This window comes from Lepus europaeus, chromosome 12, assembly GCF_033115175.1.
Source record: "Lepus europaeus isolate LE1 chromosome 12, mLepTim1.pri, whole genome shotgun sequence".
Taxonomy (NCBI): domain Eukaryota; kingdom Metazoa; phylum Chordata; class Mammalia; order Lagomorpha; family Leporidae; genus Lepus; species Lepus europaeus.
Genome location: NC_084838.1, coordinates 37,575,615 through 37,719,793, shown reverse-complemented (window position 1 = coordinate 37,719,793; position 144,179 = coordinate 37,575,615). Strand labels below are relative to the sequence as shown.

General features: G+C 40.4%; 1 protein-coding gene across 1 annotated transcript; it reads left to right on the top strand.

Moving 5' to 3' along the window:
* Positions 1–34,616: 34,616 nt before the first annotated feature.
* Positions 34,617–122,066, top strand: LOC133771709 (zinc finger CCHC domain-containing protein 7-like). The gene is made up of 3 exons (XM_062207941.1): positions 34,617–35,187; positions 39,603–40,226; positions 122,044–122,066. Exons 1-3 carry the CDS (start codon positions 35,163–35,165, stop codon positions 122,049–122,051), a joined length of 657 nt encoding a protein of 218 aa, XP_062063925.1. The 5' UTR covers positions 34,617–35,162; the 3' UTR covers positions 122,052–122,066.
* Positions 122,067–144,179: the final 22,113 nt, after the last annotated feature.

Sequence of the window (144,179 nt, the reverse complement as noted above, 5' to 3'; positions counted from 1 at the left end):
ACTCAGGGTCCAAATCACATTCAAAGCATAGCAATTCACTGGGGAACCTTGAAATGCCTCTTCTTCTCTGCAGCCTCCCTGCCTCCATTAATACAAGGATCTGCACTTCAGGCTTCTAAGGTTCTCAGACTCCTTAGAAGATCTGCCTGTTGGCCAGCGTTGTGGCTCATTAGGCTAATCCTCCACCTGCAGCGCCGGCACACCGGGTTCTAGTCCCGGTCAGGGCACCGGATTCTGTCCCAGTTGCTCCTCTTCCAGTCCAGCTCTCTGCTGTGGCCTGGGAAGGCAGTGGAGGATGGCCCAAGTCCTTGGGCCCTGCACCCTCATGGGAGACCAGGAGAAGCACCTGGCTCCTGGCTCCTGGCTTCGGATCAGCGCAGTGCGCTGGCCACAGCGGCCACTGGGGGGTGAACCAACAGAAAAAAGGAAGACCTTTCTCTGTCTCTCTCTCACTGTCCACGCTGCCTGTCATTTTGGTGAATCTGTCTGGGGAGAGCTGGAACCAAACCATGAAGGAAATGCAGCTGCAGACACAGAGTCAGGGACAAACACCCTCCTCCTTCTCCTCACCCTGCAAGCCCCTGCCAATGCCTCAGGGTCCCACCCACCAAGACACTGTTTACAGGGAAGTCCTGTTCCCCTGCAATACAGATGGGGGCAGGGCAAGGCAAATAGTGAACAAGAGGGCCAACAGGCCAGGGGCAGACACTACCCCCGTAGCCAGGGAGGCCAAATACTCCAGTCCAGAACCACAGGGAATGAAGTGGCAGCGGCCCCCTAGAAGTGGGTGTTGTAATTACAAAGGGGAAAGGGTCCTGGGCAGTTTTTGCCAACTGTCCGATTATGAAGCGGCTGCTTGGAGGTAGTGAGATGTCCATTGCCGGAGGTGCTCAAACAGAGACGAGAAGCCCATCTGTCAGGGGTCCTAGAGGGGCATTGCTGAGCTCATGGAAGGTGGTGCAGAGTGTCTCTAGATCCCTTCCAATTCTTTCCCTGTGTATTTTGGGGGAAGATGTTATTATTCTCTAGACCTGCTGCTCCTCCCATGGTCCCATTCATGTGATTAGCACAGAATAGCAAACGTGGAAACCACAAGCATATCTGATTTGGAGCACTCTGAGGAATCTGGCACCCTCAGGCGGGCCACTGATTGCATTTCCAGCTTGCATCTGGTCCTTCTTCTTACATCTTTGCTCCTGTGCCAGAAGTGCTGTTGCCAAAAATGGGTAGAGGCTTCAAAGTTTACTTTGACCTTTTTGGCAGTATCAATAAACTGGATTATTAAAGTTTTGTCTTCCCTCTTTGAAGCTCCCCAAAGAAAGGAAATCATAGGAACAGATCTCAGCACAGAAAGAAAATGAGACAAAGAATGTAATCATAATCCTACTGAATAGTTTTCCGACTGACATCTGTACATTAAGAATATGTAAAAATACCAATTTCATGCTCTGACAACTTATTCTGCATCAGGGGTGGGGTAGCGCCTTGGGAATGCCAATGTCAAAGAATTACATAATGTCAGCTATTCATGGCCTCCTTTGATGAGATATCACTGGGAATGGGAATTCCTGAAGGGAGGGATGTCTTAAAAAGAGGGAGAGGAGAGGGAAGCCAGAAGGAAACGGAGGAAAGGAAGAAAAGAAGGACAAAGGAAGAGAGAGGCTGTTAAGCCCAGAATAAAAGAGTAGCCGTGCAAAGAAAAGCTAATGTGTATAGCTGCATTTTTAAGCAATACACACAATCTCAAATCTTAGCCACCATGTACAGAGGTTACTCGTCTCTGTTCTGATTTCTCACAGTTAGAACATCCATGTTTAATTTCTTTTCTTCATGTGTGTAGCAACGCTGATTTTTCCCTGAATTTTCATATCATAAATACAAGCCTCAGTGTAAAATATATCTATGATTCTCTCACTCCACCAAATCAAATCTGCTTAATTTTTCTGTCCCATTCTAGTTCTTGTACAAATGCATAATTTCACACAGTCTAAGTAAAAACTCACAAGCTTTCTAAAATTTTACCAAGGGAATTTCCCCATACAAGGGTACTTCAAAAGGTTTGGGGAAAAAAGATAAGTTAATTTTGCTATATGGAAAATGGAGTTAAAACACAAGTCTATTTTAACTAAGATGCCACTTAGGATGCCCACATCCCGTATTGGAGTGCTTGGGTTTGAGTATAGGCTCTGTTTCAATTCCAGCTTCCTGCCCTGGGAAGCAGCAGGTGACAGCCCAAATAGTTAGGTTCTTGCCAGCCATGTGAGAGACCCAGATTGAGCTGTGAGCTCTTGACTTTGGCCTGGCCCAGCCCCTGCTGTAGATGGCATTTGGGGAGTAAAGCAGTACATGGAAGATCGTTTTCTTTATATTGATCTCTCTACCTTTCAAATAAATAAAAATATATAAATTAAAAAATTTTTGTTTTAAAGACATACTCACTTATTTGAAAGAGTTACAGTGAGAGAAGGATAGACAGAGAGAAAGAGTGCCATCTGGTTCACTTCCCAGATGGCTGTAATGGCCAGGGCTGAGCCAGGCCAAAGTCAGGACCAGGAGCTTCATCTGGGTCTCTCATTTGGATGGCAGGGGCCCAAACACTTAGGCCATCTTCCACTGCTTTTACCATTAGCAGGGAGCTGAATGGGAAATGGAGCAGCTGGGACACAAACCAGCACCCATACATGGGATGCCAGTGTTACAGGCAGTGGCTTAATCTGCTATGCAACAACACGGGTCTCAAATTTTACAAATTTAAATAAATAAATACAAAAGATCATTAGCGATTACTATGAACAACTATATGACAAAAATTTGATAGCCCAGAAGACATGGACAAATTCCTGGACACACACACCTTGTCAAGATTGAACCATTAAGAAATAGAATACCTAAACAGACTAATAAAGCGTGGTGAGGTTTAATTAGCAATAAAAATCTTCCAACAAAGAAAAGCCCAGGCCCAGATGGATTCACTGCTAAAATCCACCAAATGTTTAAAGAAGAATTAACATAAATCCTTCTTAAATTATTTCCAAAAAATAGAAAAGGTGAGAATTTGGGGCTGGCACTGTGGTACAGGAGATTAAAGCCCTGGCCTTCAGTGCCAGCATCCCATATGGGCGCTGGTTCCAGTTCTGGTTGCTGCACTTTCAACCCAGCTCCCTGCTAATGCACCTGGGAAATAGCAGAAGATGGCTCAAGTCTGCGGGCCCCTATACCCACTTGGGAGACCTAGAAGAAACTTATGGCTCCTGGCTTCGGATCTGCTCAGCTCCGGCTGTTGCATCCATTTGGGGAGTGAATCAGTGAGTCAAAGGCCTTTCTCTCTGTCTCTATGTCTCTCTATAACTCTTTAAAATAAATACAATAATTTTTTAGTAAATCTTTTTAAAAGATTTATTTATTTATTTGAAAGTCAGTGTTACACAGAGAGAGGAGAAGCAGAGAGAAAGAGGAGAGGCAGAAAGAAAGAGGGAGAGGGAGGGAGGGAGGGAGGGGGAGAGAGAAGGAGAAAGAGAGAGAGAGAGAGAGACAGAGAGAGAGAGAGAGAGAGACAGAGACAGAGACAGAGAGAGAGAGAGAGAGGTACTCCATTCACTGGTTCACTCCCCAGATGGCTGCAATGGCCAGAGCTGCACCAATCTGAATCCAGGAGCCAGGAGCTTCTTCTGGTCTCCCACGTGGGTGCAGGGCCCCAAGGACTTGGACCATCTTCTACTGCTTTCCCAGGCCACGGCAAAGAGCTGGATTGGAAGTGGAACAGCTGGGACTTGAACTGGCGCCCATGTTGGATGCCAGCCCTGCAGGCAGCAGCTTTACCTGCTATGCCACAGCACCAGTCCCAATAAATGTTAAAAAAAAAAAAAGAGGTGGGAATTCTTCCAGATCCATCCTATGACGCCAACATCAACTTGACACCAACACCAACATCCTTGATGAACAAAGATGCAAAAGTCCTCAATAAAATATTAGAAAATTGAATCGAACATCACATTCAAAAGATTACTCACCACAATCATCCCAGAGATGCAAGGATAGTTCAACATATGAAAATCAATAATCATAATTTACCACATAACAGAATAAAGAACAAAAATCACATGATTACCTTAATACACGCAGAAAACATACTTGATAAAATTCAACATCCTTTCTTAATAAAAGCTTTGACCAAATTAGGTATAGAAGGAAAATACCTCAACATAATAAAAGCCCTATATAAGAAGACAACAGCTAACAGCATACTGAATGGAGAAAAGCTGAAGGCTTTCTAAGATCTGGAACTAGACAAGGATGCCCATTTTTACCACTTGTATTCAACACAGTACTGGAAGTTCTAACCACAGCAATTAGACAAGAGAAAGAAATAAAGGACATGCAAATAGGAAAGTAGAAAGTCAAACTGTCCCTATTTGAGATGACCTGATCTTATATATAGAAAACCCCAAAGACTTCACCAAAAAGCTATTAGAACTAATAAACAAATTCAGCAAAGTCACAGAATACAAAGTCAATGTGCAAACACCAATAGCACTGTTATACACTAATAATGAATTATCTAAAAAGAAACCAAGAAAGCAATCCTGGGGTCAGTGCTGTAGCATAACATGTTGCTGCCACCTGCAACGTCAGCATCCCATATGGGTGCTTGTTCAAGTCCTAGCTGTTCCACTTCTGATCCAGCTCCCTGCTAGTGGGCTTAGGAAAGCAGAAGAAGATGGCCCAAGCATTTGGGCCCCTGGACCCATGTGGGAGACCTAAACGAAGCTCCTGGTTCCTGGCTTTGGTCTGGCCCAGCCCTTGCCATTGCGGCCAACTGGGGAATGAATCAGCAGATGGAAATCTCTCTCTCTCTCTCTCTCTCTCTCTCTCTCTGTGACTCTGCCTTTCAAATAGAATAAAATAAATATTAAGAAAGAGAAAGCAATCGTATTTCTAATAGCTGCCAAAAAAAAAAAAAAAGAATAAACTTAACCAAAGAGGTTTCTACAGTGAAAATTATAAACCATTAGTGAAAGAAATTGAAGAGGAAACAAAGAAATGGAAAGATTTCCTATGTTCACGGATTGGAAGAACCAATATCCAATATATCATCTCAAAAGTTATGGGATACAGCAAAAGCAGTGTTAAGAAGCAAGTTTATAACAACTGGTGTCTACATCAAGAAATTGGAAAGGCACCAAATAAATGAGCTATCAATGCATCTCAAAGACTTAGAAAAACAACAGCAAATCAAACCAATACTAGTAGGAAAAAAGAAAAAATTAAAATTAGAGAAGAAATAAACAAAATTGAAACAAAAAATACAAAAGATCAGCAAAATGAAGAGCTGGTTTTTTGAAAAAATAAACAAAATTTACACACCATTGGCCAAACTAACCAAATCAATACAATTTAGAGATGAAAAAGGAAATGTAGCCGGCGCCGCGGTTCACTAGGCTAATCCTCCGCCTTGCGGTGCCGGCACACCGGGTTCTAGTCCTGGTCGGGGCACCGATCCTGTCCCGGTTGCCCCTCTTCCAGGCCAGCTCTCTGCTGTGTCCAGGGAGTGCAGTGGAGGATGGCCCAAGTGCTTGGGTCCTGCACCCCATGGGAGACCAGGATAAGTCCCTGGCTCCTGCCATCGGAACAGCGCGGTGCGCCGGCCGCAGCGCGCTACCGCGGCGGCCATTGGAGGGTGAACCAACGGCAAAGGAAGACCTTTCTCTCTGTCTCTCTCTCACTGTTCACTCTGCCTGTCAAAAAAAAAAAAGAAAGAAAAAAAAAAAGAAAAAAGAAAAGAAAAAGGAAATGTAACAACAGACACCAAAGAAATAAAAAGAATCATCAGGATTACTGATGATTACTACATTAATACATAGAGCTGTATGCCAACAAATCAGGAAACTTAGAAGAAATGGATAGAATCCTGGACACATACAACCTATCTAAATTGAGCCATCAATATATAGAAAACCTAAACAGGGGCTGGTACTGTGGCACAGAGGGTTAAAGCCCTGGCCTGAAGTGCCGGCATCCCATATGGGCACTGGTTCAAGTCCCAGCTGCTCTACTTCTGATCTAGCTCTCTGCTATGGCCTGGGAAAGCGGCAGAAGATGGCCCAAGTCCTTGAGCCCCTGCACCTACGTGAGAGACTTGAAGAGGCTCCTGGCTCCTGGCTTTGGATCTGCATAGCTCCGGCCATTGCAGCCATTTGGGGAGTGAACCAGCAGATGGAAGATCTCTCTTTCTCTCTCTGCCTCTATCTAACTCTGCCTTTCAAATAAATATATAAATTTTTTTAAAGAAAAACTAATCAGACCAATAACCAAGACAGAAATTGAATCAGTAATAAAGACCCTCCCAACAAAGAAAAGCCCAGGACCAGATGGCTTCATTGCTGAATTCTGCCAGACATTTAACGAAGAACTAACTACAATTCTTCTCAAGCTGTTCAAAAACTATTTAAAGGGAGGGAATCTTCCCAAACTCCTTCTATGAAGCCAGCATGACCTTAATCTCCAAACTTGAAAAAGATACAACAGAGAAAGAGAACTACAGACCAATTTCCCTGATGAACATAGATGCAAAATCCTCAACAGAATACTAGTCAATCGAATCCAACCCCACATTAGAAAAATCATTCACCCAGGCCAAGTGGAATTTCTCCCTGGTATGTAGGGATGGTTCAACATTCGCAAATCATTGTGATACATCACATTAACAAATTGAAGAACAAAAACCACATGATGCTCTCAATAGATGCAGAGAAAGCATTTGATAAAATACAACACCCTTCCATGATGAAAACTTTAAGCAAACTGGGTATAGAAAGAACATTCCTCAACACAATCAAGATAATTTATAACAAACCCATGGCCAGTGTCCTGTTGAATAGGGAAAAGTTGGGAGCATTCCCACTGAGATCCAGAACCAGACAAGGATGCCCACTCTCACAACTGTTATTCAATATAGTCCTGGAAGTTTTAGCCAGAGCCATTAGGCAAGAAAAAGAAATCAAAGGGATACAAATTGGGAAGGAGGAAGTCAAACTATCCCTATTTTCAGATGACATGATTCTATATATAGGGCACCCAAAAGATCCACTAAGAGACTATTGGAACTCATAGAAGAGTTTGGTAAAGTGGCAGGATATAAAATCAACGCAGAAAAATCAATAGCCTTTGTATAGACAGACAATGCCATGGCTGAGAAAGAACTTCCAAGATAAATCCCATTCACAATAGCTACAAAATAAGTCAAATACCTTGGAACAATTTAAACAAGGATGTCAAAGATCTCTATGATGAGAATTACAAAACATTAAAGAAAGAAATAGAAGACAGCACACAAAAGAAGGAAAAATATTTCATGTTCAAGATTGGAAGAATAAATAGCATCAAAATGTCCATACTACCAAAAGCAATTTATATATTCAATGTGATACCTATCAAAATACCAAGGAAATTCTTCTCAGATATAGAAAAAATGATGCTGAAATTCATATGGAAACACAGGAGACCCCAAATCTCTAAAGAATTGTATACAGCAAAAACAAGGCTGGAGGCATCACAATACCAGATTTCAAGACATACTACAGGGCAGTTATAATCAAAACAGCCTGGTACTGGCACAAAAACAGACATGTAGACCAGTGAACAGAAGAGAAACTCCAGAAATCAATCCATGCATCTATAACCACCTTAGCTTTGATAAAGGAGCTAAAATCAATCCCTTGGGCAAGGACAGTCTCTTCAACAAATGGTGCTGGAAAAACTGCATCTCCACATGCAGAAGCATGAAGCAAGACCCCTTCCTTACACCTTACACAAAAATCCACTCAAAATGGATTAAAGACCTACATCTACAACTTGATACCATCAAATTATTAGAGAACATTGGGGGAAACCCTGTAAGACATTGGCATATGCAAAGATTTCTTGGAAAAGACCCCAGAGGCACAGGCAATTAAATTCAAAATTGACAAATGGGATTACATCAAATTGAGAAGCTTTTGCACTGCAAAAGAAACACTCAGCAAAGTGAAGAGGCAACTGACAGAATGGGATAAAGTATTTGCAAACTATGCAACTAATAAAGGATTAACAACCAGATATATAAAGAGATCAAGAAACTAAACAACAAAACAAACAACCAAGTTAAGAGATGGGCAAAGCACTTAAACAGACATTTTTCAAAAGAAGAAATCCAAATGGCCAGCATACACATGAAAAAATGCTCAGGATCACTAGCCATCAGGGAAATGCAAATCAAAACCACAATGAGGTTTCTAAGCCCATTAGAATGGTTTTCATACAGAAATCGACAACAACAAATGTTGGTGAGGATGTAGGGAAAAAGGTTCCATAATCCACTGTTGGTGGGAATGTAAACTGGTACAGCCACTGTGGAAGACAGTATGGAAATACTTCAGAAATCTGAATATAGACCTACCATATGACCCAGTCATCCCACTCCTGGGAATTTACCCAAGGGAAATGTAATCAGCATGTGAAAGATTTATCTGTAACCCCATGTTAACTGCAGCTCAATTTACAATAGCTAAGATATGGAATTAACCCAAATGTCCATCAACTTAAGATTGGACAAATTATAGGATATGTACACCATGGAATACTACACATTGGTTAAAAAAATGAAATCCTGTCATTTGCAACAAAATAGATGAAACAGGAAAACATCATACTTAGTGAAATAAGCCAGTCACAAAAAGACAAATACCATGTGTTCTCCCTGGTCTGTAATAACTAATAGACACCTAAAAGGTAATCCATAGAAGTGAAATTGACACTTTGAGAAGGAATGAGTTTTAACAGCCCTTGTCTCGACTGTTGAGGAACAGGTTTTTTTTTGTTTTGTTTTTGTTTTTGTTTTTTTTGACAGGCAGAGTAGACAGTGAGAGAGAGAGAGAGACGAGAGAAAGGTCTTCCTTTGCCGTTGGTTCACCCTCCAATGGCCACCGCCAGCGCACTGATCCGAAGGCAGGAGCCAGGTGCTTATCCTGGTCTCCCATGGGGTGCAGGGCCCAAGCACCTGGGTCATCCTCCACTGCATTCCCTGGCCACAGCAGAGAGCTGGCCTGGAAAAGGGGCAACTGGGACAGAATCCGGCGCCCTGACCAGGACTAAAACCCGGTGTGCTAGCACCGCAAGGCGGAGGATTAGCCTATTGAGCCGCAGCGCCGGCCTGTTTTTTTTTTTTTTTTTTCATTCTACTCCTTGAACTTTTTACTTAGTATATAGTTAATCATATGTGTATAACGTTAATTGAAAATAGATCTTAGTATAAAATAAAAATGGGACTAGGAGAGGGAGGAGGTGGGAGTGTGGGTGGAAGGGTGGGTATGGTAGGAAGAATCACTATACCCCTAAAGTTGTATTTATGAAGTGCAATAAGTTTTCCTTAAATAAAAGTATTCCTTAAATAAAAGGTTTCTGGAGAAAAAATTATTGTGGTAATTCTAAAAAAAAATTAAATTCATATCATTAACATATGCATACTACCCAATGTAATTTACAGATGCAAGGCAGTCTCTATGAAACTGTTTACAACATTTTTCACAGAAGTAGAAAAAACACTACTAAAATTTGTATGGAGCCACAGAAGACCCTGAACAGCCAAAAAAATCTTGAGTAAAAAGAAAAAGCAGGAGGCATTATACTGTCTGACTTTAAAATATGTTACAGGGCTGGTGGTTGGCCTAGCAGTTAAGACACCACTTACAGGGCAGGGTTCATGGTGCAGTCAAACAGCCACTTGGGATGCCCAATATTAGAGCGTGGGATTCATTCCTGCCTCCTCTTCCAATCCAGCTTCCTACAAACAGATGTGTGAGGCTGAGGATGATGGCCCAAGGACTTGGGTTCCTTCCATCCATGTGGGAGACACAGATGGAGTTCTGGGCTGCTGGCTTCAGCCTAACTCAGCCCAGCTGTTGTGGGCATTGGGCTCTATCCAGAAGAAGGTTTGGAGGTACTCAAGGACCTCATCAATGAGGCCTGCTGGGATGTCAACTTGGGTGGTGTGGACCTAGAGAGCTCATCTGTCCCACAGCTCTTTGGTGCAACTCACCCTGTGCTCCAGGGGCTGTGACTGCAACCTGGCTTTGGTTGAATTTGCATGTATATGTTGAGACCTCAGCCTTATTGGAGATGCTGCTGTAATATCCTGTGCAAAAGATGGAGTGAAATTTTCTGCAAGTAGAGAGCTGGGAAATAGAAGCATTAAGTTATCACAAACAAGTAATGTCACTAAGGAGGAGGAAGCTGTTACCTGGAGATGAACGAGCCAGGGCAGCTAACTTTCGTGCTGAGGTACCTGAACTCCTTTACAAAAGAAAGCACACTTTCTCCTATGGTAACATTCAGTAGGTCTGCAGATGTGCCCTTGTTGTATAGTACAAAATTTGATTATTTAAAGTACTATTGGTTCCCAAGATCAAGGATGAAGAAGAATCTTAGGCATTCTTGAAATCTAAGAAAATAAACTAAGCTCTTTGAGAGCAGCTTCTGAGACGCCAGCATTACTGAAGTCTTTTCTGTCATCAAATTTGTATCTCTGAGTACATATGTAGATTGTTTTTTCTATAAGTAACCTAATTTTCCCAACATTTTCCACAATTTGTTTAAAGAACAAAGAGCAGGAATCAGTGTTGTGGCATGGTTGGTAAAGCCATTGCCTGCGACCCCTGCATTCCATATAGGTGTCTGTTCAAGTCCTGGCTGCTCACTTCTGATCCAATTCCCTGATAAAGGCCTGAGAAAGCAGCAGAAGATGGCCCAAGTCTTTGGGCCCCTGCCTTCTACATTGGAGACCTGAGTGAAGCTCCAGTCTCCTGGCTTTAGTCTGGCCCAGCGTTGGCCATTGCAGCCATCTAGGAAGTGAACCAGCAAATGGAAGTGCTCTCTCGCTCTCTCTCTCTCGCTCTCTCTGTTACTCTGACTTTCAAAATAAATAAAATAAATCTTTTTCTTTTTTTAAATTTTTTTTTATTTATTTGACAGATAGAGTTAGATAGTGAGAGAGAGAGAGACAGAGGAAAGGTCTTCCTTCTGCTGGTTCACCCCCTAAATGGCCGGAACTACGCCAATCCAAAGCCAGGAGCCAGGTGCCTCTTCCTGGTCTCCCAAGCAGGTGCAGGCGTCCAAGGACTTGGGCCATTCCTCCACTGTCTTCCCGGGCCACAGCAGAGAGGTGGACAGGAAGAGGAGCAGCCGAGACTAGAACCTGGCGTCCCAACTGGGACTAGAACCCAGAGTACTGGCACTGCAGGCGGAGGATTAACCAAGTGAACCATGGTGCTGGCCCCTAAAATAAATCTTTAAAAAACAAAACAAAGCAGGCCGGCGCCGCGGCTCACTAGGCTAATCCTCTGCCTTGCGGCACCGGCAAACCGAGTTCTAGTCCCGGTCAGGGCACTGATCCTGTCCCGGTTGCCCCTCTTCCAGGCCAGCTCTCTGCTGTGGCCAGGGAGTGCAGTGGAGGATGGCCCAAGTTCTTGGGCCCTGCACCCCATGGGAGACCAGGAGAAGCACCTGGCTCCTGCCATCGGATCAGCGCGGTGTGCCGGCCACAGCGCGCCTACCGCAGCAGCCATTGGAGGGTGAACCAACGACAAAAGGAAGACCTTTCTCTCTGTCTCTCTCTCTCACTGTCCACTCTGCCTGTCAAAAATTAAAAAAATTAAAAAATAATAAATAAATAAAAGAAAAAGAAAAAACAAAGCAAAATAAAATTCCAAGGTTAAATTTGGTCTCATTAACCTGGAAATACTTCTGCCGTACTTAGAAATTCTTGTGATTTTTATAGTGAAAGGATTTTAACTCTAAATTTAGGTTTTAAGAATTGTTTTTAAGTTTAAATACAGTTTTCTGAATTTCAAATGTCACAAGAAGCTGTTGATTTCCATAGTATAAATATTTCCATATGGTGGGTTTGGAGTTACCAATGTGATGTCACTGAATGTATGGCTGGGAAGAGGTGCAGCAGCACACAGTTCTGTAGCATCTCCACCACACAGTACAATAGATGTGAACTACCATAAAAGCAAAATAATAGTATAGCGAATGGGAAGTGATGCATCGTGGATGTTTATAACCACCAGAAAATATAATTACATAATTGTAAGTTTATATGATTTAACCGCACAGTCTTATCTATGGTGTGATCTACACCCTGAACACCATCTTAGGCCCCCACCGCCATTGCTGGAAGCCAGATGACCACATGGCCTAACCAACAGTGGCAGCTCCACCCCCATCCTAATGGGATTCGCAGCTCCTGCTTCCCTGCCTGCCCCCTCCCCCAGCAAAGTTTTAAGAGGGCCTGTTCCTGAACATGTGGCTCTCTTTCTCTCTGTCTCTCTGTCTCTCTCTCGCTTTCTTGATCTTCATCTTACACTTTCCTTCTCTTTTTCCTTTTTCACTCCTTAACCTCTGGTCTGCTGGGTTTCCCTCAATAAACCCTTTCCCTTAAAAAAATTTATATGACTTAATTTTAATAGTACCTTCCTCCCCGGCCCCACCAAAGGTAGAGTTATGTGAAAGGCAGAGGCAGAGAGGGATTTTCCATCTGCAGTTCACTCCCCAAATGGCACCAACAGCCAGGGCTAGGCCAGACTGAAGCCAGGAGCTTCATCTGGGTCTCCCAGGTGGATGCAGCGGCCCAGGCACTTGGGTCATCTTCTGCTGCCTTCACAGGCACATTAGCAGAGAACTGGATCAGAAGTGGAGCAGCTGGGACTCAAACTGGCACCATATGGGATGCCGGCACTAGAGGCTGTGGCTTAACCCACTATCCCACAGTGCTAGCCCCTTAGTAGTGCCATTGTTTAACAGCTGCCTTACAAAGTTCCTGAACATTTGGAAGTCAGTTTCTGTAAGCAAGAACAAGCCAGCTCAAGCACATTCCGGCCCCAACTCCCCATGACTGTGTTCCACTTCTCCTGGTCTACGCTCAGAGTCTCCTAACTGACCTCTTTTCTCCAGTCTCACACTCCCCACGAGTCACTGCAGAGATCGTGCAAATCACACATTTGACCACCTTGCCCTTCTTAAAAGTTTCCATGAGCTCTGCCCTGCCCTTGTCCATCTCCTCTTTCTCTTCCCTCCCCAACCATTCCTTTGCCTTCCCTTTCTATTCAATAACAGATTAAGTTCAAGCCTGTGGTCTATTTTCATATCTGTAAAAATTAAGAGGCCGGTGCCATGGCTCACTTGGCTAATCCTGCCTGCGGCACCGGCACCCCGGGTTCTAGTCCCGGTTGGGGCGCTGGATTCTGTCCAGGTTGCTTCTCTTCCAGTCCAGCTCTCTGCTGTGGCCCGGGAGTGCAGTGGAGGATGGCCCAGGTCCTTGGGCCCTGCACCAGCATGGGAGACCAGGAGGAAGCACCTAGCTCCTGGCTTCAGATCGGTGCTGTGCGCCTGCCGTAGCAGCCATATAGGGGATGAACCAACAGAACCTTTCTCTCTCTCTGTAACTCTGCCATATCGGGGGTGGTGGTGGGGGTGGTGGGGGTGGTGGTGGTGAAGCCAGCGGACAAGGACCTGAACTCGTTTCCCTTCTGGCCTCCTAAATCCAGACCATGCCTCCCATTACCCAACTCCAACCAAAGTCCAGAAGATAAGGAAGCTCCTGATGCAGTCCACAGAGACAAGCCCTCCCAGGATATTGGAGCAAGGGAGAGAACGGATCTGGAGATAGATAAGATATACCACATAGGATTCAAAACCAAGATTTCCAACATCTTAACATGCATTGTGAGGCTTCAGAGCACACCAATAGTAGCAAAGGGTCAGTTAGGCTGATTTTTAAAAACCTGTACAAAGAAGGATATTTCTAAAATTTAAATTTTTTTTTTAAAAACAGGCAGAGTGGACAGTGAGAGAGAGACAGAGAGAAAGGTCTTCCTTTTGCCATTGGTTCACCTTCCAATGGCCGCCGCGGCCGGTGCACTGCGGCCAGCGCACCGCGCTGATCCGATGGCAGGAGCCAGGGACTTATCCTGGTCTCCCATGGGGTGCAGGGCCCAAGGACTTGGGCCATCCTCCACTGCACTCCCTGGCCACAGCAGAGAGCTGGCCTGGAAGAGGGGCAACTGGGACAGAATCCAGCCCCCCGACTGGGACTAGAACCCGGTGTGCCGGCGCCGCAAGGCAGAGGATTAGCCTATTGAGCCGCGGTGCCGGCTCTAAAATTTAATTTTAAAATACTGAGTTTTGGGGCCAGTGTTGCAGTGCAGCAGGTTAAGTTGCTACTTGGGATGCCCACGTCTTATACTGGATAATCCCACCTCTGTTTCCAACCCATCCAGCCTCCTGCTAATGTGAACCTTGGGAGGCAGCAGGTGATGGCACCAGTGCTTTGGTCCCTGCCACCCATGTGGGAGACCTGAACAGAGTATCTGGCTCCTGGCTTCAGCCTGACCCAGCCCTGGCTGTTAGAAACATTCGAGGAGTAAACCAGTGGACAGAATATCTGTCTCTCTCTATCATTCTGTCCTTTGAATAAATAAATAAACTTTTAAAAAATATTGATTTGGGGGTCTGGTATGATGGGGCAGAGGGCTTAGCTACCGTTTTTTTATGCCAGCATCCCATATTGGAAGTGCTGGTTCAAGTCCAGGCTGCTCTGCTCTAATCCAGCTCCCTGCTAATACACCTGGGAAAGCAGCAGAGGATGGCCCAAGTACTTGGATCACTGCCATCCATGTGGGAGTCCTGGGTGGAGTTCCTGGCTCTTGGCTCAGCCCTGGTCATAGCAGGCATTTGGGAGTGAACCAGAAGATGGGAGATCAATCTCTCCCCTCCACCCTACCCCACTCTTGTACACATTACTGTTGCTCTGCCTTTCAAATAAATAAATATATCTTTAAAAAAATACTGATTTTAAAACTATAGTATGGATTTATAACAAAACTTCCAAATCTCCATTAAGTAAAAACGGAAAGGCCATCCAACTTCCCATTTCCCTTTCTCTCTCCTTCAACTGACTTCCTAGATGCAGCCCTCTCCCTGATATTCTCCACCACGAAAGCATACATGTTTGTGTGTGGTTATCAGCAGGGTTTGTTCCTTCCGATGGCTGGAGGAGAGAATCTCTTCTATGCATTTCACCTAGCTTTTGGTGATTTGCAGGTGTGGTAGCATTGCTTCTGCCTTCATCTTTATAATGTATTTTTCCCTGTGTATGCATTTCTGTGTCTAAATGTGCTCCTTTTATAAGGACTAGTTATACTGGATTATACGTGAATTAACTCATCTTAACTAATTACATTCCCAACAAGTCTATTTCCTAATACGGTTACATTGTGGGGCAGTAGGGGTTAATATTTCAATATATGAATTGGTGGGTGGGGGAAGGGACAACATATAACATTAGAAAAGACACTATTCTTCAAAACATTTATTTACATGTTTAACTTTATTTGAAAGGGGGAGAGACAGAGATCTCCCACTCCCTAGTTTGCCACCCAAATCACTGCAACAGCTGGGGCTGGGCCAAGCCCAAGCCAGGAGCTGGGAACTCAGTGTGGGTCTCCCATGTGTGTGGCAGGGACCCAACCACTCAAGCCATCACCAGCTGTTTCTCAGGGTGCATATTAGCAATAAAGTAGAAATAAGAATGCAGTCAGACTTGAACCCAAGCACTCTGATATGGTATGTGGGTGTTCCAAGTGGAGTCTTAGCCACTGTACCAACTGCCTGCCTTCTTGAATTGTATTAAATATGTTCAAGAAGATGATGAAAAACACCACAAAGAACTAAAGGCAATCAGGAGAACAATGCATGAACAAGTAGGGAATATAGAGACAGAAATTATCAAAAGAAACCATATAGAAATTTTGGAGCAGAAAAATACAATAGTTGAAACAATAAAACTTACTAGAGAGGCCCAACAGTTGATTTTAGCAGGCAGAAGAAAGAACTAGTGAACTTGAAGACAGGGTAACTATAATTACCCACTCTGAGGTGCAGGAAAAAAATAACAGAACCAATGGGACACATAGGACACCATAAAGCATATCAACACACATATTATAGGAAACTCAGAAGGAGAAGGGAAAGAAGGTCCTAAACCTACTTATAGAAATAATGGCTGAGGCCGGCATTGTGGCACAGTGGGTCAATCTGCCTCCAGTGACACCAGCATTCCATATGGGCACCAGCTCTCTGCCAATGGCCTGGAAAATCAGTAGAGGAAATCTCAAGTGCTAGGGACCCTGCACCTACATGGGAGACCTGGAGGTAGCCCTGGCTCCTGGCTTCAGCCTGGCCCAGCCCTGGCCATCTCAGCTATTTAGAGAGTGAATCTCTCTCTTTCTGCTCCCCACCCCCACCCCCACTGCAACTCTGCCTTTTGAGTAAATAAATAAATAAATAAATCTTTAAAAAATATTGGCTAAAACTTTCCCAAATTTGATGAAAGACATGAAGATGCACACTAAAGCAGATCATAAAAGCAGTTCAACAGTTTAACTACCAGCAAAATAAATTCAAAGAGATCTATACTAAGGTTATAATAAAACTGATGAAAAACAACCTTTTTAAAAATATTTTTCTTTTAATACATTTTATTTATTTATTTATACTCATTTTGTTTGAAAGGCAGAGAGAAGAGAGAGAGACAGAGAGAGAGAGAGAGACAGAGAGAGACGCCCAATGCCTATAATAGTCTGGGCTAGGCCAGGCTGAAACCAGGAGTCCAGAACTCAATCCAGGTCTCTTATGTAGGTGGCAGGGACCTACGCACCCGAGCCATCACTGCTACCTTCCAGAATGTGCATCAGCAGAACGCTGGAATTTGAGGTGGAAAGGCCAGCATTTGAAACAGACACTCCAATACAGAATGCAGGCATCCCAATAAGTGTCTTAACTTCTGAAATAAATGCTCAGAAAAATTGAAAGCAGTAAGAGAGAAGCAACTTGCCATATACAAGGGATTCTCAATGAGTTTAACAATCACTCATAAGAAACCTTGGCTGCGTAAAAGAGATTTACATTTAAAGTTCTAAATAAGGTAACAATAACCCAAGAATTGTATACCCAGTAAAGCTATCCTTCAAAAAACATGAAGGCTGGGGCTGGCGCTGTGGTCTAGCAGGTAAAGCTCCCACCTCTAGTGCCAACATCCCATATGGGCACCAGTTTGAGTCCTGGCTGCTCCACTTCTGATCCAGCTCTCTGCTATGGCCTGGGGAAACAGTAGAAGATGGCCCATGTGCTTGGGCCCCTGCACCCACATGGGAGATCACAAAGAGGCTTCTAGCTCCTGGCTTCGGATCAGCCCAGCACCGGCTGCTGTGGCCATTTGGGGAGTGAACCAGTGGATAGAAGACCTCTCTCTCTGCCTCTGCCTCGACCTCTCTGTAACTCTGCCTTTCAAATAAATAAATAAATCGTAAAAAAAAAAAAAAAGAAAGTCAATTAGATAAACAAAACCTAATGATTTTTGTCCCTAGTGAATTTCCCCTCAAGAAATACTGAAAGGCCAGCGCCATGGCTTAACAGGCTAATCCTCCGCCTTGCGGCACCAGCACACCGAGTTATAGTCCTGGTTGGAGCGCCGGATTCTATCCCGGTAGCCCCTCTTCCAGTCCAGCTCTCTGCTATGGCCCGGGAAGGCAGTGGAGGATGGCCCAAGTGCTTGGGCCCTGCACCTGCATGGGAGACCAGGAGAAGCACCTGGCTCCTGGCTTCGGTTCAGCGAGATGCGCTGGCCGCAGAGGCCATTGGAGGGTGAACCAGCGGCAAAAAGGAAGACCTTTCTCTCTGTCTCTCCCTCTCACTATCCACTCTGCCTGTCAAAAAAAAAAAAAAAAAAAAAAAAGAAATACTGAAAAAAATTCTCAGGACAAACTAAAAGATCATTAGGATGACAACTCAAATCCTTTTGAAGAAATGATTTCTGGCCAAGGTAACTATGTAAGTAAATTCAAAATTCAGTATTTTTAAAAAAGATTCATTTATTTATTTGAAAGTATTCACTTGTAGTTATTTGTAACTACACAGAGAGAGAGGGAGAGGCAGAGAGAGAGAGAGAGGTCTTTTATCTTCTGGTTCACTTCCCAATTGGCCACAACAGCCAGGACTGTGCCGATCTGAAGCCAGGAGCCAGGATCTTCTTCCTGGTCTCCCATGCAGGTTCAGGGTCCCAAGCACTTGGGTCATCTTCCACTGCCTTCCCAGGCCATAGTAGAGAGCTGGACTGGGAATAGAGCAGCCAGGACTAGAACCTGTACCCATATGGGATGCCAGCACTGCAGGCAATGGCTTTATCCACTAAACCACAGCACCAGCCCCTCAGTATGTTTTTCTTTAACAATACTACTCTTTTTTTAAAGATTTATTTTATTTATTTGAAAGACAGAGTTATAGAGAGGGGTAGAGACAGAGAGAGTGGTCTTCCATCTGCTAGTTCACTCCCCAGATGGCCACAATGACCGGAGCTGAGCCAATCCAAAGCCAGGAGCCAGAAGCTTCCGTTGTGGCCATTTGTGGAGTGAACCAGCGGATGGAAGATTTTCTCTCTCTCTCTCTGTAGCTCTCAAATAAATAAAAAATCTCTAAAAAAATAAAAGAAGGTAATATTAGAGGAATTAAGAAATTAGAAAGCTACCAGCCATATAGAAAACAAATAGCAAAATGGCAGAAAGAATTCCAGACTTATCAGTAATCATTCTGTAGGTAACTTAAACTCACCAATTAAAAGAAATAAACTGGTAGAATGGAGAAAAAATAAATATGATCCAACTATATGCTGCATGTGAGACCCACTTTTGACTCAAAGACACAAATAATTTAACAGTGGGCAGAAGAAAAAATGCCTAGTAACTGAAAGACAGTTGGCTGCATAAATATCAGACAAGGGATAGGTTTTGTGGCACAGTGGGTTAAGTGGCCATCAGGATGTCTCCAACCCTTATTGGAGAGCCTAAAATCAAGTCCTGCCTTTGCTGCTGATCCAGCTTCCTGCTATGCACATGCTGGGTATCAGCAGACGATGCCTAAGTCCCTGCCATCCATGTGGGAGGCTGAGATGGAGTTTCTGGCTCTTGGTTTTGGCCTGGCCCTACCCCAGCATCTGAAGGCATTTGAAGAGTGAACCGGTGAAAGGAATCTCTCTCTCTCTCTCGCCTAGCTTTTTTAAAATAAAACAAAACAGTGTTGGTAACAGCCTGGCAGTGTCAGGCCTTAGGGAAAAAAATGCCAGACAAAATATAATTTAATGGATTTTTTTTGTTAGAGTTACAGAGAGGGAGATAGAGATAGAGATAGAGAGAGAGAGAGAGAGAGAGAGAGAGAGAGAATCTTCCATCCACTGGTTCACTTCTCAGATGGCCACAATGGCCAGGGCTGCCAGGATGAGCCCAGGAGCAAAAAGTTTCATCTGGATCTCCCACATGGGTGGCAGGAAGCACTTGGGCCATTTTCTGCTGCTTTTCCTAGGCCATTAGAAGGGAGCTGGATCAGAAGTGGAGCAGCGAGGATTTGAACCAGCGCCCATATGGGATGCCTGGTGTCTCAGGCGAAGGCTTTACCTACTATACCACAAGCTGACCCCAACAAAATATAATTTAAGCTAAAAATTGTTAATATATAACAACATCATATATTAAGAGAATCAGTTCATCAAGAAGAAATAATTATTATAAACATACGTGCATCAAACAACAGAGGCCCTAAATACCTGAAGCAAATCTTCACAGATTTGAAGAAAGAAATAATTTTTATAATAATAGCTGGAGGTGTCAATATTCCCATTGTGATGGTTAATTTCATGTCAAGTTGATTGGACCACAGCTATTCAGATATTATCCTGGGTGAGTCTGTGAGAGTGTTTTTTGAATGAGATCAACATTTGAATTGGTAGACTAAGTAAAGGCAGATTGCCCTCTCTAATGTGGGTGGCCGTCATCTTATCAGCTGAAGGGCTAAAGAGAACAAAAAGATTGATCCTCTTGCAAATGAGACAGAACTCTTACCTGATTGATTGGGATGGGACATTGGTCTTTTCCTGACATCGGATTCAGACTGAAACGTTGGTTTTCGTGGGTTGTAAGCCCACTTGCTGTTGGACTGGAGCTACACCATTGGCTCTTTTGGGTCTCCAGATTGCCAACTACAGAGTTGGAGGCTTCTCAGTCTCCTGAATTGCACAAGCCAATTCCTTCTAATAAACATCTCTATACAGCTATATGTCCTATGGTTTCTCTGGGGAGCCTAATATACCCACTTTCATTAACAGATCATATTTCTAAACAGAAGATCAATAAATAGAAGGCTCGAACAACACTACATAAATCAACATGACCTAAGATATCTATCTATCTAGAACAGTCTACTCAACAAAGGTAGAATACACATTAATCTCAAGATTGCATGGAACATGCTCTAGGATAAATAATAACTTAGGCCATTAAATAATTCTCAATAAATTAAAAATATTGAAATCATTGAAAGTATCTTATCCAACCACAATGAGAGAAATAAAAACCACTAATGGAAGGAAAACTGGACAATCTCCAAAGACGTGGAAATTAAACAACACTATTAAACAATAAATGAGTCAAAGAAGAAATCACAAGGGAAATTTGAAATTATCTGGAGAAGAATGGACATGAAGACACAACATACAAGATGCAGCAAAAGAAGTTCCCAGGGAAATTTACAGGTGTAAAGCCTTACATAGAAAAAGGAGCCTTTGAATCAACAATATAACTACACATATTAAGGAACTAGAAAACGAAAAGCAAATTAAGTGCAAAGGCCAGCAAGAAGGAGACAATAATAATTATTAGAGCAATACAAATGGAAAAGTAACAGAGAATGAATGAAACTAAAGGTTGGTGCTTTGAAAAGACCAACAAAATTAACAAAACTTTAACTAGAACTTATCAAGATACAAGACAGAGAGAGAGAGAGAACATGTTAATAACTAAAATCAGAAATAAAAGTGGGGACATTGCCACTGAACTTAGACAATTAAAGGGATTATGAGAGTATTATGAACACTTATATAGCAAAACATAGATAATATAGATAAAATAATCACCTCCCTAGGAGCACAGAAATTACCAGAACTGACTCAAGAAGGAAATAGAAAATATGAATAAATCTATAACAAGTGAAGAGATTGAATTAGTAATCAAAAAACTCTCAAGAAAGAAAAGTCCAGGACCAGATGGCTTCACAGGTAAATTATTTAAAGAAACATTTACAAAATTAACACCAATGATACTCAAACTCTTCCAAAAAATTGAGGCAGAGGAACTAATTCCTAACATATTCCATGAGCATTACCCTGACACCAAAGCCATACAAAGATACTACATGAAAAGAAAATGACAGAACAATATCCCTTATGAATATGGACAAGAAAACCTTCCACAAAATACTAGAAAACAGAATCCAAGAGCCAACTAAAAGGATTATACACCATGACCAACTGGGATTTATCCTAGGGATGCAAGAGTGGTGCAACATAAGGAGATCAATCAATGTAATACACAATATTAATAGAACAATGGAGGGAACCACATAATCATCTCAATAGACTCATAAAGGCATTTCACAAAATTCATCACCCTTTCATGATAAAAACACTCAGCAAACCAGGCATAGAAGGGAATTCTGTTAACATGATAGAGTGCTTTTATGAAAAACCCACAGCTAACATCATACTCAACAGTGAAAGGCTGAACGCTTTCCCCTTTAGAGTAGAAACAATTCAAGGACACCTGCTTTCATCACTGCTATTCAATATTATACTGGAAGTCCCAGCCAGACCAATTTGGCAAGCAAGAAAACTGTCATCACTTGGCAATGATGGCAATCAATGTCAGGTGAAAGCCCTGGATGACAATTGTCATCCAAATTGGAAGGGAAGAAGTAAACTATCTACAGTTGCAGATGACATGGTTTTACATACAGAAAATCCCCAGGAACACACACACAAAATCTACTAGAGCAAACAAGTGAATGTAGGAAAGTTGTAGGATATAACATCAACACACAAAAAATCCAGCTATGTTTCTATAAACTACCAATAAACAAACTTGGGTCATCCTCTACTGTTTTCCCAGGCCATAGCATAGAGCTGGACTGGAAGTGGAGCAGCCGGGACTCGAACTGGTGCCTACATGGGATACCGGCACTGCAGGCAGCAGTCCCACCTACTACAGCACAGCGCTGGCTCCAGATTTTATTTTAATTACTTATTTTAGTTCTGTCTATATCTATGTTTAAATCCTTGGCTATTTTTTTCTAGGTAGCATAAGATTTTCTAATTGATTTGTGAAAAGTTTTTCTATATGAGAGATACCTTTTGAAATATGTGAGGGAAACATTTTTTTTTTCTCTTTATAGTTCTTCTTTCAACTTTGTTTACAGTATTCTCCCATAAACTATTACCTTTTAATATATTTTTTCTAATCATTTATTTTCTTTTTTTCTGTTTTGCAAGGAATTTATTTAGTTAGACTTCAGAAGGCCCTAAAAAATCTGCATTTTTCACAAGGACCCCAGATGATTCTAGGTTTGGGTTGCTAGTTTTTTGTTTGTTTTTTATTTGTTTGAAAGGCAGAGTTGGAAAAAGAAAGAGAGAGAGAGAGAGAGAATCTTCCATGTGCTGGTTCACCTCCAAAATGGCTGCAATGGCTGGGGCTGGGCCAGGCCAAAGCCACGAGCCCACAGCTTCTTCAGGTCTCCCATATGAGTACAAGGGTCCAAGATCTTGTGGCATTTCTGCTGCTTTTCCAGGTGCATTAGCAGGGAGCTGGATCAAAAGTGGAGCAGTCAGGGCACAAACCAGCACCCATATGGGATGCTGGGGTTGCAGGCAGAGGCTTAACTTGTTACACCACAACACCATTCCCGCAAGTATAGTTTAAGAAAATAAACCTTCATTGTCTGTCAGACTACTGAATTATAAGTTATGTAACTGAACAATTTTTTAATATTAAGATAGCCAAGTAGTTCAAAAAGATAAATATGCTAAACCAAAAGTTATACAACAAGAAACATTAACAGCAACTCCAAGTACAGATGAAGACATTTCTCTGAATTTGCACGTCATTGAGCATCAAAACCCACCAATCTTCTTTCTTTCTTTTTTTTTTTTTTTTTTTTGACAGGCAGAGTGGATAGTGAGAGAGAGACAGAAAGAAAGGTCTTCCTTTTTGCCGTTGGCTCACCCTCCAATGGCCAGCCAGCGTACCGCGCTGATCCGATGGCAGGAGCCAGGTGCTTCTCCTGGTCTCCCATGCAGGTGCAGGGCCCAAGCACTTGGGCCATCCTCCACTGCCTTCCCGGGCCATAGCAGAGAGCTGGCCTGGAAGAGGGGCAACCGGGATAGAATCCGGCGCCCCAACCGGGACTAGAACCCGTGTGCCAGTGCCCCAAGGTGGAGGATTAGCCTGTTAAGCCATGGCGCTGGCCACAATCTTCTTGTTTATTCTTGTACATTAGCCTGTATCCACATTCTCTGCATCTGATTGGATCCCTGGTTTTTATTTCAGTTTTGGTGTGACATTCTCCACAAATATATATCATTAGCTGCCGCTTTGGGGGCTGAACATCCTTCTGGGTATCCAGTCCCTGTGTAGCATGGAGAAACTCTTGTAATACATTTATAATTTTGTTTATTAGTAATTTATCTTTTGAATGGCATTATGCAGGATCTAACTTCCCATTTGTAGTTCTTTCAACACATTTATTGAACATTTCATATTTTCCCACGGATTTGAAATACTAATTCTGATCATTAATTCGAAACTCTTGATCTGTTGGTTATTCCTGCTCCAGGATCAGGTGACAGTGCCTTTCAGTCCTGCACATCTCTGGTGAGACTGCTTATCTTCACCTGTTCACCTGACTGCTATGCTCCTTGTGGCCTCTGTTACTTTCTTATTTGCATAAATACACACCATTTATTCTCTACCATCCAGTGTAACTCCTAGCGTTGCCTGTCCACTGCTTTCCTAGATCCATGTTATACAATTCTTTTTTTTAATTTATTTTTATTTTTTTTGGACAGGCAGAGTGGACAGTGAGAGAGAGAGACAGAGAGAAAGGTCTTCCTTTGCCGTTGGTTCACCCTCCAATGGCCGCCGCGGTAGGTGCGCTGGGGCCAGCGCACCCCGCTGATCTGATGGCAGGAGCCAGGGACTTATCCTGGTCTCCCATGGGGTGCAGGGCCCAAGGACTTGGGCCATCCTCCACTGCACTCCCTGGCCACAGCAGAGAGCTGGCCTGGAAGAGGAGCAACCGGGATAGAATCCGGCGCCCCAACCGGGACTAGAACCCAGTGTGCCAGCGCCGCAAGGCGGAGGATTAGCCTAGTGAGCCGCGGCGCCGGCCGAGACAGTCTTTTTTTTTAAGCCCCTTGTTGCTAATGGTTTCACCAAGTTAGTAAGAAACAATTAAAATGAATAGTTGAAACCCAGCAAAGGGCTTATTACACATAGTCTATTGTGTATAATGACGCTCAAGTTGACTGTAATATGTATATGGCTCATTTGATAGTCTGATCTTAATTATTCTCAACTTTCTCAGTCGTTAATCTAAAGTCCTGAATAAAATAATTCGTGCTAATGTTGTTACAAAGATATGTCAGAACTGAAAATTGCAGCTGAAGAAACCAGGCCTGATGCAGGAGGCCTATATAAGATCTATCCCAGTTTAAGTGTGTGTCTCTTCACTTGGAATCTGCGCATCCAGGGCTCATGGACACTTAAAATAATGTCCTTTTGGAGTGTGTAGCTTCTCAACATATTACTGATGAAATGCTTTCTTAAGTGGAATCTAGTGATTGTTTTTTAAAGATTAATTGTATTTATTTGAAAGACAGAGTTATAGAAAGAGAAAGAGACAGAGAGACAGAGGGGTCTTCCATCTACTGGTTCACTCCCCAAATGGCCACAACGGCTGGAGCTGTGCTGATTTGAAGCCAGGAGCCAGGTGCTTCTTCTGGGTCTCCCACATGGGTACAGGGGCCCAAGAACTTGGGCTATCTTCTGTTGTTTTCCTAGGTGCATTAGCAGAGAGCTGGATCAGAAGTGGAGCAGCTGGGACTCTAACCGGTGCCCATACGGGATCATGGTGCTGCAGACCAGGGCTTTAACCCGCTGTGCCACAGTGCCAATCCCAATTCTTAAATAAATAAGAATATCAGTAGTTTTACTCATCAGTGTTCATTATCTAGTCACTTCACCTTAAGCTTTGAGGAATTCAATCCCACCTAGGAATAATCACAAATGTGGGGCAGCCACTTTGGCACACTGGGTTGGGCCGCTCCCTGCGACGCTGGTATCCCAGCTTACAGTGATGATTCAAGTCCTGGCTCCTCAATTTCCAATGCAGCTTCCTGCTAATGTGCACTCTGGGAGGCAGCAGATGACGGCCCAAACAGTTGGATCCCTGCCACCCACATCGGTGACCCAGATGGAGTTCCATGCTCCTGACTTCAGCCCTGGCTAGAGAAGCATTTGGGGAGTGAATCAGTAGATGGAAGACCTCTCTCCCTCTATGTCCCTCTGCATTTCAAATAAACAAATAAACAATCAAAACTTTAAAAATTATAACAATAAATGGGAATGGAGTCCTTGGAATCCTAGCTCGTTATCGCCAGAATTTTGCTGTAATGAGAATATCATCACTCGTATTATTAGATTTATGGTATGTATTTTTTTTTTGCATTTCATGATTTTATAATGGATGCAGTCTCCAAGAGAAATTAAAAGCCATCTATATGAGTGGCCAAATTTTCAAGAATGATTTCATAGTCTGGTTGAAAATTGCATGCTCTCTCCATCACCTTTCAATTTGAAGAACTGCAAAATCATGAATAATAAAAAAGGATGTTAAACTTTTCAACAAATCCAGATGGGTACCCATGTCATTGAGAATTCCTGAGAATCACCTTGATTGCTGCTTGAGATCCAGGAGCATGCACTGAATGGCACTCACTAGCGGCAGCCTATTGGCTTTAAGTGACAATTGTTTCCCTAATCACAGTGGTGTCTACATTTTTTACTGTTAAAAGTTGTACAGACATTAAGTCTGTATTTTTGGCACACAGAAAACATTCTAGCTTTACAGGGCAACATCCAATCATTTTACTTTCTAGCGTTCCATTTCTGCCTCATCCTTCCGACTTCGGTGCGACAGAAAGAATGATGGATTATGAACAAGAGGCCAGTTTTGGCATTAATTTTGCCTAGGACCTTGCATATCCCTTCCCCATTTTGAGTCTTAGTTTTCCCTTTTGCAAAAAGCAGGAGTTGGATTCTTACAAACTTGATTCTAGGGATTCATCAGAGGATGAATTGGAGAAAAGAAACTGCCAAAGAAATGACTGAGAAGCCCTAAGGAATCAAGTTATTTTCTACAGGGTTTGAGGCTGGGTGTAAGACAGACATACTATTTCCCTTTCCAATATTAGGTGGCCGGGAAGTGTGTCCATGTTGGGCGGTGCGGCTCATCACAGTCCTCTCCCTGACTGTCCACCCCATATCATGCTATGCTCTGGACATGCACTTGTCAGCTTCCTTTGCTCATCGTATTCCTCTGCCAGAAGATGCCCCTGCATTCTCTATCTGCCAAACTTTGTATTCATTCTTTTTATTTTCCCCTTTAATATTTTATCTGGGCAGAATTTCAGACTTAAGAGAAAAACTGCTAATTTCATACAAAGAATTCTCATTTATTTTACTCAGATTCCCAAAATGTTTCTACCTCTCCTTCCACCCCTACAATTTTTTTCTGAGCCACTTTCAGCCATAATGCTCCTTCCCCCCAGTATTTTGTGGATATACCCTAAAAAATGAAGACATTATTTTGCATAACCATAAAATAAATATAAAAATCAGGAAAATAACATTGATCTGGTACTGTCTTGTAATCTAGATTTGGATTTTACCAACTGTCCCACTATCCTTTATGGCAAAAGAAAATCCCAGATCCTATCTTGCATTTACTGTGCCATGCCTCTTCAGTCCTTTTCCTATGCACCAGTTCCTTGGTCTTTCTTTGTTTCTTGACACTTGGTACTTTTGAAGAGATAAGTCCATGCCCTGCCCCGCACTGTGGCACAGCATGTTAAGCCGCTGTCTGCCACGACAGCATCCCATATGCACACTGGTTCTGAGTCTTGGCTGCTCCACTTCCATCCCACTCCTTGTTAATGCTCTGGGAAAGCAGTAGAATATGGCTGAGCTTGGGCTCTTGACACCCACGTGGGAGACACAGATGGAGTTCCAGGCTCCTGGATTCTGCCTGGCATAGCCCTAGCCCCAGTCCTTTGGGTCAACAGGGGAGTGAGCCAGTGGAAGGAAGATCTCTCTCTTTGTAACTCTGCCTTTTAAGAAAAAAAGTCCTAAACATTAAATATTTGGAACAAATACCTCCTCCCATTAAAATAAAATTTTGTAAAGAGGTCAGTCAGGTATTTTGCTGAATGTTCTCCAGTTTGCGCTTGTCTGGTTATATTTAGGTTACATATCTTGAATCTCAATGAATCACATTTTATTTTAAAGTGAAAGTTTCTCTTCAAAAATAATTTAATATTTTTTAAAATTTCCTCTTTATCTCCCTTCACTTCTACTCCCTTCCTAAGAGGTAAATAACCACTGTTTTCAATCGCTATGCATTTAGTATTTTCTCTGTGCATTAATATATACACACACCCACTTACAGTGCAATAAAAACGAATGCATAATGGGAAGCCAAGACACTGTGACAAAAAATATTCTACATGAAGGATCTCTGTGAGACCCCACTCGAAAGAAGGATGTACTTTTCTCTGAAGGGAGGAGAGAACTTCCATTTTGCTTATGGCCTTGTCTAAATACTGATGAAGTTTGTGGGTTCAAAAGGCTTCCATAGCCTTGGCAGTTCATGTCAAGAGCCTCGGGTGGTCACTGATGTCATACATTAGAGTGTTAATTGTTAAATTAACAACAAGAGCCCCTGTGCACTAACTTCCCATGCAAGACCTCTGTCCTCAATGAGTTGTATTATGAGAGTTAACTGTAAAACTTGTTTTCAAACTGCTTCTTTTATATTTTGTGTGTGTGTGTGTGCAAACTGTAGAAATCTTTACTTAGTATAGAGTTGGTCTTCCGTGTATAAAGTTAATTGAAAATGAATCTTAATGGAGAATGGGACTGGGAATGGGAGAAGGACGAGGAAGAGGGGTGAGAATGTGGGTATGGTAGGACAATCACTATATTCCTAAAGTTGTACTTATTAAATTTGTATTCCTTAAATAAAAGGTTTCTGTGGGAAAAAAAATCAGTGCATAATACACTTACTGCTCTGAAACCTGCTTTTCCCCACTGAACTGTGTGTGTCTTGGAGATTTTTCTGTCACTACATGCAGATTTATCTCATTCTTTTAAAAGTAGCACTTAAAAATAGTATAGATATGGCCTTTTTTATTTTGTTCCCTACTGATGAGCATTTGTTTCCACTTTTTTCTACCACAACCTTTGTACACACATTTAAGACCATAGCTCATTTACAATTTGGTAGATACTATCAAATAGCTCTCCTAAAACACTTCCCCAATTTGTATTCTCATTCACTATGTATGAGACAATTTGCATTTTTCTGATTAGTGATGTTGAGCACCTCTTATCATAGTTCATGGCCTTTTGGATTTCTTGTTCTGTGAATTGCCTGTTAGTGTTCTTTGCTGATAGAATGCTGAATTATTGGTCTTTTTCCTAGTTATTTTTTCATATGTCCAGGCTCTGTTTAATTCACCTCCTCTGTGGAGCTTCTCTACTTCCCTTATGCAGCCGGCTGCCTCCTCTGCTGCTGTCCCACAACAGTTTGTATTTTTACTGTGCCCAAGTCTTCATTTACCCAACATCCCAAACGGAATCCACTCATTCTATAAGTGCTCACCGTGAGCTTGTCATGTTCTTGGCCTTGGGTGAGATGCGAGGTAGACAGCAAGGAGAAGGTCATCATAGTCTCTACACTCAATGAGTTTAGTTTCAACTAGAAAAAAAGCAGGAGTTTTGGATTCAGACAAGATTTGGCATTTGAGAGCCAGCATTGTGGTACAGTGGGTTACACTGCCTTAACACTGCCATCCCATATGAGTGTCTGTTGAAGTCGCAGCTTCTTCAATTTTTTTTTTTTAAGATTGATTTATTTATTTGAAAGGCAGAGGCAGAGAGAGAAAGAGAGAGAGGTCTCCCATCTGCTGGTTCACTCTCCAAGTGGGTGCAACAGTGGGAGCTGGGCCAATCCAAGGTCAGGAGCCAGGAACTTCTTCCAGGTCTCCCAAGCAGGTGCAGGGCTCAATGACTTGGGTTGTTTATCTGCTATGCCACAGCGCCAGCCCTTCTTCACTTATTCTTTTAAAAATATATTTTATTTATTTGAAAGGCAGAGTTACAGAGAGGAGAGGCAGAGAGAAACAGGTCTTCCATCTGATGGTTCACGCCTAAGATGGCCATAATGGCCGGAGCTGGGCCGATCCAAAGCCAGGAGTCAGGAGCTTCTTCTGGGTCTCTCATGTGGGTTCAGAGGCCCAAGCACTTGGGCCATCTTCTACTGCTTTTCCAGGCCACAGCAGAGAGCTGGATCAGAAGAGAAACAGCTGGGTCTTGAACTGGTGTGCATATGGGACGCTGGCACTGGTGGCAGCAGCTTTACCTGCTACGCAGCGGCGGCGGCCCCCCTTCTTCACTTCTTATCTAGCTCCCTGCTAATGCACCTGGGAAAACAGCAGAAGACGGCCTGAATGTTTGGTCCCCTGCCAGCCATGTGGGAGAACTGGGTGGAGTTTCAGGTTGCTGGCTTTGAGCCCAGCCCCAGCATTGTGGCCATTTGGTGAGTAAACTATTGGATGGAAAATCTCTTTCTCTGTTTCTCCCTCTTCTCAGTAACTCTGCCTTTCAAATAAATAAATCTTAAAAAAAAAAAAAAAAGACTTGGGTTTGAATCACAGCACTACCACTGTGTGATACAGATCAAATCACTTGACCTTTTCAAGTGTGAATTTCCATACTACTGAAATGGGGCTAATATCTCCCTTCTAGACATTTTGAGGCTGAGTAAGAGACAATGCATCTGAAGTGGCTATCAAGGGCCTGCTACATGGCAGGCTCACAGTGAATGGAAGGTAAGTGAAGAGCAACCGTTAAGAGATCAAAATGTTTAGCTGGTTCTCACGGATTCTAGAACCTACAAGTAAACTGGGAAAAAAGAAGGGAGGCATTTCCTTGCTTTGCAAGGACAAGGATAAGGTTGAGTAACGTGCACCACTCCCCTAGATGCTGCTGCAGCGTATCCCCAGGCTTGCCTGCCTTCTGCCGCAGGGCTCTGCTTTGTCTTGGCCCCTTCTCCCAATCCAGCTGCTTGCTCTCTGTTGATGTAGTACCACCTCTGCCCCGCGGAAAACAGGTGCTTCCTTCCTCAAATACATGGTCTTTTTAGAACATTCTCTGTAAGAAAGCCTTCGAGATACTTGCGCATGATGCCACCCACCATTTGAAGAAGTGGGAACCACAGACTGAGTGGGAAGAGAAACGGTTTGTGTGTGTAGGCGGGGACTCAGATTTATCCCAGACCTGGATTACAGACACAACTTTGCCTCTGCTAAAGGACTCTTAACACATCTCCTTTCTGGTTTCAGTGTCTCTATCATTGCAATAGGAGACTGGATTTCAAGATCTGTAAAGGCCTTCTTGGTACGAATCATTGTGTAAAGGCCTGGGGTGTGTGTATACATACCACTCTCAGAAATCTCTGTGCTCTTGGGACCCCTTCAGCTCTTTACACACATCTTAATACCATGGAGCACCACAATTCTGGTTACCTGGAGTCACCGCATGATTTTCCCAGTGAACTGACAGCTGGTAGACCCAAAGTTTTCTTAAACCTATCCTTTTATTGAGTGTCTTGCGGTCTTCCAGGTAATGTGAAAATACAAAGATGAAATATCAAAGCTGATGACTTCGGGAGGTCTACAGTCCAGCCAGGAGACAACAGGACAAATACAATGTAACTGCCTTAATGGAGGTTAGTCCAAGGCATAAGGAGTCTGGGGAACTCAATGCTATTCTGTATGGCTGAACTGGAAGATTTCCCTTAAGACTTGGACTTCAGCAGAGTAGAGTGAGTAAGGGTACGTTGGGACAGGGGTGGGGACTATCTGGTCAGCAGGCCATCTAAAGCCTGCAAAATCATTTTTTTTTAAATTGATAGGTAGAGTTATAGACAGTGAGAGAGACAGAGAGAAAGGTCTTCCCTCCATTGGTTCACTCCCCAAATGGCTGCCACGGCCGGCTCTGCGCTGATCCGAAGCCAGGAGCCAGGTGCTTCCTCCTGGTCTCCCATGGGGTGCAGGGCCCAAGCACTTGGGCCATCCTCCACTGCACTCCCGGGCCACAGCAGAGAGCTGGCCTGGAAGAGAAGCAACTGGGACTAGAACTCGGTGCCCATGTGGGATGTCAGTGAAGCAGGTGGAGGATTAACAAAGTGAGCCACGGCACCGGCGCAAAATCATTTGAATTGGCCTTGCCAAGCAATTGCAGGTGGGACTCAATATCCAATAAATCTATAGCAGGCTAATTTTTGATGATATTGTATGGCCCATGAAGAATGTTATAAATATCCAAATGGCCCGTGGCAGAAAAAAGGTTCCTCAACCCTGCATGAGAAGCAGCACTGCACAGGCAGTGGATGCGCCCTTCGTAAAGGTGTCTGTGAGAGCTTGTGTCTTCTGGCGTCTGCTCACGGTTTAGTGTGGTGAACACTCAGGCAGATTAGCAGCTCGTGAAGAGCCTTTTCTGCCACTCAAAGGTCTTTAGGTTTGAAGACAAACTAAAGGGAGTGAATGAAGCATTTTGATCACAGGAAAGCAGTACATCCTTGTCGAATGCATTAGTAATAGTGAGGATGGAGCACCATAATTAGGATTATTTTCCTAAACGTGTGACCTTCAGAAAGTTACCTAACCTCTCTGTTTCCTTTTTCTGTGAAATGGGAATTGGGGAAAAAATCTACCTCATAGGGTTTTAGAAATTTAACGGAGAATATACATAATACACTTATAAGAGAGTAAGCCTGGTCCTTGATAAAAGTTTAATTTAAAAAAAAAAAACAAAGATAACACTTGTTTTACAGAATACAAATTACCTGGGGCCGGTGCTGTGGTGCAGCGGGTTAACACCCTGGCCTGAAGTGCTGGCATCCCATATGGAAGCCAGTTCCGGGCCCAGCTGCTCCACTTCTGATCCAGCTCTCTGCTATGGCCTGGGAAGGCAGTAGAGATGGTCAAAGGCCTTGTTCCCCTGCACCCATGTGGGAGACCCAGAAGAGGCTCCAGGCTTTGGATCAGCGCAGCTCGAGCCTTTGTGGCCAATTGGGGAGTGAACCAGCAGATGGAAGAGCTCTCTCTCTCTCTGCCTCTCCTCTCTGTGTAACTCTGACTTTCAAATAAATAAATAAATCTTTAAAAAAAATACAAATTACCTGGCTGGCGCCGCGGCTCACTAGGCTAATCCTCCGCCTTGCGGCGCCGGCACACTGGGTTCTAGTCCCAGTCGGGGCGCCGGATTCTGTCCCGGTTGTCCCTCTTCCAGGCCAGCTCTCTGCTGTGGCCCGGGAGTGCAGTGGAGGATGGCTCAAGTGCTTGGGCCCTGCACCCCATGGGCGACCAGGAGAAGCACCTGGCTCCTGCCATTGGATTGGCGCGGTGCGCCGGCCGCAGCGCGCCAGCCGCTGCAGCCATTGGAGGGTGAACCAATGGCAAAAGGAAGACCTTTCTCTCTGTCTCTCTCACTGTCCACTCTGCCTGTCCAAAAAAAAAAAAAAAAAAAAATACAAATTACCCAAACGATTTAGTAATGTCTGTGAGCCACTTCTACATCTTTTTTTTCTTTATAGCAAAATGGGTCCCCCAGTTCTGCCTTTTCATGGTGACTTGTACTTCTCTTTAGAACTTGGCATAATGTTAATTAAATTTTCTATTAATTTTTCCAGCCGAGCTCTTTAAGCACTATCTATAATCGAACTCTTTGTATTCTGTTTCCCCAGCTAGACTCTCAGCTCTCCTTTAAGGTCTCACTAGAGACCTTAAAAATTTACCATTTAACAGGCTGGGCTTGACAGATATTCAACAAATGTTGGTGAGAAGTTGAAGTCAGGCTTCTGTTTCAGGACTGTTGTGAGCCAACCAACAGAAAAACACTTTATTTGTAAGGTTGTACAGATGCATTTACTTGGGACCAGTGCTGTGGCTTAGTAGTCGGTAAGCCTCGCCTGCAGTGCCGGCATCCCATAAGGACATGGGTTGGAGTCCCAGCTGCTCCACTTCCTATCCAGCTCTCTGCTGTGGCCTGGGAAAACAGTAGATGGCCCAAGTGCTTGGGCCCCTGCACCCATGTGGGAGACCCGGAAGAAGATCTTGGCTTCCCATGGGCCCAGCCATTTGGGGAGTAAACCAGCCAATGGAAGATCTCTCTCTGCCTCTCCAATAAATAAATTACTAAATCTAATAAGTCTTTAAAAAGATGAGTCTACTACGACGAAGCATTAAAATGTGAGAAGGGGTACCCAAGCCAGAGGCTTCGAAAGGACCAGCAGAGACTCAATCTTTCGAGAGCAGCCCTTCGAGGGTCACGAAGGGTTAAATCCGTCGCCTAGTATTCTAGAAAGAAGCGGAAGGAAGCGCCCGGGGTGAACTGCTTTCAACTTAAGCCCTCAAAGTGTACAGACCAGCCAGGGGGCAACCAGCACACGCGAGAAGAGACGAACTGCAACCCACGTGCTCTCAAGGAGGCTTCTTCCTCGCAGGGGATCCTCAAGCACCCCGACAGGTCCCCGGCCGCACGCCCACTCCCACGAGCCGTCAGCCCCCTTCCCACGCCACGTGGCGCGGAGAGGGCGTCCCCGGGGCGTAGGGGAGGAGGCGGCGGAGCCCGCCCCGAGGCCCGCCCGCGGCATTATGGGAGTTGTAGTTTCCTCCCGGGCGCAGAAGGCAAAAACTCCTCCTGTTTTGCCTTGTAAGCAGTTTTTCTTGTGTGCGAGTCATCCAAATAAAGTCTGACTCATCTCAGCTCCTCAAAAGGGAAGGGAACAAGGCAAAGAATGCCGAACTAAAAGCTTATGGGAGAGGAGGAGAAAGGGTTAACTAGCAGTGCGCCTGCGCACCGAGGGGGCCCGGGGTGGGCGGGGACGGAAAGACGACTCCCGAGAGCCGTGTTTTCCCCGGAAGTGCCTTCCCTCCTCCCGGGTCCGCACGGACGCTGCCGCCTTACCTCATTTGTCCTCGCCCCTCCCCGTCCGTCTACGCGTTTTGGTTCCTGGTTGGTGCTTCCTGGTCGCAGCCGCGGCAGTGAGTATGTGTGTGTGACGGACCCCGCGCTGCCCGCGGCCCGGGGACCCCTGCTCGTGCTCCGCCTCAGCCGCGGGGCTGTGGAACTAGCGCGTGCCCCCTCGCCGGCCCCCGCGTCCTCCGTCGGTCCCGCTGCGTGTGGCGGGGCGCCCTCCCGGCCCCTCGGCCGCCCCACGCGGCTCGGCTGAGGTGGCCGCGGCTCCCTGTCCCTCCCAGGCCCGAGGCCGTGGTTCAGGAAGGGCTGGGCGCCGGGGGCCCCGGTGGCTGCGGCGGCGGCGGCGTCTCTGCCTCTCTGACCTGCCGCCCCAGGCGCCTCAGGTGTTAGAGAAGCCGCTCGGTCAGTGAAACGCGGAGGTCCCGCCGCGCCGAGGAGGAGTCCGGCCCCTGGAGGAACGGACAGCCTTGGCTGTCGGAAGCTGCACCTTGGCGACCAAAATTTCGGGAACCGTGCCCGTTCCCTCATGCCAGACCAGGAGACGTGGACTGTGTTCCCTAGGACTCCCTCTCGTCCTCACGTCCAGTCAGCTTCGGGCAGTGAGGAACCTGTGGCTGGGAGGCGGAGGCCTGGGTTCAAGCCCCGGGGCCGCCACTGGCTCGCTGGAGACTGCGGACGGCCCTTCCCGGGGCTGGATGCGCGTTAGGCTCAGACTGCAGGGTTGAGCGAGGAGAAGTCTGAGGACCTTTCGAAGCTCAGGAACCAAGTTTCCCCGAGCCCCCTTCTCCAGGTCTAAAGTGAGAGCGTTGAATTTGCTGACTCGGGGGCCTCTGGAGAAGCTCCTGACTGCGTTTTGAGTACGCAGGCGGTCATATGCAAGGACTTCTAAGTGGACTAAGTGTGTGTTTAAGACGGTGCTATGCTTTGGGGACCACTTTTTAATTTTATTTTAAAATTTTATTCATTTTTACCTACCTTGAGGACCTCTTAGTGCAGTTTTCGAGGGAATCCGAAGGTGGGGAGTGAAGGGTGGAATAATTGGAAGGGAGAAATTTTATGGTAAGAGGCTGCATGACAAAAGGGAAACGGGCCGAGGGAAAGGTGCAGGAAGTAGTTCCAGATCGGATTTGTTCCTATAAAAAGCCTTTTGTATCCCAAGAACAGCTGGGGCTTACCTGAATAAATTTAGCATGCTTTTCTTCTACCAAGATACTGTGTTCTGTCTTCCTCTGTTTGTGAGCATTGTTTAACATTTGGATTCTCTACCCGAGTTAGATTTGATCCGAAGTAGCAATCACTTTTGAAAAAGAAATTTTAACCCTATAGTTAATTGTGTTTCAACAATCACTGTCAGAGCAGCACACCAAGAGTAGGTCAGAAAATTTCAAGTGCAAACAAGCTATTGTATTAATCACTTCCCAATGAAAACCATGCATTTAAACATCAGGCTGTGGGTTGGATCTAAAATCTGGCCGAGGTGGATACCAAGTCATCAAGAAGGAACATCTAGGCTAAAAGTGCTGAGGGTGGAAATTGGAGCAAAATGTCTGAAATAATCGGTAGGTAGACTCTTAGCGCAGGATTGGCTTTAGCAGTTGTAAAAGTAAACTCTGAGAGCTTAAATGAGCCTTAAGTTGTCTACTTAAACAAATTCGTTGAATGAATGCTGCTCCCTCTTTGGAATGGTGAGCACCTTTGCAGTTATTCTCTGTAGCTGTTTTAGATTTGCTAAGCCATTTAAATTCTTAGGTGACTTTCCTGCTGCCATGATATTTTCAGTGCTCAACTTTTTTTGGTCCCTGGATTGATAGTCTTGAGTACCACTTTGGGAGGTTCTTGGATGGTACATTGACAGTCCTTTTCCTTCCTTCTAATTAAAATGCTTCTTTGATAGTTTTTATAGTCCACTGGGAATGAATGGATGTTTGTGAGGTAAATCTAGGTATTAGAGCCAGTGCAAATATAGCAGTGAAGGGAGTTTTAAAGCATCTTTATATGAAATTATTTGTTTTGAAAATCTTATTTTTAAAATCTTAGCACTTGATTGAGAGTCAGGAAAATAGGCCAACATTTGTAGCTTAAGCTGCATATCCCCAGATAGGCTTCATTATCTTTTTGGGCCTCAGTTTCCCTGTGCTTGATCGATTCCATGTTTAGGATTTTGTGACTGTCATAGGGACCTTCTGTTATCTAGTTAATAAGTATGCATGGGAATTGTTTACAGTGATTAAAGCTGAGAAAGCCTTCCCAATCAAGGAGGGTGTGTGTGTACATATTTATAAAAATTTGTCTTTGTCCTCTGAGTACACACTTTTTTTTTTTTTGAAGTAAATTAAATGCATTTGAATGTAATTAAAGTAGTAACATAAACCAAAACAGCCTCAGGCAAACCTTAACCCTGGCATACATAAGCTACATAAATAGAAGAGAGTAGGTTATGCTGAGCACAATTTTCAAGTACAGAAGATACAAAATCCTCTTAAAGGCCATAGGGGCTAAATTGTTAAATTCATTTTTCTACATTTCAGGGAAGGAGATAAATCCTTAGACCCAAGGAAGTCAGTTTTCATTATGGTTCTGTAGTTTATTTTTGGCATACGTTCACAGGTGTGCCTATGGCTCTATTCTTAATCCTTTTCCTTTGGGACGGCTCCAAGAGTAGTACAAATTTGTAACTCTGTAATTTAGCTCTTTAATTTTTTCTGTGCTGCACTAGAATTATGTTTTATCTTAAGTCCACACTGGATCCTCAGGATGGATCCAGTGAGGATTTTGAAGAAAGCATAATTCTTTTGACTTCTTTTAGAATTAATTTACCTATTAAATATAAAGGACAGGATTCTTCTTTTATTTGAATTCCTCTGAGGCTAACATTTCAATATAAACTGATAAAGGCTATGAGTATTATTCAGTCAGCCACATTCAACCCGTATGACAATAGTAGCATAGCAAACTGAAGGACAGTGCAGCAAGGGAACAGATATATTGTACCTTTTAGAAAAAGAGAAAGGCATTAAGAGTTGCTTTCTTTATTTTTGGAAAACGAGTCCCTTTTGACTCTTGTTCATTTGACTTTTAGGATCAGCTGTTTGTATTACCAAAACTATCATTACAACCTTTCAACATTTTGGACAGAAAATTGGGAAACTAAGAAAATGACTGGATGGAGGGAACATTTAACCTGATGATTGAGATGCTGGTTGCGTGCCTGCATCCTGTGTCAGTGTGCCTGGATTAAAGTTGCTGGCTTTAGCTCCTGACTCCAGCTTCTTTCTGGTGCAGACCTTGAGGGGTAGAAGTGATGGCTCACGTGGTTGGGCTGCTTCTACCAGCACAGTAGACCTGGATTGAGTTCCTGTCTCCTGGTGTCAGCACTATCTATTGCAGGCATTTGGAGGGTGAACTGGCAGATGGGAGCTCACTCTCTCTCTCAAATACATACAAAAAATAAATACAATAAAAGAAAATGGCTGTTAATTAGATCTGTATAGCTAAAAGTAGATAAAAAATATATTGGTGGTATTAATGTTTTCTAGGCTGTTCCTGATTTTGAACAAGCTACCATGTAGCTTTTAGGCTGCCCATGGGAGAATTTAAGACTTTCAAATAGGTGAAGACAAGTGAGAAATTTATCAACCATAGTTTCTGTATTTTAGGCACATACTAGATTTACCAGGACTAAAAAACAAATGCCTGGTGATATGATGCATTCATTCATTCATGCAATCAATAGACCTTTACAGAAGTCTCCCTAAACACTCTGCTTGGCTTTGGTGAACCGTTGTTTGCCAAAGTACATATGCGTCCTGCCCTCCTGAGGTTTGTGATCTGTGCTTCTGAGAGATGTACATTGAATAATAGGGATGTGATGAGTGTTTTGAAAAGGTAAAGTACGATGGAAGTTTAAAAGGGCCAGTTAATTTAGTCTGGTGGGAAGTATGTTCAAGGTCAGTTGAAAGATGAGCAGGATTTAATAAGCTTACGTTAGGAAAGTGAAGTGTTTCTCTGTATGTATTTTTTCTCCAACTTTGCAGTTTTGCTACAGATTTAGATCTTTAGTAGTTTATATCTCATACATATTTTTATAACACTTTACTATGGAAGTGAACAGTCTTAGTAAATATTTTTATGTATTATTTTGGCCAAGAATCAGAAGGCATTGAGAATAATTCTTTAATTGAGACTAAACATCTGCACCCAAAAAGTAAACCTAACGGTGATTCCCTGTTGTGGTTTTTAGTCATAACTGAATCAGTATTTCTGTGTGAGAATGTGTAACTGAAAAGATGATATACAGAACCAAAAGGAAAGAAAAGATGAAGGAAGAATAGTCAAAGCTCTTGAAATTGTTTTGTGATGTTTAACATTTTGGACAACAGTTACTTGGTGTCAAGCAGTGCATCTCAACTTGTTTTTCCTTTCTAATGTATGTATGAAATATATTTCCATTAATACGTGTAATTCAATTTGTTGGTAATAATTTCTCATTTGAGAGGGGTGGGTGTTATTATAGTAGGTCATAAAAAAGGTACTGTAAGAGAAAAAAGATTTTTAAAATGTGTTTATTTGAAGGCCGGCGCCACGGCTCACTAGGCTAATCCTCTGCCTGCGGTGCCGGCACCCCAGGTTCTAGTTCTGGTTGGAGCACTGGATTCTGTCCTGGTCACTCTTCTTCCAGTCCAGCTCTCTGCTGTGGCCTGGGAAGACAGTGGAGGATGGCCCAGTGGTTGGGCCCTGCACCTGCATGGGAGACCAGGAGGAAGCGCCTGGCTCCTGGCTTTGGATCAGCACAGCACGCCGGCCGTAGCAGCCATTTGGGGGGTGAACCAATAGAAGGAAGACCTTTCTCTCTGTCTTCACTGTCCAACTCTTTCTGTCCAAAAAAAAAAAAAAAAAAAAAAAAAAGTGTTTATTTGAGAGGCAGAGAAAACAAAAAACAGAAAATTCCCATCCCCTGGTTCACTACCTCCAAAGCCTACAAGAGGACTTGGTCTAGATCTCACACATGGATGGTAGGAACGCAGTTACTTGAACCATCACCTGCTGCCTCCAAGTGTCTATATTATCAGGAAGCTAGGATCAGGAGCTAGAGCTATGAATTCAACCCAGGTACTGCAGTATGGACTATGGGTGTCCTAGCAGAGCATCCTAACTGTTAGGCCAAATGCCTGCCCAAGAAAAAGCTATTTTAATGTGTCTGAAAAAAGTGATGACTTTCACATAGTAGTGGGTTCTAACAGGTGAAACTGTGCACTAACCAGACATGATTAGAGTTTTTAAAATATGTTCTTTGTATGATTTTCTCTTTTACAGCATCAAAGTTACTTTTCGTGATGTTTGGTGGCTATGAGTCTATAGAAGCATATGAAGATGACCTTTATCGTGAAGAGTCATCTAGTGAGCTGAGTGTTGATAGTGAGGTGGAATTTCAGCTTTATAGCCAAGTTCATTATGCTCGAGATCTTGGTAATGCCATCAGGGAGGAAGAACATGAAGAAAAGAACTCTGAGGATTCTGAATCATTGAGTAAACCAAATCAGAAGAATCTAATTGTCCTTTCGGATAGTGAAGTCATCCAGCTCTCCGATGGGTCAGAGGTGATCACTTTGTCTGATGAAGACAGTATTTACAGATGTGAAAGAAGGAATGTTAGAGTCCAAGCACAAGGAAAGACCCGTAGTTCTGCTTCTTCTCTTCCTTCAAAGGAGTTGGCTGGTAAGAAATGCAGGAGGAATATTGAGAAGCCTAAACCTGAAGAGAGATCAAATGTGATCCAAGAGGTCATGGTTATAGAAGTCAGTTCAACTGAAGATGAAGAGAGCATCATTTCAGAAAGTGATAATGTGGAAAGCTGGATGCTACTGGGATGTGAAGTGGATGATAAAGATGATGATATCCTTCTCAACCTTGTGGGATGTGAAGACTCTGTTACTGAAGGTCAGTATCATACTGGCAATTTTGAAATGTAGTATCATCTTTAATAAGGAGAGAGGATTGCTTTTCCTAAATGAAAGACCAATAGGATCTGCTCCATGGGATTCCTTACCTTTTGGTCTTGTTTTTTGGCTTGTTTCTCATGAGACTTTCTTAATCATTGGGTATGCTGATGGTGGTCTCTGTTTTCATCAGAAAGTGTCTGCTTCTTCTGTAAACAGATTCATAGCTGCTTTTTCCTGTTTGGCTAGAGCCAGTTAGGGACCTGAAATCTTAGTTCCCCTTTCTGTGTTTGGTACCGCAGGTGAGTACTCTACCCACCTTTGATGTTGCCCTGTACTTTAATTTGGCCAACTCTTTGGGATTGCCGCTAAGTGATTTGCTTCCTCTGAAGTTAACAAGATACCAAGGATAGGGAATGCCTGGTACATAGAAGATATGAAATTAGTTGTTAGAATTTTAGTAACTCCACAGACATAAGACAGGAAAATATGAAGAGCTGTAATTAAGTCTAGGTAGATTGTAGGAGAGAATGCAAATTCTGAGGGCCACATCACTAAGGATTTAAATTATATTAGTCTTGTCTGTATTATCTGTAGTCATTTAGTCTTAATGGTTATTCCTTTAAAAAGTTCCTTTGTTTTCATTTCCTTCCCTTTATGCCTAATGCTTAGTGTCTTGTAATAGTTTTCTAAATGGTCTTCATTTCTATCTGTCCTGCATGCTGTTGTTAGACTAGTAGTATTGAAATGCGCTTTTTTTCATGGTACTTTATTGCTGCTCCAGAACCTTTAATGGCACCCTGATGTCCTCAGGAAATTATGACATTGAATGTAGATCATGCTTGGATCCCCAGAGATCAACAGACTTTTTTTTTTTTTTTTTTTTTTTTTTTTTAATTTATTTGAGAGGTAGAGAGAGCACATTCCCATTCTGGTTCACTCTGCAAATGCAATGGCTGGGGCTGGACTGGGCTGAAGCCAGGAACCTGAATACCATCTAAGTCTCTGGTGTGGGTGGCAGGAAGCCGATTACTTGAGCCATCACTGCTGCCTCCAACTCTGCATTGCCTGGAGGAAGCTGGAGTCAGGACCCAGAGCCAGTAATGGAACCTAGGCCATTGTATGTGAGATGTGGGCATCTGAGCCACAAGGCTAAACCCTACTCGTGTAAACTTGAGCCAGATAAGAAACATTTTAGGCTTTCAGACATAGAATCTCTTAATTACTCAACTCTGCCTTTGTAGGAAAGCAACTAAAGAAAAGGGGAGTATCTGTTCCAGTAAAACCTTGTACTGGTTCAGGTTGTAGTTTAATGATCCTGAGCATTTGACAGCTAAAGGAAGAAAAGAGAGTAGAGTAGTATTTAAAGCAAAGAGCACAATTAAGTAAAGTTTTGTCTCAATAAGGGAGCTCTGATAAGGTAGAAGAGAAGAAACTATTGAAGTTTATTGAAGACTAATCTCATTTAATGGATTGAGGTAGGGAAGGGGTTAAGTATGTATGTTGTTGAATTAGTTGGTTTTGTTTTTTTTTTTTAAAGATTTATTTAGTTATTTGAAAGGCAGAGTTAGAGAAGCAAGTTTATTTCCCAGATGGCCACAACAGCTGGAACTGTGCTAGGCCAAAGCCAGGAGCTTCATCTGGGTCTTCCAAATGGGTACTGGGGTCTTTTCCTCCTGCTTTCCCAGGTACCTTAGCAGGGAGCTGGATTTGAAGTGGTGTACTTGAGACTTGAACTGTCACTCATGGGGTGCTGGAGTGACAGGCAGTGGCTTAACCTGCTGTGCCACAATGTTGGCCCCTGAATTAGTTTTAAAAAGCAAGAGACACATTACTGATTGATAAATCATCAAGTACTTATAAAAGTGGAGAAGAAAGGATAAATTCAGATGAATTGAGGTGGATAAAGAAATATATCAGATGTGCTTAATTGTCTTGGGAAAGTGAAAGCAGAAATTGGAGTAGGCAAAGAATAATTAGAACTTAGAGAATGGAAAGGATGTTTAAGTGTTTGCTGTAGGAAATAGCTTAGGCAGTGGTTCCCAATATGTTGAAGGTGACAAGGCATTTAGCCTTTCAGTTAAGGTGCCTGTATCCCACATCAGAGTGCCTATGTTTGAGTTCTGTCTGTGGCTCCTGACTTCAGCTTTCTGCTAATGCAGACCTTGGAAGGCAGAGATGATAGCTCAAGTAATTGGGCTCCTGCCACCCATGTGGGATGCATTCTGGCCCTTGCCTTTGGGAAGTGAACCAGCATATGGGAATTCTCTCTTGCTATCATCTCTCTGCCTCCCAAATAAATAAATAATTTTTTAAAAACCCCAACAGTTTGTAAACTCCCCACAGGATTGTAGTTACATTTTTAGTGTTTGTTAATTGAGAAAATGCATATTAGTGAAAAACTATTCAGTACTCTCCTATATGACTTTCTGTTTTACTAACTACATCATTGCACATTTGAAAAATGTTAATACATGTATGTAGGATATAGTTTTTATATAATGTATGCTGCTTGATGTCCTTTATAGTAACTAATCTACAACTTCACGGGAATCCAGAGCTGGTAGGTTGGAAAACATTGTGTTAATGAATATATAATAAGAGAATAAAAGGATTGCTTGGAAGTAATACTCAGTCAAAATTAAAATAATGTGAACTTGTAATGAACTCACTTTGAAGATTTCATAAATTTTTTCAGTAATACTTGGCATTTTAGAGCAAAATGACAGAAACTAAGTTATCCAGAGTTAGCTATAACATTATAGAAGGTCAGCTTAATAGGGAGTGTCTTCTTTCTCTAAATGCCTTCCTCTCAGATTACATGTAATATCATTAATTGAGTCTGTATTTATGATGAACAAATTGGCGCCTTTTTTTTTGTAATGATTTTCTTGAATTCAAGTTCCCCATGTGTATCTTGCTGAATAATTTTTTGAGTATATAAGCTGTTGTTTCAGGGTTAACATACTGAAAAGAAAGCTTGTTATTTTTTTCTTTGAAACCAGTTCTTTGCTGGTTTAGGAATCTAGAAATGCTGAAGTTGATAGCAGAATATATGTAGGTTGGGAAAATGTGAACCAAGTGTTCAGTTTATTAAGCAACTTGGAACTGTGTTGTGATTGTGGAAAATTATGGCGATAAGAAAGGAAGAAGTTGATTTAACTGGACCTGAAGGGAAAGAAGAATGTTGATAGATGTTGGATGTGTTGGGTTGTGGTTTGGGGGGCATGGCCATTCTCCTTTTTGTTGACAGACAGGGGAGCCAGTTGCAAAAGGTAAGGTTTCCGTGAGATAGGGTTACTAGTACTCGATGTTCTTGGCAAAAGGCAGGTTTCATTGATAAAGGACATGTGGAGGAGGCTCATGTGTTAAAGTTTTATTATGTTTAGTTTTGGGTCATGGAAAAGAAAGGCAGTCTTAAAGGAATTAGCTGTAAAGTGTGGGGAACCTAAGAAAAAAGTTTTAAAATACAGAATGGCAGAGCCGATGTGGCCTAATGGGTTAAGCCACCACCTGCAACACCAGAACCCGTATAGGCACCATTTGAGACCCTGTTGCTCCTCTTCCTATCTAGCTCTCTGCTAATGTACCTGAGAAAGCAGTCCCTGGCAACCACTACTCTCCTTTTTGTCTTTATGGGTTTATCTGTTTTGGATATTTCACGTAAATAGAATCATCCAGTACATGATCTCTAATGTCTGCCCTCTCTGACTTAGCATAATGCTTTGGAGGTTTATGCACATTAATTGTATGTCAATACTTAAGTTACTTTTAAGGGCTGAATAATATTCCGTTGCATGGATATACTGCATTTTGCTTATGCATTCATCAGTTGATATTTGGGTTTTGTCCACCTTTTGGCAATTGTGAATAGTGCTGCTGTGAATGTTTGTGTGCAATTCTTTGAATACCTGTATTTTAGTTCTTTGAGGTATATACCTTTTTGAGCAACCCCCAAACTTTCCCACAGTGGCTATTCCCTTTTACATTCCCACCTGTAGTGTATGATGGTTCCAGTTCACTGTATTTTGTTTGGTTGGTTTTTAAAGATTTATTTGAGAGGCAGAGTTACAGACAGAGAAAGGCAGAGACAGATAGGTCTTCTATCCACTGGTGTACTTCCCAAATGGCTGCAACAGCTGGAGATGGGCTGACCTGAAGGCAGGTGCAAAGAGCTGCTTCTGAGTTTCCCCATGGATGCAGGGGCCAAAAACTTGGGCCATAATCCACTGCTTTTCCAGGTACATTAACAGGAAGCTGGATGGGAAGTGGAGCAGCTGGGACTGGAACTGGCTTCCATATGGGATGCTGGCACCTCAGGAGGAGGCTTAACCTGCTATACCACAACACTGGCCCAAGCATTTTTTTTTTTTTAAAGATTTATTTATTTTTATGAAAGGCAGAGTTAGAGATCTTGCATCCTCTGGATCACTCCCCAGATGGCTGCAATTTCTGGAACTGGGCTGATCCGAAGCCAGGAGCTTCATCCAGGTCTCCCTTGTGGGTGCAGGGGCCCAAGGACTTGGGCCATCCTCTACTGCCCTCCCAGGCCATAGCAGAGAGCTGGATCGGAAGTGGAGCAGCCTGGACTCAAACCCACGCCCATATGGGATGCTGGCGCTTCAGGCCAGAGCGTTAACCCACTGTACCACAGCGCCGGCCCCTGTAATCCTATTTTTTTTTAAAAATTAATAAGCAATATATTCAATACAGATGCCTGTTTGTGTTTTTAGTCTCTAATGATTATTCTTTTCATAGGTAGTTCTATTTTATGTAATAATCTTCAGAGAGAAGGTTTTTTCATGTTAGTGGAAGTATGTGGAGATTTTGGCATACTTTAGAAATGCTAATTGTTAAACAGCATTGATAACTATTTTGTATACCATTCCCCTCCTTTTGCCAGTTCCTCAAATTATGGCTTTAAAAAAAATTTTTTTTTTTAATATTTATTTACTGGGGCTAGTGCTGTGGCCTAGGGGGTAAAGTCTCAGACTGTGGCACCAGTGGGAGCCCTGGCTGCTCTGCTTCTGATCCAACTCTCTGCTAATGTGCCTGGGAAAGCAGCCGAAGATGGCCCAAGTCCTTAGGCTGCTATACTCACGTGGGAGATTCAGTTGAAGCTCCTGGCTCCTGACTTTGGAGAGGCCCAGCCCCAGCTGTTGTGGCCATTTGGGGAGTAAACCAACAGATGGAGCATCTCTCGGTTTCTCCCTCTATCTCATTGTAACTCTGCCTTTCAAGTAAATAATATTTTTTTATTTTATTTTTTAAGATTTATTTATTTATTTGAAAGAGTTACAGAGAAAGAGAGGCAGAAGCAAAGAGAGAGAGAGAGAGGGAGAGAGAGAGATTTTCTATCTACTAGTTTACTCTCCAAATGGTCACAACAGTTGGGACGGGGCCAGGCTGAAGCCAGGAGCTTCATCTGAGTTTCTCATGTAGGTGCAGAGGCCCAAGAACTTGGGCCATCTTCTGCTGCTTTCCCAGGCACATTAGCAGGGAGCTGGATCAGAAGCAGAGCAGCCGGGGCTCCAACTGGTGCCCATATGGGATGCTGGTGCCCGAGGCGGCAGCTTTACCTGGTGTGCTACAGCACTGGCCCCAGGTTATGACATTTGAAACAGCAATGTGATAAAACAGAATGAATTATAAATACCTTGATGGCCGATCTTTGCCGTACTCATAATCCTTCTTAAAATATTTAGAGTAATTCTTGCGCATGTACTCATATATTTCCCATTAATTGGTAATTTATCAAATATTTACTGAGTATCTGTTCTATGTATACGAAATACTGTTGAGGATTTAAAGTGGTAAAAGACAGTTTTAGCCATAAGTGAGGTAGTATTTCATTGAAAAGATAAATAAGTGGAATAATTTATGGAAGTACCTTCTTTACATGAGAGTTAAGTCTGTCAAAGTCCTGGTGATAGATGTGGTTGAAAACTTAACACTTTTTGAAACAAAATAGAGTAGTGAATTTGAAATAGTACATACATCTGTGAAAGACAATATAATACATATATATGTATTTTGCATTGACTATTATAAAATCTATAGTTCAGCGTTACTTATTGCTCTGTGGAAAATTCAGGTTCTCTTCAGTTTTAGTGAGATGCTTGCACATTTGTTTGCTTTAGTGACAAATCCACTATTAGGAAGCATTTTCTTTTTGTTTGGCCTCTAAATGTTCAATGCTTTTCTTGTTTGAAGTTGTTGATTAGCTTCCCAAGGTTCTGTTGAGACATAGATATATGACTCTTTTATTTTTTAAAAGAAATTTATTTATTCAAAGGCCAGAGTTACAGAGAAGGAGAGACAGAGATCTTCCATCTGCTGGTTCACTTACTGACTGCAATGCCTAGGGCTAGGCCAAGCCAAAGCCAGTTGCTAGTAGCTTCTTTGATCTTCCCTGTGGGTGGCAGAGGTTCAAGCACTTGGGACTTTGTTTTTCCCTGGCCATTAGTAGGGAGCTTGATTGAAAAATGGAGCAGTCTGAACATGAATTGGAGCCCATATGGGATACTGGTGTCATAGGTGCTGGCCTTATCCACAACATCATAATGCCTGCCCTGTGATTCTTAAATACTCTAGCCTTCCTTAGTATATCTGGTCATATGATGGTGACTCTGCTTGTAATAAATTCATGCCAAAACATAGACTTTCAGTGCTTATTACATAGGACTCTCAGGAGTTTATTTCTAAGATCTGAGCTTCATTTCTGTTTTGTCTGTTACTCTTCTCTAGGGCTTCTTTGTAAGAACTATGTTATGTCATTTGTTTTCCTTTTAGAATTCCTTCCCTTTGCTTATTCTTTTATTGTCCCTAACAAAAGTGATTTGACTTTCTTATGTATTAGAAAAGCAGATCTCCTAGTTGAAGAAAAGGTACAACAAAGAGAGCATAGTTTTTAATTTGTGAGGGAGTGAGGGATAGCTTGAGTTTGGAAAGGATTATTATATGAGACAACAAAATAATGAGTGCCATAGGAATTACAGAGTAATAATTAGCAACTGTTTGCCTGGATAGATAAGTATTATTAGCTCTAAGTATAACTGTTAACCCTTTTTTATGAATTTTTTATTATGGACGTTTTGAGAGAATACAAAAAAATAGCATGCTATAATAGACTTAAGTGTCCCATAAACCAGCTTTAACAGTTATCAACTTATGACTACTCTTTTCTCATCTGTAACTCCATGTCCCTGGAGTTTTGAAGCAAATCACAGGCATATCATGCATTCATTCATATATAAAAATACACACATACATATATTTCAATATGTATTTCTGAGAGATAAAGTTTCCTTTTAAAAAACAGTCATGTCATTATTACACCGAAACAAATTACCAATAGCTTTATCATCAGATATCCTTTTAGTGTTCATCTTTCCCGTTTTGGCTTCTAATATTTTTTCTTGTAGTTTACTTGAATCAGAACTGATCTCTGTATTATGATTGGTTATAGTTAAAGTTCCCTTTAATCTACAGGTTCTCTCTTTATAACTGTGTTTACTTTTTATTCCTGGCAATTTAAGTGTTGTACTAACTGGATTATTTGTCCGGTAGAATTTCATGTAGCTTGAATTTTACATTATTATTATTATTATTATTATTTATATTTTTACTTGACAGGTAGAGTTATAGACAGTGGAAGAGAGACAGAGAGAAAGGTCTTCCTTCCGTTGGTTCACTCCCCTAATGGCCGCTACGGCAGACACTGTGCCGATCCGAAGCCAGGAGCCGGGTGCTTCTTCCCGGTTTCCCATGCAGGTGCAGGGCCCAAGCACTTGGGCCATCCTCCACTGCCCTACCAGGCCACAGCAGAGAGCTGGACTGGAAGAGGAGCAACCGGGACTAGAACCCAGGGTGCCGGCGCTGCAGGCGGAGGATTAACCAAGTGAGCCACGGTGCCGGCCGAATTTTATAGTGTTATTTAACATGTTCTGTCCCATGTATTTCCTATGCATTAGTTAGATCTGGAAGCTTAATTAAATTTTTTTCTCCTTGTAGTTATGTCATCAACTTGATACATTGTTAGGTTCATTTGGCTTTTAGTAAGTTTATTTTCCAGGATTCCCTTTCTAAAATTTTATAGTTATGTAAAAATATATAAGATTCTAAGTTCAAATCAACAAACAGGGTAAAAACTATTCAGAGAAGCCTACCTTGTGTCTAAGTCTCTACCCTGTTCCTGTCCTTCCCCTTATGAGTAACCATTAAAAGAAAATTGATAGTTTGTCATTATATATAAAAAAAAAAATGGGGCAGGAGTTTTGGCACTACAGTTTAAGCTTCTGCTTGCAATGCTGGTATCCCATATTGTAGTGCCAGTTTGAGTCCTGGCTGCTCTACTTCCAGTTCAGCTTGCTGCTAATACTCCTGGGAAAGCCATGGAAGATGTCCAAGTGCTTGGGTCCCCTGCTACCCGCGTAGGAGGGCCTGATGGAGTTCCTGGCTTTTGGCTTTGACTTGGCCCAGGCTGGCCCATTGTGGCCATTTGGGGAGTGAACTAGTGGCTAGATCTTTCTCCTCTGTCACTCTGACTTTAAAATAAATAAATGCGTGTTTAAGAAGATATGAACAAATGTGCATATATCGCCATATTGTACTTTCCTCTTTCTTAAATAGTAGCATATGATTCACATGTTGATCTGCCTTTTTTTTTCTGTTAATTAGAGTGTCCTGGAAATAAAACCATAATATTGTATAAAGATATTTCTAAGAGTATAGAATATTTTTATCTTCTATACTAATCTAAACATTAGATATGTAATAAATAACTTTTTGAAAATCAATGAAGAGTTATTTAAAATAGTTTATGAGAGTCAGGCATTGTGGTACAGTGCCTGTTTCCCATATCAGAGTGCCTGGTTCAAGCCCTGACTACTCTGCCTCCAATCTGCCTTCCTGCTAATGTATCCTTGGAAGCAGCAGATGAAGGTTTAGTACTTGTGTCCCTGCCACCCATATAGGAAACCCTGATGCTAATGGAGTTTCTGACTCCTTGCTTGGGTCTGTCCCAGCCCCAGCTGTTGTGGGCATTTGAGGAATGAACTAGCAAATGGAAGATGTCTGTTTGTCTGTCTCTCCTCCTTTCTGTCACTGTGCCTTTCAAATAAATAAACAAACCTTTTTAAAAGCTGATGAGTAATTTACTGGTTACAATCTTAAGAATTTTAAACAAATGAGCAATAGTCCAATTCCACTTTCAAAAGCATGCTTTATTATTCCTGGATTTATGGTTTCTTTCTCATAGTAATTTTGAAAGATTTAGATTTAGCAAAATATCAAGTAGGTTCAGGACTTAAAAAGGTAATGCCTTTTTTTAAAAAGATTTATTTATTTGAAAGAGTTACAAACAGAGAGAGGAGAGGCAGAGAGAGAGAGAGAGAGAGAAAGATAATGCCTTTTAAAGAATGAAGAAGATAACATTTTTAAGAGTTGAGGAAATCGTATTAGTATAGAAATTTTTTTAAAGATTATTTGAAAGAGTTACACAGAGAGAGAAGGAGAGGCAGAGGGAGAGAAAGTTCTTCAATCTGCTGGTTTACTCCCCAATTGGCCACAACGGCCAGAGCTGTGCTGATCTGAAGTCAGGAGCCAGGAAATTCTTCTGGGTCTCCCACATGGATGCAGGGGCCCAAGCACTTGGACCATCTTGTACTGCTTTCCCAGGCAAAAGCAGAGAGCTGGATCTGAAGTTGAGCAGCTGGGACTCAATGGGACTCATCCAGGCCCACATGGGATGCTGGCACTGTAGGCGGTGGCTTTACCTGCTATGCCACAGCGCTGGCCCCATAGTATAGAATTTTGTGTTAAGATAGATCTCCTAGCCGGCGCCGTGGCTCAATAGGCTAATCCTCCGCCTTGTGGCGCCGGCACACCGGGTTCTAGTCCCGGTCGGGGCGCCGGATTCTGTCCCGGTTGCCCCTCTTCCAGGCTAGCCTTCTGCTATGGCCCAAGTGCTTGGGTCCTGCACCCGCATGGGGGACCAGGAGGAAGCACCTGGCTCCTGGCTTTGGATCACTGCGGTACGCCGGCCGCGGTAGCCATTAGAGGGTGAACCAACGGCAAAAAGGAAGACCTTTCTCTCTGTCTCTCTCTCTCTTACTATACATTCTGCCTGTCACCAAAAAAAAAAAAAAAAAAAAGATTGATCTCCTCTATATATACTGTGGCATATTGTGGATACCTAACAAATCTTAGATGAATTTAATTGCAGTTCTACTTTTGTGTATAGAGTTGTGCTTTTTATGTAATACTAAGTTGAAATGAATTCATGGCTTTCAGAAATTGAAATAAAATTATGACTTTTAGCAGCTTACAGCAAGAAGTCTTCTAAATGTTTTTATGTCAAATTCTTTATCTTCCAAAGATACACATGTAGGGGCCAGCACTGTGGCACAGCTAGTAAAGTCGCCACCTGCAGTGCCGGCATCCCATATGGGCGCCGGTTCAAGTCCCAGCTGCTCCACTTCCCATCCAGTTTTCTGCTATGGCCTGGAAAAGCAGTGGAGGATGGCCCAAGTTCTCAGGCTCCTGCACCCACATGGGAAGTCGTGGAGGAAGCTCCTGGCTCCTGGCTTCAGATTGGTGCAGCTCTTGTCGCGGCCGTCTGGGGAGTGAACTAGTAGATGCAAGACCTCTCTCTCTCTCTGCTACTCTTTCTCTCTCTGTGTGACTCTGACTTTCAAATAAATAAATCTTTAGAGAAAAAAAGAAACGAAGATATTCATATAAAAATTCTGTTTATAATTTCAGAGGAAAGTCTCTGGCATTTATTAGGCATTCAACCAGTTTGATAACTAATTATAGTTTGAGTAAAGTGAGTTGCCTGTTTAAATTTTTTAGTTTTTCCAATGTGGCATTTTTTATTGTATCTGAATCTTTACATATGCTGTTTTCTTCTTCTTCTTCTTTTTTTTTTTAAGATTTATTTATTTTACTTGAAAGAGTTACAGAGAGAGAGAGAGAGAGAAAGAGAGAAGTCTTCCATCTGCTGGTTCACTCCCCAATTGGCTGCAACTGCCGGAGCTGTGCCTATCCGAAGCCAGGAGCCAGGAAGTTCCTCCCGGTCTCTCATGTGGGTGCATGGACCCAAGGGCCTGGGCCATCTTCTGCTGCTTTCCCAGGCCATAGCAGAGAGCTGGATAGGAAGTGGAGCAGCCTGGTCTCGAACTGGTACCCATGGCACTGCAGGTGGCGGTCTTACCCACTTCGCCACAACACTGGCCTGTTTTTTCCTCTTGGATCAGTTTCTCCCTTGCCTAACTAATTCCTACTCATCCCTCACATCTTAGTTGAAAGTTCACCTCTGTGGTTGGCTAGTCATGACATTAGGTAACTATTTATATTTGATTTAAGTTATAAAGCTAAAGTGAGACAATGGATAGACTTAAATAAAACACTTTGACAAAACTTGTAACTGCATGATAGATTGAGCCTATTGCTTCCAGCTACTTTTTTGACCTTACTAGTTCCCAGCCTGTTTTTGAACCTAAGTTGTTGTTTAGAACATATCTTTAATATGACACTTTACATACATTTTACTGGCATGTTGATATTTTGTGGTCACTCATTTATGACATTAATTAATTCTGAAATCTTAACTCAGTGCAGCAGTTATTTACTGGGTGTTTATAGTGTGCAAGAAATTGTACCAGTAAGGTACTAGAATTGTCATGTATTCCCTGCCTTTAGAAACCTTAAAATGAGTGACAGTATGGAAATTTCACTTTAATGCCAGAGCTGAATACATTTCTAGAAGTACAAGAGATGCCCCAGTATAATACTTAATCATTCCAGATGACTATAGTAGACTTTTTTTTTTTTTAATTTGACAGGTAGAGTTAGAGAGAGAGAGAGAAAAAGGTCTTCCCTCTGTTGGTTCACTCCCCAAATGGTGCTGTGCCGATCCGAAGCCAGGAGCCAGGTGCCTCTTCCTGTCTCCAATGCGGGTGCAGGGACCCAAGCACTTGGGCCATCCTCCACTGCTCTCCTGAGCCACAGCAGAGAGCTGGACTGGAAGAGGAGCAACCAGTACTAGAACCCGGCACCCATATGGGATGCCGGCACTGCAGGTGGAGGATTAACCAAATGAGCCACGGCACCGGCCCCTATAGTAGACTTTAAAAAAAAAAAAATTACTGTGGATAGGTAAAGTGTAACTCTGAATTGAGTAAGAACTCTTTGAGCTAAAGTCTTTTTTTTAAAAATATTGATTTATTTTTTTGAAAGGCAGAGATTTTCCATCTACTGGTTCACTCCTCTAAATGGCCACAATGGCTTGAGTGGGCCAGACCAAACCAGGAGTTTCATGTGGATTTCCCACGTGGGTGGCAGGTGCCCAAGCAATTGGGCCATCTTCTGCTGCTTTTCCAGGTGAGTTAGCAGGGAGCTGGATTACAAGTGGAGCAGCCAGGACACAAACCAACACTCATATGGGATGCCTGCATTGCAGGTAGCTTCTTACCCTGATGTGCCACAACTCTGGCCCCTGGGATGAATATTGAAAATGTATAAAGTTCATATTAAATGCAGGGAGGAAGAATGAAAGCTGAAACCTGTGCTAGAAATTGCAGACTGTATAGTGCATACATGTGACTGGATACAATTAAAAAAATTTTAATAGCAAATCTTTTTAGCAGTTAGCTCAACCTAAATGAAAAAGAAGACATTCAAAATGCTGTTATTATAATTTTGTTCCATTGTTTTCTGTTTCATGCTTTTATATATATTCTTTTCCTTTTTCAACATAATTAGAGGGGTGGCATTTGGCCTAGTGGTTAATGTATCCTTGTTCCATGTTGAAGTGTCTGGGTTTGATACCCACCTCCAGCTCCTGATCCCAGCTTCCTTCTGATGCATATTCTGGGAGACAGTGGTGATGGCTTAATAATTGGGTTCTTGCCATTAATGTGGATGGCCTGAATTTAGTTCCTGGCTCACAGCTTCAGCCCCCTGGCTGTTGCTGGCATTTGAGCAGAGTATCAGCAGAGAAGAGGCCCCCCCTCCTCAAATAAAAAATTTTTTTAAACCTCCAATATAATTAGATATTTTATGCAATTTTGTGGAAGACAATAAAGTTCTCATGGACCTGTTAGTCAAAGGATATGACCCGCTGTTGAAAGTGTTTTACCCAGGAATATTCAAGGTAGAGCATGTTGTAGAGTACAGCTTTGGCTCCTCAGGGTTTGTGTTCTTCTTTATAATCTCTTAACACAGGAAAGGAACAGATTTTGATAGTTTGGAAGCAGTAATAAACTTGCTTTTCATAACTCCTCAAATTGTCCAGATGTTATTTCCCCCCACTTATGCATTCATCAGCTTAATTTCAGTTATGTTTTGCTCCTCATAGCACAATAGGTCTTTTTAAAAATCTTTTTTAAAGATTTATTTCTTGTCCGGCGCTGCAGCTCACTTGGCTAATCTTCCGCCTGTGGTGCTGGCACCCCGGGTTCTAGTCCCGGTTGGGGCTCCAGATTCTGTCCCGGTTGCTCCTCTTCCAGTCAAGCTCTCTGAAGTGGCCCGGGAAGACAGTGCTTGGGCCCTGCACCCGCATGGGAGACCAGGAGGAAGCACCTGGCTCCTGGCTTTGGATCGGCGCAGCGCACTGGCCGTAGCAGCCATTTTGGGGTGAACTAACGGAAGGAAGACCTTTCTCCCTCTGTCTCTCTCTCACTGTCTAACTCTGCCTGTCAAAAAAAAAAAAAAAAAAGATTTATTTCTTTATTTGAAAGTTAGAGTTACACAGAGAAGGAAAGGCAGAGAGAGAGGGAGAGAGGTCTTCCATCCACTGGTTCACTCCCCAGTTGGCTGCAACGGCTGGAGCGGCACAGTCCGAAGCCAGGAGCTTCTTCCGGGTCTCCCACGTGGGTGCAGAGACCCAACGACTTGGGCCATCTTCTGCTTTCCCAGGCCATAGCAGAGAGCTGGATCTGAAGTGGAGCAGCCAGGAATTGAACTGGTGCCCATATGGGATGCCGGCACTGCAGGCAGCAACTTTGCCAGCTAGGCCACAGCACCAGCCCCGCCTAATATGTCTTAAGAGTGGATTTCTGGTTGACATGTTTTCCTTGATGTATGGTTTAATTCTTTCTTTTTTTTTTAAATAAAGATTTATTTATTTATTTGAAAGTCAGAGTTACACAGTGTAAGGAGAACCAGAGAGAGAGAGAGAGAAGTCTTCCCATCCTATGGTTCACTCCCCCATTGGCCACGGCGGCTGGAGCTGTGCCAATCCGAAGCCAGGAGCCAGGAGCTTCTTCGAGGTCCCCACTGTGGGTACAGGGGCCCAAGGACTTGGGCCATCTTCTACTTCTTTCCCAGGCCATAGCAGAGCTGGATCACAAGTGGAGCAGCCGGGTCTCTAACTGGCGCCCATATGGGATGCTGGCGCTTCAGGCAATGGCTTTAACTCATTATGCCATAGCGCCAGCACCTAATTTTTCCTCCCTCCCTCCCTCCCTTCCTTCCTTCCTTCTTTTATTTATTTCAAAGAGTTACAGAGAGGTAAAGACAGAGAGAGAGGTCTTCCATCTGCTGGTTCACTCTCCAGATGGCCGCAACAGCTGGAGCTTAGCCGATCCAAAGCCAAGAGCTTCTGCCAGATTTCCCATGCAGGTGCAAGGGCTCAAGGACTTGGGCCATTTTCTATGGCTTTCCCAGGCTACAGCAGACAGCTGGATTGGAAGAGGAGCAGGGACTAGAACTGGTGCCCATGTGGGATGCCAGGGTTTCATGCTAGGGCTTTAACCCGTTGCGCCACAGCGTTGGCCTCTAATTTTTTTTTTTTTTATAATTGGAAAGTAGCCACGTGCTAGAGATTGAGTGACAAGAGCATTGGGAAGTCTCTTCCTGATGTTTTCAGCTTTTGTAAGCTTGTATTATCCATTTCCTAAAGCTGCATTTGAACTGTCTTGAGTTGTAGCATGTCACCTTACATGTAACTATTGTAAAGGCATCTTTTTATTTAATTTCTAATTAGCATAATGATTTGAGCTGTGTTATTCACTGTTCCATGGTGAAGTTATACGAAGAGAAGAAATAAAAATGTTCAATTTGAACTCTACTTGTAAATGGAATGAAATTTGAAAGCCTTTTATGGTCATTGTTCAGCAGCCTAAAAATCTTACTAGGAACCCCAGAAATCTTACTAGAAATCCCTAGAAACATTGGGTTGGATTTTAATGTTGTATGTTGCTAATTTCTGCGATTTCATTGTAGATTAACAAATTAGTGTGCATTCTTCTGAAGTCAATTTATAATTTTTTAAACTTATTTTTAGCACTTATTCCTACTTCCTAGAATTTCAGTTACTTATATTAACTTTTTTTAAAAAGATTCATCTTACACAAGAGGAGAAGCAGAGAGAGAGAAAGTGAGAGGGAGGGAGGAAGGGTGGGAGGTGTCTTCCATCCAATGGTTCACTCCTCAGTTGGCTGCAATGGCCAGAGCTGCGCCAATCTGGAGCCAGGAGCCAGGAGCCTCCTGGGTCTCCCATGTGGGTGCAGGGGCCCAAGGACTTCGGCCATCTTCCACTACTTTCCCAGGCCAGATAGCAGAGAGCCTGATTGGAAGTGGAGCAGCTGGGTCTCAAACCGGCATCCACAAGGATGCCGGTGCTTCAGGCCAAGATGTCAACCTGCTGCGCCACAGCTCTGGCCCCCCAATTTATGATTTTTAAACTAAATTCATATATTATAGTAGCTTTTCTCTTCAACAGTACTTAAGGAGATAATTTTATTTTTTAAGTTTTTTAATTTTTACATTTCATTTACTAACTGGTTTGATTTTTGTGTAAATACATTGGAAACTGCTTAATAATAAAATGCCATGATGTGTATTTAACTTAGTATAGTTAGGCTTAATATAGTTGCCATTACAATATCACCTTATCTATAGGTTTGTATATTTTTTTTAATGAAGAAGCATAAAACTAGATGGGCAACATTTTCATTCTTCTAAGACCTTGAAACTTGGTATCTTTCTGGGTGAAGAGTATTTCCATGTAATTTTTTAATAGCTGTTGTTTGCTGAATAAAACATTCAACTGATCACTTGTCTGAGAAGATAAGTAAAATTTGTAGACAGTGTATTTTTATGGACAAAAGGTAAATTTGATGTGAACTATTTATGATTAGATTGTAAAAGTTTTTTCAAAGGAGATATGAAAAGAGAACATTTAATCCTTCTTTCTTTCTTAAAGAATAAAATATATATTCACATGATTCAGATGTCCCCTAGTAGGAGATCCTGTTCTTTAAAAATTTATATTTAATGTCAAAGTAATTTATTAGTCTCTTAATCACTTAATGTTAATATTTACTGATAAATGTGTTAGCTTTTCAGTCTAAAATTTTTGATCTCTCAAAATCTTTTTATTTTTAAAGATTTATTTATTTATTTATTTATTTGACAGGCAGAGTTACAGACAGAGTTTTCATCCACTGGTTCAATCCCCAAATAGCCACAATGGCCAGAGCTGGGGTGATCCGAAGCCAGGAACCAGGGCTTCTTTCAGGTCTCCCATCAGGGTTTAGGGGCCCAAGAAGTTGGGCCATCTTCCACTGCTTTCCCAGGTCATCAGCAGGGAGTTGGATTGGAAGTAGAGCATCCAGGACTCAAACTGGCACCCATAAGGGATGTGGACGTCACAGGCAGATGCTTAACTTAAACCACAGCACTGGCCCCATCTTTGTTTTATTATAAATGAAAGGTATTCTCATTGTTAAGTTTTTGGAATTTTGAGTTACTTCCCGATTGTTACTGATTCTGCTAATAATGAAGATATAAATATTTTAATCGAGCATCCACCATGTGTAAGATCGCATTTTCTTTCTAAATTATAAAGATATGTTTAATAATACCTCCAGAAGTAGATTTGACTTTACATTTTAACTTGAATCTTGATCTAATTACATTGAGATGTGTTTCTAGGAGTAAAAATTATTTTTGCAATATATGTTTGGATTCCATATATAAGTATAAATTCAGTGTAATATTAGATTATTATAAAGTGGATCTTACCTGCTAAATATGTGACACTGACTTCTATGATAAATTCTTACCTTAGAATTTCAGCTTTTGTCATAGTTCTGAAAATTATTTCACAGCATACTTGAGCGCTTCTGTTCTTTTTTTTTTTTTTCCCCTCCTAAAGATTTATTTATTTGAAAGACAGAGTTACAGAGAGGCAGAGGCAGAGGGAGAAGAGAGAGGTCTTCCATCCACTGGTTGACTCCCCAAATGGCCATAATTGCTGGAGCTGGGCTAATCTGAAGCCAGGAGCCAGGAGCTTCTTCCAGGTCTCCCATGTGGATGCAGGGACCCAAGGACTTAGGCCATCGTGTACTGCTTTCCTAGGTTATACCAGAGAGCTCGAATGGAAGTGGAGCAGCGGGGATTCGAACCTGTGTCAGTATGGGATGCCAGTGCTGCAGGTGGTGGCCCCAATTGCATCTGTTCTTTTTATAGTCTGTTCCCAACATGCTTTAAGGGAAGTTGGCATAAATCTCTGTTGCCAGGACCATTTGTGCTTTCTCCTTTGTTTTCACTTAAATCTATCTCAAAGTGAAAAGCTGTTAAGTAGCTTAAGAACTACTTGTTAAGGTAAAATGTTTTTATTGGCAATTCCCTTGAAGTGAACAGGTCACATTTAATTTTTGCTTTGTAACTAGTGCTTGTGAGTTAACTACTCTAGGCAGGAAAGCACCAACTCTGGAAAACTTTAAATAATCTTTCTGTATTTTGCTTCAAAAAATGTAGGGGAACATGGCAAATAAATTCATTGAAAGAAAGAAGGTTAAATTTGAAGAGAAGATGTGCAACCATATTAATCCTAAAAGTTTTTCCCTCTGCTGCCCTGGCTTTTTTTTTTTTTTTTTTTTTTTAATTGTTAGGTGGTCTGATTTAAACCTGAATGAACTTTTGTCAGTGGTTTTATTAAGAACTAGCACTGCTTTCTACTTTTAAGGAGAGGTTTAATTATCAATAAAGTTTCTTTGTTGTTCTAACAAGAACTTGAAAGATGATCTCATTCTTATATAATTGAGTACTTTGCTCTTCATTCAGCACCTTCTACTCCAGATTATTTAGATTTGCTTTAAAAAGAATATGAATGGTGTGAGAGAGTAAACACAAATATTGCTGTTGGTGTGTGCTGTGTGTAGTGAGTAATTCTTTAAAGAAGTTCAAAACATTAAATTTGAGTGTTTCTGGATAGGTATATTACTAGTAAAAAAATCCACTGAGTTTTAAGTTGTGGAATACTTACATTCGTCTTAATACCATGATATTTTTGTTGTGTAAATTTTTTTGTTTTTCTATTTGAGATGTTGCTAGTTTGGGAAATTGCCTTTGTTAACAGAGTAAATGAGGAAATGTAATGATTATACCACAGATCATCTAATTTTTAAACTGCTGGTTTGTTAACTAACTTTGACATAGGAGAGATCCTTGAAAGGTTCATGGAAAATATATAATGAAAACAGAATGAATATGTGTGTGTGTGTATATATATATACATATATATATATTTTTTTTTTTTTTGGCAGGAAAATAAACTTATCTTTTAATTCTATTTTCCACAAACTTTTTAAGTGGCCCGTAGTTCTTTACAGGGTGTCAGAGGACTTGTGTTTAGTTGAATGGAACTGCTACCACTTAGGTTAACTTAGCAGCAAAAGGTTTTTTCTTTATTTTGTTAATTTTTAAAAATTTTCTTTAAAACTGCTTAAACATAGAAGCATATTTGTGAAGTTTCTGAAGCAATATTTACAAATGGGAATCCTTTGTTTCTCTTTAGATATATCACATATAAATTTGTATTTTGATTAAGAGAAAAAATTTAATCTTTTACATTATATTGTGGATACAGTTATTATTTCTTATTTAAAAAAATTAATAAAACTAGTGAACTTTGTTTGGAAATCTCAAAAGATCTTTAGTGGTATACCTGCAACCTCAGCACTCCCTTTTTATCTGTACAGATTTCCCTGCCTATTGTGGCCGATTGCTTCAATTTAAATTTCCCATGGCTTTGGGTTGCAGACTTGGTTTTCTGCAAGAGTGCCCATGCTTACATGGTCATATATTCTGGGTGACTTTTCCACTTTTCTTTTTTGTTATTTTGTTGATTACTAAAGGGAAAGAGGATTTAAAAAGAAAAAAAAAACCACTTGTTTCTTTGTTTTGCTCTTTTTTTCTTAGCGCATCTATTTGTATGTTGTTTTGAAGATTGGAAGAATTATTGTGTGGTGCTTAGATCCATAGGGACTAGAGAGAAAAAAAACTTTATTTTGTTCTTGGATTTTGTTTTCTTAATAGCAATAGCAATTTCGTTTTTGAGTCATTGAGAAGCTCAGAAGATACCAACTGTATGCATGAAATTGATGGAAAATTATTAATCCTGAAAATTTCCATTCACAGTCATTTTACTGTCAGGATAAAAATTATTTTATAGTTGAACCAGATTAATGTTAGGAATACTAATTAACAGTAAGTGGTACTATTATAGATTTTTAATTTACTATATGTTAAAAAGATTTTCATAAGAAATTAGTTGTAATCTGGTATGTGATTTCTCTTATTCAGTTTTTGTGGTCCAAGGTATGTATATATTCCTGCAGACATTTGAATATATATTTCATTGAGGAAATAATATTTTTACCTTGACCAGATCTTAAAAATTTTTCTCTTCCTGCAAAACACGTTTATTTTTCAAATATAAAGATTTTTGTTATATAGAACAACTTTGTTGCTAGACGTTAAGTCCATAGGGAAGTGCTATGGCACTTTAAATGTTGAGTAATTGGTTAACCATTACAAGGGAAAAGTTGAGGCCTCTAGTTCCGTCATCACTTTAGAAAAAAGCTAATAATGTTTTAAAGCTGTTTTGTGAGGATAGCGTCATACAGTAGCATATTAAACTGAGTTTTATATTCATTAGGTTAATATAGAATAATAAATAATCCTTTTTACCATAAAAAAATTCTAATGGTTTCCTAATCTACCAAGAAAAATGATACTGATATACTGTTAATTAGCAGGCTAAAAATTTCTAATGTTGATAAATAGGGTAAAGGTAATTTTGGCACCTTTACAGTTTTAGGTATTTTGTTTATACATCATGGCAATGAGATCTCTAAAATGCTCTTTATAGATGTCTGTTAAATACAGTGGAAAACTGGATAGGGGCAAACTTTTCTGTGACTGTTGATTAAAGATTTTTATTGTGGATTTGAGTGTTGTTAGAATGTGCAATTGAATTTGTGATTACCAAGAAACAATTAGTATTATTGAATTTTCATTTTCTTTATTTTTATTGTTTTCTAGTTACTGTTTGCTTTACATTTGGATTTCTGTCATGTGACTTCTCAGGAAGCAATTTCTTTTAAAATCAGTATGAGAGTTCCAAATTGAGAGGAAAATGTATTCATAGTCTAGCTGCTGTTTGTTAATGGAAATTTAAATAATCTTTTTAATTTCTACTCTGACCATAGTTGTATAGGTTTCATGAGTTTGTAGAATTATTTTCCCTGAGGTACATTAGTATTTGAAAAGATACAAGTTTATACTTGGTGTTTATATATATAATTACTGAGAAAGACAATGACCTTTAAAATATATTTCTAGTATTCAACACATTAAATTAGGGTGTAATCTTTAATACGAGAAGTGATTCAGCTATGAAAGCATGCAACTTTAAAAATAATAAAGAATTATGTTAGCAATTCTTGTTACCAGTGTTTGTGTGAACCGTTATCTTAAAGCTTGTAGCATGGATTTTATTGTGTGTGACCTTAGTAGGAGAGCGATGTAGAGCTGAACTTGAAATTTATTAAGGGAAGAAACTGGTGAAGTGCTTTTTATGCTATTAAGAAACTTCAGACAATTGTCACACAATTTTTTTTAAAAGGTCATGATAGCTTAATGTCTTTTCCGGTCTTTATTCAAAATTCTCATTTTGTGGGATTTCTTTTTTTGTTCTCCATTTCTCCTTTTTCTTTTGGCAGTGGTGGAAGATTCTTTTGAAACTGAGTGACCAAACAATATATTAACTATTAAAATATAATGGAAATACTTTTGTTCATGTTTTTTATTTTAGGCCAAAAGATGCTGTCGAGGTAAGCCAATGAGAATAAAATTATTTTATGTGGTGTTGAAACTGTAGAGCTTTTGAGGTTTTCTGTTCGAAAAGCACGTTCTGAATTAGAGCTTTAAGTTGGAGGTGTTTGTGAAATATTTTGCAGATCTCTTATTGCTTGGTGTTTTGTGTTTCACTGTTCTTGTTGATGGTTGGTATGTCCTAAAAATATTCTGTGTATGAGAGAAAATGGGGAGGGGGCATGAGAATAGAAGGAGAACGGTGGCCAGGAGGGAACTGTCCTAAAATGTTGCTACCTGTCAGGGAGAGAGAGCTGTGCCATTACAGACTGTCAAAACAGAGTGCCTAAGTTCTCTTTTTCTAAGAGTTTAAATTTTGACGTGTTTTACAAAGTTTGATTGTGATAAATATTAAGGTTTTAACTCTGATCTTTATCCTAAATTAATTTAAGGCTTTACAAATCAGCAAAACAGTGCTTTGAAACTAATTGCTATTCAGTTACTTCCTCTGTCAAGTAATATTTCTTTGATTATGGTATTTGATTAATTTTATTAATATGAGCAACTAAAATGTAAGTACAAAATTATATATGCAAAAGTTGAATTTTTAAAAATGATTTTGATATTTTGCAACAGAGGCTACTTAGAATTAAAATATACCTTGGTGTATAATATTTCTATTTTCTAGGGCTATAAAGACATCTGCTGGCTTTCAGTATTCAGAAAATTTGGACCCTTTAAATAAGGATGTAAATTAACTGGAGCCATATTTTTTAAATTATAGGAACTTGAGGCAAATACATAATATACTAGTGGTTAACTTGTTTAAATTTTCAGTGATTAGATTTTGAGAACTAGAAATAAGGTCTGGGATTTTATTTTATTCAATAAATAATACTTAATTTAAAAGTACTAATACTAGAACTAGAGAAATAGGGATAACAATTTCATATCCATAGTTATTTTCAATAACTAGTTAGGAAGGTATAAGTTGCTAATATATTTTTTGTCTTAACTAAGAAATTATATTTTGAATAGGGCTAAAAGAAAAAAACAGTTGCTTTTAAACAGTTATTATCTTGATACTGTGTTATTTGTGGGTTCATGTCACAAAAGCATGCAAAACTTCACCAAATAGAAATGTTTTAATTCAGTAGGATGGCTGAAAGCTATTTTATGATTAATCTAGAAAATTTATATGTGCAATTTTTCTTTTTTCAAGTTTCTTGATTCATCTTTTCGTTCTTTGTCTCAATTTTAATTTTTTGTTAATTTGGATAAATTCATTTTTTAAAAAATATTTCTGGTAATGTTATTGCTTGGATAACTTCAAACTATTCTAATTATATTTCATCTATTTATGACATATTATCAGCCAACTATTACTATTTTATTGTTATTTCATACATTTTTTGTAGGGTGTGGACTTCAATTCTAAAGTAAGAGCTAGTATATATTACAGTATATATGACCATTTCTAATTTGACCTGTTACTGTAAAGAAGGCTAACAAGTGTGTATGATTAGCCCACCCCTTCTGGAGCAGTTGAAAACAGGTCTCAGAAGACTCTAAGGAATTCTTTTAACTCCTAGCAGGGCCACGGGGTCAATGTCAGATTTAGTCATGCTGTTATTTTAGCCCAGTGGTCCAGAGAGATGACTGAAAAGTGAGTCTTTTATTTCTTTTTTTGTGTGGTTATTAACAGGATTAAATGTAAGCCATTGTGTACTTAGTACCAATTAGTTTCTCATCTGAGAGGTTCATTATGATTTTTTGTCAGCCTTCGTCTTGTAATATTTGTTTCATTGTTTGATTAGTTAAGGGGCTGAATGGACTGAAGAAAAGTTTATAGCAGTGCTTTTAAATTCATTGAGAATTTTAATAATCGGTCAACTTTTTAAGATACGTAGAGATTTAAAAATGGGCTACATTGAAAATTAGTATGGAAAATTATAAACTAAATAAATTGTTTAGATTTCTTTTCCCTGTTCTATTTTTCCTTAGTCTTAAAAATACACCATATTTATTATATCAGGATTTTTGTTTTTAGACGTATACTTCAGATTCTTATACATAGTTCTTAAAATGATGTTCAGTTTGTTGTGAATATGTGATTATTGTTCACAAAATACAAAAAAAAACCTCCAAAATTTGAAATCTCTTCTAATTTCTAGGTTAGAGACATAGATTGAGCGAATATAGTTGTCATGTGTAAACAAGCCTTAATTTGAAAGAAAGGAGCCTGAAAGTTGATCCCTTATGCTATTTTAAATAGGTAAAAATGCAGTCTTGTGAATTCAGAGAAGAGGAGCATACACAGCTTTTAAATTGCTTACTAAATTGGTAGTTGCTTTAGAACTTCAACTAAAACTTTTTTTTGGTGTTTAAAGTGTTTGAGTAACACTCATTACTTAATACATTGACATTCCCCAGTAAAATTTTGGAAAAAAAGCAAAGAATGTAACTCCAAATTAAAATATGATTTATTTTACCAGTACATAATTAACAAGGACAGTAGGTCTTATATTCTGTTTTTGAAGTGTATAGAACATACATAGTCACATGCGTTCAGCTTTAACTGAATTTGCCTATAGGCTGATTCATGCTTGACACTGAAGTTATTTTTAAACATTAGAAATTAGAGATACTAATTTAAGTGAGTGTAATTGCCATTTTAATTTTTTCTTTAAGAAGAATTGCTTAATTTCTCCTCAGTTGACATATTGTGTTTAGATTGTATGATAGTACTGAGTCTTGTTTTCTGATACCCAGCATATTTTATTATGGACTTGGACATTCAAGATTTTATGATCCAAGTAAATATGAAACATGTAGATTTGGTCATACAGTTTCTTTTTTCCCTCTTCAGATTGGTTTCAGGCATAGTTAATGGGTGGTCTTTCCTTTTTAATATTTATGTATCTAGTTTTCTGAGAAACACATTTCTGTAAAGTATATATACTGTTTTTTCTACTTTTTCTTTGATTATAACTTGAAAAAAATTTAGGTCCTTTAAATGAGAAGCATTTTTTTTTACCTTAGAGTAAATTATATCTGCTTTATTATTTATAGCAAGTCTCCCTTTACTTATCCCACACCTTTTAATTTGAAAATAACTTAGATCCTCCAAGTGAAAAATGTTATTTTTCACCATATAGTATACCTATTTATTATTATCCAGCCATGTCTCTCATTTCTTACTCCACCCCTTTTGTAAAAACTAACGTATTTTCAAATAACAGGAAGTATGTGAGAAACTACTTCCTCTTGTACTTTGATGTTCATGAAATAGGAAAGTAGTTTCTTTTGAGTTTCTCTTTTGAGGGAAAAATGCAGTTTTTGCCACTCAACATTTTCTCAAGATCTTTGGAAAATGACCTTGTAATATTGAAAAGGATGGATTTTTAAAATAAAAGCTTGTTTCTCCATTTATTTATATTTGACTTAAGAGGAACCTGAAAGAATGGATGTTAAGTGGAAAATACAACAGTATCAGATGCTCATATAGTTAATATAATTTAAAATTAGTGGATACTTACATTGATCAACTTGATATTTTAAAAATTTAGCAAATAACATCAAATATTTGTAACTTTTCTCTTAAAATTCAGCTAACTTTAGGTGTCTCATAGAATTAAGTCCAGAAATCAACAAATAACTGTAGGAAGTATAAGGCATGAAGAACAGACTATGCTAAATATGATTCATTAGGGTTTCTTTTTTTTTTTTTTTGGCATCTCTCATGTTATAGTAACCATTGTGAACAATTGAGTGATATATGTCAATTTAGTAAGTAGTCAACTGTTAATAATTTTCTATTAATATTCCTTACAATTGCTGTTTCTACACTTTCAAATTATGCTACTTTAAAAATAATTCAGAGGAAATTTATGAACTTAAAGCAATACTGTTTCATTTTAGGGCCATTACAGAGTCTCTTTCCATTTATTAAGTGAATTCTTGGGATAATAAGCATTGTAATATAATTGAAAAAGTTTCATCCTATAACTATATTTATTTAATGCTTTGTTTTTCTGTCAAATCAGGTGAGGTCTAACAAATTTAGCAAAAAAGTTATTTTGGCAGTTCCTAATACTGCTAATGTAGAGATACAGGTTTGTTTTCTTATTTATTCCATAAGATTAAAATATAAAGGTGGGAGAAAAAAACCCTCTGAACAATTTCTAAATCAAATAAAATAAATGGATGTTGAGTGAAAGGTAAGTAGAATAAGAATAGAGATCCAGTATTCAGTCTGCTAGCTTTATTTTATATCCAAAACTTTTAACATTTTGGCCTTTTACATTTCTTGCAATACAAATGACTTTCTTTTGTAAAAGGTTTAGCAGTTAAGATTAAAACTAACACTAGTGTAGCAGAAATTAAGTTCAATTAAGTTTAAATAGTAATCACACTGAAGTTAATTTCTAATGTTTAAAAATAACCTCATATAGTGCTTCTCATTAGCTTCCAACAAATCACCAGAATTTGAGTATATAGTAACTTAGAATTGTTTTTTTTTAAAATAGCTTTTTGGTTCAGGCCAAACATTTATGGCATTTGAACAAACAGTAATTGTTTTTACTTATTGTATTTGATGAATTTTATTTAGTTTTCTTAGTGTTCTTAAAAGATACACAGAAGAGTCATTTTTATATTGTGATTTTATTGGTTCAGCCAAGTCTCGCTAATATTCTCAACTGATATTTTACTGGGGTTATATTTATTACACATATCTACATTGTGACTTATTGGAGTTTGATTAAGAAGGAATTGTTGCCTCCATGTAACAAAGATGTACTAACAGGAATTGTGATAATGTTTGTGTCTTCCTCTGACTTCAACATGATATCTTAAACTCACAGTAATAGTGGGCCGAAAAATAAAAAACTGCACTTGCCTCTGTTTTTAACTTCATAGGCATGTTGTAGGCATTGAATTGAAAAGTGTGTAAGCTGGTTTTCTGTGATATTAGGAACAGATATAGCTGATCTAAGATAGCAAATAATGGCCAAAAATACATTTTATATCCACTTCACTTAGTCAACAATAATAGGGCTTAAGGGGAGTCACTGTGTAAGGTGTACTGGTACATAAAAAGATGAAACAGGTGTGGGTCTCACAGGTCCTATACTTTAATGGAAGAGATAAGAAATGAGTGGTGTAAGAGTGTGATGGGTGTGTGGGATAGGAAAGACACTGTCTTTGTGAGCTGCTGAGATATGTGGGTGGATAGAATATATGTCATGTGATTGGGGGGCAGCAGGCTCTTTTATTTTGAATAGAGTAGTATTTATCAGACTGGGTTCCTCAGACTCCTAGTATGCATTTTAAAGGGAAGATTTTGAATTCTGTAACAGTTTTTAATTTTGTATTTTTTATTTTGATGTAAAAAATGTTCTGTATTTGTTAAAAAGATATTTTGTGATATTTTGCGGTTGAAGGACATTTGTAACAGAATGAGACTTCAGTTGCTTAAGCCAGTGTTCCTCAGTTTGATGCTTGTGAAAAGATTAAGTAGTCAAGGGAAGTTTTCTTTTTCTTCTTAAAGGGGTTCAAGCTTTTCTTTAATTTGAGAAACAAAAGTTTAGAAAGTTTAGGTTAATATTTTAAATTACTTTGTACTTTGAACCATATTCACATACATGACAGGAAGTAGGTGGCCCTGAAGTATTGTAGTAGCAGGGGTATCCAATTTGGGATTAAATTTTTTTCAGGAGACAGGGCAATTTCAAGAGGTTTACTGTGAGTCCCAGTTTTCTTTAAATTTTTTATATGTTGCCATCATTTAGGATTTCAGTGGCATTGCTGATGAATGGGTACAGCTTAAGTGATTTAGATATAAATGAACTGTGAATTTATTAAAGAGGGCTAAATTTCTAAATTAACTAGACCTGTTAAAATAGTTTTTATTAGAGCTGTCTATAGCATCCAATACAGAAGATAAAACTAATGTCTAATTTATAACTTTTGGAGTCCCAATTTTACTTTTTGCTTGTAGCTTTGCAATAAATTAACAATTTAATTTCTTTAAAGTGAATTGAGCCTAGATCATTTTGTATAATTTGGAGGGGATTTTTGTTTCATAAATTAGGGGAAAACACATAAGAATTAGTAGATCCTTGAATTTATATTTTATTGTTTCTGGAGAAATATGGATTTTATTAAGTCAATTCATGGGAAATTTAAGAATACTTATACTGAATATCTTGAACATTGCAGTTTTGGGGAAAAAGCACTGAAGAACATTTTATTTTCTCCTTTTCCTTTAAAAAAAACTTTTTTAAAGGAAAAAAGTCCTCATTCCCCCAACAAACCACAGTGACCAAATTAAGAATGAAATGATGACTTTCAGCTCCTTATATTTCCCAAATTTGTCAAGCTTTTAGAATACAGAATGCCTAGGAAGTACTATTCTTACCTGAGGGGATACTACTTTGGTTAGGGAGAAGTTAGGGTAATATTATTTGCTCACATCATGTATAGAATAGAATAATTTGAGTTCATTTATATTCTTATTTTTACAGTACTTTGCATGTAATATAGGCTACTTTAAGGATAATATTTTATTACTGTTCGAGATTCTTAATAGTTCATGTGTCAGCTTGCCTTTATACAGAAGTATATTTAAGTTGCTTTGACAGACTTTAAATAGCAAATGGGAAACACATAAATACAGCATTGATGTATTCTCTGTTGTCTTTTTTTTTTTTTTTAATCCCTAAGCAGTTGCAAGCATTTCTTACAATTTCCTATGCACAGAAATTCCCCCAAACACTGAAAAGCGTAAAAGCCTCAATCTCTGAAAGAAGCCCCAATGATACATCACTGAAAACATTTTTTTAAAGAAGTCACTGATTATAATGAACACAGCCTTTAATGGCAGTTTTCCCTCTCCTTTTCAGGAGAATGTGACAGAGTGTCATTAAGGTTTTAGAAGTGAAAGCTCCTGAGGAAAGGAGGATCCCTAGGACTACAATGATGCCCAGTATGTGGTCGTGGGATTCTCAGTTGGGCTCTTTTTAGGTTTTTAATCAGGTTGGAGAAGTGGGATGAGAGGAAGGAGTGGGAATAGACTAGAGCTTTGGGACACCTGTACACCAGAGAATTTTACTTTCTCATTGATTTTCCTAGATGTTGAATTTGTAGGATCTAATGTAGAAAGGCAAACCAAAGTCTAAATCTTTTGAGAGCCAGTAAACAAAATCAGCCCTAACTATTTATGTTTGGAAGCACATACTTCTTTTTTTGCATTTAACTTAAACTGTTTGGATATATTAAATCTGAAATTTCATTTAAATTGTAATTCCACTTCTCTGAGAGTATTGTTTTAACCTATTGTTGTTTTTATGGCGACAGTAATTGCCCTTGATGTATTCTGCAGGCCAATCAGATTGTATCACAAAAGAGGACAAATAATAAATGTGTGCCAGTAACAGCTATGTCTCAGCACAGGAACAGAAAAGCTTATTTTTGCATCAGACATTGAAGTAACATTCAGAAGACATTACAACATATATAAATACAATTCTTTTGTAGTGGGATGTAAGATAGGAACAGGTTATTTTTATGCATTCAGCCAAAATTTCCTACTTTTGGTTTCTTGAAAGGAACACTATAGACCTCATATTTAATAACTAACAACATCTGTGAAGTTTCTCTTCTTGATTTCTTGAAATTACAGTTTATGTACAATGCTTGAAGTTATTTTCCTGCTTAGTAAGTCATAACAGTGCTTCTGAACAGGTGTTCTTTCCTGTAAGTTGCCGTAGCATTGGAATTTTTTAGAGATGTGATTTATCTGTTTGAAAATCAGAAAGAAATTGCTAGAATATTTCAAATCTCTTTCTCAGTGAGAATAAATCCTTGTTTTCTACGTGAAATGATCATTCTGATCTTCATGTTACTTGGGATTTTTTTTAACACTCTTAAAGATGACATTGGTAAAGATAACTTTACTTTTTGACTTAGCTACTTGCATTTTATAAAAATTCTAACACCTTTATTGTTAAATCTCTAAAAATTCTTTTTCCTTTGGCTCTAAGGTGATGGTGGTGCTTTTTGAGCTCTGAATATAAATTTAGTACCTGTAGATTGTTTTTTGATAGACTTGCTGGAAGCTTAATGCCACAGTAACACTTAATTTTGTCATCTTATATCCCACACAAAATGAAAACCCCTGTGAACCCTTGTCCCTTTTTTAAAATGAAAAATTGAGACCAGTAGTTTATCAATCTGTGCAGGGAACCTGGGATTAAATCAGAACAAGGTAACAGTGATGGTAGTATATGCTGGAAAGAGTTTGAGAATTTATTTCCCCAGGTGCTGTAAAGAAAGATTATAAAATCTGAAGGGTCTTCAGAAACTTTATAGAACACATCATGAAAAATGTATGCATAGATTTCAAATTTTTTGTGCCAAAGTACAATTATCTTTTCATTTAATTTCCATGAACTTTTTTTTTTTTTTGACAGGTAGAGTGGACAGTGAGAGAGAGAGAGAGAGAAAGGTCTTCCTATTCCATTGGTTCATCCCCCAATGGCCGCTGCCCGTGCACCGCGCTGATCCGAAGCCAGGAGCCAGGTGCTTCTCCTGGTCTCCCATGTGGGTGCAGGTTTCCCATGGGTCTTCCCATGCGGAAAAGGAAGACCTCTGTCTCTGTCTCTTTCTCTCTGTCTCTCTCTCTCTCTCTCACTGTCCACTCTGCCTGTCAAAAAAAAAAAAAAATTAAACTTTTAGAATAATAATTAGGTTTACAGAAAAGTCACAGAGATAGTACAGAGAGTTCCCGTGTGCCCCACAGTTTTCCCTATAAGTTATTTTTCTCATAATTGATGACTCTATCCAGATACTTATTTAACTAAAAGTAATTTATTCAGGTTTCTTAGGTTGTTACCTAATGTTGTATTCTGGTCTAGGAACCCATCCAGGATGCCATATTATATTTAGTTATCAGATTTCCGTGTAATCCTCTTGGCTGTGACAGTTTCTCAGACCAAACTTAGTTTTTTGGTAACCTTTTCAGTTTTGAGGTGTATTGGTCAGGTATTTTGTAGAATGTTGTGATTTATCTGAAAATTTTTTTTTTTATGGTTAGACTTGGATTTTGGGTTTTTAGAGGCAGACCACAGAAATAAAGTGCCATTCTCATCACCATCTTACCAAATGTGAGTGCTGTCAGCATAACTTATCCCTGATAATGTCAGTCTTGATCACTTAGCTGTAGGGCTGGGTTCCTCTACTCTAAAGGTACTCTTTCCCCCTTTTCTTTCTTTCCTTTTTTTTTTTTTTTTTTTTTTTTTTGACAGGCAGAGTTAGACAGTGAGAGAGAGAGAGACAGAGAGAAAGGTCTTCCTTCCATTGGTTCACCCCCAAAATGGCCGCTACGGCTGGCGTGCTATGGCTGGCATGCTGTGCTGATCCGAAGCCAGGAGCCAGGTACTGCTTATTCCTGGTCTCCCATGCGGGTGCAGGGCCCAAGGACTTGGGCCATCCTCCACTGCCTTCCTGGGCCACAGCAGAGAGCTGGACTGGAAGAGGAGCAACTGGGACAGAATCCGGCACCCTAACCGGGACTAGAACCCAGGGTGCTGGCGCCGCAGGCGGAGGATTAGCCTAGTGAGCCGCAGCATTGGCCTCCCCCCCTCCCTTTTTCTTTCTGTACTGTGCTTTTTGGAAGGAAGTCACAATGCACATATTGTACCCACCCTCTACCCCTCCCACTCCCACTCCTGCCTTAGGTGATGTGCCCCACCTTCCTGAAGGTAGAAAATCTACAAAAAGTATCTGGAATTCTTCTACATCTGTGATTGTATGTTCTTCCCCAATCATTTATTATCTGTGTGGACTGGTGGTTTATAATCTAGTAATACTTTGGTCGTAATCCAATAATGTTTTATTTTGTTGCTTAAATCATTACAGCTTTGATCTTCAGGAGAGCTTTCAGTTGCCTCCTGTATGACATACTGCCATTTTTTAAAGCATTTCTTTATTTTCCTGGCAAGATACTAATGCATATTTCTTTCCCAGACCAAGAAGGAGCCCTGGTTCCTTTCATTGGAGAATTATAATAGAAACCAGTGTCTAGGCACTGAGTTTTTGTCTTCCTTCCTTCCTTCCTTCCGTCCGTCCGTCCGTCCGTTACAGGAAGAAAGGGAGATCTTCCATAAAAGTTGGTTTGCTCCCCAAATGGCTGCACTGCCTAGGGCTGGGCGCTGCAATCAGGAGCTCTGAGTTCCTGCTGGATCCCCCACGTGGGTGGTAGGGGTCTAGTCACTTGGCCATCTTCCACTGCTTTCCCAAGCGCACAAGCAGGGAGCTGGATCACTGCTCATATTCCTGTTGTGCCACAGTTCCTCATCCCCATTATCCCTTCTTTTTTTAGATTTATTTGAAATGCAGTTACAGAGAGAGGGAATGTCTTTACTTTTAATATAGATTAATAGCTATAATAGATTGAGCCAAATTATAGACATATTTGAATGATATACTTCCTACTAATACTGTGCACAATTTGGTGGCTAATTCAGAGTATAGCCACGTCCCATGATTTACAGGGAAAATTTTTGTCTATTTAGAAGTTGATCTAGATTTTTGTTTTGCTACGTCAATTTTAGCCTCTTTTTTGTATTAGGCTTGTTTTTGTTCTTCCCAGAGGTCTTTCAGACATATTTTGCTAGTAAGGAAACTTACTTTATAAATTTATTTGGTCTTTTTTTATTACTACTACTGTTATTATTGTTACTGTTTATTTGTTTATTTTTTTGAGAGGTAAAGAGAAGAGAGAGAAAGCTCCCATCTGTTGGTTCACTCCCCAAATACCCAGAGCAGCTGGGATTGGTCCAGACCAAAGCCAGGATCTGGGAGCTCAATCCAGGTCTTCCAAATACTTCAGCCATCACCTGCTGTCTCCCAGAGTGTGCATTTTCAAGAAGCTAGATTGGGAGTGAAGGCAAGACTTGAACTCGGGCACTCTGATAACAGTATGTGGGGCCCTGAGTGTCATCTTAACCTCTTGGCCAGCACCTGGTTTTATTTTTTAAAAAAAAGATATATTTATTTATTGGAAAGGCAAAGTTACAGAGAGAGAGAGACATAGAGATCTTCCATACACTGGTTCACTCCTCAAATGGACCCAACGTCCAGGATTGGGCCAGGCTGATGCCAAGAACCATGGGTGCAGGGGCCCAAGAACTTGGACCATCTTCCCCTGCTTTCCCAGGCCATTAGCAGGGAACTGGATCAGAAGTGGAGTAGCTGGGTCTCAAACCAACACCCATATGGGATGCTGGTGCTGCAGACGAAGGCTTAGCGTACTACACTGCAGCCCTGGCTCCTTGACTGATTTCTTTTTATTTATTTATTTATTTATTTATTTATTGACAGGCAGAGTTAGAGAGAGAGAGAGACAGAGAGAAAGGTCTTCCTTCCGTTGGTTCACCCCGCAAATGGCCGCTACGGCTGGCATTGCACCAATCTGAAGCCAAGAGCCAGGTGGAAGAGGAGAAACCGGGACAGAATCCAGTGCCCCAACTGGGACTAGAACCCAGGTTGCCGGCGTCTCAGGCGGAGGATTAGCCTAATGAGCCGTGGCACCGGCTTTAACTGGGGAGGTTACCTAAACCTTCAGTGTGATTTTCCCCCATTAATTATTGCAATTTTTTTTTGAATTATATGCAAAATGCATTGGGAACTAAGATTATATGGAAAATGTTATTTAACATTTTTTGGTAAACTGCCACAAAACAGAGTTATTAATAACTAAGCTCATGGAAGATATTTTAACACAGCCAGTGAGCTCCTGCCTCCCTTATTTATCAGTTTGAGTCCCTGCTGCTCTGTTTCTGATCCAGCTTCCTGCAGATGCATCCTGGGAAGCAGTGGCTGATGGCTCAGATGTTTGGTCTTCTACCACCAGTGTGGGAGACTGATAGGTAGGTCTGGATTCCTGGCTTGTCCTTTCTCATCCCTGGCTGTTAAAAGCATTTAGGGGCCGGCGCTGTGGCTTAAAAGGCTAATCCTCTGCCTTGCGGCGCCGGCACACCGGGTTCTAGTCCCGGTTGGGGCGCCGGATTCTATCCTGGTTGCCCCTCTTCCAGGCCAGCTCTCTGCTGTGGCCCGGGAAGGCAGTGGAGGATGGCCCAAGTGCTTGGGCCCTGCACCTGCATGGGAGACCAGGAGAAGCACCTGGCTCCTGCCTTCGGATCAGCGCAGTGCGCTGTCCGCAGCGGCCATTGGAGGGTGAACCAACGGCAAAGGAAGACCTTTCTCTCTGTCTCTCTCTCACTATCCACTCTGCCTGTCAAAAAAAAAAAAAAGTTGACATTTATATAGTTCATTTAACAATAACCTAATTGATTTTAAGTTTATAATAGTAATGATTAATTTTAATAGCAGTGTTTTATTGAATATGTTCTGATAAATAGTTCACTGTCCACTCTGCCTGTCAAAAATAAATTTAAAAAATTTAAAAAAAGTGCTTATAAAATAGAAATTTAAATTCATTAATTAGATCTCATGTTATCTAATAAGAATATTTAATCCTTGAAAACTTGCCATTGGTGTTCTGAGAAGTTGAAATTTACAGTTTTGAAAAGTCCTTGTTTTCAGATAATAGCTCTGTGAATTTCACCACATTGCAGATTCCAATCCATATATCTACCTAAAATGTACTCTTTGTTCCCTTTATATATACTTCAAGTATCTCATTAATTGGTGAGGTAAGAGTGTGAATTCAAAGAATATTTATTTCGCTGCCCCATCAGTTTATTTATTCAGTGCTATTCTTTGTTAGGCACTGAGGTACATACAAAGGTGCATAAGATTTATCCTGACCCATCAGAAGTATCACCATTGGTTCCATTTGTTGGTAGCAAAGTGACCCTAACTTTTCTTTGCATTTTGATTCTCCTTTTTGGTAGTTTGGCCATGATACTTTGTGGATATTAGCTGTTACTTTTTCTTTTTGCTTTATTTTGCTGGCAGGCTTGTTAAATATCTTAGGTAGGCTAAACATTGTAAGTAGCTTGGTTTTGTCCTCAGATCTGTTGATATATTTTTTTGGTTTAAGCTATGACTTGCTTTGTTTTCTCCTCTCTCTGGATTTTTCTGAATATTTATTTGAATTAAATTTCCTTTTTCTTTTGATTTATACCATTTTCATGAGTTTTTTCCAAATGTTTAGATTAACATTAGATACTTCATTTCTTTCTTTTTAATTTAATTTTATTTGAGCAGCAGCGAGAAGGAGAAAGCCCTCTCCCATTCATTGGTTCACTCCTCAGATACCCACAACAACCGTGGGCTGAAGAGTCAGTCCGCGTTTCCCGTGGTGGGTGGTGGGAACTCAGTTATCTGAGCCCTCACTGCTACTTCCCGGAGTCTGCATTAGCAAGATGCTGCAGTCAAGAGCTGGATCCTGTCATGGAATCCAGATACTCTGATGTGGGTCAATGCCAGGCTCAATGACTTCCCTACTTATATTTTCTTTCTTTTATTTTTTAATGGCCATTGTGGCTTAATGTTATTTTGTCTATAAAACAGACTGTTTGTTTTCTTGAACTTGTCTCCTAAAGGGAGAGATTATATTTTTTGAAAACTCTAAACATAGAGTACCTTATAGATTATTGTAGAGGTCTTTAGTAATATTTGCTGGATGGATTCTCTTCCGGAGTAAAATTTTTAAAAAATTCTTTATCATACCATAATAGGTAACCCAGACAACCAAAAAGAGGTTTAAAAATGTGGAGTCTTAAAAAGTTCATGGAAAGTGCTAGTTGTGAATAAACCGTGCATGGATTTCCAAAATTAGTTAGATCAGGATCCTGTGTTGTGGTCCAGCAGGTTGACACACTGCTTGAAATATCAGTATCCTGTAATGGAGTGCTGGTTTGAGTCTTGCTCCTGTGCTTGTGAAGGTAGCAGATGGCGACTCAGGAATGGAGTTCCTGGCTTTTGCCTGAGGCAGCCCTGGCTGTTGCAGCCATTTGGGGCATGAATCAGTGGATGGAAGATTTCTCTCTTTCTTTGTTACTCTGCCTTTCAAATAAATGAATAAATATTTTAAAAAATTTGTTGCACCAATATACATGTTAATTATATTTTTCCATGAGCATTTGGAAGTACCTTTATATCTCACATAAATAAAATTCAATGGATTAAATCAAAAGTCAAAAACACTTTAAAATAGCTCATTGTTAAAATGATGGCCACAGTTAACACTAAGATCTACTGCTAAGATCTATTGCTCTGGTAACTTAAAGTTTATGAACTTTTTAGTTATTTGGAATATTTAGATAGATATGACTTTACTGTCATCTTTTTTTCTCTGCATTTATTAAAATGGTAATACTGTCTCTTTCTTGCACCTTCAGATCAGTTGGTATGTATTTACCCACTTTACCAGTGTTCTGTTGTTAAAACATTCATTCATCCAATTTTAACAGCTTTATTATACCAAAGCATTTTGATAACTAAATTCCTGGCTCAAGGAGTTTGTAATACACTATAATGTTTGTCAAAATGTGGTCAGTGGACCCCTGTGGGTGCTACATGGTCAAAACTACTTTCATCATAATAAGATAGTATTTTCCCTTCATTATGTTGACATTTGCACTGAAAGTCCAGAAGCAATGGGGGGTAAACTACTGATGCCTTGGCAATAATCAGTGCTATGGCTCCAAACTGTACTAGTAATCATTTTATTCTTCACCACCACAAACTCAGTTTAAAAAGAAGAAAGCCAGTTTTTGGATATTGTATAATGAAACGTGTCAGTGTTGGAAGATCTTTATGATCCGTGAACTACAGTTTTCCATGACCAATGCATGATGTTACAAATTGTTTCAAGATACAAGTTAGACTAATTGATTTTTTTTTTTTAAACTTTTGACAGGCAGAGTGGACAGTGAGAGAAAGAGACAGAGAGAAAGGTCTTCCTTTGCCGTTGGTTCACCCTCCAATGGCCGTTGCGGCCAGTGCGCTGCCGCACTGATCCGAAGCCAGGAGCCAGGTGCTTCTCCTGGTCTCCCATGCAGGTGCAGGGCCCAAGGACTTGGGCCATCCTCCACTGCCTTCCCGGGCCATAGCAGAGAGCTGGCCTGGAAGAGGGGCAACCGGGACAGAATCCAGCGCCCCGACCGGGACTAGAACCTCGTGTGCCGGCGCCGCAAGGTGGAGGATTAGCCTATTGAGCCGCGGCCACTAATTGATTTTTAATGTTAACAGAACACATAAAGTTTCATTGATATAGTTGCATATTCTATATTTTAACTAAGTTATAGTAGAGTATTAAACAAGAATATTCAGTTATCTGAATAGCATATTTAAATGCTCTCTTTTGCAGCTACATGATTTTGAAAGCAGATTTTCATCACATCAGAATGACATTTCATCACAGACTGAATGTAGAAACAGAAACAAGAACCCAGCTGCATTTTATTAGCCTAGTCATTAATGATTAGTTTCTAAAAATGGAAACAATGCCACTCCTACTAAACATTTTTGAATAGTTACTCATAAAAATATTTACATTAACATAATTGGTTTATTATTAAATGAATTAATTTATGTTCAAAATTACTTTAGGTTTTTTTCATGTGGTAAAATCTTGATAAGTATAATTCACATAAAAAAAACTTGTAGGGGCCGTCATTGTGGTACAGCAGGTAAAGCCACCACCTGGCAAGCCAGCATTCCCATATGGGATGTGCCCCAGCTGCTCCACTCTCAATTCAGCTCCCTGCTAATGACCTGGGAAAGTAGTAGAAGATGGCTCAAGTGTTTGGGCCCTTGGCCACCCACATGGGAGACCTGAAGAGGCTCCTGGCTCATGGCTTTGGGCTAGCCTAGCCCTGGTCATTATGTCTATGTGGGTAGTAAACTAGTGGATGGAAGATCTCTTTCTTTCCATCTCTCTCTGTAACTGCCTTTCAAATAAATAATCTTAAAAAGAAAACACTTTTGGGATACTTAATTTTTTTTGTTTGTTTTATGATCTATTTTATTTATTTAAAAGACAAAGTTACAGAGAGAGGTAGCACCAGAGAAAGAGAGAGGTCTTCATCCACTGGTTCACTCCTCAGATGACTGCAATGGCCAGAACTGAGCTGATCTGAAGCTGGGAGCTTCTTCCAGGTCTCCCACGTGGGTGCAGGGGCCCAAGGACTTGGGGCTGTATTCCACTGCTTTCCCACGCCATATCAGAGAGCTAGATCAGAAGTGGAGCAGCTAGGACTCAAACTGGTACCCTTATGGGGTGCTAGCACTGGAGGCTGGGCTTTAACCTGCTGCTCCACAGCGCTGAGCCCTACTTAGTTATTTTTAAGAATGTGGAAGGGCCCTGAGATCATAAAAGTTCTATATCCAGTAATCTAGTATATGCACATAGGCCCCAATACAGGATATTTGAATACAGTAATAATTCGAATATGATAATTAATAATTATATAATTTTTTTGTCCTCAGAGAAGAGGGAGTTTATCTCTTGAGAGGAAGTCAAGATTTGCTGAGATAAGTAAATATTAACCTATGGCATTTTTGAAGATAGGGAGGGGAAAATATTTTAAGATAGAATTGAACAAACGCTGTTCTTTGCAAACGATAAAATGAGTAGACAATACAAGTTCTTCTCAAACCCTTCCAAAGACAAGAGGGGATACTTTCAGATTAATTTTATGAGACCAATATTACAAACCCAGACAAGGAAACTAAGAAACTAAAAGACAGTATTTCTGATGAACATAACTGCAAAATTCTCAACAAAACACTAGCAAACCAAATCCAGTAACACATTTAAAAGGTTATACTCTGTGATAAGGTGGGATTTATATCTGGTATGCAAGAATGGATCAACACATGCAAATCAATAAATAAGATATATAACACTAATAAAAATTACATCATCATCTCATGCAAAAACCCCTCACATTTGATAAAATCCAGCATCTTTTTGTGATAAGAATTCTCAATGATTTAGGTATAGAAAGATCACACCTCAACTTAATAAAGGTATTATATGACAAGCCCAGAGCTAATAGTATACTCAGTGGTGAAAAGCTGAGCACTTTTTCTATAAAATTAGGAACAAAACAAAGATGCCCACTCTCACCACTTCTGTTTAATATGCTACAATTCTTAATATCAATTAGTCAAGAAGGAAAAATGTGTTTAAATTGTGAATAAGTAAAATTACCTGTTTGCACATCTTGTATCTTGAAAACTATGATGAATCTACCACAAAACTGTTAGAAATAATAGATGAATTCAGTAAAATAGCAGGCTACAAATAATTATATAAAAATCAGCTGTTTCTGTACAATAATTATCTGAAAAAAATTGAAACAGTTCTATTTATAATAGCATCAAAAAGAATAAAATGCATAGCAATAAGTTTAACCAAGGAGATAAAGATCTGTACACTGAAAAATAAACCCCTGGTGAAAAAATTGAAGAAGACACAAATGAATGGAATTATATCCCACGTTAGTGGATTGGGAGACTTAATTTGTTGCAGTGTTCAAAATTCTTAAATTATTCCATAGATTCAAGACAATTCCTATCAGCCTGCCAGTGACGTTTTTCACAAGAAATAGAAAAAAATAAGGCCGGTGCCGCGGATCACTAGGCTAATCCTCCGCCTTGTGGCGCTGGCACACCAAGTTCTAGTCCCGGTCAGGGCACCGATCCTGTCCCGGTTGCCCCTCTTCCAGGCCAGCTCTCTGCTATGGCCAGGGAGTGCAGTGGAGGATGGCCCAAGTGCTTGGGCCTTGCACCCGCATGGGAGACCAGGAGAAGCACCTGGCTCCTGCCATCGGATCAGCGCGGTGCGCCGGCCGCAGCGCACCAACCACGGCGGCCATTGGAGGGTGAACCAACGGCAAAAGGAAGACCTTTCTCTCTGTCTCTCTCTCACTGTCCACTCTGCCTGTCCAAAAAAAAAAAAAAAAGAAAAAGAAATAGAAAAAAATAATATAGAATTTGTGTGCAATAACTGAAGACCCAAAATAGCCAAGCTGATCTGGAGAAAGAACAAAGCTAGACAAATCACACTGCTTGATTTCAAATTATGGTATAAAGCTATAGTAATAAAAAAAAGTATATGTTAGCGTAAAAACAGATGCATAGAGAAGTGGTATGCTTAGCTCAGAAATAACCCACTTAAATAGTCAAATGATCTTTGACTTTAAAGGCACCAGGATTGCTCAATGGGGAAAGGATAGGCTCTTCAGTAAATAGTGTTGGGACCACTGGATATCCACATGCAAAAGAATGAAAATGGACCCTTGTACCACATCCAAAAGTTAATTCAAAATGAATTAAACTTAAGACTTGAGACTAAAAATGTCAGGAAAGGCTCCTTGACATTGGTCTTGGCAGTGAATTTTTGATATGACAACAAAAACAAAGATAAAATAAGTGGAACCACATGAAGCTCAAATTTTTGCTTTTTAAAGATTTACTAATTTATTTGGAAGTCACAGTTACAGGGAGTGAGGGAAGGAGAGAGGGAGAGAAAGAAATCTTTTTTTTTTTTTTTTTTTTTTTTGACAGGCAGTGGATAGTGAGAGAGAGAGAGACAGAGAGGAAGGTCTTCCTTTTTGCCGTTGGTTCACCCTCCAATGGCCGCTGCGGACGGCACATCTCGCTGATCTGAAGCCAGGAGCCAAGTGCTTCTCCTGGTCTCCCATGCGGGTGCAGGGCCCAAGGACTTGGGCCATCCTCCACTGCCTTCCCGGGCCATAGCAGAGAGCTGGCCTGGAAGAGGGGCAACCGGGATAGAGTCCAGCGCCCCAACCGGGACTAGAACCTGGTGTGCCGGCGCCGCAAGGCGGAGGATTAGCCTGTTAAGCCACGGCGCCGGCCGAGAAAGAAATATTGCATCCACTGGTTTACTTCCCCAATGGCCACAATGACCAGAGCTGGGTCAGGCCGAAGCTAGGAGCTCCAGGTCTCTCATGTGGGTGGCAGGAGCTAAACATACAGGCCATCTTCCACTGCTTTTTCCCAGGCCATTGTTAGGGAGCTGGATCAGAAGTGAGAAAGCCAGGAGTGATACGGATGCTGGCATCATAGGCTGTGGCTTAACCCTGTTACATCACAGGACCAGCCCCAAAGCTCAGGTTTTAATGAAGAGTTAATCTGTGGTATGGGAGAAAATATCTGTATATAAGAGGTAGGGGGCTAATATTGGAAATATGTAATAGACTCATAGACCCCAGTAGGACAAATCAGATAACCTGATTTAAAAATAGACTAAGGACCCTAATAGATACTTTCACAAAGAAGATACAGAAATGGCTTTAAAGATATATGAAATCACTAATCATCAGGGAAATGCAAATTAAAGCCACAAGGAGATACCACTTCACATATGCTAGGATGGCTAGTATCCAAAAGTTAAATGGTGTTACGATGTAGAGAAAAGAGAATGTTTGCATATTGTTGGTGGAATTGTAAATTGATACAGCGATTATGGAAAATATTATGAGTATTCCTCACAAAACTAGAACTACCATATGTTCCAGCAATCCCACTTTGGGGTATATATTCAAAAGAAATGAAATTACCATCTTCAAGAGATAGTTGCACTTCTGTGTGCATTGGAATATATAGCACATACTTTGGCAAGCATGTACTTCAAGTGAAGTGTAAGTGAATGGGTAAACTTCAGCATGCCTACTAATGATCATTTACTGTTCTGTGGCATCAATATGCTTTATACAACAAATTGAGAATATTGTTCACTTAAATTAGTAGATTAAGTAAAGATTTGTTCAGAAAGTTTTTATTTTGAAATTTTGAGAGTCTAGGCAAAATCCGTGGATAGAAACTAATAAAAATGCTCCAAGGAGTGGAGTGTGTGTGTTTTCCCCACTTTCTATCTCCCAAATATTTAGGGGTGTTAGAGTCCCAAGAAATTTTTTTGGTTTTAAGTACTTAGCACCCCATTGAATAAGAACTTGTGGATAAGACAGATTTAATGAGTGAGTCAGTTTGGGGTGGGGGTGAAAACTAAAAATGGATTGTTTATCAGTGGTGGTGGTCAAATAAAGCACAGTGTGGGAAAAATGTGTAAGGAGTATTTGGCAGGAATATGGAGGGGAGTAATTGTGTAGAACATGTTTGAGGGACTCATTTATATGACATCTCCCCTATGAGATTTGTACCTTTTATCTTGAATCTTTTGTTAATAAACATAGCAAATGAATATGTTTAGTTAATGTGGAAACAAGTATTTTCTCTTTCTGGAGTAGACTAACATATTATATACTATATTGATACATAAATTATAAAATGACCCATCCTTGGATGAATGCTTTTGTACAGAATGTATGAAAGATCAAGAATGGGCAGCCAATAGTTTTTTGCCATCTTGCTTCAATTGGCAACAAAATAGTTTGGTGAATAAAATTAAGCTACTTTTCTTTCTGTAGCATATTAATTGTATTATAGTGTGGCATAACCACTTTCAATGCAATCCTCCTAGTCTTGGAACAGCAGCCAATTCCAGGTATTAAGAGAATTAGGTTACTTTGCCTAGTGGCACAAAAACTACCTAAGGTATTAAATCATTGGCTTGTCTATTTGGAGCTCAGTCAGAAATAAAGTTTAGAGATAAAAGTTGATTTGCATGCTGTTCACATTTATTTATGAATAACAGGTGAAGTTTTTCTCTTTCTTTCTGATTGATGTAATCCTTTTTGAAACAGATTTTTCATTTGCTGTTATGTCCAGAGGAGCAGAATTTTAATAAAATTTGGGATAAAGACTAAATTCAGGATTCTACTACAATAACTTGATGCTACTGGCTGTGAAAATGTTTTAATCTGTCTGCAAAATATTTAAGCAAATATTAAAATGTGCTTTCCTAACAATGATATAATTGTATAATTATATAAGTAATAATAAGAAACTAGTTTGATCAGTTAGCTATTAGAGATGATGTTAGTATGTCAGTGATTTTTTTTTTTTTTTTTTACAATCTTCTGGAAAAGTTTTCATTTTTTTTTCCCAAGCTCTGATGGTCTCACGAAAATCTTTGCTTTTTTGTTTCAGTGCCCATTGTTGTTACATTTTGAAGCTACAAAAATGGAGACATTTTGGTTCTGTAGAATTTCTGTAAAAACGTGCTCTACAATTTCTGCCAACATTATGGCGGAAACAATTGCTTTAGAGTACAGAAAACAGAATCGTTTCTTAGGGTTTGTGTCTTAGACAAGTACAAAATGGAGTAAAGAATGCAATAATTAACTAGAGGCAACTTATTTATGATGTGGACTATGTTCAGAACTTAATGTTTAACTCAAAAAATTTAAATGTCTTTTAAATCACTAAGAGATTCCTTAAACATAAAACATTAGAAGTGCCTTGTGGCAGATGTTTGGGCTAGAGATTGTGATACTGGTTGGGATGCCTCTATTTTTTACAAGAACACGTGAGTTCAGGTCTTGGCTGTGCTCCTGATTCCAGCATCCAACTAATATGCATTGTGGGAGGTAGCAGGTGATGGCTTAAGTAAAAGTTGAATCCCTACCACCCAGATAGGAGATCTGGATTGATTACCCAGCTTTTGACTTCAGCCTGGCCCATTGTAGACTTTGAGAGACTAAACCAGCAGTTGGGATGATTCTCCCTCTGTTGATCTCTCTATGCCTCTCAAATAAATAAATAAAAATTAAAAGCAATTGTGGTCTTCTGTGGTATACTTTACAAAGTATCACTGTGTAAGAATGTGGCAGTGAAAAGACCCTAAAAGATTATCTGTTCCAGAGTTTACCAAATTGATTCTATATCAGATTTAACAACCTGTTTTCATGATCTATCCCAGAGCTAATGAATTAAGAATCTGTTCAGGTAAAGCCTTGGAATCTGTATTTTAACAAATCTCTCTGTATTACACTGGCACAGATTGATTGGAAACGACTGCCTCAAAGCTCATGCTCTCATTTTTAGTTGAAAAATCTCAGGCCCTACGGAGATAAGTGACATATCAATGTACATTTAGTACAGTTCTCTTTGCATGACTGCTAAAATTTACAGAGTATTGTGAGCTCAGATCATAATAGCCACAAAACTTTTACCTGGTGAAGCATGTGCAAATGCCTCTAAAAGCAAGTATTTCTGCATGTGACCCTTCCAGACATTGCCATGGCAGACAGCATTTCTTGAGCTACTTGTAGCAGGTGGACATTAAATTCATAAAAAGAAAGGTAAACCAGGTATTTCCTCCTTAACATTAATATCTTTTTTAAAAAAATCACCTGGAGGAGTGGCGCTGTAGCATAGTGGGTAAAGCCACCACCAGCAGTGCCGGTATCCCATATGGGCACTGATTTGAGTCCGGAACTGGCTGCTTCACTTCTGATCCAGCTCTCTGCTATGACCTAGAAAAGCAGTAGAAGGTGGCCCAAATCCTTGGGCCCCTGCGCCCACATAAGAGACCAGGAAGAAGCTCTGGGCTCCTGGCTTCAGATGGACTCAACTCCGGGTGTTGCAGCCATCTGGGGGTGTGAACCAGTGGTTGGAAGACCTCTTTCTCCTCTCTACCTCTCTCTATTACTCTTTCAAATAAATAAAATATATCTTTTAAAAAAATCATCTGGAGTGCTTTATTATTTATTTATTTTACTTTGAAAGAGTTACAGAAGGGGAGAGACAGATCTTCCATCCATTGGTTTACTCCACTGATGGTGGTAATGGGCAGTGCTGGGACAGGCTGATACCTGGAGCAGCCAGGGCCCAAACCAGCGTCCATATGGGATGCCAGCATTGCAGGCTGCAACTTTACCCACTACACCCAACACCGGTCCCTAGCATTAATATCTTATGAAAAAAAATGATTAGATACTTCAGAAAGTTGTAGCATCAATATCAGAAAATAGCTCTGAATGAAAACCTAAGAGTGAAATGTGTAGATGGCTGTTAGCAAAGTGGTAGTACTATAGTAAGCAGGTTTAAGGTGTAACCGACATACTGAACACATTTAAAACGTGTAATTTGATTTATTTTGAAATATGTATATATAAAGGAGCCCATCAGCTATAACCAAAATAATGAACATAACTGAAACCTCCAGAAGTTTCCTTTGACCCCTTTGTGATCCTTGTCTTTTGCCTCTCTACCCTCCTTCACCCCAAGAAACTTGTTTTTAATTTGATATTGTTTCATTTTATTTCAGTGGAATCATACTTAGGAACTTTCTTTGGAAATAGAGAAGGGCTGGCTTTTTTAAGTCAGCATAATTTTAAAATTCAGCAAAAAGGTAGCAGCTATAAATACTTTTTACTTGCCTTATATCGATTGCATATATACCAGTTTGCCATTGACTGTTGATGTACATTTGGATTGTTTCCAATTTTTAACTATTATAAATGGAACTACTAAAACATTTTAGTACTAATCTTTGTATGGACATTATACTTTGATTTTGAGTAAATAACTTGGAGTGGAATGACTGAATCAAAGGTACATGTAAGTTTATATGTTGAAGAAAATATCAGTTCCTGTTTTCTGAAGTGGTTTTACTCTTTTAAAAATTTCTTTTGTCTTTGCGCGGATAGAGAAGTATACGAGACTTGAGTTCCTCCATCATTGTTGACACTTGTTATGGTCAGTCTTTTTTTAAGATTTATTTATTTATTTGAAAGAGTTACACAAAGAGAGGAGAGGCAGGGAGAGAGAAAGAAAGGTCTTCCGTCCGATGGTTCACTCCCCAATTGGCCACAATGGCCGGTGCTGTGCCAGTCCAAAGCCAGGAGCCAGGAGCCTCTTCTGGGTCTCCCATGCGGGTGCAGGGACCCAATAACTTGGGCCATCTTTCACTGCTATCCCAGGCCATAGCAGAGAGCTGTATTGGAAGTGGAGCAGCCGGGTCTTGAACCGGTGCCCATGGGATGCCAGCGCTTCAGGCCAGGTTAACCCGCTGCGCCACAGTGCCAGCCCCTATAATGTCTTGAAATCAGATAATCTTAATTTTGTGACTTTTTCTCTTTTTTAAATTACCTTTGGCTATTCTAGGTCCTTTGCATTTCTATATGAATTTTAACACCAGTCAATTTCTTTGAGAAAATGTAGTGGAGATTTAGTTGGGATTGTGTTAAATATCTGTATCAGTGTATCAATTGAGAATTGACATGATAAAAATATTTAGCATTGCATCCCATGAACAATATATATTTCTATTTAGTTAGACTTTCTTTAATTTCTCTCAACAATATTTTGTAGTTTTAGTGTACAGGTCTGTCAGATTTACCCTAAAATATTTTGTGTTTTTGATGCTATTGTAAATGATGCAATTTTAAAAATTCAGTTTCTTCTTCTTTTTTTTTTTTTGACAGGCAGAGTGGACAGTGAGAGAGAGAGAGACAGAGAGAAAGGTCTTCCTTTGCCGTTGGTTCACCCTCTAATGGCCGCCGCGGTAGCGCGCTGCGGCCGGCGCACCGCGCTGTTCCGATGGCAGGAGCCAGGTGCTTCTCCTGGTCTCCCATGGGGTGCAGAGCCCAAACACTTGGGCCATCCTCCACTGCACTCCCTGGCCACAGCAGAGAGCTGGCCTGGAAGAGGGGCAACCGGGACAGGATCGGTGCCCCGACCGGGACTAGAACCCGGGGTGCTGGCGCCGCAAGGCGGAGGATTAGCCTGTTGAGCCACGGCGCCGGCCAAATTCAGTTTCTAATATGCTAATATACAGAACTATAGTTGTTTTTTTATATTGATATTGATTGCTGTAACTTTACTAAAATTACAAGCATATTTCAAAAAGTTCATGGAAAAGTTTACATGGAATTTTAAAATTTTTGCACCAAAATAGACATTTTTTTTCAAGATTTTATTTATTTCATTTGAGAGGTAGAGTAACAGACAGTGAGAGGAAGAGACAGAGAGGAAGGTCTTCCTTCCATTGGTTCACTCCTCAAATGGCCGCAACAGTGGCTGAAGCCAGGAGCCAGGCACTTCTTCTCGGTCTCCCATGTGGGTACAGGGGCCCAAGGACTCAGGCCATCTTCTACTGCTATCCCAGGCCATAGCAGAGAGCTGGATTGGAAGTGGAGCAGCTGGGACTAGAACTGGTGCCCATATGGGATGCTGGAGCTGCAGATGGAGGATTAGCCTACTGTGCCCCCCAAAATTCTATTTTCCTATGAACTGTCTGAGGTATTGTCATATTTTAGTTCCTGTTATTTCTTCAAGTTCATTTTTCTTATGCCATGTCTTATCTCATTAATTCCATCCAGTATTTTTTTTTGTTTTTTTTGAGAGGCAGAGAAAGGGAAAGAGAGCCCCAATCTGGTTTACTCTCCAAATGCCTGTGATTGTTGGATCACACCCCTCCACCCTCATCTCCGTTACTGTGGCCATGTCTGAACTGAGGCTGAAGTCAGGAATCAAGACATCAATTCAGATCTTCCGTGTGGGTAGCAGGAACCCAGTTACTTGAGCCATCTACCTTTCAGCATCTGCATCAGAAAGCTGGAGTAGATACAGGCATGGAATCCAGACACTTCAATATGAGAAAAAGATGTCTTAACTACTAGGCCAAATACTGCCCCCATTCAATGTGTTTTTTATTTCAGATTTTATTTCAGATATGTGTAAAATTTCAGAAGTTTGATTTGGGTCTTCTTAACATCTTCCATGTCTGTACTTTACTTTTTCATAATAAAGAATACAGTTATAACAGTTTTTAAATTGTTCTCGTCTCCTAATTTTAGCTTTTGTGTCAAGTCTGGGTTGGCTTCAGTTGATTGATTTTTCTCCTCATTATGAGTCATATTTTCCTGCTTTTTTGCTTGCCTTGCAGTTTTTGAATAGAAGTCATACATTATTAATTTTAACTTGTTTAGTGCTGGTTATTTTTATGTTCTTATAAATCTATTTGAGTTTTATTCTGGGATAAAATTAAATTACTTAAATATTGATATTTTGGGTCCTGCTTTTAAGATTTGTTAAATAGAAACAGGAATGTGTGTTGCTAAGTATTCCTCACTACTGAAGCAGATTCTCCATAGTGTTCTATATAAAACACCATGAATTAAAGAGATTTAATGTCTGATTGGTGGAAAGAAGCACTGTTCCTATCCTTGTGTGAATACCTGGTAACTAATCTTTTGTTGTTGTTGTTGTTTATTTGAAAGAGCTAAGAGCTACAGAGAGAGGAGGAAAGATGGTGAAAGATCTTTGATCTGCTGGTTCACTCACCAGATGACCACAGTGGCCAGGGCTGGGACACACTGAAGCCAAGAACTTCTCCTGGGTCCCACATTGGGTGGCAGGGGCCAAGCACTTGGGCCATCCTCCTCTGCTATTCCCAAGCCATTAGTAGGGACCTGAGGAGCAACTGGGATATTAACCGGCACCTATATGGGATGCTGATGTAACAGGTATCGGCTTTACCAGCCATGCTACAGTACCAGCTCCAAAGTATTTAGTACTTTTGGATAATTCTTTCCCTATCCTCAGCTGATTTTCTTATACATGTACTGAATACTCATGAATATTCAGTGAGACCTTTTGGAGATCTGTGGGATTGTTGCTGTGTGTAGTTCTTTCCCCTTCATTACTGAATCTTTCAGATTAATTTGCCTTGGCTTCTCTCTCTCTTTTTAAATGTAGGCTGTTTTTTTTTTTTTTTTCTTTTCTTTTTTTGAAAGCTTTGTTCTTTTTTTTTTTTTTTTTTTTTTTTTTTACATTTATTTTATTTAGCTGAAAGGCAAAGTTACAGAGAGGGAGAGAACAGAGAAAGAGTGATCTTCCATCTGCTGGTTCACTCCCCAAATGGCCACAACAGCTGATCGGATCTGATTCTAGGAGCCAGGAGCTTCCTCCAGGTCTTCCACGTGGCTGCAGGGGCCCAAGTATTTGAGCCATATCCTGCCACTTTCCAGGGTGCATTTAGCAGGGAGCTGGGTTGGAAGTGGAGCAGATGAGACTCAAACTAGTGCCCATATGGGATGCTGGCTGCAGGTGGAGGCTTTACCAGCTACTCCACAGTGCCAGTTCCTGGTCTCCCTCCTGCTAAACTGTAGGAGTTAATCAGTCAGCCTGGGGTCTTGTTCCCTATTCTATTGCCCGGAAATTCTGGAGGTGGTAAGCAGAGGGCAGTGGTAGTGTTGATCCAGCTTTCTCAGGTATGATTGTTGTCTATTACCTGATGTCCAGTGTCATAAATAGTGTTGTTTTATATGTTTTGTCTGGTTTATTTTTTTGGTGGTTTCAGATGGGGCCAGAAATCTGATCCCTGTTAATTTATCTTAGCTAAAAGTGGAAGTCTGGTAAACATTCCTTTAAAAAATTTTGTTATTTATTTGAGAGAAAGGGAGAGAGCACCCCTACCATCAGTACCACTGGTTTACTACTTCAATGCCTATAACATCTAGGACTAGACTAGGCTGAGGCTGGGAGCTAGAAACTCAGTGTGGGCCTCCCACATGAGTGGCTTCAGCATCACCTGTTGCCTTACGGGCTATATATTAGAAGCTGGATTCAGAAGCAGAGCTGAGATTTGGACCTTGCTACTCCAATATGGTATTACAGGTATCTCAAGCAGCCTCTTAACTGCTAGGGCAAACACCTGCTGCTGGTCCTTTCTCTCTCTCTCTCTCTTTTTTGACAGGCAGAGTTAGAGAGAGAGAAAGGTCTTTGTTCTATTGGTTCACCCCCAAAATGGCCGCTATGGCCAGAGCTACGCTGATCTAAAGCCAGGAGCCAGGTGCTTCCTCCTGGTCTCCCATGCGGATGCAGGGGGCCAAGCACTTGGGCAATCCTCCACTGCCCTCCCGGGCCACAGTAGAGAGCTGGACTGGAAGAGGAGCAACTGGGACTAGAACTGGTGCCCATATGGGATGCCGGCACCGCAGGCAGAGGATTAACCACGTGAGCCACGGCGCCAGCTCCTGGTCCTTACTCTTGATTTGAGTATAGTAATTTTTTTTTTTTTTTTTGTGGGAAAGTAGATCAAAAGTTTATTTTGGTGCAAAAAATTTTGAAATCCACATATACAGGGATCTTCAAAACTTTCATGGAAAATGAATATTATGAAAAAAACTATGAATGAATTTCAGAAAAAGTGTGCCCAAATACGCTTCTCTCTCTCTTTTTTTTTTTTATTAAACTTTTATTTAATGAATATACATTTTCAAAGTATAGCTTATGGGTTACAATGGCTTCCCCCTCCCAAAACTTCCCTCCCACCCGCAACCCTCCCCTTTCCTGCTCCCTCTCCCCTTCCAATCACATCAAGATTCATTTTCAATTCTCTTTATATACAGAAGATCAGTTTAGTATATATTAGGTAAAGATTTCAACCGTTTGCCCCCATATAGCAACACAAAGTGAAAAAAATACTGTTGGAGTACTAGTTATAGCATTAAATAAGAGTGTACAGCACATTAAAGACAGAGATCCTATAAAATATTTTTTTAAAAAAAATTAATTTTCTATGCCATTTCCAATTTAACACCAGGTTTTTTTTTTTTTTATTTCCAATTATCTTTATATACAGAAGATCGATTCAGTATATAATTAGTAAAGATCTCATCAGTTTGTACCCACGCAGAATAGTATAGTAATTTCTTAAGGTTTTATTTTGTGTTGTAGGTGGCATTAATTATTTTACCTATTTTTCTGAACATTTATATATTCGTATGCCTAAAAGCTTAGTTAAAAAACTACTTACGGGAAAAAGGGAATTGACTACATTTGGGATCCACTTATGTTTTGGCGTGTTCAGTATGTTCTCCAAATGCCTAGTAATATAAAATGACAAAGAAATTGTACATGTTTGAAGAATCAGTTCATTTTTAGTGGCCCAGTACCCTTCTTGTATCCTGAGACATCACTCTGATCTTGTGCAGTTTATGTAGCAGATTTTTGAACTATTAAATTCAGACCCCTGAATTATGTTGTGAGAATTGAGAGCCCCAGCTAGACTTTGCCAGATTCTTATTTTCCTGCATGTAGGGATAAAAACATGAGATTGATAGAGATAAACAAAAAAGCAGGATTTATTGTAAGGTGAAGGAATAGTTACGCTCGGGCATGTGGTGGGGTTTGGTGGGAGCAACCTTAAGAGAGTGAATTCCTCCAACCTAGACTAGGGTGGTCCTTTTTTTGGGATGAGGGGTGAGGCTGCAGCATACATGGTATTCTCAAATAAGGTGGCATGGCACATGGTACCTAATGGAAAATGAGATTTAGTGTCATGATGAGTGGCTGTGTCTAATCTTCAGCCATGTTTACTCTGTATGGAATGTGATAGGATTCGGGTAGTGTGCATGGCGTGGGTGTTGGCGATCCTTAGCTCCTTGTCCCTCACTGACTCCCTGCATGTTCCATGTCAGTCAGGATACTGCTTAGAGTATATTTAAATGTGTCTGGGTCTACTAGGATGTACTCTTCTTACATTCTTTTTTGAGATTTATATCAACTCAAGCAAAGCAGTCCATTGATGTCAACTATTTTTTGGCCACAATTCTGGTACTCTGGCAGAAGCTTTTCCCAAAAACCCACAATTTTTTTTTGCTATGAGAATGGGACCTTACTAGGAGACCTACCTGCTAGGGGTCAGTGGTCATCTTGACAGGTGTTTGGAAGATTTTTGAAATTCATACGTCTTTTGCCAACAGATGTCTTTCAGCTCCTCTGTTGGTGTAGCTGGATGTAGCTCCAGTGGGAATTTCCCTATGGATGCTTGAATCTTAACTCTGATTCCCCTGGTAATCCAGCAATGCTGATTTTACAATTTAAGAGCTTTCTGAAATTCTTTAATATAAATTTGCTATTTTTAAGGTGACTTTTTTAACATGGGGTTTTTATTTTGTGTATATACCTGCAGTCTTTGGGCACAATAAATTGTAAAGAAAATTTCTAAATTCTGAAAGTTATTTCTCATTGATTTCAGTTAGAGATATCTTTATCTTGAGAAATTTTGAAGGAGTGGGGTCTGGAGCAAAGTCACTGTGGCTCCTGATCCTTCAGTTTGTCTTGTCATGCCTTGGTGTCCTGCTAACTTCTTGCCATATTTAATGATGAGAGTGTATTAGTAAGCAGTCTGTTACACACTCATGTTTCTGTGTCTGCTTAGGGTATACATTTGCAATGTTGGGCACTTGATGAATAAAGAACTAATTTGTTTATTAAGGAAATAAAAGACTATTGTGATGCTTAATTTTATGTTGTCAACTTGACTGAGCTAAGGGATAAAATGATGGAGGTCTACTGTATTTCAGGATGTGGCTAGGAGTGTTTCCAGAATACATTAGCATTTGAATTTGTAGACTCTGCAGAGATCACAGTCATCTATGTGGATGGACATCCTCCTGGCTCCTGAGGGACTGAATAGAACAAAAAGATGGGGGAAGGGTAAAATTAACTTTCTCTTCTGGGCCTGGAGCAGCCTTCTGCTGCCCTTGGACATTGAATCTTGTTGGTTTTGAGCCTTCCCTTTTGAACTGGGGCTCACATCATTGCTTGCCGGCTGTTTCCCTCACTCCCTCCATCATTGTACTATTCTTTGCAATTTTCTACATTATTGAAAATTTTCATAATGTTGGGAAAAGAAATATAAACTTACTATTTAACATTTTTTAAGAGTTGCTCTTTTAGTGTTCATACTTTTAAAATAGTTTAACCAGTTATGCTGGAAACCTTTCTCAAATACCATCACATAATTATGCCAATAATACTAATATTTGTGAACATTCATGGATAAATTATTTCCAAGTATTTTTTCTTAATTTAAAATACAGAGTGTTTTAGTGGTTCATGAAATACTAGGGGCATTTGTATTGTAATTTTTTTAAATGGATTTATTTATTAAAAGGCAGAGTGACAGAGAAGAAAGTAGGATAGAAGGAAGTAGGGGGAGAGAGAGATGGAGATATATATATTGATCTGTCACTGGTTTACTCCCCAAATGGACAGATTTTGGCTTGGCCAAAGCCAGGAGCCAGAAACTGTGTCCTGGTCTCCCATGTGATTGCAGGGGCCCAAGTACTTGGTCTGATTTGGTACCTTCTCAGGCATGTTAGTAGGAAGCTGCATTGGAAACAGAGCAGCCAGAACTCAGACCAGCACTCCAATATGGAATGCTGCATTGCAAACGGTGGTGGCTGAACGTGCTGTGCCATGCCACTGGCCCTAGTATTTTTACTTTTCATAGAAGTTTTTTTTAATGAGCGATGGCTTGAATGAACAGTGTATTTTAATGGTATAATAAGTTTTATTGTAGTTGAGACTTCACTGTTAGTTTTTTTAAAATTTTTTTCTTTATTTGAGAGACTTAACCAAATGCCCTTAACTGCTAGAGTTTTTGAGGCTGAAGCCAGGAGCTGGAATACAGTCCAAGTCTCCGAAGTGGCTGACAGGGTCACAATTACTTGAGCTATCACAGTTGTCTCCCAGTGTTGCATGAGCAGGAACCGGAGTCAGGAGCCACTGCTGGGAACAGAACCAGGTACTCTGATGTAGAATGCAGACATCTTAACGACTGGTTTAAATGCCTACTCACTGATTGTTCATTTTGAAGATCTAAAAATTTTTTTCTGAGTACCTTCTCTTTCAACTTGTCAAAACTCTGCAGAATGATTATGAAAGTGTCCATTAAGCAGAATAAGAAGAAACACATGCAGTTTACATTAATTTACTATTTAAATAGTGTTTTGTCTTGTGAGTACTATGGAACTTTATGGAAAAATGTGATACAAAATTAATATTTTTAAGGTATTTGCCATAAAATTCATTCTTCTTAAAAAGATATCTCTGGGGTCGGTGCTGTGGTGTAGCGGGTAAAGCTGCTGCCTGCAGTGCTGACATCTCTCATGATGCCAGTTTGAGACCCGGCTGCTCCACTTCGGACCCAGCTCTCTGCTATGGCCTGTGAAAGCAGTAGAGGAGGGTCCAGGTCTTTGGGCTCCAGTGCCCTCGTGGGAGACCTGGGCGAGGCTCCTGGCTTCAGGTCAGCCCAGCTCTGGCCATTGTCTCCATTTGGAGAGTGAACCAGCAGATGGAAGACTTTCTCTCCCTCGCTTCCTCCCTCCATCTCTCTGTAACTCTGCTTTTCGAATAAATAAATAAATCTCTGATGTTTGGAATTAATTGCCTATAAGACTTTACTAGATAACTGTTTTTTAGAAGTAAATCTATTGTAAATAGCCAAGTGCAACAATATTCTTAGAGCATGATTTTCTTGTTCATTAAAGGACATCTAACTTAGCCACATATATCAGATTGAAAATTTCTTTTTTCTTTCTTTTTTTTTTTTTTTTTTGACAGAGTTATTGACAGTGAGAGAGAGATAGAAAGAAAGGTCTTCCTTCCATTGGTTCACTCCCCAAATCGCCGCCACGGCCGGTGCTGGGCTGATCCGAAGCCAGGAGCCAGGTGCTTCTTCCTGGTCTCCCATGCGGATGCAGGGGCCCAAGCACTTGGGCCATCCTCCACTGCCCTTCCGGGCAACAGCAGAGAGCTAGACTGGAAGAGGAGCAATGGGGACTAGAACCCGGCACCCATATGGGATGCTGGCGCCACAGGTGGAGGATTAACCAAGTGAGCCATGGCACCAGCCCGAAAATTTCTTTTTTGATCTTTGAAGTATCTCACCTGTAATCATCAAACAGATATCAAACTCTTCTTAATAACAACAGCTAACCTGGATCCACTATAAACTTAGGGAATAAACTTCCCAATGGTCCTTGTCTTTTCTTAATAATTAATAATCCTATTAGTGGTCATGATATTTATTCATCTAGACAGAAAACCTGCATTGTTGCATTGTGTAGTGGGAATAAACTTGATGTTTAGAATCAGACTTGGTTCAGAGACTGGCTGCATTTCCTTGTGCAAGTCATAACATCTCTAAGCTTTACTTTCTTCAACTGTTCAATGTAAAAAACTACTTTGTAGAATTATAAGAATTAGAGGAATTATATCTTGGTAGTCATTCTGTATTAGAATATATGGAGCTCTCTCTCTTTTTTTTTTCCTAAGATTTATTTATTTGTTTGAAAGGCAAAGATACATGGAGAGGAGGAAGAGAGTGAGAGAGAAAGAGAAAGAGGGATCTTCCACCTACTGGTTCACTCCCCAAATGGCTGCAACGGCCAGGGCTGGGCCAGGCTGAAGCCAGAAGCCAGGAGCTTCATTCAGGTCTCTCACATAGATAGCAGGGACCCAACCACTTGGGCCATGTTCCACTGCTTTTCCCAGGCCATGAGCAGGGAGCTAGACTGGAGGTAGAGTAGCCCAAATGGGATGTTGGCATCGTGGCTTTATCCACTATACCACTATTCTGGCCCCAGCACGTTCTTGCTTACAGTTGCTGTGATAACTTATTATGAAGAAAAGGGGGCCGTCACTATGGTGCAGCAGATTAAAGCCCTGGCCTCCTGGCCTGCAGTGCTGGCGTCCCTATTCAAGTCCTGGCTACTCCACTTCCAATCCAGCTCCCTGCTAATGCACCTGGAAAAGCAGCAGAGGGTGGCCCAAATACTTAGGCCTCTTTACCCACGTAGGAGACCAGAAGAAGCTCCTGGCTTCTGGCTTTGGCCTGGCTCACCCTGGTTGCGGCCATTTGGGGAGTAAATCAGTGGATAAAAGACCCCTCTCTCTGTCTCTACCTCTCTGTATAACTCTGCCTTTCAAATAAAATTAAAATTTAAAAAAAAAAATCTATTAAAAAGAAAAAGACATGTCATTGTAGTTTTCATTTGCATTTATTTCTTTAATTGGGTAAGACATTGAAAATCTTTTCCTTTTTTTTTTTTTTTTTTTGACAGGCAGAGTGGACAGTGAGAGAGAGAGACAGGGAGAAAGGTCTTCCTTTTTGCTGTTGGTTCACCCTCCAGTGGCCGGCGCATCGCGCTGATCCGAAGCCAGGAGCCAGGCGCTTCTCCTGATCTCCCATGCGGGTGCAGGGCCCAAGGACTTGGGCCATCCTCCACTGCCTTCTCGGGCCATAGCAGAGAGCTGGCCTGGAAGAGGGGCAACCGGGACAGAATCCGGCGCCCCGACCAGGACTAGAACCCATTGTGCCGGCACTGCAAGGTGGAGGATTAGCCTATTGAGCCATGGCGCCGGCTTCATATGTTTATAAATACTTTCTGCCCATTTGTTTATTGAGTTGTTGATTTGTAGCTGATTCCTTTATGAGTATGGTATACCAACTCTCCCAGCTTTACTTGTGTATGGTTTGTGAAATTTTTGTTTTTATTTTTAGGGAAATGATATAGGTGATAAAATAGTTTAAATAGCAGAAAGGGATTGCAGTGCAGAGTAAATTCTTCCACCTGTGATCCTCATCACCTGTTTTATGTATGAACTATTCTGTTGCTTTGACTGTTTTATTTTTCTCTTTCCTGTTCCACTGTGAGGGATTGCCTCTATACAGAGGATTCCAAATCACACCAGGTGTGATTATTGAGTCTTTTAGGATCACCTCATTTGGATGTCTTAGTCAACTTACCGTTTTTCTTCTGGCTAGTCTTGAAGTGCAATTGTTTTTATGTATGTCAGTGGTACCATCATTTCCCTAGTCACTCAGGAAAATTGTCGTAATACTCATTGATGAGAATGTTTTAGTATTTATTTATTCATATATTTATCCTTTTGGTAAATGTTTCTGAAGCTGCTGTTTGCCAGGAATGGACAAAGAAGGTATCCAATAAAGAAGATATCACCTATTCTGTCAGAGTATTTTTAATCCTGCTGTACAGTATTGGTTGTAAAACTGATTAATAAGCACTGTGGTTAATAAGCATAGGATATATAGAATGTTATGGGGGCACAGAAGTAGGCACCTTCCTTTTAGGAAGCAGTATAGAGAGGGAAAGAGGGAAGTTGGAATTAGATTTTTGAAGGCCAGATAATAATGGAATAATATATGTTTGGGAGAAATGTTGAAAAGCATGACTTTTTCAGGATGAAAATTTACAGAATGGCTGATTTTTTTTTTTTTTGAGTTCAGCAATCTAGGGAAATTATCTGAAATACAGAAAAATCAAATACAGATTTATATGCAGTTTTAAAAAAATATTTATATATTTGAAGAGTTAGAGATCTCCCATCCTTTGGTGCACTCCCCAAATGGCTGCAACAGCCAGTGCTAGGTCAGGCTGAAGCTAGGAGCAAGGAACTTCATCTCTGTCTCGCACATGGTAGCAGGCAGCCCAAGTGCTTGGATCGTCTTCCAGCTACTTTTCATAGGTTATTAGCAAGGTGCTTTATCGTAAGTGGTGTATCTGGTGTACAAACTGGTGTCTATATGGAATGCCCATGTTGTAGGCAGTGGCTTTACCTGCCATGCTACAATGGCAGTTCCCCTCACATGCAGTTTTAAGAAATCCAGAGATCCACTGTGCTCTTTACCCAGTTTCCCCCAATAGTAATTGCTTAAAAAAATATAATATGGTCTCACAACAAGAATACCGATACTGATTAAATTAAGACACAACCCAGTTCTGGTATGGATCTCTCCCAATGTTGGCCTTTCATAGTCCCCATCTCCCCTCTCATTTGTGATCCCAGACAACTACAAAGCTCTTTCCATTTCCATCATTTTAAGCAGATTACATAAGTAGAATCATACTGTGTGTAACCTTTTAGCATTGACTTTTACCATTCCCTAGATGGTCATCCAAGTTGTGTGTATTATTAGTTTGTTACTTTTTACTGATGAGTTATATCCCATGATATGGGTGGACACAGTTTAACCATTCACCCCATTGAAGGACTGCTGGATTGTTTCCAGTTTTTGGCTAATATGAATGAAGCTGCTATAAACATTCATGCACAGATTTTTTTTCTAGGTCTCCCATGTGGAGGCAGAGACCCTACTACTACTACTACTACTACTACTACTACTACTACTACTTTTAAGATTTATTTATTTTCTTTTTAAGGCAGAGTCACAGAGAGGCAGAGGCAGAGAGAGACAGAGAAAGGTCTTCCATCCATTGCTTCACTTCCCAGATGCTTGCAATGGCTGGAGCTGCGCCGATCCAGAGCCAGGAGCTTCCTCTGGGTCTCCCATGCCGATGCAGGGGGCCAAGGACTTGGGTCATCTTCCACTGCTTTCCCAGACCATAGCAGAGAGCTGGATTGGAAGCGTAGGCGGGACTCAAATTGCCACCCATATGGGATGCTGGCACTGCAGGCGGCTGCTTTACCCACTACACTACAGCGCTGGCCCCTCATGTACAGATTTGTGTCAATGTTAAGTTTTTATTTTTGTGGAATAAATTTTTTTCAGTAGCTGGGGCATATGGTAGTTGCACATTTTTTTTTTTTTTAATAAACTACTAAACTTTTCTAGGGTAGCTGTTCCATTTTACATCTCCATCAATACTGTATGAATGTAAACATGTTTATCGTGTTTTAAAAAACAACGTGAACATCCAGCAAAAATGGAATGATTAGGGGTGGCTGTTGCAATGCAGTAGGTTTTTAATTTTCATTTTATTTGAAGCACAAGCAAAGATCTTCCATCCAGTGGTTTACTCCCCAGATGCCCTCAGTAACCCAAGTTAGGCCCGGCTCTACCCAGAAACTCAGAACTCAATCTGGATCTCATATTGGAATAACTGCTTCCACTTTCCATCCAGCTTCCTGATAATGCGTATCCAGGGAGGAGGCAGATGATGGCTCAGGGTACTTGCGCCCTTGCCCCCTATGGGGGAAAGCCAGGAAGATTCTTGGATCCTGCCTTTGGCATGACCTCGCCTCAGCTGTTGTGGGCATTTGGGGGGCAACCAGCAGATGAATCGATCTCTCTCTGTCTCTGTCCCTATCTTCTGCTTTGTGCTTTACTGGTCAAATAAAATGAACTTTTAAAAAAAAGTAATTAAGGGTGCTTTTTACAGCCACATTGTGGAATACTGTGTAGGTCATCAGAAATGTTTATATGGTGTTTTGTTAATATTGGAAAATGGTTATATAAAGTAGAAAAGCAGAATTGAAACACTATTATCTTAAGTAATGTATAAGAAATAGAGAAGTGCCTCATAGCTGGTAATTTAAATAGTAAATGTTTATGACTAGTTGAAGGATATTTATATTTATCTTGATTTCTTTTTTTTGTTTGTTTAGGAATTATTTTATTTCTTTGAGAGACAAAATTATAGAGAAAGAGATAGAGCCAGAGAGAGAGAGAGGTCTTCCATTCACTGATTCACTCCCCAAACGACCACAACGGCCAGAGCTGAGCTGATCCGAAGCCAGGAGCTTCTTCCAGGTCTCCCACACAGGTGCAGGGGCCCAAGGACTTAGGCCATCTTCTGCTGCTTTCCCAGGCAACAGAAAGTTGGGTCGGAAGAGGAGCAGCCGTGACTCGAACCTGACTTGAACCGTTGCCTGTATGGGATGCTGGTGTAGTAGGCTGGAGTTTTAACCCACTGTGCCACAGTGCCGTCCCCTACCTTGGTTCTTAATGTCACTTCTAGGAGCTGATGGTATCCTTCAGGCAAAAAAGAGTGTGAGGGTATGTTCTTCTTTAACTAATGCTTCTTCAGGGCACTATTGAAGGGTTTGGTATATTCACTATATAGGACAGTAAGTCACTTTTCCCTTAGTGTTCTATTTGGCAGGTGCTTTATGAAAGTTCACATAGTAGCTGTAAGAATACCCGATGCTGTGATTTACTAGATATAGTCTAGGTACCTAATCCAGCCTGTTCATCTCATCATCCTACCGAGAACATATATAACTCCTCTCATTCCTTAAAGTTCTTAGATTCTCTTCTTAAAATTGTAAAACACATGTGTATAAGCAAAAATCTTACTCGGAACCACATCTCCAAACTAAGGACTCTTTTTCATTTTTCTATTGTGGTTGCTTGAGCTTTCATTTATTTTTCTGTGATTCTAACTGATGCTACCTCTGCTAGTTCGTCCTCTTTGCTAGACGTTCTTTTCTCCATTTTAGAACTTGCATTCCCATTGCCCATAAAACTAATTTGTTCTTTTCATTATTGTCTGTCCTGCAGAAAATATGATCTGGCCAATCTTTCCCACAGGTACTAGTATTTAAGACTAAACAAATTTTCAAAAATAATTTCCTAGTTCTGTTTAAATATTCTCTTTTATTGAAAATGTAAAATATTAGGTTGAACATACTGAAATTGATAAAATGATTGAATATAGAAATTTCATATGCTTCAAATATTTCTTTAGCTTTATGGATTAATTACATTTTTATTAAAGTTAGCCTGGGTACTCAGCCATCTCATAGATTGTTGCTTCAGTACAAAAATGAGCCCCAGGTTTTAAAGAACATTCCATCACTGTTTGTGGTAGGTTTTTGTGGTCGTCACCTGGAAGCTATGTACATTTCTTTTTCAGTAATGCATGTAAATGTCAGTAGTTGCCTTTAGCCTTTGATTATGATTACTCTACCAGTGTAAATAGCATTGCAATGTCTCTGCTATTTAGGTCACATAGAGTTCACTTAAGTCAAAGCTGTTGAGAGGAAGAACTGAAAAGACAGGAAATATAAACCTAACACAGTATAGCATGGTGATGAATGCTTGAAGTGGGAAGAAAACCAGCCTACAGTGCTGTGATTGATAAAGAGGAAAGACTTTGATGTTCCTCCACCCAGGCTCTATTTAGGATAACTTGGATTATTATTTTTTTTTAATTGTCAGTGTTGGGGCCACTTCTGTGGCACAATGGGTTAAACTACAGCTTATGACTCCTGCAGTACCAGTTTGATCCCCGGCTACTCCACTTCCGATCCAACTCCCTGCTGATGTGCCAGGGAAAGCAGTGGAAGATGTCCCAAGAACCTGGATCCCTGCCACCCATGTGGGAGACCCAGATGAAGCTGCTGGCTCTGGCCTGGCCCAGCCTTAGCCATTTGGAGAGTGAACCAGTAGACACAAGATCTCTTTTCGTTTTTCTCTCTTTATGTCACTATCGCTTCCAAATAAATAAATAAATAAATAAATCTTTTTAATGCCCAAATCCTACCCCAGGAATTCTGATTAAATTGGTGCCTAAGCAACAGTATTTTTATCTGTGATTTTAATGGTCACCTAAAGTTGAGAACCTTATGTACTGACTTTGAGAGCAAGAAACGAGGTCAGAAAACCTACAGATTTGGAATAAGCACTGCAGTAGTGACACTATAACTAATCATTGCATTGGAAGCAGAACTGGATTATTTCTTGTTTCCTTCTGCCCTGTTGAGCCACACCTAAAGACAACAGCTGTTGAAATGTTGTACTATCTTCACAATTTTTTTTCTGTAAACCTATGACTGTTCTAACTCTAAGCCTAACCAGTAATTTACTGAAAATAGTCCCTTTATAGTTAAGACACCATGCTGATGGGTATAGGATTTTTAGCTAGCTTTATTTAATAAACCTACCACAGGTTATGGCTATTTGTATCCAAATTGTCACTCCTAATGGAAAATCATGGGAGATTCACTCCATGTTCTATTAAGAATAGAACAGCAACTTTGTTTATCTTTACATTTTATAGAGTTATATTCCAATCCTTCCCACAAGGCACTCGCTCCCTTCCTGCTTGCTGTCCCACTCCATTCTGCCCAGAAAAAAAAAGGAAGGGGAAAAGGAAGGAAGAAATAGAAAGGTAAAACTGAAAAGGGAGGAAGGAAAGGAGAAAAATAGGAAAAAAACAAAACGAGGAAAGAGAAAAGGCACAGTGGGGGCAGGCACTGTACATAGTGGGTAAAGCTGCTGCCTGCAGTACTAGCATCCCATATGGGCCTTGGTTCGAGTTCTGGCTGCTCCACTTCCAATCCAGCTCTCTGCTATGGCCTGGAAAAGCAGTAGAAGATGGCCCAAGTCCTTGGGCCCCTTTACCCACATGGGAGACCCGGAAGAAGCTCCTGGCTCCTGGCTCTTGGCTTTGGATCAGTGCAGCTCTGGCGATTGCAGCCATCTGGGGAGTGAACCAAAAATTGCAGGACCTCTGTCTCTGCCTCTGCCTCTCTGTCTCTCTGACTTTCAAATACATACATAAATCTTTAAAGGCACAGTGTTTGGCACATAGTCCTGTGTATTTCAAAGGTTGTTGTGAGAAAATTAGAATTAGGCCATAAAAAATGTAGCATGGCATTTATATATGTTGGGATTATTCATAATTAATGTTATAAGTATTGGTAGGAAGTTCAATTGTGACATAATTGTTTTTGAGTTTACAGATATTAACCAGTGAATGTAAATTTTGGATTTCCTTTGAAGCAGGCAACTGAAATAGCCTTTAAATTTTTTTTGATATTTATGAAAATAAATTTTGAAGGCACTTTAGAAATGTTAACAGTTATTTAAAGCAAATGACTAAAATGAAATGGACTTTTTATATATATAGGACTAATTAATGTTTTTAAGTGTGGTATTCTATGTAAGATTGATTTGTATCAATGGGTGATAGAGTCATTTTGATTTGCAAATCAGTGTAAGGTAATTTTGCTTGTTCCTGTTAAAGTTTATTTCCCTTGCTTGTGTTTCTTGTTACTGTGTGGTCACTGTTTCTTTGCTTTTTGTCATGTTATAATGTTTGCTGCTTTTTCTTAGCCTGGTTTGTATCTTGATCATCAAAATAACTAGGCATGCTATTTACCTGAAGCAAATAAGCATAACCCATGTAAATCTTCATTGAATCCCTGAGAGATGGAGTGTATTTTTCCCCTTTTTTCTTTAAAAAATTATTTATTTATTTGGCTGGCAGCTTTAATAATGTTTTCATAAAATATGATCGATTTATAAGTCTGTTTAACATGCCTCTTCCTTTTTGTCTTAGTGCTTTGCTTCTAAGTTACAGATGCAGTGGCTGAACAATACGCTGTGTGGTGTGACAGGTGAATTTCCCAATTTACCTGCTGTAATAGTGTGCTGTGTAATGCCATTCAATCATCTCTGAATTTTACTTGCCTGATTAGTTGAGTGAAGCAGATTTTCAATTTAAATGTAACTTCATCTGCTTGATTAAAAATGTAACAGAACATTATCTGCTGCAAATAAATTTTAGTGGAAGAGATGATTTTGCCTGTTTAAAAATAACATCTGTTTATATTGGCTGGAAGCAGACGATTAATACCTCTCTAATTTCGAGGTTTACCAGTCCAGCTCACCTGTCTCTTTGCATGGGTAGCTGAAATTGATGGCTGTCGAGTATAAACATTTACCTGTTGATGTTTAGTTGATGGATTTCTTTTTTAAGGATAATACAGAATCCCATCATTGGGCATTCATTTATTTGCTGCTCATCAAGATGATTGACAGTTTTGCCAACAACATGGAAAAAGGATCTTCCTTCATGATGCATACGAAAAAAATTTTACCCCTCAGTGATGAGTGTCCTACAGAAAAACAGATTCTGTGCATTCTTTTTCATAGTTGGTATTTATTTGAATTCTGAATTTAGAGTCCATGAGTATAAATTTAAGTCAGGTGTGTACTAAATGAGGCTAGTAGTCCCCTGCTGGCATCTTTCATCAAGTGATTATGTGTGTAGACTATAAGGACAAGGAAGGAGAAAGATAGGAAAAAACACAATGGTTATTTTTTTCCCTGTACTTAGCGTACTGTTAGGAATGTAGGAGACTACTCAATAAATATTTATTGAATTTGAATTAAAAACTACCTACAGTGTATTTTATATTCTACAAATATAACAAATTAGATTTAATTATTTAAATACGTAGTTAAAAATTATAGACTAACTTGTCCTTTTATTTTTTTAAAGTGAACACTTTCCTTTAGGAGCTTATTAAATGTAGATTTTTAAGTATTGAATTTTTGTATAAATGTCCTCTAGAGGGGGAAAGGGAATGTTTGCTATTTGATTTTCTAAACAATATGTAAAACTATGACTTGAAAAATAGATGTAAAAATTCTAACACTGCTAAATTAGGAGTACAGTTGAATTTTTAGTATATAGTTTTGTTTTGTTTTTTTTGACAGGCAGAGTGGACAGTGAGAGAGACAGAGAGAAAGGTCTTCCTTTTTGCAGTTGGTTCACCCTCCAATGGCCGCTGCGGCCAGCACATTGCGCTGATCCAAAGCCAGGAGCCAGGTGCTTCTCCTGGTCTCCCATGGGGTGCAGGGCCCAAGCACTTGGGCCATCCTCCACTGCCTTCCTGGGCCATTGCAGAGAGCTGGCCTGGAAGAGGGGCAACCGGGATAGAATCCGGCACCCCAACCGGGACTAGAACCCGGAGTGCCAGCGCCGCAAGGTGGAGGATTAGCCTGTTAAGTCACGGCGCCGGCCAGTATATAGTTATTTTTAAAGATTTATTCATTTAAAAGGTAGGAGTTGGGTGGTGAGACAGAGAGAGATCTTCTAGAGAGAAAAAGAGATCTTTGATTCCCTGGTTCACTCCCCAAATGCTGCAACAACTAGGGCTGGGCCATCTTGAAGCCAGGAGCGTGAAACTCCATCCGCGTCTCCCATGTGAGGGGCAGGAGCCCAAGCACTTGGACCATCATCTGCTGCTTTCTCAGTCACATTAGCAGGGAGTTGGATCAGAAGTGGAGTAGCTTGGATTCAAACTGTCTCTTAGATATGGATGACAATATCCCAAACAGTGGCTTAACCTGCTGTGCCACAGTGCCAGCCTCACTGTAGTTATTTTTTGAAAATTGATATAGTTCTGCAATCTAAAAAATATATATATTTTTTGTTTTTAAAGATTTATTGTTTGAAAGAGTTACACAGAGAGAAGGAGAGGCGGGGCGGGGCGGGGGAGGGAGGGATCTTCAATCTGCTGGTTCACTCCTCAATCGGCCACAACAGCCGGGGCTGCGCCAATCCCAAGCCAGGAGCTTCTTCCAAGTCTCCCACGTGGGTGCAGGGGCCCAAGTATTTGGGCCATCTTGTATTGCTTTACCAGGCCATAGCAGAGAGCTGAACTGGAAGTAGAACAGCTGGAACTCTAAGCAGCATCCATATGGGATGCTGGCATTGCAGGCAGTGGCTTTACCTGCTACGCCACACCACTGGTCCCTAAAAAAATAGTCTTTAAAAAAACTTGAAGATGGTATGCTTATTTATTTATTTATTTATTTTTTAGGATTTATTTTATTTGAAAGGCAGAGTGAGAGAAAAAGAAAGAGATTAATCATCCATAACAGATCTTTGATCCTCTGGTTAACTCCCCAGGTGGCCACAACAGCCAAGACTGGGCCAAGCTGAAGCCCAGAATTCCATCCAGGTCTCTTCTGTGGCTTGCAGGGGCCCACTTGTGCTTGGCCCTTGTACCCACGTGGGACACCACGATTAAACTCTTGGCTCCTGGCTATGGACTGGCCCAGCTCCAGATGTTGCAGTCATTTGGGGAGTGAACCAGCAGATAGAAGATCTCTCTCTCCATCTCTTCTTCTCTCTTTCCATAACTCCACCTATCAAATAAATAAATATTTTTAAAAAATAAATAGTAGTCATAGTTGTACAACTTGTGGATATACTAAAAACCACTCAAATTTGCACTTCAAAAAAGGTTTTTTTAAATTTTAAGTGAATTATATCAGTTAAAATGAGGTAAAAATATATAATTTGTTGATTTTTAGAGAGATTATTGCCAGAAGTACTGGTCTTTTTTATTTTTATTTTTTGGTATTAGGCTTTGGTCTGATGCTAAAGCACTGAAACTGTTGATAGGGAAATGGGCTGGAAGGAAATTTGCCAGCCTTAAAAAGTTACAGCTATGAGTCTTATAAAATCTCAGTAGCACTGTTTTTTTTTTTTTATTAATAATACAGGTATATTCTTATGAATAATTTTACTTTTGCTTTGTGTGTGTGTGTGTGTGTATTTTAAAGATTTAAAATTTAAAAGGCAGAATGACAGAGAGTGAGAGGCAGAAAGAAAGATCTTCCATCCATGGTTCACTCCCCAAATGCCCACAATAGCCAGGACTGAGCCAAGCCAAAACCAAGAACCCAGAACTTCATCCATGTCTCTTGCATGGGTGGCAGAGAGTCAATTATTTGGGCCATCATCAGCTGCTTTAGCAGGAAGCTGGGGTGGAAACAGAGTAGCCCTGACATGAACCAGTGCTCTGATACAGGTCTCAGGCATCCCAAATAATGGTTTAACCCGCTATACCACTATGCTTGCCTCTGCTTCTATGTTTTCATGTATCTTTTAAATACATTAGGAATGAAAGTAATTTAAAAGGTAAGTGTAGACAACTTTGTAGAAAATCAGAGTATCTTGAAATTATGCCATCATTTTTTGAGATTTCAGTGTACTCTTGTTTTGTTTTTTATTACCTTTAAGATAGGTTGTAGAAACTTTGTTAAATTTGAGAAACTTCTGCAAGTATTCAAGAAGAGTAATTTTATATAAATCAAAGTAAATATTTGTGAAACAAATAAATATATTTTAATTATTGTATTGACTGAAAACTTTCCTTAGCACGTTTTAGATTATAATCTAATCAACATTGGCATTGTAATACATTCGTGTGATCAAAATTAGGCATGTTTTAATTTAATAAATAATAGTGTAGTTTGTACTTTTTGGAATCCGAGAACATTATTTTATGATCTAGAGGAGAGATGATAGGTAACTTGAATGTAAAATATTAGTTCAGCTTTCAAAATCAATCCAGTCTGAAATATTGGTTGCCTTAAAAGTCAGTCATACTGAATTGTATACACTTTACTGTTTGAAATGCGGTTTGTTTTCAGTCTCCTGCAGAAATCCCTTTCCTGCAGTTAGATTTTAGAGCTGTTGTATGAGTGCATGCCTGTGTTAACTCCAGCTTTTTATTCATTTATATATTTTTTAAAGATATATTTATTTACTTGAAAGTTAGAATTACAGACAAAGAGAGGGGGGGTGGGTAGGGGTCTTCCATCCACTGGTTCACTCTCCAAGTGTCCGCCATCAGCCGGAGCTGCACTGATCTGAAGCCAGGAGCCAGGGCCAGGAGCTTCTTCCGGGTCTCCCACGCAGGTGCAGGGGCCCAAAGACTTGGGCCATCTTGTACTGCTTTCCCAGGCCATAGCAGAGAGCTGGATGGGAAGTGGAGCAGCTGGGACTTGAACTGGCGCCCATACGGGATGCCAGTACTGCAGGCGGCAGCTTTACCCACTATGCCACAGCACCAGCCCCTACTCATTTTTTAAAAATGATTTATTTATTTATTTGAAATGTAGCGTTAAGAAGAGAGGGAGAAAAAGAGAATGTGAATGAGAAATCTCTCATCCACTGGCTCACTCCTCAAATGGATCTAATGACTGGGTTTGTCCAAGTGGAAGTCAGGACCTTAGATCTCCGTCCAGGTCTACCACGTGGGTGACAGGGTCTCAAGCGCTTGGGTCAACTGCTGCTTTCCCAGGCACCTTAACAGAGAGCTGGGTCAGAGAGTGGTGCAGCTGGGACTTGAACTGGAGCGCATAAGGGATGCAGGTAGGTGAAGCAGGCTGGCTTAACCCGGTGTACCACAGTGCCGACCCGACTGTAGCTTTTTAGGGGCTTAGAGTCCGTAAGCATGTGCTTTTTTTTTTTGTTTTTTGTTTTTTGTTTTTGTTTTTGTTTTTTTTTGGGACAGGCAGATTTAGACAGAGAGAAAGGTCTTCCTATCCGTTGGTTCACCCGCAAATGGCTGCCATGGCTGGCGCACTGCGCCGATCCGAAGCCAGGAGCCAGGTGCTTCTCCTGGTCTCCCATGCGGGTGCATGGCCCAAGGACCTGGGCCATCCTCCACTGCCTTCCCAGGCCACAGCAGAGAGCTGGACTGGAAGAGGAGCAACCCAGACAGAATCCGGCGCCCCAACCGGAACAAGAACCCCGGGGTGCCGGTGCCACAGGCAGAGGATTAGCCAACTGAGCCACAGCACCAGCCTGTAAGCATTCTTAACAACACATTTCTCCCTCTCGTTTCTTTTATATTCATTTGAAAAGTGTTGATGTTGAAAGTATTTGACCTACAAAATATATTAATTGTGTAAGGTTCACACTAACAGTAGTTTACCAGGCAGGTAGGAATACAGTTATGATACTAACAGCAAATAGTGCTGTACATGTCTTATCTGATTTAATCTTCACAATGACCCAATGAATCAGTACTATGTGGGAGACTCAGGATTTGAACTCTTATAACAGTCTTGTTCCAGAGCCCATTGCCTTCTATTCTTCTAGTCTCCTTTTGACCCTCTGGTAGTTTTGTAAATTCAAGCCCAATTCCTTCTCCTGCCTTGAACCTTTCTTCTTTTCCTATACAGTATTAGTGAGGTGTTAGGCTTTTATTGCATTATATGCTTTGTGTTGTAATTGTGTATTTCCAAATATGTATTGTATATTTCAGGTTTATTTTCTGATTATAAGAGTAGGTACTAAAGGAGTCTTTCAACACAAATTGTTATCCTGAATTTCACATTCGTGTTGTATTTATTATTTTGTGAATTTTAGAAGTCTTCTGTAGTTCATATTATTTCAGCTAACACTTATTAAGTGCTTTTGTGTCAAATCTTAATTATATAGCAACTTTGTGTAATAATGTTGTTAGCTGAATTGATAAGACTCGGAATCAACTTAGTCTCCGTCATCAGAAGATTCAGACTAAATGTCTTGGATCACTGATTAAGTTTTCGATTTTATTCAGTCCTTAATGGCAGTTTTCCAGATTCCCATTATTGACTTGCATTAGAGGAACAAGAATTTTTAAAAATATGCCAAAGCTGGGAGAACAAAAAGTGCTCTCTTTTTTACTGGTGGAACCTGGCAAGATCCTGTTCTGTTGCCCGGTCTCTCATTCATCCTGAGTCCCCTGACACTTTTCTTTCAGGAGTTGTTTTATTTTATATTTGGTATCCCTCAGAATAGTATCAGTACCCCGAAAAAGGTGATTAGATTTTTTTAGAGATTTATTTATTTGAAAGGCAGAGTTACAGAGAGGCAGAGAGAGGGAGAGAGAGAGAGAGAGAGGTCTTCCATCAGATATTGGCCGAAACGACTGGAGCTGCACTGATCCGAAACCAGTAGCCCGAAGCTTCCTCTGGGTCTCCCACATGGGTGCAGGGTCCCAAGGACTTGGGCCATCTTCCACTGCTTTCCCAGACCATAGCAGAGAGCTGGATTGGAAGTGGAGCATCCGGGACTCAAACTGGTGCTCATATGGGAGCTGCACTGGAGGCGGCAGCTTTACCTGCTATGCCACAATGCTGACCCCTAGATTTAACCCTAGTGTATTTAGACTTGTTTAAAATTCTACCCTATTGCCAAGGTGTATGAATCTTGTATTAAAGGGTTTACTTGGTATATACTACATTTATAGGAAGATTTCTTGGGCTGATTAAACGTCTGGGTTATGTTAAGGATTTCTTGCATTAAATAGAATGATCATGCACAGTAGACCTCTTGGGTTCAAGTAAGCTGAAATTCTGCCTTGAAAAATAAACTAAAGCTAGAGGAAAAACTGAGGCCAAGTACTTTGAGCAATGTTTTGTTTGAGAATGAAATTATACTTTATTGATTTAACATTATTAATGACCTTTTAGCATCAAAACTGTGTCATGTTAGATTATCAGTAGATTCATATTTGAGATCCATTGAAGTAATAATAGATGGTGATTTCTTATATTACCTTTGGTTGCCAGAGCCTAAGGAAAGACTACCCTAAATATTTAGTGCTGATCTTATTATTGCTTACTGTTGCTGCTAGATTTTCTTATATATGTGGCTAAGAAAAATCTGTGATTAAAAATAGAACAGGGCAGACATTAGGCCTAGTGATTACACTGGTTAAAGTACCCATTTTCCATATCAGAATTCCTGGTTTTGAATCCCAGCTCCACTCAGGATTCCAACTTAGTGATAATATAAACCCTGGGAGGCAGTGCTAATTATTGGTACAAGAAGTTAGGTTCTTGACACCATGTTGGAGACTTGAAATCAGTTCTTGGCTCCCTGCTTTGGCCTATCCAAACACCATTTGGGGGTTGAATCATGAATCAGTGGATAAGAGTTTTCTCTTTCTCTATCTCTTTCTCTGTCAAATTAAAAAAAGAAAAGCGTTAATCATGAATGATTACATATTTTAAACTTTAAATATACAGAAAATAATCTGATAAATTTCTGAATATCTAGCACCCAGCATCAGTGGTAAACAGCTCATGGCTAATCTTGTTTAATCTGTGTCCTTACTCACTTTTTTTTCTCTTTTCTGGATTATTATAAAAGCAGATTCCAATTATTATTTCACTTGTTAGTATTTTTATCTAAAAGAATTTAAGCTACTGTTTCACACATAGAAATTATAATTCTTCATTATTATCAAATAGCTAGTTTCTGCTTAAAATTTATGTGGTTTTTTATTTTTTATGGTTCAAATCAGAATCCAAATAAAGATTATACATTACAATTTGTTAATATCTGTAGGTTTTCTTTTTCTATTGTTTCTTTTCTCCTCTACTTTGAAAATTCTTTGTTGAAGAAACTGGGTTTTGTCTCATATTCTGGGTTTTGTTAATAGCACCCTTAAAATTATATTTATAACACTTCATTTTTCCCCTCTATTGCTTGCAAACTGGGAGAATTTGATTCTGAGTGCCAGTTTGCCCAGGTTTTTGTTTTGTTTTGTTTTGTTTTTAGGGGTCAGAGATGTAGGAGGCAGAGTCATGATTACTTAACTGAATTGTATGTATGTCCATCTCTTGATACTTTGAAAGAAATGTTACTTTTACTTGCAAGCCTAAGAGAGAATGCAAGTTTCCCTTTGATTATATTTTAGCTTGTAAAAGGCTATTTTGTTACCTGAGTTTTAACCCCCCTTTTGTTTCTGTGTGAAAACCTTAATATACGTTTGGACTGGACTGATGTTAGCAGTTTGTCAGGGTGTACTTATTGGGAAGCAGTTGCTTGCATGTCTTCCTATCTTCCCTCCCTCCTTCATCTCTCTCTCTCTACTTGGAAAGATGAGTCTGTTCTAACTTCTGAAAGGTATTATTTTTACATATGAGTATTTCTCTAAACTTCATTCTAAATGATCATAAAAACATAAGGATTTGTATTTTGGAATTACATAGGACTTCTTTGGCTTGTTTCAGACCTGTATTTCAGGTTAGTGGTTTTCTAGGACTCCTTGTGAATCTTGTATTTCAGTATATGTGATTAATGGATCTCTCTGTGCTTATTGGTGGCATCCTGCTGGGTCTTTTTTTTTTCCCCCCTTAGCATGAGTTGTCCCCTTGTCCTAGACTTTTAAAACTTAGCATAATATTTATTTGCCTATACTTTGGGAAGCAGCCGACAGAGACAACGCTGAAAGTTTCTAGACATTTTGACAGACATGTATAAGTAGCCAAGGTTTTTTACTGTGGTGGGCTTTATGGCTCCAAAAGTAAAGCCACAGCTTGGGAAGCCCTCATTTCATATCAAAGTGCCAGTGTGAGTCTTGGCTATTCCACTTCTAGCCAGCTCTCTGCTAACATGCCTGGGAGGCAGTGGGTGGTCACCCAAGTACTTGAATTCCTGCCACCCACGTGGGATACCTGGATGAAATTTCTGGCTCAGTTCAAGTCCTGATTACTCCACTTCAGATCCACCTCTGTTAATGCACCTGGGAGGCAGTGGATGGTGACGTAAGTTCCTGCCACCTGCATGGGAGACTCAGGTGGAGTTTCTGGCTCCTGGTTTTGCCCTGTACCAGCCTTGATTGTTGTGGGCATTTGGGGAGTGAACCATCAGATGGAAGATCTCTCCTTCTGTCTCTCCCTCTCCATCATTCTTTCAAATAATAATAATAATAAAATCTTTTTTAAAAATCCATTCTTAAAAAGACCTTTTTCTTTAATGTTCTTTAATGTTCAGGCTGTGGTCACTTACTATCCCTTACAAGTTGGTACTTGAGCATTCATATTCATTTGGAAATTTATTTGGCAAAAATCTCTGATTTGGAATATTTCATTTAATTTGATGTGGAACATAATGTTATAATTTGGAGCCTTTAAATAAGCATATTAGTATATTATTTTGCATGGAAATGTAAACTGTTGTTTCCTATTTGGCTTAAGGGTAGATTTGTTAACTGGGAGTGCTGTAACAAATTACTACAAACTTCGTAGCTTAAAACAGCAAAGATTTGGGGACTGGCATTGTGGTATAGCAAGTTAAGCTGCTGCCTTGCAATACCACCATCCCTTTGTGGGTGTGGATGGGTTCGAGTCCAATCCAGCTCCCTGCTGATGTGCCTGGGAAGGGAGCAGGAGATGACCCAAATGCTTGGACCACTGTCACCAACATGAAAGACCTGGATGGAGTTCAAGGCTCCTGGCCTCACCCTCGTGTAGCCCCAGCATTTCTGGCCATTTGAGGAGTCAACTAGCAGGGAGAAGATTTCTCTCTCTTCTTTCCCTCTCTTTCTCTCTAACTCTGCCTTTCAAATAAACCAAATTTTTCTTTAAAAAAGAAAAACCATAAAAAAAGTATTGATTCATAGACTTGGAGGCCAGAGTGTGCTGGCAGAGTTAATTCCTTCTGAGGCTTGGAGGTTCCTTGTAGCTGCAGTCGATCACTTGGGGAGTGAACCAGTGCATGGAGGACTTCTCCCTCTGCCTCTCCTTCTCTGTCTCTGACTCTGACTTTCAAATAAATAAATAAATCTTAATAAAAAAAAAAAGGTTCCTTTGAAAAAAAAATTTGAGGCAAGAAATGTGGAAGAGGTTAATCTACTTCTGAGGTTTAACATTTTTAAAGTAACTGATTCAAGGATGAGAAGAATATATTTTATTTAATAACTATGAAAGGAGAATTTCATAAACTTTTATCCAAAGTTACTGGATTCCCACATTCAATGTGAATCTGTTATGAAAATGTAAACTTCATTAATATGCTGTATGTTTTTATCCCCTTGAATGTAATTTAGAGATTATATACTGTAATAGGATTTATGACATTATACTGTTCAATCTTTAGGGTATTACAAACACATCAAGGACAGTTGGCAGTCACTGAGGTTTGCCTGCTTTTAAGAATGTATTAGTTGTGACTATATATTGTGTTAATATATTTTGTACTTCTGTATTTTAAAAATTAAAAAAAACCCTGAAACTAGAAGATAGGATTTTGAATGTTGTCAGCACCAGGAAGTATTGAATGTTTAAGGAAATATATCCTGATTGAGCATTGTACCGTGTGTAAATATATCAGAACATCACATAGTACCCAATAAATATGTAGTTTTTATATGTCAGAATGTTTTTTTAAAAATTTAAAAGATATGTTAGTATTATTGAATATCATGCTTCTTACTTAAAAGTAAATAAAATCTACAGACTTAGAATATTTACAGATTGGGGGCCAGCACTGTGGCATAGAAAGTTAAGCCTCTGCCTACAGTGCCAGCATCCCATATGGATGCTAGTTTCAGTCCCAGCTACTTGACTTCTGATCTAGCTCCCTAATGATGTTCCTGGGGAAAGCAGCAGAAGATGGCTCAAGTCCTTGGGCCCCTACACGCATAGGGGAGACATGGAAGAAGCTCCTAACTCCTGGCTTCGGTCTGGCTCAGCCCTGGCCATCGTGTCCATTTGGGGAGTGAAACAGCAGGTGGAAAATCAATGTATGTCTCTCTCCTTCTCTCTCTGTATCTCTGCCTTTTAAATAAATAAATAATTCTTAAAAAAAGAATATTTACAGATTTAAAGATAGGCTTTTCCTCAGGCCAAGAATAAATGTTTCTTCTTTTCTTTTTTGTTTCTTCCATTTCCTTTTCCCTCCCTCCCTCCCTCCCTTCCTTCCTCCCTCCCTCCTTCCTTCCTTCCTTTCTTCCTCCTTTCCTCCTTTCCTCCCTCCCCCCCTTCCTCCTCCTCCTCCTCTTCTTTTTTTTTTTTTTTTTTTGATTTAACCCACTATTGTCCCGTAAGTTTCTGGGGTTTTGTTCTTATTTTTTTAACCACCTTTTTTTTTTTCTGATTTCTGTACTTTTTATTAATCTTCAAGTTTACTGACTCATTCCTCTATCATATTTGTTCAACTATTGTGCCTGACCAAGGAGATTTATCTCCTTTCCTTCCATTTCCCTTCCCTTCCCCTTTGCCGTTCTCTTCACTCACTCTCCTCTTTCCCCCTACTTTTCCCCCTTCTCTCTTCCGCCCTCCCTTTCCCCTCCCCCTCCCTCTTCCCTGTTTAGTTTGATAGCAGAGTTAGAGAGAGCCAGGGTGAAACCGATCTTCCATCTGTTGGTTTACTCCCCAAATGGCTACAATTGCTAGGGCTGGACCAGCAGAAGCCAGGAACTTCATCTGGTGCTGGTTAAGGATAGCAGGAGCCCACGTACTTAGCCCATCTTCTGCTGCCTTTCATTTGATCTTCATTTTCTTTTTTTTTTTTTAAGAAACTTTCCATCTTTCCATTCATTTTCAGTGTGTGTGTTCTTGTTAGATAAATACATCATCTGTGTTGTTTCAGTGTTGACATTTGTTAATTCTTTTCTCATATTGAGATTTTCTTGATTGTTCATGAGTCAAATTATTTTGGACTGTATCCTTGACAATTTAAATATTATGAAACTTTGCCTTGGTTAAATCCTATGGCGAATGTTGCTATTTTTGTTTAATGGCCATTATTCTGGTTGATTTCAGGTTACAAGTTCTAACCAGCATTCTGTAAATTGTTGCTCCAGTGCCAGATCCATTAATGAAAGCTTCGCAGTTCTAGTCACATCTTATCTCCATGTGTGCCAAGCACTGGCCTCTTGGGAACTGGGTAGTTGTCTAGCTCATAGTTCAAGTCTTGAAGTCTATGAATGTTGTGTTAGTAGTAGCTTCATGCATCCACAGCTTGGTGGAGGAATGTGAACTTGCGAGTTTATAAACAAATTTATGGGTACCACTTTCCTGTGCTTTCCCTCTTCGTGTTCTCCTTACTACTTTTTGGTGGCCTGGGCCTCCCTTTTTGAGTCATTAGCCATAGAGCTGTAGCTGTAGCTACCCTCTTCTGTACACATCTTGAAACTGTGCCTACATTTATGGCCAAGTAGCAGAAGAGAGGAAAGAAAAACAATTTGTGTCATACTCTTGAAGAGGAAGATTTTTCCTTTTCAATTTTAGACTCCCACTGCTACAGTCACTGTCTTTTCCATCATTACAAGTTTGGTTGGGGAGTGGAGTATAAGAGAATATTGAAAAGGAGAGGGAAAAAAAAAAAAAAAACCGCTGAGAAATTTCTTCTACTCACTTGAGCATTAAGAGATTTCTTTTCTGCTCCTTTAGCCAGAACTAAAAGGCATTTCCTGGAGTTATCATCTGCCCCCTGAGTGCCCATTCCAGGTTTATGTTGTGTTGAGTTTAGACAGGAGATGCCAAAGAGGGAAAGTGGTGAACTTGCCACCAATTTATGGTAATTTGAATTCTGATTTTGCCTAATCTGCCTTCAAAAGCTGTTTCATGCATTCTTTTCAATTTTTTATTCATTTATTTGTTTTCATTTTATCTGAAAGGCAGAGAAGCAGAGAGAGAGAGAGTGAGCTCCCATTCTCTGGTCCACTCCCCCAAATACCTTCAACAGCTGGGACTGTGACAGGCTAAAGCCAGGAACCCAGAACTCAGTCCAGGTCTCCCACATGGATGTCAGGGACCCAAGCACTTGAGCCCTCATCACTGCTTCCTAGAGTGTGCAATTAGCAAGAAGATGAGTTGGAAGTGGAGCTGCAACTTCCAATGTATAGGATGCCACTATTCTAACTGGGTCTTAACCACTGCACCAAATGCCTGCCCTTGCATTATGCATTCTATCCGGGTTTTATACCAATATTCAGTGGAAAAGGTAGGTGGAATGCGATTATTCTCTTATTTGGAAATGGATCATTTCCTGATATATTTTTGAAATCAGAAGTTTAAAACAAGTGAAGCAGTTGTGAGTTTTCCCTCTTTGATTTCATGTGTTGTGTTTTTGTTTTGTTTTTTGTTAATGATGTCCCCTTTTTGTATAACTTTTTCAAAAAAATTGGGGGCTGGTGCTGTGGTACAGTGAGTTAAAGTCCCAACCTACAACGTCGGCATCCCATATGGTCTCCAATTCAAGTCCCAGCTGCTCTTTTTCCAGTCCAACTCCCTGCTATGGCCTGGGAAAGCAGTAAAAAATGGCCCAAATCCTTGGGCCCCTACACCCGGTGGGAGACCTGGAAGAAGCTCCTGGGCCCTGGCTTTGGATCGGCAGAGCTCCAGCTGTTGTGATCAATTGGGGAGTGAACCAGCAGATGGAAGACTTTCTCTCTCTCTCTCTCTCTCTCTCTGTCTCTGCCTCTCCTTCTCTCTCTGTAACTCTACGTTTCAAATAAATAAATAAATAAATCTTTAAAAAAAAGAAAAGGAAGGCAAAGTGAGAAAGATCTTTTAGATTCACTCCCCAAATGTCTGCAACAACAGAGCTGGACCAGGTAGAAGCCAGGAGCCCAGGACTCAGTTTGGGCCTCCCAAATGGGTGACAGGGATCCAAGTTTTTGATGCCATCACTTGCTGCCTCCCAGGGTGCACATTAGCAGGATGATGGATCAGAAGTGGAGCTGGAGACTCCGAAAGATTCCCCAATATGGGATGTGAGCATCCCTGGCAGAATCCTAACCATTGTGCTAAATGCCCTCCCCATTGTCTCATGTTTAAGAATGCTTGTATCAGAACCCATGTAAGGAAACCATGTAAGGAAACCCATGTGGGTACATTCAGTGTATTGTCTGTAAAACAAATTTAGGGAAAAAGTTTTTCAGGTAAGCAGAGTAAAGAAATTTTTTCCCAAGGAAAAAGTAATTTTTCTCTTACTTTTATGTCTTTCTAATTGTCGTAAGTAAGGTTCCAATTCATATGGCTTAACAGCTCTTTTCTGGCAAGTGCTTTCTGTTTGTTGTACTTATTAGAAATGCATTAGGTTTCTCTCGCTCTCTTTTTTTTATACCAGTACAATATAAAATTATATTGAAAAAACTTCTTAAATTTTGTCTCTTCCCTTATTTCTTATCTTTCTGTCCTTTGTGTTTTTATTACTATATTTCTTCAATTTCTTCACCACCATCCCCCCACTTCTAAAATGGGTGGGTAAGGAATTATTTTGGGGTGCTAATGTGAGAGTAGAACTCAGTGAGAATAACAGCCCACTCCCCAAGCTATCTGCTTCACCTGTCCCCCTGGCTGATTAGAATTCCAGAGGGCATTAATAACCCATTTAAATTAATCCGATTACACCTGCAATTGCTAAAGGTGAGGTTCAGGCTGTTTAACACCTTGTTAATGAACACAAGCATGAATCAAAACTAGGTAGAAATTTTATATTTTATTTTCATTTCTGCCGCAAGGAAGAAAACATTTCACCTTCCCCTTTGCAGCAGTCAAGTTTCCAACAATGCAAGAAAGCCCTACTATTATTCCAGCTTTCATTAGGAGAACAAAGCTAAATAACTTGATTATTTGTTTTCTTTTTTTTTTTTAACCAGAGAATTATTTCAAAACAGTTCATTTTCCCTACTATCCATTAATGACCCCTGCCATATTCTTTTGATCATGTGTATATTATAACATATTTTTGAAATTTAGAACTATTTTGACACTAAAATGTTTAGTGAACATGGTCATAAGAAAGTACTCTTCACACATGGCTGAAGTTGAAAAATTTCAAAGAACAGAGGAAATTCGTGTATTTTCATGTCATAGATTGTTTCTCAAAGATTATCATTTTCACTGTGTGTGTGTGTTCACGCATGTGTGCATGCATATGTATATGCTATGGAAAAGTCCGATTTGAAGAACTAAGAAAAATTAGTTGATTTCAGAAAAAGACATCTCCTGGAATCTGTATAGCACTCCTTCAACAAAGATATCTTTTAGTCAATAGATGTCATCCCCAACACCTGTCTAAAATGACTCATTTCTTTTCCTGATTACCACTTACAGATTTTTCTCTTTTTCAAAAAAGTTTACACAAAATTTAAACTTCATACATTGGGATTATTCTTTGGTTTGAATCTTTTCTTTGAATGAAATAAGCTTTGGGATGCTTATTTAGATGTTCAATGGAACAGTGTGGAGAACAGTAATTGTGTTTGGGCTAAAGAATTAATCCATTTAGTCATGGGAAGCATTACTTAGCTTTTACTTAGCAGCTGAATTGCGGTGCAACATAGGGACTATTTTAGGATTTTAGCCTCAAATAGAAACTTTCACAAATGAGAATTTATTTGTTGGGATGAACATATGCTTTTGCATAATGTATCATTGACTTGATTTCAGTGAAAGTGAAATTTTTTTTCAATTCACAGTTTTGTTTAATCATGAATTGAAAGCTGTGTCTTTATATTATCCACATATAAAAAATGTATTTAAGTCAGAGAAACATTTTCTAATAAAGTTGTTTAATAAGTTATAATTGAGAAATTAATAATTAAGTAGTTGAATAAGTAAGTAATAATTGAGATAGTTTCAGAAAGGAATTGTAACTTTAAAATTTTTCTGATTGTTTCAGTGAAATTCCTTTTATTAACTGTAATTATCTTGTTAAAATAGATAATTTTTCTGTATTTTGACATCTGACAGGACAAAAATGTATTCAGAAAGTCTTCCTTCTCAGGAATAATTGTCACATGTTTTATGGAAAACATTCTTTAAATTTGTTAGTTTAAATGATTGGATAAAAGGAAATTTTCTGATGAATAACTACAATCTGCCATAATCTAAGCCTAAAGAAAAATTTTGTTAACATGTTTTAAATCTTGCACTGGGGCAGGCTTTTAGCCTAACGGTTAAGATGCTGTGTCTCCCATCAGAGTGCCTGGGTTCAATCTCTTAACCCTACTCCTGACTCTACCTTACTGCAGACCCTGGGAGCAGCAGCAGTGCCACCTATGTGTTAGACCTGGATTGAATTCCTAGCTCCCAGTTTCAGCCCAGGCTCAAGCCCTGCAGTTGTAGGCATTTGAGACGTGAACCAGCTGATATGGGAATGTTTCTCTCTCTCTCTCTCTCTCTCTCTCTCTTTCTCTCTCTTTCTCTCTCTCTCCCTCCCTCCCTCCCCAAAATATGTAAAAATAAATATAACAAATTTTGTACTTATCAGAGCCTGTTTATGTTGTTGAATTTTCTGTTGTTCCATATATAATTTTATACGCATTACTAATCAACAAATAGTCATTGAGTATTCACTATATGCGTAGTACCAGGGGTGAACTCTACTGAGATGCTTGGGTATAGATTAAGAAAAACAAGTTCTGGGACTTTTGTTTTTTATTTAAAGATTTATCCATTTATTTGAAAGTTAGAGAGAGATATCTTCTATCTGCTGGTTCACTCCCCAAATAGCTGCAATAGCAGGGGCCCAGGCTGAAGCCAGGAATTTCATCTGGGTCTCCCATGTGGTTGCAGGGGCCCAAGTACTTGAGCCATCCTCTGCTGCCTTCCCAGGCACATTAGCAGGGAGCTGGATGAGAAGTGGGGCTGCTGGGACTTGAAATGGAGCTTGCATGGGATGCTGGCATTGCAGCAGCTGCTTAATCATGGTGCTCCAATGTAAGCGGCCCGGCAAGTTCTGGTTTTAACCTGCTTATTTTTCTCTTTATAGATTTGCCTATTCTGACATAATATGTGGTTGTTTGTGACTAGCTTCTTTGACTTACAATGTTTTCAGAGTTCATGGGTAACACAGCATGGATCAGAACATAATGCAGTTTTTGATGACTAAATAATACCCCATTGTATACATAATAGATAAAGTACTTTTGTTCATCCATTCGTCAGTTGATGAACATTTGGGTTGTTTTTACTATTTGGCTATTAGAAGTAATGCTGCTGAGGACATTTGTGTATAGGTTTTTCATTGACATTTGTTTTTAATTCTTTTGGGTATATTCCTAGGAGTGGAATTGTTGGTTGTTACTCATTTTTCTTTTTTTAGAATGCATGATTTATTGCTTGCTTAGTGTGTCCTTCTTATTTTCCCACCTCACAGGATCTCTCCAAATCAAGCCTCATTGCTTCCCTAACCATCCCCCTGTCTCTGAACAAATTTTTAAGGAATGATTCAGATGTAAGATCTTTTGTAAGACCTTCTGGAAGATCTTTTCCAGCCCTACTCACTGAATAATTTTTGTATTGATGGATAGTATTTGGTTCATATTATTGTATCAGCTATATATCACTTATATAATGTAATTATGCAAATTAGTATCATTAGATTTTTAAGTTCTTGAGTGTAGGGATTGCCAAAAACTTTCATTTCTTTGACAGCTAGGAAAATGATTGGCACACAGCACTTAGTAGGGTTTTGTTGAGTTAACTTTTCTAGTCTTTTTGCTTAGTTTCTCCATGCTATAAATCCATTTTATATTCTGCTCATTTTCGTACTACTCAAATTGGCATTCAAAACCGAGTGTCTAATACCCAGTCAACCAAAACACTCATTGCCCCAGATTCCCAAATTCTTCCAGTTTCTTTATTTCTTCTTGCCTTTCTCACTCTGCAGGATGTTCATTTCCATCCTGTCTGAAACTTTTGATATTTCCTACCCTTCAAGCCATTTGTGAATCGGCATATTCCTGAATGACATTTAAAAATGTTTATCTATATTTTATGCATTTATGTTCTCTGAGGGTTGAACAAAAAAATGGGATGTATTTTAGGAAGTCTCTGGTTTTCAAAGCCTACTTTACAAATCGCTGATACACATTACCCAGCAACCTCTTAATTTCTAACTTCCCAGCCACCCCAAACAATTATTCTCTACTAACCCATACCACTATTTTTTTTTCCCAAGATTTATTTGAAAGAGTCACAGAGAGAAACAGAGATTTTCCATCCACTGGTTCACTCCCCAGATGGCTGTGATGGCTAGAACTGAGCCAATCAGGAGCCAGGAGTTTCTTCCGGGTTTCCCACACGGGTGCAGGGGCCCAATAACTTGGTCCATCTTTCCCAGGCCATAGCAGAGAGCTGGATAGGAAGAGAAGCAGCTGAGACTTGAACTGGCGCCCATATGGGATGCTGTGCTTCAGGCCAGGGCTTTAACCTGCTGTGCCACAGCGCCAGCCCCTACTGCTATTCTTAAAATTGTGGTTAAGGGCTTCTTTTTCCCTGGTAGATACATGACTACCTTTTCTGGTAACAGTAGAGCAGAATAACTCCCTCGTTTTTGCTTTAGACAAGCCGGTGGATAAGTTATTTCATGTAAGCCAGTCATCTGAATAACTGTTTTTCAGGTAACTCAGTAGCTTTTGTGCCAGGTATTTCCTAGACATGTTGTATTGGATTTTTCCCTTTCGAAGGGCATATATTTATTTGGCAGTTTAGGGATACAATTTATTTAGTTTGCATTGATAAAAATAATATTAGTAAGTAGTCAAACTCGGTAAACTGATGACAGTGTGACAATAAAACCAGTCTCACTTTAAAAAGAGACTGGTAGTTTCATGTAAATCTGTGTCAGAAATATCAGTTAACATGTCTGTCTATCTATATACATAAATTATTTGAAAGGCAGAATGACACAATGACAGAAAATTAGCTTCTATCCTCCAGGGCTAGACTGGGCCAAAGCCAAAAAATAGGAATTCCATATGAGTTTCCAGCGTGGGTGGCAGAAACCCAAGTAACTGCTTCCCAGGTGGGTGAGGGAAGCTGAATAGGAAGCAGAAACAGGATTTGATCCCAAGCACTCTCATATGGGTTGCAGGCATCCCAAGCAACAGCTTACCCCACTGCACCACAACAGTTACCCTGCTGATTTTTATTTTGGTAGCATCACTTTAGGAGAGTGATAATGATAGGGCATGAGAATTGAAATATTTTTTAAGGGCCCAAGGCTAGTTCAAGAGTAGACAGCATATAGAAAAGGTATAGACCGGCACAGTCATTGTGGTGCTGTGCGTTTGGCACTTGGGATTCCTACATCCCATTTGGCAGTGCCAGGAGTTAAGTCCTGCCTCCATTCACAATCCAGTTTCCTGCTAATGTGCCTAGGAAGGCAGCAGATGATGACCCCAGTACTTGATTTCCTACCTGCTGCATGGGAGACTCACATGGAATAACTGGCTCTTGGCTTCAGTGTTCCCCAGTCCTAGTTGTTGCAGGCATCTGGAGAGTAAACCGGTGGATGGAAAACAAACCTAAAAAATAAGAGTACAGGCTTTGCATTCAGATAAAGCTGAGGTTTCTGTTCAGTTTCAACACTATGAGCCTCAATTTCTCTGCTGTGTGAAGTGGGTATGCTAATATAAAGGTTATTTATTAGGAGTAGATAAAAATCTATAAAGGCCACATAGCATAGTGCCTGATACATAGCAGCTATGTGCCCTCCTGCCTCATCAGTCTAGATCTGTCTGCATTTACCTGAAATTATCTGTCAATGAAGCTCTTCTGGTATGAATTCTGTGACCCTATTTCTCCATCTTTAAAATGCAGGATTTGAATTGAATGCCTGGCCCTTTTCTGCTGCTGTTCATTATGACTTGCAGGGCCAAGCTGACACTGATACTGTTCTTTGAATCCATCTGGTATTTACATGCCTATGCCACATAACTAAGTACTCTGATCTTGTATTTAGGATTAAATTTTCATATGTCTGTAGATGTATTGAGGAATGCCCCAAAATATTATATAAATGCTATCCTATCTGTATTTGTCATCTGTACCATAGTGCCATTTGAACATATAGAGGAATATTACTCTTGTTTTGTTGGATCAGTGTTTTTTTTTTTTTTTTGACAGGCAGAGTTAGAGAGAGAGAGAGACAAAGAGAAAGGTTTTCCTTTTCCGTTGTTTCACCCCCTAGGTGGTTGATACGGCCGGCGCGCTGCGCCATCCGAAGCTAGGAGCCAGGTGCTTCCTCCTGGTCCCCCATGTGGGTGCAGGGCCCAAGCCCTTGGGCCATCTTCCACTGCCTTCCCGGGCCACAGCAGAGAGCTGGACTGGAAGAGGAGCAACCGGGACAGAATCCGGTGCCCCAACCGGGACTAGAACCCAAGGTGCCGGTGCTGCAGGCGGAGGATTAGCCAGGTGAGCTGCGGCGCCGGCCCTCTTTTTATTTTTTAAGAGTTCCTTTTTCTTAAGATTTATTTTATTTGGCTGAAGGGCAGAGTAGCAAAGAGACAGAGACACAGTGAAAGAGATCTTCCATCGACTGGTTCACTCAGAACCAGATGGCTGTAACTGCCGGGTCTGTTGCTGTTCCAGGCCAAAGCCAAAAGCCTAGAACTCCATCTGGGTCTCCTATGTGTGTGACAAAAGCCTAGGTATTTGGGCCATTCTCCACTGCTTTCCCAGGTACATCAGTAGGGACCTGGATCGGAAGCAGAGCAGTTAAGACTCAACCTGCAATATAGTATGCTGCATCCCAGGTGGTGGCTTAACCAGTTGCACCACAATACCGGCCCCTGGAATTTAAATATCTTGGATTTTGGTATATTTTATTTTATTTTTAAATATTTATTTATTTATTTGAAAGAGTTACAGAGAGGCAGAGGCAAAAAGAGGTCTTCCATCCACTGATTAACTCCCCAATTGGCCAGAATGGCTGGAGCTGTGCCAATCCGAAGCCAGGAGCCAGGAGCTTCTTCTGAGTCTCCCACTCAGGTGCAGGGGCCCAAGGACTTAGACCATCTTCTACTGCTTTCTTAGGCCATAGCAGAGAGCTGAATTGGACGTAGAGCAGCCAGGACTTGAACCGGCGCCCATATGGAATGCTGGCACTGTAGGCAGTGGCTTTACCTGCTATGCCATAGCGCCGGGCCCCTGTGTATCTTTTTCTTAAAAAAAAAAAAAAAAAAACAACAACAACAACAACAAAAAAACCCTTATAAATGCACCTAATTGCATACTTAAGTACCTAAATGGTTTTGTTGAAAAATTCAGTCAACAATTTTTTATTGTGTTATAAACCACTATGGGCATTACAGAAAAAAATGCAAAATCATTTTCTATTTGTTTATTATCTATTTATTATCCTTGATTTCCTTCAGGTATATATATAAAAAAACACCAAAAAGTTGTATTTTGTGATAGGGTCATGTAAAAACCCATGTTTTGTGTTTCTAATAGTGAGGGGGAAGATGACTATTCTGGGGTAAATACTGAATGCTTCATGGAAAAGGAAATGACTGAGTTTGGATCCTAGAGAATCTGGTATAGGGAGAATTTATGCAGAAAAAAGAGAATGATATTTCAACCAAGAGATTAAAAATGGAAGAACAGAAAGACAAATTGCTTTTGGGAGAATATTTAATGTGGTGGTGATTTAGCAAGGTAGTTATTTAATGTGGTCTACTGTGAATTAGATAATAGAGATACTACTTATAAAACCACTAATTTCGTCCGGCGCCGCGGCTCAATAGGCTAATCTTCTGCCTAGCGGCGCCGGCACACTGGGTTCTAGTCCCGGTCGCCCCTCTTCCAGGCCAGCTCTCTGCTGTGGCCAGGGAGTGCAGTGGAGGATGGCCCAAGTGCTTGGGCCCTGCACCCCATGGGAGACCAGGAGAAGCACCTGGCTTCTGCCATCCGATCAGCGCGGTGCGCCGGCTGCAGCGCACCGGCCGTGGCGGCCATTGGAGGGTGAACCAACGGCAAAGGAAGACCTTTCTCTCTGTCTCTCTCTCACTGTCCACTCTGCCTGTCAAAAATAAATAAATAAAAATAAAACCACTAATTTGGGGCTGCTGTTGTGGCATAGTGGGTTAAAGTGCCATCTTTGACACCAGCATCCCATATGGGCTCTGGCTCTTGTTCTGGCTGCTCTATTTCCAACCGAGCTCCCAGGTAACATGCCAGAGAAAGCAGCAAAGAATGGCCCAATTGATTGGGCCCTTGCACCTAGGTGGGAGACCTGGAAGAAATGTCTGGCTTCTGGCTTTGGCCCAGCCTGGTCCAGTCCAGCTCTAGTTATTGCAGCCATTTGGGAAGTGAACCAGCGGATGAGAGAGCTTCCCCTCTCTCTCTCTCTCTCACACACACACACTCTCTCTCTCTCTCTCACACACTCACACTTTCACTCTCCCCCTCCCTCAGTGTCACCCCCGATTAATTCTGCCTTGTAAATAAATAAGAAATAAATCTTTTAAGAAATTAATTTGTTTCAAAGTCTGATGAGTAACTTAAGCTAGGTCAGTAATGACAGTATTGAAAGTAAATAATTTTGGGTACTAGCGCTGTTGCGAGAAGGTTAAACCTGTGCCTGCAGTGCCAACAACCCATATGGGCACTGGTTCATGTCCTGACTGCTATCCTTCCCATCCAGCTTCCTGCTAATGTGCCTGGGAAAGCAGCAGAAGATGGCTCAACCACGCACATGGGAGACCTGAAAGAAGCTCTTGGCTCTGGCTCCTGGCTTTGGCTTGTCCCAGCCCAGGCTTTTGCAGCCATTTGGGGAGTGAACCAGATAGAAAAAATTCTCTCTCTCTCTCTCTCTCTCTCTCTCTTATTTCTGTCTTATTTCTCTCTGTATTTCTGCTTTAAGAGTCACCAAGACCTTATGACTTGAAAAAGTTTGATGGAGAGAAGAATGTGAGTTTTGAGATTGTAAGTTGGTATGGTTTTTAAAATGATTTTGCCACTACAAACATAGGAAAGTTGAGAGAAAGAACTAGTGTAATTTAGTTTTAGCTAAGTTTGAATTATCTGTATTTGTTTCAGTAAAGGAATTATGGGGATACTTCAAGAAATACAACTAGAATGTTTGTGTCAGGCCTGGAAATATAAATATGTGCAGTTTTTTGAGCATACAAGAAATTTCAGAAATATAATCCACAGATTTATGATTTTTGGCACATCCAAATTCCTGCTTTTTGTTTCTCTGGGTCACACTGTTCACTGCAGAAGTAGGTTTGATACATATTTTGAATGGAAATGAAAGAGTGAACTGATTTTTTTTTTACCAAGCTATTTATTATAGTGGAATGTTATCTAAAAATGTAACCATTTGGGGACCAGCGCTGTGGTGCAGCAGGTTAAAGCCCTGACCTGAAACGCCTGCATCCCATGTAGGCGCTGGTTCTAGTACCTGCTGGTTCTAGTACCAGCTGCTCCTCTTCTGATCCAGCTCTCTGCTGTGGCCTGGGAAAGCAGTAGAAGATGGCCCAAGTCCTTGGGCCCCTGTCCCCGCGTGAGAGACCTGGAGGAAAGTTCTGGCTCCTGGCTTTGGATCGGCGCAGCTGCGGCCGTTGTGGCCATCTGGGGATGAACCAGCGAATGGAAGACCTATGTGTTTCTACCTCTCTCTGTAACTCTTTCAAATAAATAAAATAAATATATATATAAAAAAAAAGTAACCATTTTGCCAGATCTCTGATGAGATTAGTGATAGTATTTTCTACTTAGTGTAAGTCCCTTGCTAACATTTTCCTCAAATGAACAAACATAACTTATTCAGTAGCAGGTGAAAGGAGAATATTTGAATTGAATTGCAACCTAATTTGAACAGTCATATTTTCAATGGTATGGTGATTTATCTATTTTTTTAACTTTTATTTAATAAATATAAATTTCTGTAGAACAACTTTTAAATTATAGTGGCTTTTTGTCCCCTAATTTTTTTTTTTAAGATGTATTTATTTGAAAGGGAGAGTTACGGGGGGCGGGGGGGGGGCAGAGATCTTCCATTCCCTGGTTCATTCCCCAAATGGCCCCAGCTGGGCGGATCTGAAGCCAGGAGCCAGGTACAACTTCTACGTCTCCCATGTGGATGCAGGGGTGTGAGCAAATGGTCCCTTTTCCACTGTTTTCGCAGGCCATCAACAGAAAGCTGGATTGGAAGAGGAGCAGCTGGGACAGGAGCCAGCATCCATATGGGATGTCAGTAGCCCAGGCAGAGGCTTAACCTACTGCACCACAGCAACAGCCCCAATATGGTGATTTAGGGTAGAATTCATGCCTTATAAAAATACTGCTTCATTTTTCCTGTTGTATTTTTCTTTAATATCTAGCCCTGTGTTTCATTATGACCATTTTTAACACTATAAATTTTAGCTCTAGTACTCAGTTTTAGCAAGTTACTATTTAAAAATCAGAATTTAAAATTATTTCCCCTAGTGTGTACATTTTTTAACCCCCTTTTCTTTTATATAGATATTTCTTGGAAATTTTCTGTTTAAGGCCCAGTGATTTGGCTAAGCAAATAAAGCCTCTGACTGAAGAAGTGTCGGCATCCCATGTGGGCGGCGGCTCAAGCTGGCTCCTTCACTTCCGATCCAGCTCCCTGCTAATGTGTCTGGGAAAGCAGCATGATATGGCCCAAGAACTTGAGCCCCTACACCCACATGGGGGACCCAGAACAAGCTCCTGGCTCCTGGCTTTGGTCTGGCCTAGCCCTTGCCGTTCTGGCCATCTGGGGAATGAACCAGCAGATGGAAGATATCTCTCTCTCTCTCCCTCCTCTCTATCTCTGCCTTTCAAAAGAAACAATAATTTTTTTTAAGGAAAGTTTTCTGTTTAATAAAATTTAGTATAATGACTATTTTACTGTTTTTGGAAGATGTAAAAATTCCTCTCACAAATATATAGGCTAGTTATATGATTAAAACAAAATCTATAGACTACACTTCTATATAGGTATTTAAAAGTTGGAATATTCACTTTGTTTTTTGAAAGATAAATCTTGATGACATCACTAGATAACAATTGGTTAATTATTAAATTTCATATTATTTATTGTAACATGTTAACAAATACTTCACTGCATGGTGAGTTTATTATTTGCATACATAAAGACTTTTAAATTCATTGTGCTTTATGAAGATGAGGTCACTATGTTTTATTTTATTCTTATAAGAGGTGAAACAATGATCCAGAACAATAATCAAAGCCAAGGTAGAGCAACTTGTTAAACACTTTAGAGTTAAGACTTTTCCCCCCCACTTCTAGTGTGATACTCTGAAGGCAGCTGCTACAGATAAACTCTGGAGCCCCAGATGGTGGTTGCCTAATCCTCATGAGAATTCATGTCCTGGAAGCAGCCCTTATCTCTCCAGACCTGACATTGTCTGTGAGCTTTTGCTAAGGAGGCAATAATATAAACATGCTATGCATGAGTTTCACTTCTTGAATATGTCAAAGACACAGGAAGTTATAGTAAAGTAAAACAAGAACAGAGTTCACATTATTGAAAGTGTTATTATTGAAGGTACTTGATACTACCTTGTGATGAGTGATGATGTGTAGTCTAAGAGGAAAGCCACAATGAGCTTTTTTTTTTTTCTTTAAAGTGCCACTCCTCCAATATCATTAATTCAGTGATACAGATTTATTATTAAGTGTATCATACCCAGAAGTTACTGTTACATGATTTGGGCTAGTATAACAATTGAAAACAATCCATCTTGTAAAACAATATTTTGGCTTTTTTTTTTTTTTCCACCTAGTAGTTCTCTCTGAGAAGTCAGAACACTTCTGTTATTCTGGATTTATTGTTCAGAATTTTTCCAGGAGACAGATCTGTGAGAGATGAGTCAGTGATGACTGTAAATGGTTGTCTCTTTAGCATAGCAGGCTAGGGGTTTTGTGGAGACTATCTACTAGAGGCAATATCTCATTTAACATGTGAACAGAGATGTTGACACTGTCTTCATGAATAATTTTGAATCACTTGCCACTTGGTGATATGACTATAGGCAATAAAGAGGATTTCTTATTATTAATAAAATTTGTAATCAAATGAGAAACTATAGTGTCCCTTATAATAAAGCCTGAGTCTGCCTTTCAAATCTTATCTCTTTGCTTTATGTACCCTGTTCTGCAGCCACTCTGGGACCTCTCACTAGTCCAGAATCTGTGTCCTATTATGTCTTCATACCATTTCTAATTTTATTTCTTTAATCTCATGTAGAACTCTTCCTTAAAGAAGCTACAAGTCATCGTCAGCTCAAGTATTGCTTTTGTGAAGTCTTTCTCAGAAGTTTCATTTTCTTTTCTCCCGTAGTATCATAACTAGAATATTCTTTCTAAAACAAGGATTTGATTGTGCCTCAAACACGTCTTAAGTGTAATTAAATTTCATGTCAAACTCAGGGTAGCTGGTGATCTCTGTTTTCCTTTGTTTGGTTCACATCTTAACCGATCCTCTGCTCTTTCTTCTCAGCTACTGTACTGTCACATTCTTTATCTTTCTCCTTTGCCTTGGAGTGCCCTTATGTCTGTCCATTTTAGTGTTTCTTGTTTTTTAAGATCTTTCCAAAACACGCCTTCTCCCTGAAGCACCTGCTTTCCAAGTTAGTCAGCAATCATAGCACTTTTACCTTACCACAGCACCATTGAACAATACTGTAATAGCTAGGACTGGACCAGACCAAAGCCAGGCGCCAGGAATTCCATCCGGGTCTCCCATGGGGGCCCACATACATGGACCGTCTTCTGCCTTCCCAGGAGCATTACCGGGTAAAGCTGCTGCCTGCAGTGCCGGTATCCCATATGGCCGCAGGATCAGCGCAGCTCAAGCCGTTGCGGCCATCTAGGGAGTGAACCAGCAGATGGAAGATCTCTCTCTCTCTCTCTCTCTCTCTCTCTCTCTCGCCTCTCTGTAACTCTGCCTTTCAAATAAATAAATTAAAAAAGAAAAAAAGTGGAGCATCCAGGACTCCAACTGTCACTTTCATGTAAGATACCAGTGCGTTGCAAGCATCTTGAGAGAGTACTGCTTTTTTTTTTTTTTTTTAAGATTTTTTTTTTTTTATTTGAAAGGCAAAGTTAGAGAGAGAGAGATACCTCCCTCTGGGTCTCCCATGTGGGTGGTAAAGTCCCAAGCACTTGGATCTGCTGTTTTTCCAGGTGCATCAGCAAGGAGTTAGATTGGAAATGGAGAAGCTAGAACTTGAACCTGTACCCATATGGGATGGTCAGTGTCAGAGGCTTAACCTGCTGTGGCGCATAATCAGCCCTGAGAGATTACTTCTAATTAGCATAGTTTTGCAAGGTATATTTGTATTTTCCTCCTCTGCTCAACTTGGAGCTGCTGATAATATAGCCAGGTTTGCCGGCGCCGTGGCTTAGCAGGCTAATCCTCCGCCTTGCGGCGCCGGCACACTGGGTTCTAGACCCGGTTGGGGCGCCGGATTCTATCTGGTTGCCTCTCTTCCAGGCCAGCTCTCTGCTATGGCCCGGGAAGGCAGTGGAGGATGGCCCAAGTGCTTGGGCCCTGCACCTGCATGGGAGACCAGAAGCACCTGGCTCCTGGCTTCAGATCAGCAAGATGCGCCGGCCGCAGCGGCTATTGGAGGGTGAACCAGCGGCAAAAAGGAAGACCTTTCTCTCTGTCTCTCTCTTTCACTATCCACTCTGCCTGTCAAAAAAAATATATATATATATGTGTGTATATATATATATATATAGCCAGGTTAATCAAACTTTGTTTAATTGTAATGTGTGGTACAGTATCTTAGGGTGGAGATAAAGACGGAGATAGATTTGAAAAGATTAATAGGAAAGATTTAAGTTAAAACCTGGACTTGAGTTAGACAAGATAGATGATAGGGTAAAGGAAGAGACATCAAAGACCTGTGTTGAATATAGTATGTTTTACCATAAATTAATTACTGATTGACCTTTTGTGTGTTATATTTTCCATCACAAAATTCTTTTGCCTTCAGTGTGCTAGAGCAGCCTGAAATGTAACTGCTTACCTCCTGTACCCTTTAACTGTCTAACCACTGAGCTGATATTCTATTGCTTCCTGTTTCTGTCACATTTGCCTCACCCTCCCCACCCACATTCTCTTTTTTGAGGTCTGTTTCTTGCAGTACATTAAAAGGCCAATGAAAACATGCTCCAGATGGTGCTGTTCTTTATCATGATCCTCACCACTTTGTGTTCCTATTTAAAAGAACAAACAAAAAGACACATGCTGCTGGTTTGTAACCCAGCTGGCTCTGATTTCTTTCGTTCTTGGTTTTTACTGTTTCTTTCTCTTACCTTACTCTGCTTCTATTTCTGCCCTCCTGTGTATGTATCAGCATTATAAAATCATTTATATTCCCTCTCTGGATTATACATTACATTATTCTGCCCATTCTTATTCCTCTCTCTGTTTTCTGTTTTTCCTAGTTCCCTTTCTGTCCATCTTTTTTTGTTTTCTTATCACTGTCCACTTCTGTCATTATTATTATTATCCTTCAACTCCTTTTCCCATTCTTCACTGTTTCCCATTTAAAAAATCAAAACAAACAGTTTTGAAAAAAAAAATGTGAAACTCTCCAACTGTACCCAGGCTTTATTTTGTACTTTATATCTGTATTCTCTATTGCTTTAATTAGTGCTGATTCCATGCTCTCCTCTTAATTTATTTTAGTTCTTCGTATTCCTGCCCTTTATTTTTTTTTTTTTTAAGAGGTTTACTTACTTTATTTGAAAAGCAGAGTTACAGAGAAAGAGAAGGAAAGCCAGAAAGAGAGAGATCTTCCAGCCACTGGTTCACTCCCCAAATGGCTTCAATGTCCAGGGCTAGGCCAGGCCATAGCCATGAGCCTGGAACTCCAACGGGGTCTCCCACATGGGTACAGGGACCCAAACACTTGAGCCATTTTTTATTATTTTCCCAGGTGCATTACCAGGGAGCTTGATCAGAAATGGAGCAGCCTGGTCTTGAACAACTGCCCGTGTAGGATGCCAGCCTTGCAGGTGGTGGCTTAACCCCTGTGCCACAATGAGGCCTCTCCCCCCAATAATCTTGAGAAGCAATAATCCCAGCTATTCTCTGTCACTTCTGTTCCCTACTTTATATGCTTCATTCTTTCATTATTTTCCCAGTGATTTTAACTCGTGTGTTTATTAAGGCCTTAAGATTAGAAAGATTTAGCTAATGTGCGGCTGTGACTTTTGCAATACTGGTGGTTCTACCTCAGAGATTCCTTAGTGGTGAGGTTAGAAGCAAGAGCCAGGGGCCGGTGCTGTGGCACAGTGGGTTAAAGCCCTGGCTGCCAGCATCCCATATGGGTGCCGGTGCTAGTCCTGGCTGTTCCTCTTCTGATCCAGCTCTCTGGTATGGCCTGGGAAAGCAGTACAAGATGGCCCAAGTCCTTGGACCCCTGCACCCACGTGGGAGACCTGGAGGAAGCTCCTGGCTCCTGGCTTCAGATTGGTGCAGCTCCGGCTGTTGTGTCCATCTGGGGAGTGAACCAGCAGATGGAAGACCTCTCTGGTTCTACTTCTCTCTGTAAAGTAACTCTGTCTTTCAAATAAAAAAAAAAAGAAGAAGAAGAAGCAGGAGCCAGTTCCAAAGGAGAGAATATGGGCTGGTGACGTGGCACAGCGGGTTAACACCCTGGCCTGAAGCACCGGCATCCCATAGTTCTAGTCCTGGTTGCTCTTCTTCCAGTCCGGCTCTCTGCTGTGGCCTGGGAAGGCAATAGAAGATGGCCCAAGTCCTTGGGCCCCTGCACCCACGTGGGAGACCTGGAAGAAGCTCCTGGCTCCTGGCTTTGGATCGGTGCAGTTCCGGCCATTGCGGTGGTGACTTTCTAGCCATTCCTTGAGTTGATGTGAGACAATCAGGATCAAAAAGGAAAAGGGAACCAATGGTAATATATTTATGTGCCCTTCTGCCTACTCATTCCTTTCTCCCTTTATTGTTAGCACATTATAATATTCTGAATTTTTATATATGAAGAAGAAATTCTACTTGAACACTAAGGATCTATTGATTTGTCTGTAGAAGATGGCATATAAAATATTAGTCCTTTATTAAAAGAAAACTCTAATAGGATTTTTAAAAAGTATTTCTGTATTTTATTTATTTTCATCTAAAGCATAGCTTCTGCGATAACATGATCACTTTTTGTCTAGGAAATCTGAATGTGTGGGAGGGAAGCCAAAACTAACTGGAAAATCAAGTGATCCAGTATTACTTTAAAAAGTTGAATGTGTTTAAATCAGCAGTGCCCAATGACATGCATCATAGGGCACCTAAAGATTTGGCAGATATCATTGCAGAGGCACTAGCCATTTACCGTACAGAGAATGTGAAAAGGGCAGAGTAAGGGTAGTGCTTCTGAGCACCACTTTTGTCAGTGTAGTGCTCTTCATCACTTCCCCTCAAAGCCAAAGAAACAAAGAAGCTATACAAAATGCACATTATTTGCATTGCATTGGCCCTTGAAAACACCATTTACTCAGCCATATCCTATTTTCCTTTGGCATTTCCACAACTTACACATTCCAAATATAAATTCAGTGCAGGTTTTGAGAGCTTGTATAATGTTGATTATATTAATTATAAAGAAGTAGAAATAGGATTTCTAGTCACAAGTGTTTCTAGAATCCCAGTTTCAGAGTACTTTTCATATACTGCCTCATTTGGTTCTCCAGCTAACCCAGAATGTCTGTAGTATACTGTGTAAAGATAAAGGCAACTCAATGTGCCACAAAAAAGGTTTGAATTCTTTGAATTCAGTTTGTAATATTAATCCAGAGCTTCTGTGCTTATTTGTTTATGTTGTATAGTCTGCCTGTTTCCACAAAAGGATTTGAGATAGATTGAGACTGTGGACAGTTAAAGAGGAAATAAATCAGATGAAGTTCCTTTTAGAATTTTGAGGTGAAATGATTACTGTACTGAAGCATTAAATTTAGCTCTCAGCTTTGGCAGCTAAACAAAAGAAAATGTAATGAATGTGTGGACGATTTGTTCAAATTAGCACATTACTGTTACCTTATATCATTATTATTTATACTTATATTGCATCATGTTTGTAGGACATGTCTGTAGGAACCAATTGGATCCATGTGTTAGTCCATTATATTGTTTAGCACGAGTGAGCAAATGGTTGAATATGATATCTTTTGAGGAGCAATACAAAGGCAACTTCTTTTGGTGGTAGAGAAAATTTGTCATTTGAATTATTTTGAAAGAAATACTAAATGTAAATTATAGACAACTATTTCAACCAAGGGTTCATAAATGATACAAAACAGTTCTTAGTGGAGCCTTTGTTTTATTGACCCACAAAAAGTCATAGGAGATAACTAGGAAAAACAGGGAGTTATCCTGAACAAATCATAAGTTTTGGAGTATGACAAACCCAGGTCTAGTCTCAGATTTGCTTTGGGCTTTGTGACCTTAGACAAACTGCAGCCTTGCTGAGTTTGTTTCCTCATTTGTGGAATAAGGCTTCTAATACTTTTCTCAAAAGGATTTTTAAAAAAGATTTATTTTTTATTTATTTGAAAGTCAGAGTTACCGAGAGAGAGAGCGAGAGAGGTTTTCCATACGCTGGTTTACTCCCCAGTTGGCCGCAACGGCCAGAGCTGCACCAATCCAAAGCCAGGAGCCAAGAGCCAAGAGCTTCTTCTGGGTCTCCTACGCTGGTGCAGGGGCCCAAGGACTTGGGCCATCTTCTACTGCTTTCCTAGGCTATAGCAGAGAGCTTGATTGGAAGTGGAGCAGCTGGGACTTGAACTGGTGTCCATATGGGATGCTGGTGCTGCAGGTGGCAGCTTTACTTGCTACACCACAGCGCTGACCCCCCATTATTATATTTTTAAAAGCATGTTTGCATCTATGTTTGTGAGGAAATCTTTGTTGTACTATTATTCTGAGTGAAGTAGTCTCTAGATGTAAATTATATGCAGTTGATAGATGGTACTGTTGAATTTAATCATGTCTGTACTGATTTTTTTTGCCTGCTGGTTCTGTACGTTTCTAATAGGAGGGCAGTAAATTTTCTAATCATCATAGTGGATTCATCTATTTCTTGTAGTTTTGTCAGGTTTTGCTTCATGTAGTTTGAGACTCTGTTGTTACATGTGTATACATTGAGAACTGTTATATCCTCTTGGTGAATGGACCTGTTTACCATTATGTAATGTACCCTCTTGATCTCTGACCTCCCTGGATCAGTGGTTTGGTGTCTGACATTAATTTGGGGAAAAATTCTCAGTCATTATTTCTTCAAATGTTACTTCTGTTCATTTCTCTTGGTATTTCTGTTGTGCATTTGTTGCCCCTTTTGTAGCTGACCTACAGTCCTTTTTTTTCAGTCTTTGCTTTTCAGTTTTGGAAGTTTCTATTTTCCTTTCCTTTATCTCAGAGATTGTCAGTCATGTTCATTCTGTTAATGGATTCATCAAAGAAATTCTTAATTTCTTTTATTGTTTTTCATCTCTAGCATTTTTTTCAGAGTTTCCTTTTGTTCAGCTCTATGTTTCTGAATGATGTCTGCTTTTCCTTTTAAAGCCCTTAAAATTATATTAAAAGCATATTATCCATAATAATAATTAAAAGAAAAACTCCTGGTCTGATATTTCCAACATTCCTGGCCATATCAGACTCTGGTTTTGGTTCTTGTTCAATGTCTTCAAATTGTGATTTTTGTTTTTTATTGTGCTTGGTAATTTTTCATTGCAAGATGTACATCATTTACTAAATAAAAGAACTACTGTAAACAGGCCTTTAATAATGTAGTGTTAAGGTGTGGAATGACAAGACATCCCTTAGTCTGTGATTAGATCTCAGTCTTTAGGAAAGCCTGTTCCTGGGGTGTGAACCTCACTGGTACATCCCAGTCCCCATTTCCACACCATGGCTAGAAAGGGCTGGGAGAGGGCATGTTCCTTCTATTTAGGTTCTAATAATCCTGGCAGGTCAAGTTCTGGTAAAATAATTTCTCCTGAGAGAAGGTCTTGTTAGGAACAATGTTTTGGCTTATTTAAACTTGGTTACTTTTCTCCTCCCTCCTAATAAATTCATGAGAGGATTTTTCTCTGGTACTCACTGTGATGACCACACAGGTCTCCCAAAGATAAAACTTAAGGAAGTGTGAGGTCCCTCTTATGAGTGGGTCCCTCTGTAGTTTTTGACTCTCAGGTTTGTCTGTATTGAGCCTCTAAGAATTGATCAGTTATAGTTTAGGTTTCCTGTTCTGGCATTGGCTCTTTGGAGGTTTCTGCTGATGGGTTACTGTGCCAGTAAGTTGTGATTCGGTCTATCTGGTGGTCTGATTTTTAGAACAACAATTTGCCCTGTTATTTCATTTCTCTTGAATGATTTGATTAGATTTGCACTTGATTGTAAGACATAGAACTAACTTCTAAGCTCTTTACCTTGGAAAATGGAAACTGTGAGTGTGCTTTGGTTTGAGCATAGTTATAACTCAGTCTTTGTATGCTAGTTACAACATGTTGTTAATCGGGGGTCAGGGTCCATTGATCTTTCTCTAACATTTTCTGCTTTTTATTATATCTAGTAATTTGGGATAGTTTTGTTAGCTCTAAGTAAAAGAAATTTATATGTTGTAGAGACTTTAGATTCTGAATAGTATCTTGTATTTTTCAAAGTTGATAGTTAACTATATTTGCATTTAAATCTCCTACTTAAGTCTCAGAGGGTAATCAAAATACATAGTGTAGGATTTCCAGGAGATTAAAAATTAATGTATGTGAGACATAGTAAAAGCTATAAAAGAATTAACAGTTTGTATTTTTATAAAAGGGATGTTGTATTGCTGACATTTTAAATGTACTTTGTTTAGTTAGCATAATTGCATTTGTTATTGGTAACTAAGCATCTTTATTTTGAGTGAGATTCTTTTTTTTTTTTTTTTAAGATTTATTTATTTATTTGAAAGGTAGAGAGACAGAGATCTTCCATCTGCTGGTTCATTCCCCAAATGGCTGCAACGGCCAGAGATGGGCCAGTCCAAAGCCAGGAGCCCAAAACTTCTTCCAGGTCTCCCAAAGAGTTGGGCCATCTGCTACTGCCTTCCCAGGCACATTAGCAAGGAGCTGGATCAGAAATGGAGCATCCAGGACTTGAACCCGTGCACGTATGGAATCCTGGCACCTCAGGTGGCAGCTTTACCTATTATACCACAGTGCAGGCCCCCATAAATGAGATTCTTAATTATTAAATTTGTTGGTACTTTGGAAGCAGCTGAGATATTCTTAACTTTTGAGCCTAAGATAGGTGTTCCTCAAAGTACTTTTTTCTGATTTTTTTCTTCTGCTGTTGAAGGTTTTTTCTTTCTTCTCTCTTTTTTTTCTTTATTGTGTCAGTATATTCTTCTGTAGATTGTATTTGTTTTGATTTCTTATTTGAAGATTCTAATTGTTTATCTACAGATAAACTGCATAACTAAATCTGTTTAGGTAGGATTTAAAATAAGAATATATGTTAAGTATGTTATTGTGATTGAGTGAATCTCAGAACCTACCTGGTTTATTCATTTGGAAGTCAAAAGAAGAGACAGACATCTTCCATCTGCTGGTTCACTCCCCAGATAGGTGCAGGCCAGGAGCCAGGGCCTTCATCCAGGTCTCCCACATACATAGCAGGGGTCCAAGTACTTGGGCCATCTGCTGTTTTTCCCAGGCCATTGACAGGGAGCTGGACAGGAAGTGGGTGGAGCAGCTGGGACCCCATATGGACACCGGTGTTGCAGGTGGTAGCTTTGCCCACTATGCCACAATGCCAGCCCCCAAGTATATTTCTGTCAAAGGATTTCTGCACTTACTGTAAGTGTTGAGCACTTTTCCTTCAAGGTGTACATGACTGTCACCCTCATTCCTTGAGATTTTTGCCCAAATGTCATCAAAGAGAATTTTTCTGTCCTTTTAATATAGAATTTTCTCCTAACTACACCATTCCCTATTCTCTTTTCCTATTTTTCTTCATAGACTGTATCACTACCATTATATTTTTAACATATGCATGTTTATGAATGTATGTATGTATGTATGTATGTATATATTAATGGTTTGGCTAAAGCAGAAACCTTTCTGTTTTCATGCTGCGTCTCCAGATGCTATAAAAGAACCTGACTAGACACTGAATGCATTTCTTTTTTAATACATGATTGGATAAGTCAGATGTGGAAAGGCATGAAACAGTTATAAGGGAAATTAATGGGCATATAATGCCATTAGGACTCTGAAGGGTGTGGAGAGTGGTCAGCTAGAAACACCTTCAGGAGAGAAAGTATTAGACTTGGACATACTGGTGCTATGGATTGTTTGGCAAGCTGATTACTTGGGCAGATAGTAATATATGAAGCCAAAGGTTTTCTGGATTATTGATCTCTCTCTCTCTCTCTCTCTTTTTTTTTTTTGACAGGCAGAGTGGATAGAGAGAGAGACAGAGAAAAAGGTCTTCCTTTACCGTTGGTTCACCCCCCAATGGCCGCCGCGGCTGGCGCACCGCGCTGAGCCGAAGGCAGTTGCCAGGTGTTTTCTCCTGGTCTCCCATGTGGGTGCAGGCCCAAAGACTTGGGCCATCCTCCACTGCACTCCCGGGCCATAGCAGAGAGCTGGCCTGGAAGAGGGGCAACCGGGATAGAATCCAGCGCCCACCGGGACTAGAACCCGGGGTGCCGGCGCCGCAGGCGGAGGATTAGCCTAGTGAGCCACGGCGCCGGCCTATTGATCTCTTTTTATAACCACCAAGGAAAAGTTTATTTCTCTCCATTTCACCACATGCTGTATGATTAATTCATTTTTATTTACCATGAGCAAGCTTTCTCTCACCCTTCCTTGCTCCTGAATTATTGTCATGGCCAGTTTCCAGTCCTTCCCTTCCAGCTTGATTGTCTTCCCTCTAGTAGCTGGCACTCCTCTCCCTGATTTCTTCTTTGTCAGGAAGGATGTTATGTATGTGCACTTTATCCCTGAATGCTAAGAGAATTCTTGTCAAACTGACAGTTGGTGTGACTGCTGGTTGCCACTTGACATGGAGAACAACACCTAAAAGTCTGCACTTGCAGCTTTGGGCCTTCAAGAGACTCATGTAGGAGACTGTACTTTATCAAGTAGAAATAACCATATTGTAGCTGTGATATTAAAATGTATTTAGTATTTATGACATTAAAATATATCTTTATGAACTATTCCTCCTTCATACTGTTAGATAATATCATAGATCTTTTTCATATGGTAAAGAAGAGAATATAAAAAACACTATGAGTTTTGGAGGCTAATGTCTAATAATGAACAAGGCTTATCATTTTCATTCATTTGTTCTGTACATCTTATCATTGATCTCCTTCCCCTGTTTTGACACCTGCATTGGCTTCCTGTTATCTATTAAATGTAACTCTTTTTTTTTTTTTTTTTTGACAGGCAGAGTGGATAGTGAGAGAGAGAGAGACAGAGAGAAAGGTCTTCCTTTTTGCCATTGGTTCACCCTCCAATGGCCGCTGCGGACGGCGCATCGCGCTGATCCGAAGCTTGGAGCCAAGTGCTTCTCCTGGTCTCCCATGCGGGTGCAGGGCCCAAGACTTGGGCCATCCTCCACTGCCTTCCCGGGCCATAGCAGAGAGCTGGCCTGGAAGAGGGGCAACCGGGATAGAATCTGACGCCCCAGCCCGGACTAGAACCCGGTGTGCCAGCGCCGCAAGGTGGAGGATTAGCCTGTTGAGCCACGGCGCCGGCCTAAACGTAACTCTTTAACCACCATTTAAGGGATTTCATAATATACCTCCCCAACCTGCCAGCCTACCTTTTAAAATACTGTTTCTTAGCATCCCCTTATATTCTTTCTATTCTGTTTAGTCCACTGGTTTTCATAACATTCTCTTCAGAACTTCTCAGAGATTTCCTGGGAGAGGAGAAGGTCAAATAGCCATGACTGCAGCGCTGGCATCTCATATGGGTGCCGGATTCTAGTCCCGGTTGCTCCTTTTGCAGTCCAGTTCTCTGCTGCGGCCTGGGAAGGCAGTGGAGGATGGCCCAGGTGCTTGGGCCCCTGCACCCACGTGGGAGACCAGGAGGAAGGACCTGGCTCCTGCCTTCGGATCTGCATAGTTCTGACCGTAGTGGCCATTTGTGGGGTGAACCACCAGAGGGAAGACCTTTCTCTCTCTCTCTCTCTCTCACTGTCTAACTCCATCTGTCAAATAAATTAAAAAAAAAAAAAAAAAAAAAGCCACGACTCCTCTCCCTTCTTCAGACTCTTTCCTTTCTTCAGCCTGATCCTGTAGGCTTTCATCTCCTTTGCACTTTGGCTTTCATTCCAGTGGCTCTCTATAAATAAAAGAATGAAAGTCACTCCATTTGGTGAAATGATTATTCTGTGTGTCTGTCAAGTCTGTCTGTCACACACCCCACATGGCCACACAGCTTCTTAAATACTTACACCTAGGGGCCAGCATTGTGGTGCAGTGGGTTAAAGCTCTAGGCTGCTCCACTTCCAATCAGCTCCCTGCTTATTTGCCTGGGAAAGCAGTGGAAGGTGGCCTAAGTGCTTGGGCTCCTGGACCTGTGGTGGAGACCCAGAAAAACTCCTGGCTCATGGCTTGGATCAGGTCAAGGCTAGTCATTGCAGCCATTTGGGGAGTGGACCAGCAGATGGAAGACCTCTCTCTCTGTCTCTACCTCTCTTTGTAACTCTGTATTTCAAATAAATAAAGTGAATCTTTAAAAAAAAAATGCCTTATGCTTACACTTTCTTGTAGGTTTGCTTTTATTTGTAGTTCTCTCTTCTAGGAATGTCAGTGTTAACAGTTGATCAACATAGTGAATTTTGTTGATTACTTGGAATAGTGTGAAATTTTAATTTTTTTTTTTTTTGACAGCAGAATGGACAGTGAGAGAGAGAGAGACAGAGAGAAAGGTCTTCCTTTTGCCGTTGGTTCACCCTCCAATGGCTGCCGTGGTTGGCGCGCTGCGGCCGGCGCACCGCGCTGATCCGATGGCAGGAGCCAGGTGCTTCTCCTGGTCTCCCATGGGGTGCAGGGCCCAAGCACTTGGGCCATCCTCCACTGTACTCCCTGGCCACAGCAGAGAGCTGGCCTGGAAGAGGAGCAACCGGGACAGAATCCGATGCCCCAACCGGGACTAGAACCCGGTGTGCTGGCGCCGCAAGGTGGAGGATTAGCCTAGTGAGCTGCAGCGCCGGCCTAAATAGTGTGAAATTTTAAAACATTTTGTTTCTAAAGACTTCCAGTAAGTTAGGAATTAGTATTAGCCAATTTTACATGATCAAGGTCTTTAGGGATAAATATATATTTTGTTAACTTAGACATTGTATGCATGATGGGCAGACAAATACTTCTAAATATTAGAAATATTAAGTCTTGAGTTTAGAGCAGAATTTTTCAATGTTCAAATATTGATGAAGTTTTGTAGGACACTGTGATTTGGCATACATAGGGTAATTTTACTTGTATGTTGCTGTTTTTTTTTTTTTTTAATAATGCAAACTGTATATGAAGTCAAGGTAGATACTTTTTCTGGTTTTTGTTAGTCTGAATTTATAGAAAAGTTACATTTATACCAATGCCCCTTGGACCTTGGCAAAATGGTCACTCAGCATTTTTAAAAGTTGCTGAAAATTTTTGGAATTAAAATACAGGTTTTTTTTTTAAATTAATTAATTATTTATTTATTTTCATTTATTTTTGACAGGCAGAGTGGACAGTGAGAGAGAGACAGAGAGAAAGGTCTTCCTTTTGCCGTTGGTTTACCCTCCAATGGCCGCCGCAGTAGGCACGCTGCAGCCGGCGCACCGCGCTGATCCGATGGCAGGAGCCAGGTGCTTATCCTGGTCTCCCATGCGGGTGCAGGGCCCAAGCACTTGGGCCATCCTCCACTGCACTCCCTGGCCACGGCAGAGAGCTGGCCTGGAAGAGGGGCAACCGGGACAGGATCGGTGCCCCGAGCGGGACTAGAACCCGGTGTGCCGGCGCTGCAAGGCGGATGATTAGCCTAGTGAGCCGCGGCGCCGGCCATAAAATACAGTTTTTATTTTTCCCCAGAAAGCTTTTACTTGAGGTATACAAACTTTATGCATTTCATAAATACAACTGTAGGGACATAGTGATTCTTCCCACCATACTTGCCCTCCTATCCCCCTCCCATTCTTCTTCTTCCTCCTTCTCCTTTTTCCATTATTATTTTTAACTAAAATCTATAGTTTTTTTTTTTTTTAATTTGACAGATAGAGTTAGACAATGAGAGAGAGACAGAGAGAAAGGTCTTCCTTCTGTTGGTTCACCTCCAAAATGGCCGCTATGCCCAGAGCTTTGTCAGTCCGAAGGCAGGAGCCAGGTGCTGCCTCCTGGTCTCCCATGTGGGTGCAGGGGCCCAAGCACTTGGGCCATCCTCCACTGCCTTCCTGGGCCACAGCAGAGAGCTGGACTGGAAGAGGAACAACCGGGACTAGAATCCGCCACCCATATGGGATGCTGGTGCTGCAGGCAGAGGATTAACCAAGTGAGCAACAGCGCTGGCCCCTGTAAAATAGTTTTTAAAAATATACATTGTTTTCCTTCCATCTTACTTATAACGTTGATTTCTCTGAAGGTACTTTGTTTCATGTGGGATATTTTTATTTGAGGATTTACAAGACAGGTAAGAAATATATTTTATGATGATAATTCTTTAATTTCCAAAACTTGTTTTTAAAGTTTATAGTTTTTAAAATTTATTTAAAAGGCAGAGATAGAAACAGAGACAGAGATTTTAAAGATTTTTTTTTATTTCTTTGAGAGGTAGAGTTACAAACAGTGAGAGGGAGAGACAGATAGAGAGATATTCCATCTGCTGGTTCACTCTGTAAATGGCTACAATGGCCAAAGCTGAGCTGACCCGAAGCCAGGAACTGGAGCTTCTTTTGGGCCTCCCACACGGGTGCAGGGGCCCAAGTGCTTGGGCCATCTTCCACTGCTTTCCCAGGCCAAGCAGAGAGCTGGATTGGAAGAGGAGCAGCCAGGACTAGAACCTGCGCCCATATGGGATGCTGGTGCCACAGGCAGAGGATTAACCTGCCCCACAGCGCCAGCCCCCTTCCCTATGCTTTCAAAAGTGAAGCTTTTTTATCTCAGAAGTAGGATATTAGTGATATGAAATTATTTTATATTTAACATTTTCATTTTATAATATAAATGTGTAACTATTACCCAACAGTCTATAAAGGATACCCGTTGCTAGTGTAAAACATTCAACATTTTTTTCTTGGAAAAGCCATGGCTAAAGCAGTGGCTGCCAACTACCATTACTACTTCAGTAGTCTCTATAGATATTGGTTGTCACAACCGAGATGAGAAGGCACTACCGGCTTCTAGTAAGTAGAATCCAGGGATGCTGTTAGACATCCCACAGAGTACAAGATCCCTGCATCCCATATCAGAACGCCAGTTTTTGTCCTGACTATTCCTTACTTCCAATAGAGCTAGCTTTCTGCTGATGTACCTAGGAGGCAGTGAATGATGGTCCAAGTACTTGGATTCCTGTCACCCATGTGGAAGACCTGATGGATTTCCTAGTTCCTAACCTTGGCTTGACCTGGGCCTGACTGTTGTGGGCATTTGGAGGGTGTCAACTAGTGAATGAGAGATCTCTTTCTGTTTCTGTCTCTCCCTGTGTCACTCTGCCTTTCAAGTAAATCTTGAAGAAAGGGGAGAAAAGGTTCATAGAAATTGGGATTAAAACATAATGCACAGGGATTGGCATTGTGGTATGGCTGGCTAAGCCGCTGCATGGGATGCTGGCATCCCTTATGGATGCCAGTTTTTGTCCCTGCTGCTCCACTTCAATCCAGCTCCCTGCTGATGCGCCTGGGAAAGCACCCACATGGGAGACCTGATGAAGATCCTGGCTCCTGGCTTCAGAATGGCCCAGCTCCAGTTGATGCTAGGAGCTTAGAACTCCATCTGGGTCTTGCATGTGGTGGTAGGGGCCCAAGCATTTGGGTCCTCTTCCAGTGCTTTCCCAGGTGCATTAGAGAGGAGATGAGTGGGAAGTGAAGAAGCTTAGATTTGAACCACTGCTTCTATATGGATGGCAACGCCACAAGTGGCAGCTAACCTGTGCCACAGTGTCAGTCTCATGAGTAAGTATTTTAGGTTCATTGGTCTGCAAGGCAGACTGTATAAGAATTGATAGTTGGGGCCGGTGCTGTGACTCACTTGGGTAGTCCTCCGCCTGTGGCACCAGCATCCCATATGGGTGACGGGTTCTAGTGCCGGTTGCTCCTCTTCCAGTCCAGCTCTCTGCTGTGACCCAGGAAGGCAGTGGAGGATGGCCCAAGTGCTTGGGCGCCTGCACCTGCATCGGAGACCAGGAAGAAGTACCTGGCTCCTGGCTTCAGATAAACGTAGCTCCAGCCGTTGTGGCCATTTGGAGGGTGAACCAATGGAAGGAAGACCTTTCTCTCCCACTCTCTCTCACTGTCTAACTCTTTCAAATTAAAAAAAAAAAAAAAAGAATTGATAGTTGCATGGATTCTAGTTTTAGCTGTGTTCTTGTTGACCAATTATACACCAAATTTTCACCTCTGGTTTTCTTTTCTTATAAACTTGTTTGTAAACCTTTTTTTAAAAGTTTTAAAATATTCTGATTAATTTTTTTGGCATATTCGTTTAATAACACTATTGTCAAATTTTAGTTTCCATGACTCACTGAAGAGTAGGTCAGCAACACTGAAAAGCCAGGTGGGAACCAGAAGTGGCAAACACTTACAAATAAAAGATTTTTAGGTTCTTAACCAATGCTTCATATGAGATTTCTTGTTTATGTGTGTGTTAGAATTCATTAACCAACAAAATTACTTTCTATCATAGATATTTTATAAAGAATCATTATTCTCAGTTTTTTTCCCCCCAAATACACTTGAAACCCCAATTTGCATATGTAAGTGGCAGAACTCTATAAACTTCAATTATCCAGTAGTTTAACATAAAATCGTACTGAAACACTCATTAACACGTTTGAGTGTACCATATAACTTCAGAATATGAATTACCTAGTGGTGAGCAATGCTGCATTAAGTTAATCTTTATGTTGTTGGAATGTTTTTGTATTATGAAAACGTTTTCAGATATGATGTTTCTAGTAGTACAGAGGGGAAATAGTGAATACTTTTATTACTTTGAGTGAGCTGTACATTTTGAAGCTGTTATCCTTATGAAACATTTTTATGACAATTATCATTTTCAACTGATTTCATTATGTTATATGTTCTAGAAGTCTAATCAGTGTATTTTTCATGACTTAACCAAGAGAATA

Bases quoted from the DNA above. Each gene is read 5' to 3' on its own strand.
- LOC133771709 (XM_062207941.1), top strand. From the start codon at position 35,163: ATGCAAGGACTTCTAAGTGGACTAA. The intron at 35,188-39,602 runs GTGTGTGTTTAA...TCTCTTTTACAG, and splicing joins AGGACTTCTAAGTGGACTAA to CATCAAAGTTACTTTTCGTG.